Source organism: Lonchura striata, chromosome 26 (assembly GCF_046129695.1).
Source record: "Lonchura striata isolate bLonStr1 chromosome 26, bLonStr1.mat, whole genome shotgun sequence".
In the NCBI taxonomy this organism is placed as follows: domain Eukaryota; kingdom Metazoa; phylum Chordata; class Aves; order Passeriformes; family Estrildidae; genus Lonchura; species Lonchura striata.
This window is the reverse complement of record NC_134628.1, coordinates 43,033-180,171: the sequence shown is the minus strand read 5'-3', so window position 1 is coordinate 180,171 and position 137,139 is coordinate 43,033. Positions and strand designations below refer to the sequence as shown.

Genomic DNA, 137,139 nt, shown 5'->3' with positions numbered 1-137,139 from the left:
GCAGCAAGTTCTCTCTGCCTTAGGGTACAGGTTGGGGACTGGAAGCTCAGAGGTAAAAACATCCTAGAGAGAAGCAGAATTTTGGGTTGAGACCATACTTTCCCCACTCTACCGCAGCTCCCAGCTTTAAAGCTCAGTGTTGACCTAGCCTGAAGGCTTTAAAAAAAAAAAGTCAGGCTTTGGGTGACCCTGATGATTTATTTTTATTTATATGATAACAGCCAGACTTGAAGTAATCTTTTAGGTGAAGATTTGTTGTCTTATTACTGTTCAATTTTTATACAGCAGTTTCAGGTATGTGGCTGGGAGTGTGCTGCCCACTTAGCACCAGGAGATAAAAGTCAGCTTTAGGAATGGAACAGAAGGCAGGGAAAAAATCAGGTGGGCTCCCTAGGCCTTGTGGCTGCAGCTTGTTGTATCTTATGATCTGGCATATTCCTGTAGCACAGGACTGCACGTGCCTGCCTGGGGCACCGGGTGTCTGTAGGGAGGTTTGTGATTTACCAGTGCAGCAGTGACTCATGCACATGTAACTGCTGATGGTTGCTTAGAGTACCTGGTGGTGTACAGGTGATGTGCTCTGCTATTTCTCTGTTTTCCTGGAGAGTTTTTCCTACTCTGGAATAATGCAGCTTCTCCCTAAATTGCTTTATCGTGGCAGAGTCATATTACAAGGTCCAGTACGTTTTTTTACCCCTTTTCCTTGCTCAGGACAATTTAGCTGTTTACTTTTGCTCTGTTTGTTGAACTTGGAGGTTATTTGTTTCTCTTTCATGTCCCCTCCTTGCCAGAATGTTTGTTTTCATTCAGTGGGAAGTTTTGCAGTGCATCCAAGGACTACTTTTGAGCAAAGAGATTTCCAAAGGGATGCATAAAGTTTAATTATCTCTCTAGATTGCTGTCTTCAACTTTCTGGTTTGAAAAAGGATCGTGAATGATCATGAAATGATTCCCATTCTCCCTTGAGTGCATCTGTGGGAGGTTCCCTGCCTCAGTGAAGAGGAGGGTTTTGTTGAGGGCCTCTCCCTGTTCTTTGCTGCAGTTTTTCTCCAGACCTCGCCCTGGACTCCCCTGGCACCGACCACTTTGTCATCATTGCCCAGCTGAAAGAGGAAGTGGCTACTTTAAAAAAGATGCTTCACCAGAAGGATCAGATGATTTTGGAGAAGGAGAAGAAGGTACAGTCCTTGGCTTGCTTCCCCCCAGCAGGCTGACATGTTCTCAGAGATCACACTCTGACACAGCCTGGCTTTTATCTTGGAGTTAACATGTCTGGCTGTTTCCAGGCTGCCTCCTTTCCAAAGCCAAAGAGGCTCTCTGGACCCACCCAGGGGATCTCATTCCATAAAGGGTCATTTCCTGACTACTTTCTTGGAGACCTCTGTGTGTGGGCAAGACTGGGAACAAACATGCTGCTGCTTGGAGAAATGCAGTGCTGGCCCTTGCTGTTGCTCTGTGCTCTCCGTGACACAGTTCTGGTCTCACTGCAGTCCCTCAGCACCACCAGCACATCTGTGACCTCAGCCAGTCTCACACACCTTCTGTAGAGACACTTTCCGTGGCAGGGCGGTCTGTGGTGAGGGCACTGTGACACAGAGGGCAGTCTGTGGTGTTGCCTCTTCCAGCTCACTTGCTCCTTCCTGGTTTCTGCACAGATCACGGAGCTGAAAGCCGACCTGCAGTACCAGGAATCACAGATGAGGGCAAAGATGAACCAAATGGAGAAGACACACAAGGAGGTCATGGAGCAGTTACAGGTGAGAGCATTGTCAGTTTAATTTGCTGAGCTGTGTTGTATCCAGGAGTGACTGAGGACGCTCCTGATCAGAATACCCTGTGAGCTCCTGCACACAGAGCTCTGCTAATGTTTCTAAGCCCTGTCCTACAGCCTCTATGCTGCCAGGCAAGCCCCTCCTGAGCTCTGCATTGCATCCCAACCACCATTTACACCTACCTTGCTGCTCTCTACTCAGGCTCACACTTACTGTGCTGTCAAGTGCTATGTTGTGTCCCTTATGGACTAGACAGGAGCCATCAAACTCATTTTACTTATTGCCAAAATCAAGTTTAAACCTGTTTCTCCTCTCTGCAGAACTTTTGTCAGCTCCCTGAACCTCTAAATCACCTCCCTGTGATTTGTGTGAGCAGTAACCAGAGAGAACAAAGGAACAATTGGCAGTTCTTTTTGCCCTTTATCTCTAGTCCAGATAAAAAAGTATCTGAGCTGATGGGTGCAGAGAGAGCAGGATTCTTGTCATGGCTGTGGAAACACAGCAGACTATCAGCATGAATAGCTTGAGCCACTGAAGGATCAGGTCAAAGGGGAAAGAAATGAAACACAGAAATGAACTTTGCACCATTTAATTACTTTGGGTATATAAATATCTAAAGCCCCAGCAATGAGAAGTGGGACAGGATAAAACAAAAGGCCTCTTTTGCCCCCGAGGAAACAACCCCTCCTCCATCCACACCCCCTCTGGGGAAGTATCCCAGGGAGAGCCCTCTCTAGGTTAGAGGTGAGCTCAATCTCTGCCCCCCTTTCCACCTGTGTGCAGGATGTCAGCAGCTTCTGCACAGGGATCCCAAGAGCTAATGGTGATCCATGCCACTAAATACCCATTTTGCCCCTTTCCAGGCCAAGAACAGAGAACTCCTGAAGCAAGCAGCTGCCCTGTCAAAAGGCAAAAAGCCTGAGAAGTCAGGAGCAATAACCTCCCCTTAAAGCCAAGCCCCCAGCCTGGGAGCTTTCCCCAGCATTAGCCGAGGAGTGTGGGAGACCTGCTGGATGGCTGGAAGCCCAAACCTCTGTGTTGTGGACTCCATGGGAATTCCTGGTGCGTGTTACCTTCTGACAGCATGCTTGTGTGGCCGGTTTCAATCCATGGGGAGAGGTCCCAGCCTTCCTAAATCCCCCCAGAAGTACTGTTTTCTGGAAGAAATCTTTTCCTAACCAGTTGCTACCACTGCCAGCCCTTTCCATGAGCAAACAGGAACCTGCTGCATTAGTGGTTCCCAGCCTGCTGCTGTGAGGGAATTGCCATGGCCAGTTGTTCTGCAGATAAAATGGGAGCTGCGTGTGGTGGGAGCCAGATTTTTTTTTTTTTTCCCTTGAACTGTTCCCTCTTCAAAAGAGAGCTGAGAACTCACTAGCCCAACAGGTGTTCTGGAAGGTTGTGCCACTGCTGACAACAGTTGATCCAGCTTTTTGAAGATGCTTCCAAAATGGGGGCCATGTATTTATCTTGGAAGATTTTTGTGTTTTGTTTTGGTTTTTTTTCTTATTTTCTCTGTCAGCTTGGCAAACCAAACTGCCTGGTTTTGTGTTTCCTTGTTTTTCTGATCAGAGCTTTTGGGTTGGGAGCCAAAGTGGAATGATACAGCCCCCAACCCACCCAGAATTCCCCCCACCCAGTGCCCTGGTTATGTGGTGACCTCTGGGATTTTGATGATTTCTGCAGTTTGGTGCGATCAAGTATCTCTTACTCCATTTCTTTACACAGAGAGTAAGGATATTCCCTCTCTTCCCCCTTTCCCTGCCCCTTCAGATGCCGGGGCCAGGTTGGCTCCAGGAAAGCACTTACTCAGGCAGCGACCTGAGCCAGGGAGTGTTTTTTGGGGCACTCCAGGGATTTTATTCACTGCTGATTCCAAACCAGCAGGATCAAAGGGCTATGAGAGTTCCCTGTACCAGGGATGTGCTGCCCCAAAATAGCACAGCTGCCACTGACCCTTACAGCCAGACCAGCTGGGGTAGATCCCCCCAAGCACCTGTTTTGGGGTGATGGTGGTGGATAAAAAGCACTTGGAGGGGGAGCACCACACAACTCCGGGCTGGCAGGAGCTCCTCGGCATCCCGAACGCCAGTCAGGGAGCGGAGAAACATCTCAGGGCTTGGAGACCCCCGAGCAGGGGCTGAAGGTAGGTAAGAGAACTCGTGCTTTTGCTGCAGGGCGGCTGCTCTGTCAGGGCTTTGATGAAGCTTTTAACTAGAGCTTGTGATTACTTTTTTCATCCTCTTTTTTCCTGTTTGTTATTAAGTTGGTTTTACTCAAAGGCACTTTTTCGGGATGATGTTGGCTTCTGGCACGGAAGGAGCGCATTTCATCAGACACTGCCATGTGTTTGTTTTTGGTTTTTCTAAGAGATTTTTGATGTGAAAACAAGCAAAACCAGAAATCGTTACACTTTGCCTGAGTGTGGCAAAAACTCACCCAGTTTTATACTTTAAGAAAATGAAGTGCATTGGTGGGAGTTTTTTTAACTGTGGGCTTTGCTTTTATTCCTTCCCTCAACATACAGAAATAAAAAGAGGGAGAAAGGCCCTGTAAATACTGTTCAGTAGGGTTTTTAATCGTGATAAATTGCTCCTGCCGTTGCATAGCTGATTTGTAGCACCAACATCGTTTCTTTGTATGTTTGTAATGATGAGATTTTCAAGGGACGCTTTGATTTGTACAAATGACACCTGTAAAAGTGGTTTTAAAAAATCCTCATCTGTGACTGCTACTTTGTTTGCTTTGAAAAGGGTAAAAAACAAAACAACCAAAGTATCTCTCCCTGCCTGGAGCTGATTTATCTCCTGCTTTAGGGTTGGGAGTTCGGGGAATGAGAAAATATTTTCCCGTTGTTTGCTTTGCTCCTACTTTTTTTTCTATCTTTAAATCCTCCCATCTAGCCTGTTGCTAGGATCCTGGTTACTTGGTTACATCCAGCTTCCCAGGACCCATCCGGCTGTATCTGAGGAGATGTATTCCTGATCGAGGCAAGGGATACTGACACAGACAGAAAGACCTGCTTCCTTGGCATGGAGGTTTTCCCTTTTCCCATGAGATTTCCATGAAGAAAATTCAGCTGCCCCTCATCTTTTTCTAAGGAAATCTCTGGAGGTCTGGGAGTTTAAAAGGGTTTTAGCTTTGGCCATTTTCCTTGTTCATATCCAGTCTCCCGGAGCACATGGGGTTAGCAGCTCCCCCCTGCTGCTACTCCCAGAGCAATGAGGATCACTGACCTGTACAAACCACAGTTTCTACTGGCTTTTTTTTTATTTTGCTGAAGCCACATCCATCTGCCTGCAGTGCAGAAATCCTGATGGAGCACTGGCAGCTGCTGTGGGCCAGGATCACCTTGGGAGTCACCTTCCCTCCACGCCTGTGAACAGTGCACCTGCAGAGGAAATGAGAGGAAACAGCCTCAAGGTGTGCCAGGGAAGGTTTAGATTGGATATTAGGGAAAATTCTTCCATGGAAAGAGCTGTCCAGGCCTGGCACAGACTGCCCAGTGAAGTTGGGGAGTCCCTATCCCTGGAGGAACTTGAAAGCCGGGTGGATGTAACATATGGAGACAAGAGTTAGATGGTGGCCCCCAGTGCTAGGGGAACAGTTGGACTGGATGCTCTTAAAGATCTTTTCCAACCTGAATATTCCATGATTATAATTCCCTTCTCCGTCCCACAAATGCTCTGGGCTTCCTTGCAGCCCACCAAGCCCTAATGCCACAGGTTTTCCCACTCTAGTCTGTAGTGGGGTGACCAGCCACAGTGACAATCCAGCTCCTGATCTTTGAGCAGAGCATGTAAGGACAGGAGACACTGAAACAATATTCCATGTGTTACCTGCCCCAGGTGTTCCTTCAGAGTGTCCCTGTATGGTCTCTGCTGTTTCCCTCCTGAGAATCTGGGCTGCCCAAAACCACCAGCTGGTGAAAAAGGCAGGAGCTGTCCCCAGCCAACCTCCCTCTAAGGTAGCACATGTTGAGCAATTGGCCTTCCCTTGCTGTTGAGCTTTCCTGGAACGGCAGACTTGTCCACTCAGCAGGATGGTAACCGGGGCACCGTCAGTCCCGAAATAACGCGCGCTGCCGCCGGTGCGCAGGCGCGCCCGCCGCCCGCCTGGCCACGCCCCCGCCTTCTCATTGGCCTGCTTGTTGCCGGGCGGTCACGCCCGCAACCTCCCATTGGTCGAGGCGGGCCGGGGGCGTGTCCCCGCCCCGGGCTATGTAAGGTGGCGGGCGCGGGTCCCGCGGCCGCTGCGGAGCGCGGGGGCCGGGGGCGGCCGGGGGTGACCGTGGGTGGCTGGGCTGTCCCCACCTTCGGGGCTGTCCCCACCTTCGGGGCTGTCCCCACCGCCGGGGCTGTCCCCACCGCCCGGCCCCGTCCCCACCGCCCGGCCCCGGCCCCAACGCCATGCTGGTCGCCGGCTCGCCGAGCAGCCCCGCGGGGCCGGAGGAGCGCCGGGGCTGCGGGGCCCGGCGGGGCGGCCAGGTAAGGCTCCCTGGCTGTATCGCCCCGTCCCTCGGAGAGGCGCCGGGGGTGTGCCCTGGCCCGTGGCCGCTGCCCGGCCGCAGGGAGGGGAGCCGCCGGGACACGTGCAGAACGCGGCCGGGACGGGAGCGGCCCTGCGGCGCGTCCTCCCTGCAGCCGGGCTGAAACCGGCGGTGCCGAGGAGCGGGCTGGGCTCCCGCAGGTTCCCGGGCATGCGGCGGCCCGGTCCAGGCAGGGGGAACTTGGGGCGCCTGGAAGGCGAGACCCTTGGGTCTCCCAGCCTTGCGGGAGCTGGCATGTGTGGGAACCCGGCAGAGCTTACGGGCACGGCTTGGCACGAAGGGGTGGGATGTGCCTGCGGGGTAGGTGAGGGGCTGACAGGACGCTGGGGGGCTTCAAGGGCTCTGTCCTCCAGTTTGGCTCATGCTGCTGTTCCCAGCATGAAGCTCACCTTAACAGGGATGGTTTCCCAAAACCTGCCTAAGCCCTGGCACCAGTGGGATTATTCCTCAGCACACCCATCTTCCTGCTCACAGGGCATTATCTCCTTCCCCTGGTCCCACTGTCAAGATTCAGCCTGCCTTGTGCCCGCTGGAACTGGAGGCAGACTGTGTGTCAGTCACAGTGTCTCAGTGCCTCGGTTTCCCCTCAGTTTGATACGACAACAGGAAGCAGCCTCACGTTCCGCCAGGGAAGGTTGAGGTTGGATATTAGGGGAAATTTTTTCACTGAAAGGGTGGTCCAGGCCTGGCACAGGCTGCCCAGGGAGTGGAGTCCACATCCCTAGAGGGATTTAAAAGACGTGTGGATGTGGCACTTGGGGGCATGGGTTAGTCGTGGCTTTGGCAGTCCTGGGGTAACAGCTGGACTCTGGTCTCAGAGGCCTTTTCCAACCTGAACTATTCCGTGATTCTGATTCCCTATCACTGGAAGCAGGGGGAGATACTTTATCCGCTGGTGGCACAGCAAGGGTTAAACACAGCACCCCAAGGATTCCTCAATGCAGCAAAACACGAGGAGCCTCTTGCAGGAATGATTAAATTCACCTTCCAAGGTCACCCTGAGATATACTATAAAGCAGGGGCTGGGCTGGGACCCTGGTTCCTGCTGTGGGTTGGGATTCCAGCTGTCTGGAAGTCCTTCTGTCTGTCCTGTGGATTCACTTTGCCAGGGCCCATTGCTGTCCCCTCCCAGGGAGTCTCTCGGACGTGCAGACAGTTCTTTCTCCTCATACCCTGCGTCAGCACACAACCAAGGAGCCAACTCAGCAGCAGGAGCCTGAGCCCGCTGTCACCCCAGAGCTTCCATGGTGACTCGAGGCAGGAGCATCCCACGGGAGCCACTGGCTGAGGGCATTCCTGGTGTGCCCTGGCTCTGTCGCGGTGCCATCCGCCGCATGGGCAGCGCGTGGCTGCACTGGCAGCTGCTCCGGTCACTTCGTGCCATCCCACACCCCTTTCCTGCTCAGGAGAGGGTGCCAGGCTGCCTTCTGCCTCCACAGGGATTTGATGTCCTCCTCTGTGGGTCTGTGGAAGCAGCTCGTCCAGTTCACCCAGTAACTCACTGGGTGCTGTGGGCGTGCAGCTGCCCACTTCCAGCCCTGAGGATGTGGGGCAGAAAGGCTCTGAGCCCCTGCGAGTGAGGGCTGCTTCTGGATTAACTCTGTTAACGAGTTTGGAGGAGCGTGGGGGAAACCGTCATGTTTAGTGGCATTTGACGCCCAGGGAGGGCTTAGTGGGAGCCCCGGAGGAGGCCGTAGGCACAGTGCCGTGGCTGTGCTGCTGCTGATCCCCGCATCCCGTTATCCCGGTGCTCCCCGCTTTCCTGGCGGCGGCGAGCGCGGCTCGGGAGCGGCGTCCCGCTGTGTCACCGCGTCCGGGAGCGGAGCAACTTCCCAGCCCGGTTTCATCAGGCGCTGCCTGACGCAGAGGGTGTGCGGGATGGCCCCGTGGCCCGTGTCCGCCTGAGTCACCCCTTCCGGTGACGCCGACGGGGATGTTCCCGGCTCCGTGACTCCCGGCTGTGCCTTCCTTCCTAGGAAAGAGGAATCGAGGCTGCCCGGGAGCTGGCGAGGGGCCCCAGCGCCTTCATTCCCCTGGGAGAGGTAAAGCGATGAGGACTGGCTGGGGTGGGGGGTCTCCTTCACCCTTCCCTGCTGCGGGTGGGGTGACGGGCAGGATTCCCAATCCCCCGGTTCCTACTCCTGGCGGGGGTGGGATGCTGAGGAATGGGGGGTCACCCACCCCAAGCGGATCCTTGTGGCATTGTTGGGGGGGTCGTTCTGGAGGTTAGGGGAACAGCTGCATTTCACCCTGGTGTTTGCTTGCCCTGCCTGTGCCTCAGTTTCCCCACTCGGGCACACACATCTGTGTTTCCCCTGCGATGCAAAGACCCACACCCTTGCCCTGCCCGCCCCCCAGCATTCTGCCCTGAAATCCCCAGGGCACCTGCGCCCTATCTCAGCACCCACATTCACTCTTCCAGATGTTCCTCCTCGGGCAGAGATAGCGCCGTGGTTTCGTCACTGCGCTGGGGGCTGAGCCCCGTCTCCTCCCCTGCACTCCAGAGCCCAAACAAACAACCCAGCCCGAGGCTGAGCGGGACGGGCTGGTGGGCTCTGCCATGGAGACCCCCAAGCAGCCTCTGCCCCCCGGGGCCGGGCGCGGGGACACGGGCGGCGGGGGTCAGCGCCGGTGTCCGTTCCGCAGGCAGGGCACTGCCCGTGGGGTGAGGATCTGGCCTTGGTGCTCTGGGGTTCCCGGGTCCTGCTTCTTGGGGGGGGTCTCCGTTGAGGTTAGGGGATGTTGGGAGGAGTGGGGACCTGCAGCTCGCAGCCCTTCACTTCCCTCCCCTCATTCTGCAGGTCCCGCAGGAAGGAGGGGAGAGCAGCCTGCGCCAGCTCCTCGAGGCCTTCGTCTCAGCAGGTAGGGTGGACCACGTCGCCCTGGTCATGGGGCTGCACCCCCAGTACCTCAGCAGCTTCTGGAAGACCCAGTACCTCCTGCTGCGCATGGACGGGCCCCTGCCCTACCACAAGCGCCACTACATCGCCATCATGGTGAGCAGCGGGCCCTGGGGGTGTGGGGACACAGGGGTCTGTGAGGGGTCCCAGCACTGCTGCTCAGGAGGCATTTGGGAGCCCACAGATGGGCCCCTCTCTGATCTGACGCCCCAAAAGCTTAGAAACCCCTTTGGGGTTGGTGCCCACCCAGGGTACCCCAACACCCTCCCTCCAGGACCCCTGGGGACTGGCCCTGGTAGTGAGGGGGAAATCTGGAACTCGTATCCCCAGGGAAACTCCTCCAGGAGTGACATGGGCTGTGTGGGCTCCCTGCCTTGGCTTGTTGCAGGTGGGGCCAGCAGCCAGGGCTGGGGCTGACCGCTGGCTCTCCCCGCAGGCAGCAGCCCGGCACCGCTGCTCCTACCTGGTGGGGTTGCACATGGGGGAGTTCCTGCAGGTGGGGGGCAACCCTGCATGGCTGCAGGGGCTGCACTGTGCCCCCCAAAAACTCCGGAACCTCAATGAGGTCAACAAGCTGCTGGCGCACCGGCCCTGGCTCATCACCAAGGAGCACATCGAGGTGAGAGCTGATGCTGCCATCACGGATGCCCCCCAGAACACAGTGACCCCAGGGGCCACCTCCTGCGGGCACAGCCCCCAGGGTTTAACACTTTCGGGGCTGAGGGAGTCAGTGGGATGGGAAGGGGTGCCTGGCCCCGACGGGTCTATGGGCGAGGCACTTCCCAAGCACTCCTGTGTCCTGCCCTTGGCCTGCCCTAGCACTGGGCTGTGGTGGGCTACAGCTGAGGCCTGGGAGATCTCTACAAGCCCTGCTGTGTGTCGCAGGCTCTGCTGAAGCCGGGGCAGGACAGCTGGTCGCTGGCAGAGCTGGTGCAGGCGCTGGTGCTCCTCACCCACTACCACTCGCTCGCATCCTTTGTCTTCGGCTGCGGCATCAAGCCCGAGGAGGAGCAGGACGTGGGGAGCAGCTGCTGGGCCCCCTCACCCCACAGCAACAGCAGCCCTGCCTCTGGTGACACCATGGGGGGCTCTGGGGTAAGAGGGGCTGTGCCTTGCAGGGGTGTGAATGTGCCCTGGGATGCTCTATGGGGCTGCCCCTGGGAATCACAAATTGGCTTGGATTGGAAGGGACCTTAAAGCCTGTCTTGCTCCATCCCCTGCCATGGGCAGGGACACCTTCCACCAGACCAGGCTGCTCCAAACCCTGTCCAGTCTGGCCCTTTACACTTTTAGGGATGGCCAGCCTCAGTTTCTCTGGGTAAACTCTGCCAGGACCTGCCCACCGTCACAGGGAAGGATTCCTTCCCAATATCCCATCTGTCCCTGCCTTCTGGCAGTGGGAAACCATTCCCCCTTGTCCTGTCCCTCCAGGCTCTTGTTCTAAGTCCCTCTTCATCTCTCCTGGAGCCCCTTTAGGCACAGGAAGGGGCTCCAAGGTCTTCCTGAAGCCTCCCCAGCTCTCCCAGTCTTGTTTCCAGAGTAGAGGGGCCCATCTTTCAGAGGATCTGTGGCCTTTATTGGGAACAGCTGATGCTTTAGAGCCATGCAGTAGTTTCCACATCCTCCACAGGACTTCCTCCTCCTCCCTTAGGGGGCCTGGGGATGGGTCATGGGAGCTGCTGGAATCTGGGCACGACCAGAGGGAGATGCCCAGGGGTTCCCCCAGCTGCCAGCAGCGCTGGGGTTGGGGGCCCCTCTGGTCGACCAGGGGCAGGGTTGACCCTGGCCTGTGCTTCCCCAGGGCACAGATGCCATGCAGGAGGTGCAGGTGCTGATGGAAAGGATGAAGCTGCTGCAGGAAAACCAGCTGGAGGAGGAAGGAGTCACACAGGAGGAGATGGCGACACGCTTCGAGCTGGAGAAGACAGAGAGTTTGCTGGTCCCCTCCTCAGGTGAGGAGGCGCAGGGGCAGCTGTCTGGGGCAGGAGGTCCCCGTGGGCCAGGGGAGCCCGAGGAGGGGGACAGGAACTGGAATCTGCCTGAGGGAGAGCAGGGTCAGCTCCCCAGTGCAGCACTGACTCCTTCTGGGCTCATGGCCACTGCCTTGGTGCCTTGTAGATATTTTGGATCCCTCCCTGCAGTCCAACATCCGCTGCTTCCTGGAGGACCCTGAATTCGGATACAAGGACTTCACCCGGAGGGGGGAGCAGGCGCCTCCCACCTTCCGTGCACAGGTGGGTGTCAGCAGTGGCTCAGGCCTGTTGTTCCCAGCACTGTGGACAGTGGGTGAAGGGCTGGAGCTGAGCAACCAGGTGCTGAGAACTGGGGGGAGGTGTCAGCTTAGGGGGGACCCCACCTTGTCCCTGGCTTTGGGGGTGTTGTGGTTTAAGGCCACAAGCTGGAGATGAAACATTACTCACTCAGCCCACACTTTCTTGCCCGCAACTCAGGGAGGAAAACCAAAATAAAACTTGTATGTCGAGATACAAGTTTAATAATTAAAAGTAAAGTAAAATACAATGATAATGGTAAATAATGACAATGAAAAGGGAAAAAACAGGTGGTGCACAATGCAATTGCTCAGCGCCTGCTGACTGATGCCAGATCCCCCTTCCCAAACTCAGATTGGCCCCTTCTGGATAACTGCCTCCAGTTTATAAACTGGGCATGACGTTCTCTGGTGTGGAATATCCCTGTGGTCAGTTCAGGTCACCTGTCCTGGCTAAGCTCCCTCCCATTGGCAGAGCCTGAAACAAGAGGAATAAAATCATTGACTCAGGATAAACACAAGTTAGCAAAAAAAACCAGACCATCAGTGTGTTACCAACACCCTTGTTATTCTAAATCCAAAACACAGCACTGGAACAGCTACTGAGAAGAAATTAACTGTACCCTTCCTGAAATTAGGACAGAGGGGCCCCACCTTTCCCCTCCAAACCCCTGCCCTAGCATCCTTTCTCCATCAGGATTACACCTGGGAGGACCACGGCTTCTCGCTGATCAACCGCCTGTACCCAGAGGTGGGGCAGCTCCTGGACGAGAAGTTCCAGGTGGTTTACAACCTGACCTACAACACCATGGCCATGCACTGTGGCGTGGACACGTCCGTGCTGCGCCGAGCCATCTGGAACTACGTCCACTGCGTCTTCGGCATCCGGTACTGCCCCGGGGCGGGCCGGGCTCCCCGCTCTGCCTCGGGAGAGCGCGGCCCAGGTCCAGCCGCGCGCTCCTGCTCGGGCTGTTGCTGCTGCTGCTTCCCCAAAGCACAGTGATGCTTGTGTGTGGGCTTGGCTGAGGTTCAGAATAACCCTGGGAAAGGAGAATTTAGTAAAAAGTTACAGTGAGGGTGGCGAGGCTCTGGCAGACTTTGCCCAAAGAGATGCTGGAATCCCGATCCCTTGGAAGTGCCCGAGGCCAGGCTGGAAGGGGCTTGGAGCTACCTGGGATGGTGGAAGGTGTCGCTGCCCATGGCAGGGGTGGGACTGGGTGGGCTTTAAGGTCCTTCCCGCCCAAACCGTTGTGGGGTTGTATGAATGCACAAGGCTTGTGTCTGGAATAACACGCCCTCCTCCCTCCAGCTACGATGACTACGACTACGGGGAGGTGAACCAGCTCCTGGAGCGCAACTTAAAGGTCTACATCAAGACAGTGGCTTGCTACCCAGAGAGGACGACCAAGCAGATCTACGCACAGTTCTGGAGGCACTTCAAGCACTCCGAGAAGGTGCTGCCCCGTCCCTCCCCCCGGCAGGGTGCCTGGGGCGCTGGCCCCGCGCCCTGACCCCGCTCTCGCACAGGTTCACATCAACCTGCTCCTGCTGGAGGCGCGCATGCAGGCGGCTCTGCTCTACGCCCTCAGGGCCGTCACCCGCTACATGACCTGAGCCGGGCTCCCTCCTGCTCCTCCTGCCCCAGCTGTGCAGGAAGGGCACAGCTGGTACCCTGGAAACCCACCTGGAGTGTTGTGTCCCTGCTTCACGGGCTCAGAGCTGTGGAAGTGAAGTGGGAGCTTCCCTGCGCTGTCTCCCAGGAAAGAGGAGCCCCGCGAGGCTCTCGGTGCTGGGAAGAGCCCGAAGTGCTGCCCTGGGAGCTGCGAGGGCTCTACTGCTCTGTGCCTTTTTGGGGTCGAAGTGAAGCCAAACTGGGACATCTGTGGGTGCAGTGCTGGTGTCACACCCCTGTGACGCGTGCTGGCACCAAGACTGCCACCGAAGAGATGGCCAGAGGATATCATGGGCTTCATCCCTGCTTCTTGGGTCCTGCTGCACTGGGAGACGTAGCTGCTGGAGGGGGTGCTGCCCAGGCACCCCCTCCCCACCTTTCTGCCTCATCCCCAGCAGTTTGGGATGTGAAGTGCCTTTAACCTAAGTGCCAGGGCAGGAGCAGGGACAGGGTAGGAATACGAGTGTGTTTTACACCTTTTTGCATTGTTTTCGAAGCACTGGCACATCGCCACTGCCTCAGCTTCAGGGGCTGAGGGGGGAGCTGTGCTGGGGCATGAGGCTCCCTCAGCCCCTCTCCTGCTGTGAGGGTGGGATGGGGTGGCCATGGCTTTATCTGGATATGCCAGAGCATTCCCAGCAGCACTTGGAGGTGCCTGTTGGGGAGCAGGATCCAGGGCCAGCAGCATCGCCACCCTTGGTTTGGCTGTTGAATGATAGCTCCAGTTAAGTTATTTCTATTTTTTTATGATATATTAACTCCTGACTAGGCATGGAAATGCCTCTGTAACTAATCCTGTTTGAAAAAATAAAATTATTTTTAAATTCTTTTTCCTTTTTCACTTTTCCCTTGGTCAGCCCAGGGGCTGTTCCTGTGTGGCAGATAGAGAATGCAGGGTCTTGCTGCCCTGGGAGTACCCGGGAGCATCCCTGAGGTGTCCGAGGGAGGATGTGGGAGGTCTGAGCACTCCCCATTTGCCTGAGGGCGATGGGTTTGACTTCAGTAAACTCCTTGTGCTGACTGTTTCCAGTCTCTCCCGGCTGTAGCACCTTCCTGGAAAGGCAGGAGTGAGACCTGGCGCTGACCCCACTGTGTGTGTGCCGCGGGCTGCTCTGACTCAGTGCTGGCAGTGGTGCTGGGGGGCAGAGCAGGACACCCCAACCCGTGCGTGGAGCCCAGCACTTATCAGGGTGTGGGCAGGAGCCCCTGGAAGCTGCTGATAAGATCCCTGGGGAGCAGCCAGCTCTGCCTGGAAGGTGCTTCCTGAGGAGCCAGATCCAGGCTCCGGGGCTGCTCGGGACCCTCCGGGGCTGCTCGGGACCCCCTGGCCCCGCAGCCACTGAGGAGCTGCCGTGCTGCCCCTCTGAGCAGGCACACGGGGGGCTGGAGGGGGTCTGCTGGGGACTCGTAGGGCAGTCTCTGTTTTAGGGGAAGGAGGTTTGAGGGCAGCTTTTCTTGGGAAACTGAGGCAGGAGGACAGGGCTCCCCGGGCTTTGCTGATTGTGCCGAAGTTCCTGGTGCAGATAACAGCAGAGCCCCCACAGAGTGCTGCATTTCAGGGTGTCACTCTGCAGCACCAGAGAACACTGTGGGGAGCTGAGCCAGCCCTTGGGTCTCCTTTAGCTCATCAACTGGCTCATTACATCACTTTAACCCCCCTTGTTTTTTCAGTTGGTCATAATTATAAACCAATAAATTCCTCATCCAGTGCATAACTAAAGCCCGCAGTTTGTGTACGTGCCTATAATTTATCCGCAGCTTTCACCGTTGCCTTGCAGGGCAGGTGTGTCAATAATCTCCCTACATGTAGCCCATAGTTATGATACCAATAGATGCTATTTTTTTTTTTTTCACTACAATTGCCCTCAATTTAGAAATGTAATGTGTTAGTGGTACTTAACTCACATCAAAGCAACAGGAAATAATAGTAGTGGTAGTAATATTATTATTATTGTTATTATAATTATTATTATTAATAATAATAAATTATAATCTGTGCTAATTTTAAGACTAGTGGAGCCCAAAGAGCTTTGCAAAGTCGGCGTTCCTGGGGCTGAGCTGCCCTTGCTGTGCCGGGGTTCATGCGGGGCTGGGGATGGGAAATGCCCGAGTGCGGACAGCTCGTCCCGGCAGCTGCAGGCAGGCGTGGATCCGCTGCACGGCTGGAAATGGATGGTCACAGAGCCCGGGGGACCCGGGCTGGGCTTCGCGGCCCGGGCTCTCCGTGCGTCCCCTCCGCCGCCCCCGCCCCAAATCCCCCTGACCCAAACGCCCCCACCCCAAATCCCCGCTGATTCCAAATGCCCCCACCCCAAATCCCCCTGACCCAAACGCCCCCACCCCAAATCCCCGCTGATCCCAAACGCCCCCACCCCAAATCCCCCTGACCCCAAACGCCCCCACCCCAAACCCGCCCTGACCCAAACGCCCCCACCCCAAATCCCCCTGACCCCAAATCCCCCCGACCACAAACGCCCCCACCCCAAATCCCCCCTGACCCCAAATCCCCCTGACCCACACGCCCCCACCCCAAACCCGCCCTTCCGGGGCCGTGTCCTCCGCTCGGGGCGTGTCCGCCGGCCGCACTACAACTCCCGGCATGCCCCGCGCGCGGCTTCCGGCGGCGCGGCGCGGCGGCGGCCGGGGCAGGTGAGGGCGGGCGGGGGCCCGGGAGCGCCGCGCGGCGGGGACGGACGGCCCGGGGAGGGACGGCCCGGAGAGCCCGGCCCGGGCGGCCCGGGGAGCCCCTGGCCCTGGCGGGCCCCGGGCCGGGGCAGCGCTTCGGGGCGGGAGCGAGAGGCGCGGTCACGGAGGGGACGCGGGGCACCGGGGATGCCGCGGAGGGCCGGGGCCGTTCCGGCGGAGCGGCTCCGCGGGGCTCGGCCGGCGGGTCGGCGCCCCGCACGCTGGCTCCGAGCGCCAGCACGGAGCTCCCGTCCCGTTCGCCGCTGTCCTCCGAAGGGCGGTTCGGAAAGCCTGGCCGGCTCGGGCTGGGACCCCGATAAAACCCGGGTTTTAGTCCTGCTGCCCTCCCGTGCCTTGCCGTGAGTGTTTCCAGCTTCCCCAAAGTTCCCTCTGAGGCAGCCCCGTTGGTATTTCTTTGTTTGATCTCTCCTGCCTTAATGTTGACTGAAATCTGAAACGTCCCCGTTGTGCTTTCTGGCTTAATTGTTCTTTCCCTCTGTTTGCACGCAGATGAATTATTTACCTCTGTGCTTTGCATTGGGTTGTGTTTGTCCAGGTGGAGGTAGGCGAGGGCTTGGTGCCCTTCTCTGGCACTGAAATACTGCAGAAAAAGTAAATTATGTGAGAAGGTGCTCAGGTGAGGCTGAAATAAACGATAAAGCTCTTTAGGCTTTAGGATGTTTAAATGCTGCTTCTGCAATCCTAGAAAGAGGTGGGAGCCAAGGAATCCCAGAATGACTTGAGTTGGAAGCAACCTTAAAGCTGCTTTTGTACCACCCCGTGCCAAGGCAGGGACACCTTCCTCTGTCCCAGGCTGCTCCAAGCCCTCCCCAGCCTGGCCTTGGGCACTGCCCGGGATTCAGGGGCAGCCACAGCAGCTCTGGGCACCCTGTGCCAGGGCCTCCCTGCCTCACAGGGAAGAATTCCTTCCCGATATGCATCTAAGTCTCCTTGTTGAGTTTAAAACTGTTCCACTTGTCCTGCCACTTTCTGCCTGTATAAAAAGTCACTCTTCTTCTTTTTATAATCTTCCTTCAAGTATTGGAAGGGTGTAGTGAGATTTCCCAGTAGCCTTCTCCTTGTAACGGCTTAAAGAAAGCTGGAATTGTACAGGAGTGAGTGCTAAAGTTGGAGTTTCGTGATGTTCCTGTTTTTCAGAAGCAAGTCTGGTGCAGAATCAGGGAAGGGGACTGATGAAGTTTCCACAGTTCACTCTTGGTGGGTAAAGGATGTTCAGCTGAGTTCGCTTGATATGCTACAGAAGATGCAAGGGAGTGTAATTGGATCCTCTCCCTGCTGCGATTTCCTCAGGAGTGCCTGATGCTCTTCAAACAGACCCTTAAATGTATCCAAACTGCTTTTAAGAGTAGGCAACACCTAAAATCATCAACTTACATGGTTTTAATTCCTTTTTGTGAAGACTGCAGAAAGGGGCGAAATAGAGCTAAAATGAGGCCAGTTGTGAGGGATGGGGTTGTCACAGTTACACCAACTGAAGCTGAATACCTGGACACTGATGGCAGCAAAACCCCTTTCTCGTTCAGAGCAGGTTTAAACCTGTTCTTGCCAAGTGTGCTGGGAATGCCTGCGCTGTTCTGTCCCAAGTCAAGGTGGTTTCAAAGGTGTCAGTGTGTCCTTTCACAGTGATACTCTGTTATCTGGTAATGGATCAGTGTTTTCGCAAGGAGCATTTGCTTTCTGGATTACCAAGGAATGAGCCATATCTGAGGCACAGAGCATACTCAGGCCCTGGGAGATGGAGAAGGAGTTCTGTTGGGAGCATGGGGCAGTGCCACAAACAAGGGGAATGTGATTGCATCCTTCCTTTCAAGCTGCTGGATCAGTGGTTATACAGCCTTCTGTATACTTCATTCAGGCACTGGTTAATTTGATTTCCAGTTCAATTTGATAACAGTTTTGAGAGCCAAATAATTTGTATTTAAACAAATGGCTTCTATTTTAATCAAATTTCATTGTGTTTGGCATGTGTTGGAGCATTCTATGTATTAAAAATTGCTGAGACTCTGGTTCCTGGTGATGAATACTTAGTTACAAGCTGTACAAAATGCATGTGTGAGTGTGGGGATGGGGGCTTAGAAATGGGTTTTTCTGGCTGGTCTCAGTGATACCATGAGTGAAGAAAGCTGCAAATATCCTTGGGATCATTTGGATTACGTCAAAACCTGTAATTTTTTTTAGGCAAAACTGGAACTCTGGGCTGCAGGGAAGCTGGTAGGGCTGTTGGGGGCAAAGACATCATCTTGTTCCTGCATCCATTAAGGTGGGAGTGGAGATGCTCCAGGTCATTCATAAGTTCCCTAATTCTCCTTAGCAGTGATTTTCTGCATACAAGTGCCATGTGCGTTTATTTTTTCCTGAGTGTGAGAATGCTTTAATTTTTTGCTGGCAAGTTTGGAGCCTGTGGAAAACTAATGGATGTGGAGCTGTGGCAGCATTGGGCCTCAGCTTTGTGTCGAGGGGAGAAAAAAGCCCTTTCAGAAATCTATTTTTATCAGTTAATTAGTTGCTGTTGCTGACGTGTCAGCGCTGTGGTGATAACTACTCCCAGTTCTTCCCTGCACAGTGGGGTCATGGTTAGGCAAGGAATGCAGCAGCCAGCTTGGCTGCTCATCCCCATGGCTGGAGTTAACTCCTTCCAAACTGTGCCCCTGGATCCAAGGGCAGATTCCATGGGAGGAGTTGGCACACAGACACTCAGAAGTTTGTCAATCTTCAGCAGAGGTGCTTTTCTATCGGTGACTGCCCTTAATTTTTCCTCTGCCGAGAGGATTTACTGTATCTCAGTAGGAGATACGGCGTGGAGGTTGTTGTGATTTGCCAGTGGCTGGGTGACAGGCCTGAAACCAGAGGTAAAAGGCTGCAGCTTTCCCAATTCTTGCTCTTATCTGCTGATTTTGAATGACTCAGGACGGTCTGTCCAGGCTGGAAGGTGACCAGGCAGAGCATCCAGCGATTACACATTGGTGTTTAGCTTCTTGTAGATGAGGAATTGCTGTTTTCCTGATTTCAAAATGATGAAACCCTTAATCTGAAAATTCTTGTGTTGTTTGTTCTATTGCATGGGGTGTCACTTGTTTTTGATTCTCAGCTGTGCTGAGATAGGGAGGTGAGAGGCAGCTTTGGTCTCAGCTGTACCCTGGTTGTCACTGCCTGAATTTCTTTGTTTATTGGTGACTCTCTGCTCTTTCTGCTGAGGATGGGATGGGGGAGGGAGGGCTAATTATCTCCAGAGAGAGGCTTTAAATGCTATTAGCCAAAAGAACAGGCTTCATCTCCTAACTTGAATGAGTTGAGAGAAATAACACAAAGCACTGGTGGCAAAGATATGAAAATTGAGAGCAGTCCAAATGGTTTCTCTCTGCTGAACCCTGGAAATAGATTATTTCTTTTCCCTGAGCCTTTGGCTGGTAGCAGCTTTGGAGGGGTGAGGGAAGGGGTAAACAGATTGTTAACTTTATTCTTTAGTGTTTGTGCTTTTTGCATACTGATTCCAAAGCGCAGTTAGGAATCGCTCACCTACCAGCTTCGTGCAGTCGTGATGGGCAATTCATTATCAAGGACTAATTAACCACAGCTGCTGAGTGTCATGGGGCAAAACAAGGTGCATACTGATGAGGTCGATTTGTGCAAGCCTGGCACTTCTGTGCAGTCGGTGCCTTTTGAAACACATTTAGGAAAGATCATTGGACTTGGGTAAAGTTTTCTGCTGGTAGAGGTTTGAACATTTTGTCAGCTCCAGAAGGCTGCTGCTAAAAACAGGAATCTCTTGGCTGCCAGTACCTAAAGGTTTTCCTTTAGTTAACCAAGCCCCAAAAGTTAACCCCTTAATTACAGCTGTGTTGTCACAGACTCGTTTGTTTAAAATACATCAAGATTAATCCCCACCATTGATTTATACTGTAGGCTGCCCCATGTGGGCTTCCTTCATCAGCTCACATTTGTCTATGGGAAGGGTGAACCTCTCTTAATGTACTTTTCTCTCCCTTAGCTTTTAAGGGTGCAGTCAAGAAAAAATTGACCCTAATCATACATAAAAGCCTTGATTTGTAAACTTGGATCAAAGTTTGGGAGGCACTGACTTGTTTGGTGTCTGTAGTGTTTGTGGTGGGCCATGCTCAGACCTCTTGCTGTGTAAACACTGTTGCAGAGGGTGACTTAGCAAAAAAAGAGATTATTGCTGGATGTGGCCTTGAGGTTGGGATCACAAGCAGTGTTTCAGGCTGTGCTCATGGAGGTGAAGCTTCCAGAGGTGTTTATGGATGGGGGATAAATCCAAAGGTTGTTGTCTTCGGAGTATTTGAGCTTTGAACAAAGCATGTCACTGTGCCAGTTTTCAGGGGACTTTGGCTCCAGTCACATGCCTTTGAAGGTTGTGTTCTCTTGACTAATCCTTCTGTCCTACTCAAAACCAAATCTGGGATGTCTGTCACCAGCTGAACTCGCTGCTGTAGGTCAGGGGAATGGGCCATTCTCACTGTGCAGGAGGAAAGGAAGGGAGGAATTTCCAGGTTGAATTTATTAAGCTGGCTGTGTGAGGTGTCCGGAATGTGCCGCAGTCTGGTCACCTGCAAAAACCTCCATGAGGGTGCAGGCTGGGAAAGTGGGATGAAGGATTGCTGGGAGGCTGCTGGAGCCCCAAAATCAATGTGACACTAGTGATTACACTAACCAGTATTATTCCACATCTGCTTCTAGCCTCCAAATGAAGCCTTCAATCTGTATTTTAATGATTGTGTTCTCTGTACTTACCAAGTGTGAGTCCAGGGAAAATAAGGATGCTCAGGTGAACAGGAGGCCTGACTTAGCTCCCAGCTATGTTGCTGTTGTGGAGTTTGATGTCAGGCAAGTCACTTTTTCCTTGTTTCATCCTTCTGTCTATCTTCTCCAAAATGACCTGTGGTTAGTGTGGATGTCATCCTCCTGTTTATAGCTAGAGGGACAAAATTAATTCATCTCAGCCTTAAGGGCCATAATTAGCAGCCAGGTTCTACTGGTCTAGTCCCATCCTGCTCTGTGTCATACGGTGTGTAGGTGGGCCCTTTAGTAAATATAGTATGAATAACAGGAGGAAGTGTTTGGGTATGTTGGGTAAGTCCAGCGTCAGCTGTGTTCAAAGAATTGTTTCTTGATTTTCACCTTGTCCTGTATTTTGTGAATGTGTAATTTGAAGTTTTAACTCTGCGATGTTTTTATTTAAATGCTTATTCAAGTTTCACACTGGGCTTTCCTGTCTGTGGACCTTGCTTTTTGTATTAAGTTCTTTTGCAAGGGGGAATTTTTGAGAGTTTTTTCAGTGAACTAAACTTAAAAAAAAGTTTGCCTTGTTTCTGCAGTAAATTCCTGCTGCTCTTGGGAAGTGGGATTTATAAAGCTGCTGTGCTACATTTCAGCATGTAAAGGGACATGGGGGAGAAACGATCAGAAATCCGTTTCTCCTTTAATATGGAATTGTATAGGTGATACCCTTGCATGGAGAGCAACAGTCCTTGCATAAGCACTGGATACATTAACATTTCTAACTAGTAAATTTATGGATAATCTCTTCTTTTGAAGGATTTATTTAGATTTGAGAGCATTAGCTTCTGGGAAAATTAAACCTCTTTTAAATCCACTTTGTTCAGAGACTAGACTGAGGAACTGCTGGTAAGCCCTGCCATCTTCCTCCTGCTTTTCTGTGGGCTTGATTGGAATTGCAGGGCAGGGACACAGCTGGTCCAGAGGCATCAGGGCTTTGCTTTTAGGTGCTTTATCCAGTTGTGGAAAAATGGGTTTGGAGCCTGTTTGCTGTTACAGTAAAGGGCATGTGCAGCTTTAAGCACTGCCAAAACCAAGAGAGCCCCTAAAACAACCAGCCCGAAAGGTAAGAAAGATGAAATGTTTGTGGGAGCTGAAATGTCTGGATAAAGCTGTATTTCTGCATAATGTCACAGTTCTGGGGGGCTGGTGGTGATTGAAATGTCAGTGTGCTGGGTGCTGCTGTGCCTGCCAAGGCGTGCCTTCGTTTCAGGTGGCTGATTCATGGCTCTGTGTATTTAATCATAGTTTCTATAGCAGTGAAATTTTTAACAAGTAGGTGGAGTTTGCTCTTAGTCCATCGCGGGTTCGCATTAATGTCGTGGCCAATTCATTCCTGTGTTCTTGCTGAGCAGAGTAATTTCTTAGGGGATAAAACTGAAGGCTATTCTGTGTTTCTGGTGCATGTAATGTGTACTGAAACAGCTTTTTCATTGTAATGGTATTACTATTTTTAATATTATGTTGTGAGCATTGCTTTGTCCTGTCGTGTGTGGCTGCACTGCTAAGTAAATGCAGAGTAGGATTCCTTATGCTGATGTGAATGTTTATCTTACTACCTTTTGATTATCATTTAGGATAATTGAACCTGTGATTGTAGACTTCAGTCTTCGTACGTTCTCTGCAAACACATCCCTCAGGGTTTGATATTACCTGTTGGCTCACAATAGGACTGGTTTGGTCCTGTTGTACTGAAAGCTCAAATTCTTTAATTCTTCAGTATTTCCAAGGTGACTTTGGTGCAGCAAGCAGTTTTCATTCTTAATGCCAGCGTCAAGGGGTTTGATTTGCATCCTCAAGATGATGTAGTGGGTAGTGGTTTTGTGTGGATTTAAAGCCACATGTCGCCTTGCTCTGGTGTCCTATAAAATATGTTGTGTTCTTGTACTTGGAGCAGAATGTTGATCCTGGAGAAGGGCACTAGCTGTTGGGCCCCTCAGTAGGATGAGAGTTCTTTAGGATGGCTGACAGTGCTGCTGATAAGTTTGGCTTCAACAAAACCTCATTTGGAGCTGGTGCTAAGGTTGCTTTTGGGGAAGTGTGACAACTTAATGTTTGCCTGCTTTGATCATACCCTCTTCATCCTTACCTTCTTTTGAGCGTGAGCACTTTAAAAGCAAATAAAGGTTCCTTGTCAAAAATTACGGTTCTGGTGTGGCATGTCGCTTGTGACAGCTAATTCAGTTGAAATAGGAATCTCTTGGGAATGTATCTCCATTAAACAGGAGGAGAATCTGTCCTTTGCCAAGAGGCTGTCGGAGATGTTGCCTGAAAATTGCTGTGTTTAACTTCCTGTGCATGGGGATCAGCAGCAGGCTGACTTTTACCCTTGTGAATGTATGGGGTTAACCTTCTGTTCCAAATGCAGCACTAAGGCATTTGGGAGTGCAATGCACAGGGAACTGGGGTGGTGGATGCAGCACTGCTCAGCTCTGGGGGTGCTATTCCTGTCTCTTCCTTCATAGTGAATAGCTCCTGCTTTATTGTGGGTGTCCCTTGGAGCTGGAAATCAGAGAGGCTTTGCCTATTAGGCTGACTGTGTGCAGGTGAAGTGGAGGTCCTGTTTATTTGCCATTTCTGCTAGTGTTGAAGGCAGGAACACTTTGTACTCTGCTTTTGATTGTAGCTGTTTGGAGTGTGAGATCTTCCAAGCTTGATTTTGTGAAGCTTTCTCACGGTTGCAGGCTTGATCCTGGAATTGAGTGTCCCTAAAAGTTCAGTCTTCAAAAGGAATTCTTTCTTGGGAGGCTGTGTTTGTGCTGGCTGATAGGAACCTAGCTCAGCTACTTGTAAACACTGTCTAGGTTTGAATTAGCCATTGTGGGGTGAAATGTTTGCTGCCTTTCAGCGGAGTGCTTGTTAAATAGTCTCATTTAGTGCACCCAGATTTTTAACAGATGGGACAGATTTCTGTGAGCCTGGGCAGCCACTACAATTGCTTTGCAAGGTGAGACATTTCTGTTTTGATGGGTGGGAGAATTAATAACACTGTGTGATTCATTCCAGTGATGTGTCTGGTTTTGGATTAGATTTGGATTTTATTTGTCTTCGAATAAAGCTAAGTTGAAAGGCAAAAGATGACAGAAGCAGTTCCTGAGCTGTTCTGATAGGATAAATTAACCTTGTGGATAGGGATCCTTGTACACTTGAGGGGACTGGGAGAATTGGTCTTGGGCAACATGATCACTGTGCTCAGAAACTCTTCCCCTTGTGCCTGGGGTGCCAAGAGGGGGAGAGTGGCACCAGGACAGTGCAGTGTGGACAGAAGGGCTGTGCCAGCCCACAGCTCCTGCAGGGACAAGACCAGCTCTGCCTTAGGTCTGCAGGGACAGTGATTAACCACAGCAGGAGTCTGTCCTGTGGGTAGCCAGTGTCCAAGGGAAGCGTTCTGCAGATGGCCAGACTTGCTGCACAGCACAGGAGCCACAAGCACAGGAGCAGGGAAGGAGATGTCGGTGTCTGGTGCTTTTGGAGCTCGGGATGCACTGCAGGAACAGCCTCTTATGCTGATTTTGTCTTGGCAAAGGCAGCAGTATCTGAGTGAGTGTTCAGCAGTCTCTGGTGGCCAGCCCTCCATTTGCCTAGAGCAGCCAATCCCAGGCTACCCTAAATGCCACCACACTTAAAGGATTGCAGGCAGGTCCAGCAGGAGTGAGCAAGGCAGAATTCAGGCTCCATTTTAGTGTTTTATTGCCTGCTCTTGGGGCTATCACTTCCTTTGGAAAGGGGTTATTTACTTCCTGCAGAATCACCCTGGACAGAAGTAGGGTGTGCAAGAAAGTGAAAATCTCTGGTGATGACTGAGCTGTTACATGTTAAATTTAATTATCTGGGGACATGTGGGGCAGGTGATGCATTAGTCAGATCTCGGGATGTGATCTGCCAGTGGAGGGATGTGTTCTCCAAAAGCCAGTGTGTTTTAGCAGATTGCAATTTAAGTGTGCTAGGAGTGAGTCTAAACTGTTTTTGTGGCTGGAGGATTGCTGGTTTATGTCGTGATCCCTTAACAAAACAGCTCTGATGGAGGCAGCCTCTGCCATTGGGCTTTGTGTCTCAGCAGGACAAAGGCTGTGCTGGAAGCAAAGTGGGTGTCTGTGTGCCTGGTGTGTCCATCTGTGCTGGCTGACAGAGAGCTGGAATTTGGAAATGCTTTTAACTGTGTGGGGGAAGCAGGTGGCTTTTCATCGCAATGAATTGTTTATTCCAGTATAGATTGGGGCAGGGTTTTGTTGCGCCCGTTGTTCCAAGAAAGTGGGAGGAATGAAGGGTAGAAAGCGTGGAACTGGTTAAACTGGAATTCCTGGGTAGTGCCTGCCCTTGAGTTATGATCAGCGAGGTCCTGCTTATTTCAAAACCTAGGGCTGACAAATCCTGGTGCTCTGGAATCAGTTGGTACTTTAGGTTTTTGCTTCTAGGTGCACTGGAGGAGTTTAAGAATAGTTTTGTAGCAGAGAACTCAAATAATCTTGTAGATATGCGTGAACAATCTTGGTTTGTCACAGATGCTCTGAGATTATGCAGGATAGGTACTCTTGGCCTGGTGATCAACCTGGCTCAAACAGCACGGGGAGAGAAGGGTGGCACCTTCCCTGTGGTGTTTGCAGTGGGAAAAGGGATAGAGGAGTGGGCAGGATCTGTGATTCACTGCAGATTTTTCAAGCCTGTTTGGTGCTGGGAAGCCGGAGTTGATGTGTCCCAAGCCCAGTTCTAGCCTTTGGCTGTGAGGACCAACAGAGCAGCCCTGTGTGCTGCTGCAGCTGTGTAAACTTCCAAAAGTGCTGTCGCTGAGCAGGTCCTGTGTATTCACTCCTTCCCTTATTCTCCAACAACTGGTTGTGGCCCATGTGACAAACAAATTGAGGAACTGGACTGCATTCAAGCCAGCTGCTTCTGCACCAGGCTGGTTTTGGCTGGGGTCAGCTGCTCCATGAGATCTCTGGCTCCTGTACAAGGAAGGGCTGGGAGCTACTGGATGTACCTGGAGTGCTCCTAAGGCAAGTCTTGTGGAGGATCTTCTGCTTGTGAACCAGGGGCTCCTTGTGCCAGCTATGCAGATCCACATCCAGCAGCCTTTCTGTTAATACAGCCCATCCCACGGCGTTTCCTCAGCTCCTGTGCCTCCAGAATGTTTGAGACGTTGATGTTTTCTCTAATTTTAAAGTCCTCTCTGCTCCTTGGTGTTATAATGATTCCCTTCATTTAATTTGCACAGTTGGAGAAGAGCATTTTTTCCTGGTTGCCCTCCTGGCCCAGGAGGGCCTGGTTGCCCTCCATACCTGCAGGGCATGAGGAGAGATTTGTCTTTGTCCTTCAGTTGGGTGTTTTTTCAACCTTTGTTACTGTGGAAGGTAATTTTGTTGAGCTCTTAATGCAGCTAAATGTGTTGGCTGGAAAATGTCATTTCTAATGGAAAGTTAGAGTGGTGATGAGAGAACTGAAACATTCCTGTTCTTGGGAGAGTTCCAGGAGATTACTGTCTTTAATATTATCCCATTTAAGATTAATTAAGGATTATTTGGAGGAGTATATCAGCCCAAAATCTAAAAGATGAGTGACCATGCGCTGAGCAGCATAGTCTAGTGGAAGATGTCTCTGCCTATGGCAGGAAGGTTGGAATTAGATGATCTTTAAAGGCCCTTCCAACCCAAACCATTCCACTATTTTGTCCCTGACTGAAGGCAGTTGTAAGAGCACTAGGAAAGGCACAACTTCCACCTGAGATTAAAATCAGCCTGTGGCCCAGTAGGTGAGATGGCTGCACTAAGCACCATCCCCAGGCAATCAGTGCTGCTGTTTCATCAACTTTGTGCACAACCATGAGAACTACAAAAGAGTTTTTTCTTTTTAAGAAAATGTTCTCATTCAGAAGCTTTATGAGCTTATTTTCACAATTGGAGGCCTCGCTGCCTACACTTACTTTATAGAGACTTTGTGAGATCAGTAGTGGGAATTAATTTCTCTGCTGTCCTAGTTAAAGCCTGGGCACCTTTTTATTAAAGCTGGAGCTTTGCAAGAAAATAATTGCCTGAGGAGGGCTTCTTCAAGGAAATTTGATATCTTAATTAGAAATAATTAGAAATTATGCTAGTGAGTCTGTGAAAGAAAAAAATAAGGCTACAACTGAATTTCAAACTACCTGAACTGCTTGGCAAAATCTGCTTCAAAAGGTGAAATGTAATGCTCCTATAGATTCAGTGATGTAATTCCAGTGTCAATTCAGAAAGAGCTTTAATTTCAAATAGGTGAGCTGTTCCCAGTTAAAAAGCGTTGACTCTCTAAGTTGACAATGACACCTACACAGCATAGGTTTCCTGTATTTCATATTTTTTCAAGTGGGGACGTTACATTGCCTTTGTGGAATTTGATTAGAGATGCCTGGTTTATGTGCTGGAACGTGCAGCAGGGAAGGCATGGTGTTTAAATCTGACTGCACAAACCCCGTGGGCTGTTTATCCCAGGAAGCAGTTGGGCATTCAGGGTGCTTTGGGAAAGACCCTTATGGCAGGATTGCAAATTCAGCTCTGCTGCTCCAGGATTTTGGGGAGTTCATATGAGCTTTATAACAAATTCATTTTAGTGCTTTGATGGTGGTAAAGCTCATTGCTCTCACTTTTTAAATGGAGGTGAAAAGAAACACTTTTCAAACAGGCCCTGCAGTGGCTGAGACTAAAAGTGTCCTCCTTCTGGGGAGGAAATGGTGGTTACAAATGAAATTGTCTATCGAGTCATAATTACAGGGGCATGACCACAGCACTGAACGAGTACTCAGCTGCTAAGTTTTTATTCAAAGTTTGATGAAAATGGAAACCACAAAATGAAGGCAGAGGTGGTTTGATTTTTACCCCAGAAGCCAGAGTAAATAAGTAACCCTGTTATTTTGTGCCTTTTGGGGGTGTGTTACAGAACTAACACCGATTATTATAGCTCAGCTAATACGTGCAACCCACAGTCCTCAGCTGCTCCCTCCCCGTGGGTCCAGGAGGAGAGGTTTGCTTGGATATATCCAAACAAGCTCATTTGGATCCTTTGTGGCAGACAGGCACAAGCAGAGGACTGACCTCATGTTTGCTTAGCATTCATCAGGTATAAACTATAGAATCCTAGGATAGTTTGGATTGGAAGGGACCTTAAAACTCATCAAGTTCCACCCCCTGCCATGGGCAGGCACACCTTTCACTACCCCAGGTTGCTCCAAGCCCTATCCAACCTGGCTGTGGACACTTCCAGGGATAGGGCAGCCACATGATTTTACATTCCCTGTGAGGTGTGGTACAAGAATGAGCTGTTGCATGAGCGGGCATTTGCAGACCACAAAGGAATTTCAATTTCTGACAAGCCCTATTGTTCTGAAATCAGTTGTGCAGCAAGACACGAGGGAAATGTGCCAGTTCCAGTGGCTTTAGCAACTTCAAGGACAGTGAAGAGGGGAACTGGTTTGCTCTATTCATACTGCAGTTTTTTCTCTGCATGTATTTGCACCTCCTGAGTGGTGGATCAGCTGTAAGCAGGTCTGGAGGCGAATTAGAAGTGTCTCCCATACTGAGAGCTAAATAGAAATAGCATTTGTAACTATGGGCTGGTGCAGAAGCTATGCTGTGTTCATATATGCTATATTTTCCTATAGGCTGCTGGCTTTCTGTTCTGGGTTTGGTGAATATCAGGATTTTGTCCCAGGTTTGGCTCCTTCAGCGAACTGAAACACCTGGGAGAGACTAGAGTGGCTTTTTCAGACTTTTTATGGTCTGTTTCAAATAGAAGTATGGAAGAACTTGCTGTGTTTGGTTTGTGAGATGAATAAAGTGTCCATGTACTACTGTGGAGGCATGTATAATCAAAGGGCCTTGTCCAGTGTCCAGCGCTCACTATCCCTGGAGGTGCTCAAGGAGCAATGGATGTGGCACTCTGCTCTGGTTGACAAGGTGGTGATTGGTCACAGGTTGGACTCAATGATCCTGGGGATCTTTTCCAGCCTCAGAGATTCTTTGCTAGAGCAGTATTGATGCGGGGTTTGGAGTCCCACTCCAGTGTTCTGCACAGCGTGTCCGTGAGTACTTTTAAGGTTTACTTTTGCCCAGGTGTTGGAGAAAGCCACTCGCCTTCCCCATGGCGCAGCCCCGGAGGATGCAGCTCCCTTCCTGTTCCAGTTCCTGTCTGGTAACCTTATATTACTATGCCACCCACAGGCAGCTACTGAGCTGCTGGAAAACATTTGCAGTTTGCATAGGGAGCCACTTATCAAATGTTATATCTGTGACAAAAAGCCACTGGTTTCTTTGACTGTAATATGAACTGTATTGAGGTTTTCAATCCTGGTTATTCCAATTTTCTATTTAAACTGCACATGGAGTTCTTATGCTAATGTCTGATTTTTCCACTTCTTCCACAAAACTCATTCCTTGTGTTAACCAGCTGCTGTGCTCCTGCTCAAAGCCATTACTTCCCAACAAGTGCAAAAATGTTTGTAGTGTTGGGATCCTTGGAAAGAGAGGGAAACTGCTGGGCTGTTAATTAGTGGTGCACCCCTTTTTGGCATGTTGCCACATTAGGCTGCAGAACAACTGGGTTTAATCTGTGCGGTTTTACTGAGGAGGAATATTCTGATTTCCCTCCAACTGACCTCTCCACTGCTCAGTGTGTGATGAGTGCAGAACAAACTGGGTCAGCCGAGACTGCTCAGAGGATTTTAAAACCAGCATTTGTAGTTCCAGCAATTTGCAGAAACCAGCAAATGATGTTCAAACCATATAAGCAAAGGACATGAGCAAACCAAGACTTCTGGGTGGATCTGGTTTGTTTTTAGATGGAGTCATAAAAATATATGAGCTTTTTGGCATCCACTGACTGGAAAAGGGGCTTGTGCATCTCTTCCCCTTTGTACCACTCTATTCAGCTAGAGGTTAATTATACCTGTACACCTTGTCTTGTAATCTTACTAGGGCATTTGGCATGGTTGATCTATTCAGGTTTTTTAAGAATTTCCTTTGTAATACTTAAACTCCAGTTGTGCACCTGTGCTGTAATCTGTCCTTTGGGAGAATACTTTGGTGCTGTTGAGGTATTCTGCGTTGTAGAACAGAATTTTAATATTGTTTACCACGCTCTTAATCTCACTGCTGGCAGATAAAATGAGTTTCTTTAGCCCTCCCCCTGAGGACCTGATGGAGCTTCATGACCAACAGACCCATGGCATTAGGTGGAGTTATCTCAGCTTTGCAAAAATCCGCTCATCTGTCTTCCTGGAAGGAGTAATTATTGGTGAGAGAATAAAATATTGATTTATTTTTGAAATTGCATTTATAAAAAGGAACAGGCAGCCAGATCCACGGGCTAGGTGGGGAGGGGTCGTAAGTCTGGCCCTTGAGAAACATTTGCAGCAGGGGAAAGTCCTGATGGCTTGGATCAACCATGTGAGTGGAGTTTGGCAAATCAGGGAGGAAGACTCGGGATGTTCTCTGAGTGAGAACTCGGGCTGCTCTGTGCCTGGCTTCCATCTCCATGCTGGCCTTATTCCTGGTGTTGACTTTTTCTTGTTATGATGGTGAGCGGCTGTGGGCAGCATCAGCCCTTTGCTGGGCTCTCATCACCTGCCCCAGTGGGAGCCTCTGGGTGCTGCTGCAGAAATGTAGATTTTAAAGTAGTGTAAAGCAGAGGGCTAAAGTGGCAGAATGAACAATAATCTAATATTTGTTTATTGGCTGTTACTACCACCATATTAGGTCAAAATTAATAATCACCTGGGAGTTGTCAGGTGAGCTTGTTTAATTTCATGGGTCATGGTCTGTATTAATGCAGGACCATGTTCCTCAAGCTATGGGTGTGTGTTAACCCTTCCCTTTCCCTCCAACTGGTGGATATAGTTCCAAACAGTTATAAGAGCATCCTTTCTCTCCCCAACATGCATTTTTTTCCAGGACAACCTTGGGTTTTGTGTCTCATTACAGTAAAAGCCCTGTAGTAGCTGCCCAGCTGCTGTCGTGTCCCTCTCTGGAATGGTGATTTAGAGCTGAGCCAGCATGGAAACTGCGTTTCCATGCCTCAGGCAAGCCTGTTGGCAGCCACTGTGGAGAAGTAATGTGCCACTTCTGCTTGGAAGAGTTGTCAGTTTTCTAGTTTAGTTGGGAAAAACGACCAACATTGGCTTAGGTTTTAGCTGGACTTTTGGAAGCAAGTTGTAGTCTTTTGAAGGAAGCTGTTCATGTTACTGGAGATGAGCAATGAGGACAGAAGGGTCCAGCTAATGAGCTTCATTCTGAAGGAATGGTTAATATTCTAGAGGTCTGGGTAAGGATTACTGAAAATGAGACTGTGAGGAAAGGGGGAAGCTGTAAAGGGGTATTCAATGAAGCTCATGGATGCGGACTGCCCGAGGCTGGAACAAACAGCAGCACCTTGGTGTGCAGCCTCGTGGTGGTTTGAGCTGGGGCTGCCAAGGTCCTGTCATTCCCAGACCACTCCTCTGGACATGCTTGGTGTGCATCAGGGTCAGCTTTGACTGTTCCCAGAGCCGCTGGATCGGGGCTGGTGCATGGAAGGGGTAGGAGGGCATGGGAGGAGGGCCAAAGTCTGGAATTGGGCTGGTTTGTGTTGCTGGGGGACAATGTGAGCACATGGGCAGAGCTGGGAAAGACAAAATTCCCTGTGCAGCAGGGAGTGCGTTATGACTGAAGAAATAGGGTACAAAACACTCCAGCATTGCTGTGAAACAGTCCTTTTCTATTTTGTGTGAATTAGCTGCCTAGCTGGAAAGAAGCCATCGCTTTACTGCAGGAGTTCAGAGCCAGGTCAATGGAACAGAAATATATTCCTAGAGTGATACAAAGAGCTGGGGAAAAAGCTGTAAAGTGTTTGAAGTCTGGAGGCAGACAAAGGCCGTGGTTCTGCTGCTGGGGTGGCTAAGAGTACCAGAGGGGCGAGTCCTGAGCGCTGAAAGTTGCTAAGCTGTGCCAGCAACAGGGCTCTTGGAAACAGGAATTTCATACAGCTGTCAGGCCCAGGGCATGTAGGGCACTCAGAGGACTTGACTATTCAGAGGAGCTGTGGCATGTCATGCTAGAGGAAATGAAAAAGCCATGTTTTCTCAGAAGTAGGTATCTGGGGAACCTGTGACAGTAGGGGATAAAAGCAAATTTCTGTTCTGTGGAGTGGGTTATCTCAAATATTATACCAGAATACAGCTTTCCAATTAGCCACTTGTAGTTAACGCTGGCAGCAGGATCTCTACTGCTTAATCCATTTCTTTGGTGAGAAGTACCTGTTCCTTAGTGCAGGCGGAGCTGTGTGCTCCTGCTTTGGCAGCCTGTGGCAGTACTGCAGGAGCGTGGACTTTGCTCCTTCTGCTACCCTGGCATCAATTTTTTTCCCCCAATGTGCTTTTTATGCTTGTACTGTTAATAACCAGATATTGTGGATTTAGTGTTCTGCTCAGAAAGATCCTCCCAGCACAGACTGAGGTGCTTCCAGCTGTGCCATCAGGCAGTGACAGATGTCTCCGGTGTGCAGTGAGTGTCCAGCAGTGACGGCTGCCAGGATTAGTATTCCAGGCACAAATGTGCCCCTTGTAGTGCAGAGCTCAGAAAAGCCTGTGCAGCAATGCCCTTGAAAGGCAAATTAAACCCAGCTCCCTGGGAGCAGTGGGAACGCTGCTGTCATTTGTGCTGAGGTTCAAGTAGGCCTTGAGGTGGCAGTTTCAGTTTCCCTTCTGCTTTTCTTCCCAGAAGGGTGTGCTTGAAGGGGCAGGCAGGCATGGTGGTGGATCTTCCGTCTTCAGTGGGGGAGCATTCCCTGGCAGGAGATTGGACCAGATGATGGTCAGGCTCTGCACCTAGGGAGTAAGGGACAGGATAAGAGAAAACAGCCTGAAGTTGTGTCAGGGAGTTTTAGGTTGGATATTGGAAAATTTCTTCACCAAACTTTGTCAAGCTGTGGCACAGGCTGCTCAGAGCAGTGTTGGAGTCACCATTCCTGGAAGCGATCAAAAACATGTGGGTGTGGCACTGGAAGACGAGGGTTAGTGGTTGTCTTGGCAGTGCTGGGTTAATGGTTGGACTCAATCTTTATCTTAGAGGGCTTTTCCAGCCTAAATGATTCTGTAGTTCATTCATTCCAGTTCTTGCAAAATGTGTCCTACATGCAGCATGTGAATGCACCAAACCATGCATCCAAATGTGTGTGAAAGCTGTATTTTAACAGTGCTAATGGATTATACTGTAGGGATTAAAGGTGTTTCCTGAGCACTTGTGGCTGTCTGCCTCTGAAATCAAAACCTTCTGATGTTCTTGATCCACTCATTTGCTGCCCAGAAACTTGTACAGATATTTGGTCTTTCTTCTAAGCTGTTTAAAGCTGTGATCCCCAATTATGTTTTGAGGGTTTAATTGCTCTGTTGAGGTGTTTCCCCCTTCCATTCCAAGAACATCACTGCGCTGGAATTTGAGCTGCATCAGAGGGAAGTAGCCTGGAGCATAGTTGTCTGATCCAAGGAAGCATTTTCCCACACACAGCTGAGCAAAGCAAAGCTGGAAAGCCCCACTGGCAGAGCTTCCATGGATGGTGTGGTGTGGTTGCCTCCGCTGACACTGCAGCCCTGGGATGCTCCAGTGCTCTTGAACAAGCTGAGCACGTGCTGCGCAGTCAGCACGTTGTCACATGAAGATGACAAGCTCATATGATGTTAAACTAAAGCCACCAAACTATGCTTTGCTGCTGGGACCAAAGGTGATGAGTTGGCTTGGGCTTCATGAGGAAGAGGTTGGGCTGAAGTGGGCTGTGGATAAAGGCTGGCTTTGACTCCTTGGTGCTGGAACAACCTTATTTTGTAGTTCTTCCCCAGTCACCCCATGCTGTTCCCGCTGACATGTCCAGTTGTGGTTGTCTAAGTTTGGACTGCAAGATTTTGAAGACAGAACCTCCCTTTTTCTAAAATGTTGAGCCTGTTTTTACTGTGCTACAGAATCTGTCAAAATCAAGACACATCATGATTTCCCCAAACTTATTTCCCCAGGCATCTCATTTCAGAACTTTCTCCAGAAAAAAAACCCTGTCTTTTCTACTAAAATCTTGGTTCCTTTTTTTTTTAATCTCCCCTGCCTCCTCAGTATGTGCATTGATGCTGTGTGACATCTGAAATACTTCCTGTGCATGTGCTGTGCTGCCTTTGCTAGATAAGCAGTAGGCTGTTCCCTTTTACAGCAGGCACATCCCTTCCTGAAGAGGCAGATGTTTTCCCTGGGAACAAATATTGCAGCTTTGTAATTATGTCACCTAATTTTGTTTCTCTTTTCTTTCCATCATAGCATGTGTGTGATTAGAAGCTTCTGATGCCTTCAAAGAGGGATGACAATGTCACTCTTCCACGCTGGGGCAGGATTTCTGCTCTAGGTTCCCTCCACGCTGGTTTTGTGTAGGCTGAGTAGGTTTTGTGTAGACCTGCTAGAGAAATAAAACTAAATCTGAGCTTTGTTCACACTTGGAATTTTAATTTGTGTGTTGACTTTGTTTCCTGTTTTTGTAGGAATTTCTTTGGACACTAGAGTACAAGAGGAATGGAAGAGAACGCCGGTGAGTACAGACTCGGATATCTTACCACAGATTATGGACCTGACCTGGCCTTCCTGGTTAAGCATCATAAAGAACCTGATTACTTTAAGTTTGGTGTCTTCATTTGCAGTGTAGAAGGTGATTAGAAAATAATATAGTTTGGCAGATGCATCAGCTGCATTTGTACTGTGGTGTGGACCAGATCTGACTGAAGCTCTGTAAATATGGAAGATCTTCTTTGGAATCTCCCATCTGTGAAACCTGGAATACTGGTTTCTTGGCTATCCCAAGTTCTTGAAAACAGGTAACATCCCCTTTCTTAATAAGGAAGAGGCTAGAAGGAATGAGCTGATTTGAACAAGGCACATGGTGAGGCATAAAGAAAGATCAGCTTCTGGTTGTTCCTGTTTTGTATTTATTCCTTTAGGCTGCTCTGTGTTGCATAAGATAGAGGATTTAAAAATTTTTTTTAAATAAAATTTAAATCTCTTGCCTTAGGCAGTGTGTAATGCTTGCCCTGAAGCAATCAAATTCATTGCTGGTAGGTTTAACTGATGCAAGGATATGGTTGTAACTGAAACTCACAGATTTTTTTGCATAGAGATTGCCTTGAAGAGCTCTTCCATCTGTTTGCCTAAAATGGCTACAAGAAAGAAGTTAAATGCCAATTTTTTCCCTGCCATTGCTCTGAGATTTGCATGAAAACTCTTGCTTGCACCATGAGAAACCAGTATCCACATAGTGTATTGGCCTCAAGTCTTCTGGACTGTGATACTGCAGTTGATGATTCTAACTCGTAAATAATATTTCTGGGTTATTCTATGCAGCCAGGTGATGCCATCCTGAAAACTTTGGGAATTATTGTACTTGTCAGCAGGGCAGTATGCTTGGTGAGGCAGATGAAAGACAGTTTTTGGCTTCATACAGAGCTGGTGTGTTGGAGCCCAGTGGCCTGGTTAGATCATCTGCAAGTCCTGGTGGCAAGAGCTGCTGTGCCCTTTCTTTGTTAAGCTGTAAGGTGCACATTTAATCTGTGGTGATTGCTTTCCCTTATGATTTGCTCGTGGCAAACTCATTCCAAAAGATGACTTGTGGAGGAGGTGGAGGGTGAAGTGAGTGTGGCACAGGCAGCGAGGCTGGAGCAGTGCCTGTGGAGGTGGCAGCTCCTTGTCAGCCCTGGGGCAGAGCATGGCAGAGCAGGGCCGTTTTCAGTCTCTGTAACTTCAGTTACTGGGATGGTGTTGAGCAACATCAAGGCCAGGTTGGATGAGGCTCTGAGCAGCCTGGTCTAGTGCCACAGCAGGGGGTGAAACAAGATATTCAAGGTCCCTCTCATCCCCAGCCATTCTGTGGTCAGTGAGCTCTCCTCATTCATCAGGACTCAGCCTGTGCTGGGACTGCCACCAGCCACTTCTGTTCACATCACAAAGCTTTTGTGTCCCTTTTCACGTGCAGTTGAACCCCATTCTTTGGCTAGATCAGCGAGACACAGAGCTGGAGCCTTTTGAAGTTTTGGGAGTGCTGAGTTTTGATGAGTGCTGGTGGCCTGGGATGTGAAAAGCATTTTGTTTGCGTTTTGCCAACTTTACTTAAGTTACTTCACCTTTTCCTCTGGACAACTTGAGCGGTGCCAGTTTAAGATGGAGGATCCGTGCTGGATCTTTGCATGCACAGACACTCCTGATGGCTGGTCACAAAGATTTACCTCCTTAGTGCTGGAAGCCAAGAGCCCTCTATTAAAGACAGAATAAATAGATGGATCTTTTATTTTAATTTCCTTGAAATTCCTTTGATTTATGGATATTCATTCTCCGAGTGCTAAGCTCAGAACTACTGGGTTGATCCCAGAGGTGAGGCAAGATGGAGCTGAGCTGAAGTCCAAGTCAGTGCCCTTTGTTCCCTGCAAGCCTGGTGCTTTGTATGCATTGCTGTCCTTCCCTGGTTGGATATTAACTGCACTCACAATGCTGCATGGCTGGTGCTTGTTTGAACTGGTGCGCTTGGAATGGCCATTGGGAATGCACAGGGAAGCGTAAATCCTTTTGAGCTGCCAGCCTTCACCAGCCATGGGTGGGTGGGGGAGCCTTCCTTGGCTGACTGCCCTGGCTAATTAGAAATGAAATTTGCTGTTGTCTTCAGATTTTAATTCATGCTCATCCCTGAGGACGAGTGGAAGCCAGGTCTCCAGGCAGCTGCAGTGAAGTTTCAGAGCTGTCCATACATGGTATTCTAGAACAGGTATGCAGCTTAAAATTTGCTCACAGTCTTGCCTTGAATTAAGTATAGAGAAGAATACACAGAAACTTCTGGCAAACTTTGGGACATGGCCGTGAGTGACGGTAGGTTAAGCTGCCACATGTGGCCTTAAACTGAAGGAGGATGGGTTTGGATTGGATATTAGGAAGAAATGCTTCCCTGTGAGGGTGGTGAGGGACTGAAATGGATTTCTCAGAAAAGCTGTGGCTGCCCCATCACTGGAAGTACTTCGGGCAAGTTTGGATGGGGCTTGGAGCAATCTGGTGTAGTGGAAGGTGTCCCTGCCCATGGCATAGGGTGGAATTGGATGAACTTTGAGGTCCCTTCCAACCCAAACCATTCTGGGATTCTATGATTTTACATCAGTTCTCTGCAGCAAATTTGGAGGGGTGTGTTGTAGCCAGGGCAGCCTCACATGCCTTTGTTTGTCACTAATGCTGGACTTAAAACTGAATTCCTTCCCTGTAGGCTTTTCCTGTGCCACTGGCATTTGATTCAGGAATGTACAGACTGCCGAGGTTACAGTGACACGGATTTGGCAGAGGTTCTGAAGTGGGGAGCCTGCAGAGTTCTGTGAGGAGATGAGAGGTGGTGCAGGTGCTGCAGCAGCGCCAGCTCTGCTGGTCCTGCTGGAGGGACAGTGCTGCCCTGGAGAGGCCAGTGCTGCCGGTGGGAGGATGGAGATTAAGGGGGGGAACAAATGAAATCTAAATATACACATGCTGCCAGTCCAAGCTTCCTCAAGGTTCCACCTACACAAGTGATCTGTTGAAGGGAAATGTCTCTGGAATACCTTTCCCTTCTTCAGATCCTTCCTGTGCTGCAGGTCAAGAATCACACTCTATTTTTGGAGCCTGTTTTTACTGTTCATCTACTGCCTGTCACTACCCAGGCTCCCTCCCAAAGACCACTCACTCACCTTACCATGATCTGAGATAGGTTTGGAACTTTTTCTTTGTCAAAAGATTGTGTTCTGTCTAGTATTTCATCTGTCTGTATGTCTCAGAGATCTAAAAAGCAGCATACTGAAGTAGAAGCTTTGTGCTTGGCAGGGGAAGTTTCCCCTTATTGCGCATGGTTCCTTGAAAGCTCTGCTGCCATGTTGGATCAACCTAAGGTGGAAGCAGACCTGCAGTTCACTTGCCCAGTAATGAGCAATCATTAATGAACAGGTTCAGAGGGAGCATGGAATGCCTTTTTGTGGAAGGTTTTTGCTGTTGGATACTTTGAGCTCCTGTACTGCACACTCTGTTGACAGCTTCTGCCTATGCTTACACACTTCTTCTGCAGGTATTCAGATAGGAACTTTTAAGTCCCTAAAAGGTCTAAATCTCTGTGGGACACCTGTGAAACATTTGAGGAAATTAATGAAGTAGCCTTTGCACATACGGGTTGTTAGCCAAAGCTGATTTTTAAGAAAGCTCCTCAAATACTAAGTTTATGGATGCTTTAAGAATCTTCTGCAGCTACTGCTTTATTCCATGCTGACTTTCATCCTCTTTGACTTTCATCCTCTTTATCTCCTGCTGTGCTACTTTTTTCCCCATTTTTTTCCTCCTAAAAATAGGAAATACTCTTCAAGTCCTTCACCTTTGTGCAAACAAAGAAGTGATTTGTTTTAGCATCTAAGCTGATGCCTGAGTTACATGCCTCAGACAGAAACCAGTGTGATATGAATCTGCTGTTTCTGGAGACTTGGACTCCAGATATAGTCTGAGTAGAGGAAAGAGCTGATAACATGAATACTTGGTTCTTATCCCACCAGCTCTGCTGCTTTTTCCCATCAGGATGCATGGCTGGCTGCCTGATTCCCATCTTTATCCCCAAAAATCAGAGCTATAGCTTCAGATGCTCAGAGACTCTAAACCATTATGGGAAGGCCATTATGGAATCACTGAATAGTTTGGGTTGGGAGGGCCATGGGCACACACCTTCCACTAGACCAGGTTTCTTCATGGCCTGTCCAGCCTGGCCTTGGACACTTGCAGGGATGAGGCAGCCACAGCTTCTCTGAACAACCTGTGCCAGGGCTCTCCACCCCTCTCAGTGAAGAGTTGCTTCCAAATATCCCATCTGTCCCTGCCTTCTGGCAGTGGGAAGCCATTCCCCTTGTCCTGCCACTCCAGACTCTTGTCCCCAGTGCCTGTCCAGCTCTCCTGGAGTCCCTTTAGGCTCTGGAAGGGGCTCTAAGGTCTCGGTTTAAGCCGGACTGGTGGAGCTGGCAGTCAGTGCCAGCAGCGTGTGCTGGGTTTGATGTGCAGTCAGGGCATTGCAGGCTTGGGAGCTTTGCTGTCACCAAGTCAGGCCTGCTGGAGAAGAACAGTCGCTGCTAAGCAGCCAATGGAAATATCTCCATAATGTCTGTTCCAGAACAGAAGAATGGGGTTTTCTTCCAGGAAGACACAGAAGCTGTGATTCCACTGGGATGCGGCATGCTGTGCGTGCAGCAGTAACAGTTCTGTGTGATACAGCAGAAGAACCAGTGGCCAAATGCCTGAGATCAAATCTGTTACAGTTGATGTGCACTAACTTGCAAGCAGGTAGAAAGGCAAATTCTTACTGTCCCTTAGGCAGGTTACCAGAGGCCAGAACTGATCTCAATGGAAAGCATTTGTCTTTTAAACAAGGTGCAACACAGAGCATTTCCATACCTGTCTGAAAGCATTACTGGAAATAAGTCGAGTGCACTTGACAGCTTAGCAAAATACTTTGAGACATTATCCTGGCAGCCTTTTGTTCTTAAATTTGTTCTAGTTCTTAGTGTAATTAATGTACTGAGTGCTGTCAGGGTGCTTGGGGCACTCGATGGCATGTTGGTGCTGTTTTTCTGCCTGCTGTATTTGCAAGCGGTTCAGCTCAGCCATCCATCTAGTTAGCGTGGCATTTCTGAAAATTAATACCCAATAATTCCTCCTTGAACAACTTGAGGAGGTGTCTGAACTCTTGCTGCCTTTCCCTCCTGAGCTATGAGCCAAATGTGTAACAGAGATTATTTGCTGACCTGCCAGAGACCTCGTAATTCCATGACATCCCATTTTGAGTGACTTTTGAAGGTGGTGTGCTAAGTGATCTTGTAGTTTGTACCCATATCTCTGGCTGGGGGAAAGCAGAAGTGAATTCTGCTGGTTTTGTGGTTTCCTGGCTCAGCTGTAGATGTGCTGGGAATGGAGATGCTTCAGCCTCCAGGCTGGTTGGAGCAAGGCAGTGGCAAAGGTTGATGTTGAGTGAGAAATGTCTTTGCTGAAGTGCTTCATGACAATCTTACTCCTTGTGTGAAGAGATAAGACCTTGTAAGACATGCAATCTATCCTCTGGGCAATTCAGGATGATTTGCTGTGAAACAATGAGTGTGGAGTTCCTATGGCTCAGTAAGTAGGGCATGGAGAAGGGCAGTAGGTTTCCAGAGTTTCTAGTTTTCTTTTTTAACTTGTTGGAACTTAAATTCATCTTGCTCCTGGAACATTGCCTGTAAATTCTGTCCAGGGATTTTAGTAGCTGATTTTATTGGGTTTGGGAGTAGAAGAGGAGCCTGCCTGTAACCAGGGACAAGCAGGTTTAGTATAAATGTGATTTTTGTTATTACTGTTTCTTCACACAGGAGCAATGTGTCCAGGTTGAGTGGCAAACCTGGCCTTTTAAAACATTATCTTGCTGCCTTTGTGAGCTGTTGCTGCCAGTGTTAGCTGAGCTGTTGGCTGGACGAAGCTACTCCCAGGCCCTCAGGCTGGTCCTGAGGTGCAGTCCCAGTGTGAACATTTGGATGTTGTCACTGCTGACATCACCACTTTGTCTGCTTGGCTCTCCTTTGTCTTGGAAGGAGTCCTGGCTCTGACTGCTGAAGGTGTCTTTTGTATCCTGAAACAAGAAACCAGAGATAAGAGGTGGCTTTTTTACAGGTTGGACCCATCCAGCTGTGTGGAATGAGTGGATAACCATGACTTGCTTAGGGAGAACATGGCTCTTCAACCCAGCCTGAGTTTGTCTCGTTTTGTGAAGCAGAGATTTTAAGATTTCAAAAGTATTTACTGTCTGGGTTATGATAAATTTGTATTCCCTGGCACATGAAGAATAATATTTATAGGAATCGCTAAATTCCTTGTACAGATCTGTGCTCAGGCTGTGCAGGTTCTGAGCTGAGCTTTGCAGATGCAGGCTCTGCCATGGATTCTGGTGCATATTAGAGCTAGTCTTAAGGCTGTGTAAGGTAGAGCTTTGTACATTGGTGTAACTCAGCTGTGCCGAGTTCTGAGTTCTGTTACCACAGAATCACAGAAGCCTTCAGGTTGGAAAAGCCCGGGGGGCGGGGCCGGGGCCGCAGAGCTGCGCTGTGTCCGCCAGAGGGCGCGCGGGACCGGCCCCAGGCGGGCCGGGGTGAGAACGAGGGGACACGGGATGGGACTGGGGACACGGGATGGGACTGGGGACACAGGGGACACGGGATGGGACTGGGGATGCAGGATGGGACTGGGGACACAGGGGACACGGGATGGGACTGGGGATGCAGGATGGGACTGGGGACACGGGATGGGACTGGGGATGCAGGATGGGACTGGGGATGCAGGATGGGACTGGGGATGCAGGATGGGACTGGGGACACGGGATGGGACTGGGGATGCAGGATGGGACTGGGGACACGGGATGGGACTGGGGATGCAGGATGGGACTGGGGACACAGGGGACACGGGATGGGACTGGGGATGCAGGATGGGACTGGGGACACAGGGGACACGGGATGGGACTGGGGATGCAGGATGGGACTGGGGACACAGGGGGCACGGGATGGGACTGGGGACACGGGATGGGACTGGGGATGCAGGATGGGACTGGGGACACAGGGGACACGGGATGGGACTGGGGATGCAGGATGCGACTGGGGACACAGGGGACACGGCACGGGACAGGGGACACAGGGGGACATGGGACGGGACTGGGGGGACAGGGGACACTGGGAGACACGGGATGGGACTGGGGACACAGGATGGGACTGGGGATGCAGGATGGGACTGGGGACACGGGATGGGACTGGGGATGCAGGATGGGACTGGGGACACAGGGGACACAGGACAGGAGACACAGGGGACACGGGACTGGGCACACTGGGGACACTGGGGAGAGGTGATGCTGGAGAAAAGGGAGCGGCTTCCTGGTGCCAGGGGCAGCGTTAGGTGCGATGCTGGGAAGGAATCCTCCCTGCGAGGGAGGCCAGGCCCTGGCACAGATTGTCCAGAGGAGCTGTGGCTGCCCCATCCCTGCAAGTGTTCAAGGCCAGGTTAACAGGGCTTGGAGCACCCTGGTCTAGTGGACTGTGACGGGGAGTGGAACGAGATGAGTTTGAAGGTCCCTTTCAACTCAAGCCACTCTAGAATTTTGTGAATTGCATTTCTGGAGGAAATTTTTCTCCTTCCCTCCCCTCCCTCCCATTTTTTGGGGGGGGTGGAAGAGACAAGCCATGGCGATGCAGCCAACTAGTGGCTGTGGACAGTGGCTTTCATAGGCAGTGCAGTGGGGTCTGATTTGGCACCACGTTAGGCTCAGTGCCAGCGTAACAACACTGACCTAACTGGTACCTCCCAGTGCACTTGAAAGGTAGCATTTAATAGTTTTCTGCACTCCATGAAAAAATCCCCTATAAAAACACATCCCAGCTCCTGTGCTCTGTTCCCCTGTAGGGTTGGAAGCAGCTCTGTGTACTGTTTGCTTTGTGTGCTTTCCCTTTGCTTCCCCAGCCCCACTGCACTAAGGGACTCATTTCCAAGGCAAGGTGAGCAACAAGTCATGCCTTGGCAAGGAAAATCGCTCCTGGAGGCTCTATGGTGATCCCAGCTGGCTGTAGCTCTGCTCTTAGAGGGCTGATCAACCCCCTCTCCCCAGGAAGGCAGAGTTAGGCAGGGATCTGGGGCTGAACCTTGATCTTTGAGAGGACTGTAACCAGCCTTCATCATGTTTTTTGATTAAAATCAACCCAAATGATGAAAAAACTTGCCCTTCTCCCCTCCAGGTCTTTGGTCTCAGCATTAACTCTTGGAAACTGAAGTGGTGATTAGGGAAGTAAACGGGGTCCCTTCCTGCAGAGAAGGCAGGAGTTTGTTCTGCCCAAGCATTGTAGGTTGCAGGGGTTAAGTTGCATTTTGCTTTGGGAGAGGAAAGGAAAGTCTCTCCAAGTAATTAACTTAAGATGCTAATGAAGGGGCTTTCAAGGCTGGGACTTGTGGGGGGGGTGGTGGGAATCCCCTGCTGAATCAATGACATTACAGCTGTAGGAGTGATTCTGAAATTATTGGGCTGAAATTATGTTGAACATGAAGTTAATCCTGTTATCTCTCAGATACTGAGCAAACCGAGTGCACTGGGCGACTCTAATGAGATTATGTGCGTCAGTCTGGCACCCTTGCCCTGTTCAGGGCTTTTTCTTATGTTCCTTTTCAGGATAAAGTATTGATCAGGCTTCCTAGAGCTAAGAGGAGGGAGGTGGTGTCTGGGGCAGTGTGCTGCAGCAGTGCCGGGTTATTTTTTTAACACCCTTTTGCTGCCTGAAGCCATTCACTCCTCCACAGCAAGGATCCCTTAAGCCCATCCCTAAAGAGATGTTTAGGAAAAGAACTGAAGAACAAGGACGAGTTTAAAAGTAGACTTCCCTGTGTCACACCTTCCTGGCATCAAGGATCTGCCGTTGAGTGAGATGATGTCATTCTATGATGGAGACTACTCTGGGCCATCATATTTGCAGAGAATAATTAGTTCTGGCTCGAAAATCACATTTTGCATCCATGATAGCCTGTGGTGGTTGTTCTAAACGCCAGTGGGGTGGTGTGCTTAAAGGGGGTTATCTTTAGCTTGGTTTTAAGCAGTGGGATAAATTGCACAGGTAACCATTGTCCAGAAAACCCAGGAACCAAAATGATCCTGTAAGGAGGGCAGAAGAGCATGTTCAGTCACTGGCCATTGCAGCCAGGTTGTTTTCATGTTGGGCACAGACCTCCAGGCTGTACTGGCCTGACTTCCCTGCAGGGTTTGAATGAGCTGGAACAGTGTTGGTGTTGTCACTGCCAGGTCAAGCTCCAACAGTGGTTGCAGCAGCACAAAACAGAGTGACTGGAGATGACCACATACAGTGGAGAGGTGAAGCCCTACACCCAGCGAGAACTAGAATTTGGGTTTCAAAGTAATGGAAAATGTTTTTCTCTGCTTATTTGCCACTAAACCAGGCCTCTTGGTCTCAGCATCACTGGAGTATAGAAGTGATACCTATAACACCCACTAAATGAGCAGATGTTTTTGTGCCAAACCAGAAACCTCCATAAATACAGAAATGTTATTAAAGGATAAGTTAGCTTTTTGTTTCCAAGCTTTGATTCTATTTTTTTTTTTTTTTAAGGCCTGATCTTGTTAAGAACTGCAGACTTTTTGGTGGGGTTTTATTTTTATTATTTTCTGTTCCCTTGAGGAAGGTGAGAATTGCTTTGGAAGATCCAAGGAGTTCATTTACTGCAGAAACAGGCTTCAGGGTTGCTAATGACAAAGTGTCTGGGCTGTCTCCAAGAAGGCACCCAGAGGATGTGGGGGCTGGTATAGCCAAGGGGCCACCTGGGATTTTGGACCAGTTTAAGTGCCCAGAGGCCAGCCAGCCCTGCTGTTGATAAGGTGACAGATTTGATGGCATTGCACTAGCCTGTAATTCCAGGGACCTCAGGGGATAATTCTCACAGCAAAGGAGTCAGCACCTTCCACAAGCTTTTTGAGATGGGAATTCAGCACAAGAAAAAAAATCCCTGATTTGAAATCCACAGTGCACAGAGAAGCACTTTAATATTTGTGGTTATATACCATAACGTTTGTGTACCACACTGCTGCTGGTGCTCTGCAGATACAGGATGAAGGGAATGAGGTGAAATGAAGAATCTGGGATTGTGTGAAGGGTTGTTCCTGCAAGAGAGAGGAGCAACTCAGGGAGAAATAGCTTCCTACAAGGTTAGGATTAGCTGTACCTTCAGAACTGTTGGTGTTATCTCATCTCTTGACTTCCTTTAATTATATGAAACAACCTTGACACTGTAAACAATTCCCATGGCATTGTCCCTGCACTCATGTGAGTCAATGTGATGCATAAACAGTGTTTGGTTTGGGGGACCCAAAGTTTTTATGGCTTGGAACACAATCCCCCTGTCTGATTTTTGTGCCTTTTTCCTGGATGGCTCTTGGTGCCTGTGGCTGCCACCACCTTGTTTTCCCAAGTTCTCTTGGTACTGGCAGAAAATAGGAGCATCTGGGATTGGGATTTCAGGCTAAGGGGGCAGGTGGAGTGCTCTCATTTTGTTTTCAGCTCCTTTGGGCCTCCGTGGTTATCTCCCCAGTTCCAAAGGAGAAGAAGGGGATGTTAACAGCACAACCCCAGCACTGCTTTATTCACAGTAGCAGCAGTGTTTTACTCATGTTTCCATCCTCAGCCTGGCTGCTGCTCAGAGATGCCTTGGTGGTTGAGCAAGGGTCAATATTTGGAATTGAAGGTCACTCCCTGTCTTGCTGATGGCTCTTGTCTGGGTGTGACCTGAGGTCTGGCTGTGCCACTGTTTAGGGTGGCCCATGGTAGATATGTGAAACGTAATTTGGGCAGATGCACTTCCTAAGCGTTATCTTGTTCCTTAAATAGAGAATAAAGCTTGTATCAACATGAATCACAGAGTTGATAAACTGGAATGGTTCCTCTTGGAGTTGTCTTCTTGTATTGGGCAAATATTTCTCCACATTGTTTCCAAAGGCATATTTGTGCAATAGAAGGAGGTCAGACCTGTAATTACCTGTTAGGTTTACTCTGGCAGAAATGGCTTGTAAAAACATAGTACAATTGAAAGGAAGCTTTTAAACCTTCTCTCTGTGTGTGAACATAAAGCTGTGGTTTAAAATTCCAAATTTTGTGAGAGTTTTCAGTTGCAAGGGTACAAAAAGTATTTTCCTTGCTGAATTTAAGTGCCCCAAGTGAAACTGATCCACCCTTTCTTTTAATTCCTGAATTGTGCAGGGAATTTGGGTTTCTCTTCCAGCTGTATCTGCGGGCAATGATCAGAAGCTGAGGCTGTGTGCCAGACTTGCCTTGCATTTTAATCAGGAACTCCTAGCCTAGTCAATAATTAAAGCAGAGCAGGTGCAGAAAATTGGGTGTTCCCCAAAAACTAGACCAAGGCGCTTTTGTAAGCTTCCCCAAGCAGAGCCAGGAGAGTGAGGGGTGGGTAGGATGCCCTGGCACTGCCTGGCTTGTGCAGTAATTTGGAAAAAATGTAACTTCAGACTGGAGAGCTGGAGGTGTTGAAGGATAATTTCGATTATTGGTGCGGTGCGGCTGCTGCAAGCCCGTTGGGTTGGCAGAGTAAAGGTGTTTGCTGCAGTTTCAGCTCTGGGTATGAAGAGCAAATCCATTTACTGAGATTTTTGTGAAACGTTTAAAAGAGGAAACAACTTTTACAGAGTAATCTTGCTGCCTTTCTTTTCAGTTACTGTGTGGACAGAGAGGCTTGCAGCTGAAGTGTGACATCTTGAAGGATTAGAGGTAGGAAGAGAAATTTGGGATCATAAGCCTGTGGACCTTGACCTATACACTGAAGAGTAACTTAGAGTTAAATATAGTCCTACCTCTTAGGGTTAATTGCAATTCAATCTGAATTTAGAGGTTTAATATTTACTGATATTTTTGCTGTTAGCTTTTGTAGTTAGCTTGCAATGTTGTGCAAAAGAGAGTTTCTCCCATTGGTTTTGTAAGTGGCATAGATGTACTTACTCTGCTGGAGGACTTGTTTACGTTGGATAATGCTCTGCATGAGCTGTAAAGCCTTGAGTTAGCTTTGTCCTGTAAGGCTGTTTGTGATGGATGTGACTGTGCAGCAGCCACTCTCTTCAGAAGAGCACTGTGTGCTGTGCTGGGCCAACTCTAAAAACTCCTGCTGGGCAGTGCTTTGGAAGGAGGGAATATATTTTGATTTTTTTCATCCCCATGTTTTGAAGTGGGGGCCCTCAGGTGATGTCAGTTTATACATTTTTCTCTGAGTATCTTGAGTTTTTGCTGCAGAAGAGGGTTAACCAAGAGTTAAGCTAAATGCCATTCCTGTTTCTTCTCTATACAATGCAATAATTAATGTTATTTTCTTCATGTTTTTGCTTAATATGTTCCTAATAATGTAGCTGGAAGTGGCAGATGGGTATCCTGCCTCTTAATGCTCCCCTGTTGGGAATACACTGATGCTTTGCTAATGCCTGATGCTTTGCTGGAATGTATCCTATATATGTGCTTCCTTTGGCTTCTGACCAGACTTTCTTTTAATGCTGCTTCAAGGTGCTCCAAAAAGTTGTTCATCAGCTTTGGAGTTTCCCTTGCCTCAATATGGCAAAGCCATGAATCACCATAGTGATCAAATTAGGGTTAGTCAAATTAGCCAAGATGTGACTGAATCTTTAATTTTGTCAAGATGGCATTCCTCAGCATTCCCTCACTAGTAAACAAGAAAATACTTGGCCTGTGTTGTAATTACAGGGAGTGGTGAGGAGACATTGATGGTGAGGCTTTTCCAGTACTGGCTAAAATTTACTTCCAATGGAAGTTGTATTTTCCCCGGAAAACAAGGCTGGGGGGTATTTTTGCCTTAAGCTCCTCTGGGCTCAAAGCCTGGTTTAGTTTATAATTTTTTGAGCCCATTCCCTGTGACAGTGAAGCGATTCCTTGTGTTCCAGCCACCTGCTGTGACCACAGGGCTTTCCAGGGACATGGCCTCACCTTCCCAGAGGTGGGGCTGGAAATGCTGTCAGTCAGCTCCTTGGCACACCGATCTCTTCCTCCAGCTGTGCTTCATTGTGGTCAACATCTGGACTTCTGTGGGACGTGGCATGCTCACCTTCCCTGGTCCCAGCACATGGGTGGTGGCACCAAGTTCCTGACAGGCTGGACCTGCTGCTCTTTGCTGTCTGAGGTGGAGCACCATGCTGACTAACTGGTGGGGACACAGGGCCTGGAATGCTCTGGGAAATAGGAGTTTCCCTCTAGGAAATGTCACAGGAAGCATGAAGGAAGTCATGTGGTGCAGGAGCACTTTGCTCCCATTTGAACCATCAAAGTCTGCAGGACACAAACAATGTGATGCCAGCTGCCTTATAAATAACCCCTGTTCCACTTCCACAGCAGCTTTTCAGCCCGAGTGAGGGGAAAGGAAGAGCGTCACGTTGTGCTCGTTTGTTCGGGGCCGCTCCCCGGCGTCGGCCGCCCCTCGGTAGCGGCGGCATGCGCTCCGTGTCGAGCACGGCCCAAAGGACTCGCCGCTCTAGGCAGCCACGGCTCTTACGTGGACATGTCAGGTTTTTTCCTTTTCTGTTCTTCCACAGCTGAAAACAAAAGCTGTGGTGAAAGCAAGCTGATGAGAGGGCTGAAGCACCTCTCCTGAGAGGAAAGGCTGAGGGAGCTGGGGTTGATCAGTCTGGAAGGGACAAGCTCTGGGGTGACCTAATTGTGGCCGTTCAGTACCTGAAAGGAGCCTGCAGGAAAGGTGGGAGAGACCTTTACAAGGGCCTGGAGTGACAGGACAAGGGGGGGTGGCTTCAAACTGACAGAGGGGAGGCTTAGATGGGATATCGGGGAGAAATTCTTCCCTGTGAGAGTGGTGAGGGAGTGGAATGGGTTTCCCAGAGAAGCTGTGGCTGCCTCTCCCTGGAAGTGTTCCAGGCCAGGTCGGACAGGGCTTGGAGTAACCTGGGATAGTGGAAGGTGTCCCTGCTCATGGCATGGGGTGAAATGAGATAGACTTTAAGGTCCCTTCCAACCCAAACCATTCCATGATTCAACAAAACACATCCGGAGTCGTGGTGCTGCCACTTTTTCTCCTCCCTGCCAACCCTCCTGCATGAGGGTTTTAGAGGGTGCATCTCCTGCAGTAGCTCTGCTGACTCTCGGGTGACGAGTTCTGAAGGAAAATGCCCAGTATCACTGGTTTTAAATAGCTCCATCAGCAGGGATGGGATAAGGCTGGAGTCCTTTTTAATGTTCCTGTGGCTGAATCATGGAACACAAATGTCTGAGTCACCGTGGGTGAATGTAGCATTTCATGTTGGTGTGAACCGAAATCTGAACAACACTGGCTTTATTAGAGGAGCTAATATTGTGCTCATGGCTCTCATTAGATTTTAAAATGAAACAATCCAGAAGAGTTCCTTTTACAATGTATATAAACAGATTATTAACATAGAAATGCCAGGGGTTTAATGGGATTTTGAGCTGGATGGAGAGGAAATGAAACTTCAGAAGAAGGCCATGTACCCCATGTTTGAGTGTTTACTGCCTGTTTTTTTATTTCAGCCATCTGCCTCTCCTTAAATCACATAAAATTTTCATGTAACTGGCATTTCTTCGTTACTGTATTTTAAAATGAAATGCTGAAGGGACAATCAGGTGTTTCCCATTTTGCTCTCCTTTAGAAAGCTCTTTGCTATTCCACCTTTTTCATCTTAAAAAAAGTTATCACCTATTGCTGAGGAATAAAACAATTGCTCTGGTTTCTTCTGGTTGCTGTGCAGCAAAGTTAGATGGTCTTTCTCATTATTACGGGAATTTTTACTCTTCCGTGCTTGAAGTGTGGGTTTTCCTTTATCCCAGATGTCCAGTGGGATGAGGGCAAGTCACTTTGTCCTGTATTTTTCCCCAGTGGTGAAACAAAGCCCTCTAAAAGCAGAGGGTTTCTTAGGAGCTGCTCTCATGCTCTGAACTCAAGCTGCAGTTGAGGCAGTAACATTTTTTGGCATTCTGTTTTCTGGGACAGAATTTGCACCTTTCCTTTCAGATGTGGAGCTGAAGGATGGACTGGTTTTTCTGGCCATGAGTTCCCTTGAAAATAATGATGCTGGTGTTACTTTTGGGTTTGTGGTGTTTTGTGCACGTTGTCAGCTGTTTTCTGGTGTGGTTTTGCTTTCTCCCCCAAAAGAGGAGAGAGTGGCTGGTACTCCTGAATGATACTTAAGTCCAGAGCCAGCTGTGATTTGAAACACAGATTTGTCTCTCTTTGCTCCTTCAGCACCACAGCACTGCTTTTCAGGAGGAAATACTAATGCTTCTGGTACAACCATTGCCAAGACTTGTTATTCTCTCTGTGATGGTCTTTGAGGCCTGATGAAGGATACAGAAATGTAAAGGACTTTATTTCACAGCCTGGTGGGTTCCTGTGTAGTACCAGAGCCTGAGTAATTGTTGTGCATGTCTCGGGCTGCAGCCGCTGTGAATTTAAATCTGTTTATTTAAATACCTTTTATTGAAATTTAAGGTCATGTTTCATGTTTTACAAATGTAGAAATAAAGGGTCAGAGATATGATTGTACTACAGTGCTTTAACAATTTACCACGTGTCATCTGTCCTGCAGCAGAGCTTTGTGCACTTTGAATTCACAGCAAATGCCTTATAAAAGGCAGTGACTTTAATACTGTAGAAGCCAGGCAGGTCTAGAGGCAGTGTTCTGTAGCATTCCCAACTGTAGGAATATTTTTTCCAGACCTCCTTCCAAGCTGGGCAGCTGATTTACAGACTAGGGGAAATCTTCCTGCCTTTCTCTCTGACCTTTATGAGTCTCTGCCAGATGGCAGTTAATAAAAATGGGTTCAAAAAATGGCTTTTTCTTTGCTTCAAAGCAAAAAGTCTTCAATGAGGTGGAGCATTACTGGGATGAACTGGGATGTTCATTGCCCACAGTGAGAGCCCAAGCATGCACATGTCCATGGTGGGCGTGGAGAAGAGCAGCACTTCCAGGAATGTCCATGTGCCCTGCACAAGGGAGGACAGTGGTATTTGCTGTCCCCCTCCAGGGCTCTGCTCACCCCATCTGTGGGATGAGGGTCACCTGCCTGGCACCAGCCTTGACGACAAGCACAACACATGTGGAGAAGATGCACAAGTGTTCTTCTTCCTCCTACATTTCCACGGCTCTGCTTTGGATGAGGAGTGGATTTGCAAGTTGCCCAATGGCACATTTAGTGTGTTAGTGGGGAAACCAAGAGCACCATGGTTTTTGTGGTGTGTTTGTGGCTCAGCTGAGGTGATACAGAATTTCAGAGCTACCCCTTGGTGTATTTTGGGGTATGTTTTTGTAGCACTGCATCCCCCCACCCTTGAGGCTGGGAACAGCAATCCCATGGCATTTGCTCTGGGCACTGTACAGCATTCATTGTTCCCAGCTGCACCAGCCCAAATTGACAATCTTGGGCCTGGTTGTTTTGCAGAATCGAAGATTTTCTGATTGGGATTGCTGCCTGGGTAGTATTCAATCATACTGAAGTCCTCTTCTTGCTGGCCCAACAAGGACAGGGACACAGAGCACTGCAGCAAATTCTGTTGCTGAGAACTTCTCCTACATTGGGGAAAAACCAACCTAGATGTGTCACATGGGGTCAGGTTCCTGATTTTAATCCCTTTTATGCTGCAGCATATTCCTGTATATTTTTGAAAATTGCTTTTCCTTTTTTCCTGATTAAGCTTCTGGATGCTTAAAAATTTTCCTGCTTCTCTGCTGTAGGGTGTATAGAGAAAACGAGCTGTAGGTTCGCAGAAGTCCTAACCCAAATTATAATGATAAGGAATCCAAATGGACATATTTAAACTTTGGAAATCTTTTATTGTGAGGCAGATGGCTGAGTGGGATGTTTGTTACCTTAACCATCAAGCTGTGACACATGAATAGAAAGGAAACTTTTACTTTCCTTGTTAAATTTAAATTTTCCATTGTTAAATTTAAATTGCACGAGAGGACATGCTTCCTGGTAACTTTAGTGGAGAGGGGAATTGCATGAAATTGTATTTTTATATTTGTCTAGATGCATATCAGCTCAGGCTGTCTTTGAAATTCCCTTTGCTCGGGGGTAATGCAGCTCCCACAGCACTTGGAGAACAGTTGTCTCATCCCTGACTGCATTAGTTTGTGTTTGGCTGGCACAGGTAGGCTGTAAATTCCTTCATTTCATTTTGGGAGGTGAAACCCCTTGTTGTATTGCTGTGCACGGATTCTCCAAGCCCATCCCTGAGAGGAATACTCTGCTCTCCTTCTCCTTGCTCCCAGCTTTTCTCTCTTCTTGCTAAGCTGGGTGCGAGGAAGGAGCGAGGGGTGTTGATAATTTGGATTGTGCAGCTCAGTGGCTGGGTCGTGGCTGGCTGTCTCCTCCCCTTCCTGAGCTTCGCCCTAGCCAGCTCGGCTCTGGAATGACAGGCATTCCTGCGTGAAGGGAGCTGGCACGGACACTTATTTATGAGACTCGAGTGCCCGGCCATGGGGGCCAGGGAGAGCAGGACCTGTGCTGGACCATCGCACACGGCAGCGCTGGCCTGAGAGCTGGGATCGCCTCCCTCATCCCAAGTGTGGATTTACCGTTTCAAAGGCTGGACGGGTTCTCAGCGTAGACTTTTCCTCTCTCTCCTCCCACCTCTTCCCGGAGAGCTGCTCTGAACAGACTCTGATGGGGCAGCCGCACTTCTCGAGACCGGTAAATCCAGGTGCTTTTGGTGAGTAATGCAGGGCAGGGGAGACCAGGAGCTGTGGGGCTGAGCGGGGCAGCAGTGCAGGTGAAACGGAGGGGTTGGGAGCAGTGGAATGTGGAACTTGTGTAACCTGTGCCAGCTGGGGAGAGAAACCAGAGAAATAACTCCATTTCCTTCCTTTCTCTTACCGATTTCACATGCATTCCCTGTGCAGCATGTTCTCTGGTCTTCAGACAGGCTCCGAGCCGCTGTCCTAAGGGACAGCCGGTGGCTGCCATGGATTCAGGAATACCACCTTTGCAAAGCACTTGGACAGTGGGAATGGTCACCTGCATGGGGCAGGAATCAGCCCTGAGAGTGAGCTGGGTCCAAAGCCACCAAGAATTGCCTCCTTGTGATTGATGTCACCCATCTTTTGGGGCAGCTGTAGCAGTTTCGGGGGGAGAAGGGCTTGGCAATACTCAGTCCCTGCTTGTTTTCCCTCTCCATTGTGAAGTATCTCAGTAACAGACTGGAGAAAACACAACTGTGTGGAGCTCCAGGAGCAGCCCCACTTCCCGAGCACTGTGTGGGGTCAGTGTTACTCCAGGTCTGTTGTGGGTGCTGTTCCCAGCACTGCCTATGTGGAGACTTTCCACATCCCACTGTTGCCTTTCTCCACTTGCTGGTAACTGCCTGGGCTCAGTTGTTCACCTTCATCTGTAAAGTGGAATTTTCTCTTTTCAGAGAAGAAATGGACATTGTCAGACAAGGATCACCCTCAAGATACAGACTGTTATTTTCATTATTTTTCAGTTCTATAACTTTGACCCTATCAGGCATTTCTAAGGCTCAGGTGAAACCAGTGATTGTCTTCCCCACCACCAGTTTACTCTAGCTAGTCTGGTTCAAGAGTTGCTAAAAATAAAGTGTTAGAGAGAGTGGAAGGGAAGTAAAACTTCAGTTGTCTTTGTACTGTAGAGATTACCAGCATCTTCTGCTTGGATTTATTCACTGTTAGAACCTGACCTGGTCAGTCTTGGGCTCTTTCTCTCATCAGATGCCAAGAACAGTGGTAATTTCCAGGGAAGTGGGCTTGGTGTAGTGATACTGTGCTTTCTGGAGACTGGGGCCTGCAGACCTGGTATTTCCTCAACTGCTCATTTGCTCCCTGAGGTCTTTTTTTCATGGCACAGCTCTCACAGTTCCTACTGATTAAATCTGGAACTTGAAGAGATGGTTCGTGCAATAACTGTGTCAGGATGCTGTTAAGGAGAGTCCTCTGAAGATTATGGTGATTAGAAACACAAAACACGGGGAAGCTGAGGGCTGGGACTGTTTGAGGCTGTTTTGTGACCACAACCTTTCATTCCTTTAAGGTCAGGGTTCATGTCTTCCCTGGATGATTCAGGAAAACACATACCCAAGTTTTTAAAGCTGTTTTAGGGCAGCTTAGAAACATTTATCCAAAGTGCTTTTTGGATTCTTTTAACAGCATTTCACTCAAAGAGTGCTTTTTGAGTTGTTGCTGTTTGTGTGGAAGCTTCTCGGATTCTTGACTGCTCTGCTGGACACAGCATGAGGGGAAAGGAGGCGGATGGGGTCTTATATCTCAGCAAAGGACTGGGGCAAAGAGCCCATGGTAGTGCGGGGAGGGTGATACCTGGCTTCTCTTAGACTGCTTCACCAGCCTTTGGATGTCTGTGGAAATGTTTGGGGGAGAAAAGCAGCTTGTTCTCAACCTTTTCCTAGCAGCTCCATTCTGCAGGTCTGGCCTGGGGCTCGCTGACCCTACATCGTTAAAGGATTGTGCCATTTTCCTCATGAACACTAAAAATCAGTAATTTTTCTCACAGGTATATTCAAGGTAATAAGAACTGTCATCATCTGAGATGCAATCCTTTGATTTCTTCACAGCCTTCAGCCTTGCTTTGTTGTGATCTTGGACTTGGATCTGAAGTGATTTTTAGCTTAAAGCAAAATTTCTCCATAGCCAGGGTGACTTCTGAAGGATGTGTGGCCTAAGATAAAATAGTTTAAAAACTCACCAGGATTAATTCTGAAATAACCTGCACTAGATCCAGGCTGGGTTTAATTCTTTATTACTGTGTATCAGAGGTGCCTCTATTCCATGTAACTGCTGCAGGTGTCTTCCACGTTAGAAATGATCCTTAATGGAAGGAATGCTTTTTAGTTATTCCTGTTGGTCCCTGAAGTTCCTGCTGTACCTGTTTCCAGGCTGGCAGTGCTTGGCTCTACAAAACAGTATTTTGGGGCTTGACCCCTGAAGATGGGGATTAACTGTCCTTGCTTGCGTGGTGACTTTTGGTCCCTGGCCCATTAAACCATGGCACTTATAGGTGGGGTTCCTAAGGGCCAGCTGGGATTTGCCTGCTGGGGTGTCCTCTGTGTGTGGCCAGGGTGTGACTATGTGTGGGGTTTTTAATTGACCCCATGGATCCTGGCTGTGCCAGTTTGACCCACTGAGAGCAGTGGTGGAAGTGAAAGCTTCACCCTGTTTAATGCGAATGGCACGGCCAAGCCTGACAGGACGTTTTGGAGCAGGTGACATATCACCACAGCCACTTGCTGAGGGTGGGAGAGACCAAGTGTGGGTCTCTAGCTCCTTCCACTGAAATGGTTTCTCTGTTTTGGAAAAAAAAAAATGACTGGGGTCACTCAACATGACAAGATGCAGTGGAAGAAGAGCTTTTTTCTGCATGAAATTTAACTGCAAGTCTTGAGCAAAAACATGTCTGCAGGGGAGGGTTGGAAGGACCAGGTGGCCAGGCAAACCAATAGGGAATTGCATCCCAAGTTGCTTGGCATTGCTGGAGCTTCCTGCCACCTTGTGTGCTCAGGCTGTGCCAGTTTTGTGACGTTTCCCTAGATTTTAGTCTAAACATTTTGGGTTAACATAAATCTGCTCCTTTAAACAGCTCAAATTCACCTGCTTGTTTGGATAGAATGGGATCAGAACAGCTTAAGTGTTTGGGAGAGCATATCTGAAAAGGCAAGAGGCTCTGGCTGGGAAGCAACTGGGGCATCACGCTGTCCCTGGACCAGCTGGATTCTGAGCTCCAAGTGTTCCAGGCCATCTCCTCTGGGAGTGTCAGGCAACATGCTGAAGTTGCAGCAGATATTTTATTCCTGATTTTTCCTCAACCAGGAGCATTAAGCGCAGTATCCAGCTGTCAGGGTGGGCTCTGTGGGGCTCTCCCAGCTCCAGGGTCACTTTTCCAAAATGTGGACTGCTCCCCTTCCAGAAAGGTTGAACAAGGTCCTGCTTTGATGTGGTGTCACTTTAGGGACCTGCCAGCTGAGAATCCTTTGACCTTCTCATGAGGACTCTGCTGGCTTCGCCCTGGGCTGTGTGACCTCATTTAAGCTTTTTCCGGTATTTAAAATGGGTTTTCCAGCCTGGCACCATGGTGAGGATGAGGCTGGTCTCTTGGACGTAGCCTTGCTGCTGGGCCAAGGTCAGGTGAAGGTGTCAGACTCCTGATGCTTCCCACCCTTCCCTCCAAGTCCGGGTGCTCTTTTTTTTGCCCTGTTTCATTCCCCTGGCACGGTGCTGAGGTTCCTTCCTGGTTTTCCAGTGCATGACTCGGATAAGGAAGGGTTTCCCCCTTGCATTGCAAAGCAGCTTAAGGACCCTCCTGTACCTTGTAGAGCAGAGCAGGAGGAGGCACAGCCTCAGCAAGGTGGATTCTCTGCCTTCACAGGGAAGAGATGTCCTCTCTGCACCATTTCATGGAGATTGGAGCTGGAAGTGGGCTGTGAATGGAAGGGAAGGTCCATTTTGGTGGGAGTGTGAGCACTATCTGATGTGAACAATCACTGAACAATAAGGTTATTTGAATGCAGATCTGTAAATCTCACCTCCAGCTGCTGATCCACCTCTCATTAGTCCTCAGTGTCACAGTTACTTCACAACAGACTGCTTTAAATGTCTATGTCCCTGTGGTAATTAGAGAAGAGAAAAGGAAGAGTGCTGTGGAAGGATTGGACAGGCTCTCCTGTCTTCTGCACAACAGGACAGAATGAATCCCAGTGAGGATCAGGGAAGGAATTGCCTCCCTGGCCTCAGTGTGAGCAGTGGGCTGGAATGGTCTCAGAGTGTTTAGTAACATGTCAAGTTTTATTCTACACAGGGCAAAAGGGTGGTGGAAATTATTTGGACAGTTTTGTGTTCTAGTGTGCATGTCTCCCCCTCTTGCCTGGCTGATTTTGGGCATGGAACTGATGATAAGCTAACGAAACCAAGTGTTTCCATGTTGGACAACACCTGCCTCTCATCAGGAGCCTGAGCATTGGAACATGGCTGAGTAGTGAGGCAGAGAAGCAGGATTTGCTCTTGATGTGAAAATCTTGTGAAACCTCCTGTGTTCACCTGCGTGGTTGCAGCTCTGGCAGTGAAACTCCACCCTGGGAAGGTATTTGCTTTGACAGCTGGGCCTGGGCTACAGGAGCTGCTGGAAGAAGTTCTAGCAGGCGTATTCACATGTGGGTTCTCCCCACCCTCTCTGCTCTTAGCTGCTCCTCCTTTGGAGGTACCATGGGTCTCCTTTTGGCCAGTCCTTTAATGTCCTGTACTCCTCCCTGGTTGTTCAGAGGGGACTGTGGCAGGGGAATGCTTGTCATTCTCCTTCTAACTGGAAATGGAGACATTCCAGGGTGCTGAGAGCTCTTCATTAATCCCTGGAGCTGATGGTTGAGTTTTCTTTTAATAACTTACTTTGCTTAGTGCAGCACTCTGACATCTTGGGTGGTAGGCAGCACATAAGTGACATTCCTCAGAGCAACTCAGGGAAGGGGTAGACATAAGGCAAGCTTGGTACTGCTGCCTTCAGCACTGTTCTCCTTGCAAAGGTGAGGGAAGTGCCTTTGGTGACACTTGGGCTTCGAATTCCATCCGCAGCCTGTGCTTGGCAAGTGCTCGTGCCTGCCTGGTGAAGTTTGGGAATGCTCTGATGAGCATAGTGAATACTGCTTGTTAAAATTGCATGTACAACTCCAGGGCTAATGCTCTGCTCTCTGAAGAAAGTGCCTCTAAACATGCAGACAATTCCTCTTGGGCTTCTGGGAGCTGGAAATGCTTTTCTGTCCTCCCACTTCCATCCACCCTCCATCCCTGCAGAAAATCACACATCAGTGTTGCCACAGTGTATGTTATTTTCCACCCAGTTTCTCTCCTGTTATGAAGTCAGGGTTGTTGGGGTTTTTTCCTTTTAAAAGCATCTCAGATGCTGAATTGATCTTTCTTTCTCAAACAAATATTGGCTGACATCAGCTTTTGACTGGTTCAGAGTGAAGGACTTTCTGTTATGGGGCTGATTTTAAAGAAAAGTACAGCCAACAGGTAAGCAGTGGCTCAAACACTCTCCAGTTTCCCTCTCTTGTTCTTCTCTTCCCTGTGTTTGTGATGTTCCATTCCGTTTGTGCTCAGACTGGAAAAGTGGGGTCTGTCCTGCAGTGACACAGTGATAGCCTGTCCCCAGCCCTGTGGCCTGAGGCTACTCAGGAGCCCACGGCTGTGGCTCCCTTTCACACTTCCTGGGATCTGAGCTCTCCTGCTGGGAAGCACTACAGGGTTGTAGGTAGAGCTGCATCAAATAATGAATTCTTTTTTTGTGTTTTCCCCCCCCCCCCGCCCCGCTCTCTGTCCTAAACATGTTCTTCCCTATGCTGATAGGAATCTGCTTTTTCACATCAGGATGTGTATCCTCAGTGGGGGTTTCTTGGATACAGAAGATACATTATTAGCTCTTTGTCCTATGTGTGAAGCTGCTTTCTCCTAGAATTTTTTTTCCCAATCTCTTAGTCTCAGGAGATAGGATTCTTGGCTGAACTTTCCTGTTACTTGTGGGGCATTGCCTGTTCTGCAGGCACGTTACATAGGCTTGTCTGAAGTCGACTGAAAGGACTGTTGTGCTCCCAAGCTCCACAATATCTGACTTGGAGGCTCCAAAAAAAGACACCTGAGTTCAGTTTGTATCAGGACACTCCAGCCTGCTGGGCATGTCTCTCTTCTCCATAGGAGCTCTGCAATGCTCCTGTCTCTAGTGCTGAAGCTGAGGGATTCTGGCTCTGGAAATCCTGCCATGGAGTGGGCACCAGCTGGCTTCACTTAGCTTGTACACACTGACTTGTTTTTCCGCGGGCAGTGCTAGATTCTGCTCATTGTAAGTGCTTCTCTGTGTTCCATCAAATACCCCAAAACAGCAACATCATGCAAGGCAGGATCAACAGTCCCCAGTTTAGTGTTTTGTGCTCTGGTTCTGCTTCAAAAGTGGGGTTTTTTTTTTGAGTTGGGGGTGGTTTTTTTTGTTTGGTTTTTTCACATGTCCCTCCTCACCTCCGTGTCCTTCTTGTGCTGTTCTCCAGGGACTCCTGTGCAGTAGGTGGAGCACAGGCCTGTATTGTGTCGCTTTCCTGTGGAGTTGTTGCTCTTGGCCAGCTTTGCTGCCCTTATTTATAGAAGGAAAATCAGAGAGGAAAAAATCTAGCATATCCAGCTGCTGGAATGGGTCTGGTGATTTCGGGGTGCAGACAGTTATGAATGTCAGCTCAGTGGGCTGGAAGGTGTTTGTGGTCATGAACTTGTGTCCAGCACCAGTTGCTTCCAAATGAAGATGAGAAAATGTAGGCAAGTGGTTTGTGTTCATGGGAAAAGCTGTGACACTGCAAATTAAATATCTGGCTGAGGGAACTGGGGGGACTCAGCCTGGAGAAAAGAAGGCTCGGCGGGGACCTTCTCACTCTCTCCAATTCCCTGACAGGCAGGTGCAGACAGGGAGTCAGGCTCTGCCCCTGGAAAACAAGGAACAGAACAGGAGGAAACAGCATCAAGTTGTGCCAGGGAAGGTTCAGGCTCGACATCAGGAGGAATTATTAATTTAATGAGTTGTCAGTCCCTGGCACAGTCTCCACAGGACAGTGGTGGAGTCCCCATCCCTGAAGGTGTCCAAGGAACAAATGGACATGGCACTCAGTGCTCTGGGCTGGTGACAAGGTGGGGGTTGTTCACAGATTGGATTCAACAATCTTGGAGGTCTCTTCCAACCTTAATGATTCTGGGGTTCTGTAATCTTTGTCTCATCAGAAAGGCCCTTAGCAGTTTCCCTTTGTCCTGTTTATGTTGAGATGTCCACTTGTGTCCCCGTGAGCTGATGTGAAGGCTCAGTGGAGCCACAGACAGAGTCTTGTTTCCTTTACTGCAGGAACGTGTGTCACCATTCCCAGTGTGGGGTGGGTTGGTGGGAGGTGGGAGCAGTTACCTGCAGCACAGAAGTAATTCTTTATTCTTTTCCTTCTTTTCTGTGCAGCTGAAGAGGTGGATCACGCCCCAGGTGATGCCAGCATGGGGGTAGATGTTTTGGAATCAGGTGACACCACACCTCCTACAAAGAGGAAAAGCAAGTTCTCAAGCTTTGGCAAGATTTTCAAACCCTGGAAGTGGAGGAAAAAGAAAAGCAGTGACAAATTCAAGGAGACTTCAGAAGGTAAAGTAACAGGGGCTGGGTGGGGGTCCCTTCCTCCATCCATTAGAGAAGGGGTTGCTGTCACAAGCCTGAGTGCTGACATGTGCAAGAACCAAAATGGGACTTCGGTGATGGGCTGACACCTGCAATCTCTCCAGAAACACCTTGCCACTGAGCTGTAGTTTCAGACAGATTAATTCCTTTCTTTCAAAGAAGCTCCCCAGGTAGCTGTGGGGAGGGAGCGTTTCCACAATCAGCAGTGCAGTGTGAAATGCAGGTCTTAACATGCAGTTCCTTCTCTCTCCTCTTAATTCATGCAAAACCAGTGAAATTTGAAGCCCTTTTATTTCCTCTAGAGAACATCTTTAAAAGAAAAAAAAAAATCTTCTTGAACTTCAACATTGCCCTGTTTTCTGAGTGCTTTTTTTCAATTTAATATCAGTTTTAGAACGAAAGATTTCTATGCGAAAGCCAAGAGAGGAGCTGGTAAAAAGAGGGGTTCTGTTGGAAGAGCCTGAGCAGGGTGAGTCTGCAAATGAACTTCTGTCTGTGTCTGTGTGGCTGATCTTCTCTGGCCAAACCTCAGCCTTGGGAGACAAATTTAAGGGCTTCCTGCTGAAGTGATTCCTGTCTGCCTTACCCTTTTCAGTGCTCTCTCTTGTCTGTTTTCCCACCTGGGAGGAAGGCAGCCTGCTCAGGGAGGAAGATGGTGCTGAGGAAGTGCAATGCCTGTCTGGAACACCTCCCTGCAGGGAGGGAGGGCTGTGCTGTGGTCACTTCCCATCCCGTCCTTCTCTGTGTTCTGCTCCAGATACCTTGTGCTGTCCTGCCAGCCTCTGCTGCCACACTGTCACTCACCATCTCCTGCTGTTCCAAATAGGAGAGGTACTGCCCTGGGGCTCAGGCAGGGAGAAGAATCAGGAATGGGTGAATTCTGAGCTGCTTGGGTAGGGGCATATCTTCCAAGAGATGCTTCATGGTATGGTGTCATAGTCACCACTAGGCTTATTAAAGTTTGTGCTGCTGTCTAGGAAGTCTTAGTCCCTTTTCTTTCATCTTTAATGTCTCCAAGTTGGGATCATGCTGCCAAAATAAGTTGTCAGATCACCATCCACTCACCTGGCTGGGATTTGTATGATATGGAAAAGTGGTGAGGAAATCTGATCATACTGTTCCTGTCTCCCTTGCTAAAAACTTTGGATAACCAGAGGCAGTTGCTGCCATAAAAATCTGTCTCATCCCTTGAGTTTCAGCCCTGGCTAGGGAGGAAACTGCCTCTTGTTGCTCTTTATGCCTGCTGCATTTCAGGGAAGGGCAGTGAGTGAGCAAGGCAGTACCATCTACCAGCTCCTCACAGGAACCGAGGCTGTTTCTTGTGGAAAAGAAATCTTGGGAAGCTTCTGAATAGCACCAGGTTAGGGAAGGGGAGGTAGTACTTTGGAGGGAGAGGAAAGGTGAGGAGGACAGTGGAATAAATGATCAAAAAATAGAACAGCATATTTTGCTGGGGTCTAGCACCTGGAGAGGATGGATGCCACACACTCCAATTCCTTCAGAGATGGCAGACTGAATTGAAAAATATTTTTAATCAAATGGGTGATGTATTTATTTAAGTTTTCTTGAGTTGAAAATCAGTCCAAATGGGCAATTTCCCCTTGGAGATGGATGCCGAGTTTTTTTTTTGAGAGTAATACTGTCAAAAACTTGTCCTGTCAGGGCATTACCAAGAATGGTGGAGTATTTCCTCATGGGGATTAGGAGTTTCAGGACCCCTCAATAGCATGGGTTGGATTGGATGGGGACCTCCAAAAAGAGGTCTTGCTTTTAACACTGGGAACCTCCATGTTAGAATTTGTAAAAGCAGAAATAGTCAAAGTGAGCTACATAAAATTGTAGAGCTGTGTCATTACATCTGATTAAAACAAAGGTAAATCCGGAAATCTGCCTTGCTGATGTTTTGGGTTGAGCAGCGATTTTTGTGCCAAATTCAGGGTAGAAGCAAGGAAAACAGGTGCTTCCACTAATCTGAAGACTTTATGAAAGTCTGTTACTGCACGTGCAGTAGATGACTCGGCTCACGTTGGAATCTGCATTGCAGCAGGGAATTGGTGTCTGCTCCGTGATAGAGGGTGGGTCCAAAAGCTGCTGGAGATTTCTGACTTCACGTACAACTTCCTTGTGCTGCAGCACAGCACTGGGCACACTAACTGTAACACAAGAGCAAGGGAAGGACAGGAAGAAGAAAAACCCTTGCTAGCATACAGTGCTGTGTGATTTATTCATTGATAATGAAATCAGGGGCTCTCAGCTCCAGCTGGTTGGGTTGCTGTGCTGTCCTGGGCAGAAGGTGGCTGAAGACCAGCTGTTTCAGAAGCCAGAAAGAATTTGATGTGGCTCCATGGTGGTTGAGTCAGCTCAGCCACCTCTCCTCTCCCCTGCCTTCTGAGTGTTTTCTCTTTGCTTCCCTGTCCACGTGTCCCCTTGCAGATGGTGAGGAGCCAGAGAAGCTGAACCCACCTGCACTGAAGAATGGCCACACTGTCCCCATTGGAGGCCCTGGGGTATGTAACCTGCCCAGCCAGGAGGAAGAGGCCACAAAGCCATCCAGCCTTAGAAAGCCTGTTCCAGTGGAGGAACCAAAGAAGAGGCAGGGTAAGAAACCCGATGTGTGCAAAATCAGGGCTTCACATTCTACTGTAATGAGTTTTGAATTCTCATCTGATCCTTCCTACCCTCAGTAGATCCTCCGGTGCCTTAAACTGAGCTGCCTCCCTTTGCAGGTTCCTCCAGCAGCCAACCTGGGCCTGAACTGGAACCACCTCAGGAGCCACATATTCCCAGACAACCTCTGCTTCCTCCAAAAAGACCTCCCTCCACTTCCCAGGAGACAAACGAAGTACAGGCAAAGGATCCCATGCCTGCCAGCAACACTGCAAGAACTGCCCCCTTCAGCACAGCCCCCACGGCAGCAAAGACAATCAATTCCACAGCTGCCCCTTCCCCAGCCCCCAGGACTCTGCTCCCTGCTCCTGCCAGTGCCAACACTACTGCTCCCACCAGCACGACCAGCACAGCTCCTGCCAAACAGCCTCCTGTCCCTCCTCCCAAACCCATCAACAGAAACAGCAACTCACTAATAGGTAAGTGACCCCACAAACTGGTTTTTGTACCTTGAGATATTCTGGAGCCACTGCTCCAAGAGTCTCTTCCCTTTGTAAGGGAAGATTATTAGTTGCATCAGAATGTCAGACCGTCTTTCCTAAAAACAGTCCAGTTTGGACTCAAATCTCCCAGTGTTTAGCCAGGACACACGTGCTCTGGGAACAGTGTAATTACTGGAGTCTTCTGCCATGAGCTATCCAGTGTGTTCCCAGCAGCTGCCTGCAGGAAGGACTCCCTGCCTGCCTGTTCTCTGTCAGCTCTGAGACAGTGTCTCAATGTTGATGCTTCACTGGGGTCAGGGATTCAGCTGGGATTGGGGAATGGTGGATGAGGTTTTGTGGTTAATAACAATTCCTTCTTTCATCCGCTTTTAGAGAAAAAAAAACAAAAAAAAAACCAAACCAAGAAACAAGCCCAAAGAATCCACACACCAAACAATGTCTAGTGTGGCTGTCACTGCCAGACTATGTGGTTTCCACTTAGGGCAGAGACCAGGAGCTGGTAGGGATAATTCAGACTTCCCTGGTTATACTCAGGCTCTTCCTCTAAGGTCTGTGGCTGGGCTATTGACATATGAGTCTTGTCTCTATATCTTGTCACATGGATAAATCATCTCAACTGTAATTTGAACTGAATCTTCCCATTTAGAAAATTAAATATTCTTATCTTTGTAATTTTTCTAAGCAGAAGATTTGTCAAGAGTTTCTTAAAGCTCATCTAATCTCTGTTCTCTGTGGGAGTTCTGGGGATCTTAAAGATGCAATTTTAGAGTTGGTATGACTTCCATGCAGCAATGGCCTGCTGGCATTTCAGGCAGTTCTTTCACAGACACCTCCTAATCTTTGGACAGGGTTAGCAGAGGTTAGCCCAGATCAGGAGGGAGGCTCCTGGGAAGATCAATCTGACAGGTTTGCACTGTTACCACAGAAACTGGAGGCATTACCCGGGTGTGGTTTGAGAGGCAGTGCTGGATGTGCAAGTTGCCATCTGAAATAGCCGCCGCCACTGCTTTCAGTGTGGACAGATTGCTGTGCTCTGCTTGGGGCTCACCTCCCTCTGGCAGGTTTTGCAAGTGACCTTGGTATGGTATTAACAACCCTCATGTGCCAGACCAGCTTGATTAGCCTGACCATGCTTGGGCACTCCATGAAATACCTTCTTGTTTTCTTTAAGCTGCTTGTACACACTGCAGGTGGCATTTGAATTATGCCCCAGCTCTAATTGGAGGAGGTACTTGTGGAAGAAAAAATGTGGCTGAAAACAGCAGTGTATCCCATGTGTTTAGAGCCATCCTGCCTCTTCCCAACAGCGTGGGCTGGGCTGGGAGCAGCTGAGGGATGTGCAGGGGAGGAGAAAAACCAGCAGTTCTCTTTTGTCCCCTGGGTATGAACGAAGATGTAGAGGAGGCTCCACAGCCCTCTAGTCTGGCGCAATGGAGCTGGAGCTGTGGTGTTGCTGTGTGAGCCTTGTGTTGTCACTGTTGTTGAACAGCCTGAGTGGAATTGGCTTTGTGAGCTCTCCACGGGTCTTTGGTGCCTGCTCTGACTGCAGGGGTGTCCTTCTGTGCCACTGTTACAGTGTGAGGCTTGGGAGGGAGTTACTGTGCAGGTCACCCCTTTGTCTGTCCCCAGGATGCTCATTCCCTGAGCAGTTCTGTTGTCTCAAGCAGCAACTTCCTTCTTCCACCTCCTCGCTCCCTGTCAAATTTTGCTCTTACCCAGAGGTGTCTCAAGCCTGGTCCTGTCAGGCTTGGAGCACTGCTCAGGAGACACTGGAGTCCCTTGGGCAGGAGCTGAGGACACTCTGTGTTTTATACAATCTGGTCCTTAATCTACAAAGGGAAAGTCTAAAAATGCTAAACATCTCACAAATGTGCCCACCTCTCTCCAGTGTCTCCTGAGCAGTGCCGCTAACACAACTGGAGACTGGGGTGTCCTGGATGTCTTGGATTCCTTTTATGCTGTAAATACAGCCATAAAGTGCCCACATAACTGCATTCCTGGGCAGGCTCCTGTGCTGTCTTTCAAGGGCTGCTGCCATTTCTCTCTCTCTGAAGCAGCAGGATGCACAAACCTGTCTCAGCCTGCTTGGTTTTGGCTGCTCTCCCAAGTCTTGCTGCTGGAAGGACAAACTAAAGCCTTGAAACCTGGCTATTTCTAGTATGATACTCCAGTAAAAAGTAGCAGAGAATGCTTAGACCAAGGCTCTGAGTGCATTGCTGTGCTTTTTCCACACAGGTGAAGGTTTTATCTGGAAAATACCCTGTTAAACATTGTGGCTTTTGTGGGTTTTATTTTCAGCGGAACTTTCCCAAGTAATGACCAGTGGTACAGCCTTGTCCAAGCTTTCCCCTCCTCTCCCTCCAAAGAGAGGCCTCCTGCCTAACAACACGTCAGAGGCTGTCACCTCTAAGCCCCAGAATGACAGGACAGTGACAACGAGTCGCCCTGCACCGATTCCACTGCACGTGACCTCAGCTTATCCACCACCTTCACCCTCGCCGCCGCTGCCCACCCACGTACCCCCTGAACCTCCACGCGTGGCCCTGCCCACCTCCACCCCTGTCCTAGACCCACCGTGCTCCCTGGACCTGCCCAAGGAGGCTCCTCCTCCTCTCCCTCTTCCTGAAGACTTCAGGCCCATAGAAGTGTCAAAGAGGACGGCAGAACAAGGGTTTGGTGAACCCCACGTGCTGCCTCGCCTGCCCCAAATCCCACTGCACATTCGTATCCAGCAGGCTCTGGCCAGCCCTCTGCCTGTCACCCCACCTCCCGAAGGGTCCCACAGGGCCCACTCGTTGCTCTTTGAGAACGATAGTTTTGGAGAAGACAACAGCACCCTGGGCAGGACAAGATCCCTGCCTGTCACCATTGAGATGCTCAAAGTGTGAGTACCTTCTTGTATGTGTGTGGCCTCTCCCAGCTCCTGCAGCACTGTGATGGTGGGGATGGCTCTGGGCAGGGCTTAGGTCTCTGCTGAACCCATTTTCCCTGTTGGCCAAATCTGTGTTTCAGGCTCTTAAGAGCCAGAGTGTCTTCCCCATGAAATTACCCCTGGCTTTGGGATTTTTATTGCTCACAAAGGGAAGTGGGTTCCAGACTACAAACACAGGCTGATGCCAGGAATCCAGGCCTGGACTGCCTGTAACTGCACCAAGACCAAACAGGTCCTGGATTCCATCCATCTGTGGCCTTCATTAGCCTTTCATTTTGCTAAAATAAGTGGGAAAAGAACTGTCTTTTGTTATAGCAGAGCTGAATCTCCAAGTCACAAAGTAGTGGGGTCAGAGGGCGGTTTGGTTCTGCAGAACCTGCCTCTGTCACTTCCTTGGCCAGGACTCCCTGTGCTTTGAAGAGAGGTGACAGCGCAGGATCCTGCGGTGGCTCTTGCACCTCTGGTTTCTGGGCTTCCCTGAGGAGAGTTAAGGACGTATTGATTCTAGGGATATTCTGCAGGCCCCGTGCCAAGTGTTCAGAGTGTAATAGCCTGCTTCTCGTTAGTCCAGACGATGAGGAAGAGGAAGATGATGACCAGGAAGAGGAACAGAATTCAGGTCATCATGTGTATATTGGAGATGTGCCATCTGTCACAGTCATCCCCAAACTGGTACCCCAGGTCCTCCCGGAGGAGCAGGAAGGAGACGAAGGGATGAGCGACTCTGACTCGGAGGGCCCCATCCTGTATAAAGATGATGAGGATGAGGAAGAAGATGAAAGTCATAACAGTAAGGCTTTGACGTTGCAGGTGTCATTTTTATTGCTCTGCTGAACTCGTGCCTGGCTGCACTGAGATCTGGACCAAAGTATTGGTTCCCACAGCACCTTAAAGCAGCTGGTTCTTGGTTGCATGATGTAGCACATGTCCTCTGCCTTGCTTTTTCCAAGGCTCTGCAGCCAAACCTGTGCAGTCACCTGCTGAGTGCACCCCTTCAGTTGCAGATGGCTCCTGTGACAGCCTGTGCTGTCCCAGCCCCTCAGGTAGGACAGCATTAGGTGGGCATATGGTGTCACACAAAAAGTGCTGGGTGCTGCTGCTGTGCAGTGAGTGCAGTGCTTGGGAAGAGCAAGGAGAGAGGACAGCTCTCCCTCAGGAAGAGCACAGCTCCCAGGGGCACAGGGCTAGGATTGCTGTGGCAGGCTCGGTAGCCTTGAGTTGCATCCTGTTGCTCTCCCTCTCCACAGGCACACTGGCCAACAGAGTGAAGAGGAAAGACACGCTCGCTATAAAGCTGGGGAACACAACTGCACCACAGGAGGAGAAGATCATGTTCCCTCGGAAGAGCAAGGAGGAGTGGAACGAAATCCGTCACCAGATTGGGACAACGCTGATCAGGTACAGAGAGGATGAAGATCAGTGTGAGCTGCTGGCACAGTGTGTGCAGAGTGGCACACAAAGTTGGTGCCTTGTCCAAGCAGCTTGTGCTGGAATAGGATGGGTGGTTAGGCAGCTGGAGCAGGGCTGGGAGGTTGTGTTGCTCTTCTTCCTTTGTTAGAAAAGTTGTGAGTTCCTCCTGGAGTTGAAAAACACCCCCTGACAGACCCCTGTTTCCAGAGGTTAAATGGACTGAGAGGGAAAAATCTCAAGGATTACAGACATGTAAAACACAGGTGTGGATAAAAAGGTGTGGATGGATGCAGGGTGGGTGCTTGTGGTGGATGAAGCTGGGACTGGTGGCAGTCCAGGCTCTGCTGTCTGAGCTCCTTGCCAAGCTGCTTCTGAGCTGGAGAGCCCATAGCCCTTCCCAAAGCTGTGCCAGTGGCCAAGCAGCTGTTTGACAAGAGCATAGTGTAAAACAGAGCAGCAGTGATCCTCAGTGGTGAGTGAGGAGTGTGGAGGAGGCTGTCTAGTGCAGTTTTATCCTTCATCTGCTACTGATGAGTGACCAGATACAACAGTCTGTACTTGTCACACTTCTCTTCAGGCGACTGAGTCAGAGGCCAACTGCAGAAGAACTGGAACAGAGGAACATTCTTCAGCGTGAGTAGCACTTCTCTGCTGGTCCTAGAAATACCATAAGTTTGCCTTTAACATCTTAATGTATTAGGTGGGGATGGTTTTAAATTGAAAGATATTTAGATTAGATGTTAGGAACAAATTCTTCCCTGTGAGGGTGGTAAGGCCCTTGGCACAGGTTGCCCAGACAAGCTGTGGCTGCCTCATCCCTGGAAGTGTCCAAAGCCAGGCTGGACAGGGCTTGGAGCAACCTGGGACAGTAGAAGGTGTCCCTGCCCATGGCAGGTGGTGGAACTGGGCAATCACTGAGGTCCCTTTCAGCCAAACCCATTCTGGGATCATATGATTATGGACAGAATAGCTGTCCCATGCCTGCCACCTCAGAGGGAGAGTGTGTGGGCTGGTTCAGACTCTGCTGTTACACAGCAAGCACTGTGAAAGGTGTTTTTGTTTGGGTTGGACTTCTGTGTTCCAGACATTACAGCACTGGCCTTCATGATCTCTAAAGCAGCAGTGCATCACAAAGTCAGGACTGTTTCTCTTGGCCATATCTTGTTCTGCAAAAGTTTTAAATAAACATCTCGAGGAAATGGGAATGTCAGTTCAGGAAGCTTCCACTTAAAATATTTATCTGTGCTGTTATTTTATTTAAACTATAATGGCTTAATGAAGGAGCAAGCTGCACAGTGGCTTGGATGTATTTTGGCGATATGGACATTAATCGTTGAGGTGAATGACTCATTGGTGCTGGGTAAGGGGCACATTTGCCCCTGCCAGTTCAGGAGGTGACACAGGGTATTGAGTGGTACAGCACTCTCTGCCTGTCCTAAGCCTTCAGATCTGTAGATAATCTGGTCCAGCTCAACACTGTCCTTTGTTCAAGCCTAGAAAGCACTTTTCAAAGCCTGATGCTTACATGAAAAACGCTTTTTTTTCCCCCTTGGCAGCGAAAAATGAAGCTGACCGTCAAGCTGAGAAGCGCGAGATCAAGCGCCGGCTGACCAGAAAGGTACTGCTGGCTCCCACGGTGACAGCCACCTGGCAGGGCTGCTGGGCATGGTGGCAGCAAGCACGTTGTAGGTACCGTGCTGTGGGCGAAGTCACAGGGCTCTTGTGTAAGTGTCCCCAGTGCCCTCGGACTGCAGTGACTTTGGAATGTGGACTGTCACCCACCGTGAACCATTGGCACCGGGGCCGTGTTTTTGTCAGTGACGGATCTGACCTGGCAGCGAGTGTAACAAGCAAGATGAGAACTAAATTTGGTACCTGATACTTTTAAGGTTTGCTGGCCTGGCTGCTTTAACACGGTGTTTCAGCAGCCACCACTTGACACCAGGCTCCCTAAAATCCATTTCTAAAGGAACTGCAATGTGGGAGCTGAGCAGAGTAGCAGCTGCTTTTAGCTGTTACATCCAGGTTACTTGTGATTGTTGCTCATGGCTGGGAAAAGCTTCCCCAAGGCCTGTGGGTGTGAAGTGTGAGTGCTGCCATTGCTGAAGCTGTGTTTAGGGGCGTCATGCAGGGCTCACCTTTGTAGCAGCTGTTCCCACACTCCTCAGTGTCTTTCTTCATGACAGTGTGGCCCAGGTTCTGCCCTAGCCTGGTTTTGTGATCCTGGTGAAAGTATCCAGTCTGTAAGAGGTTTACCTATCCCCTTGCAGGCTGCACACAGGATCTGGTAGTGTCCGTGCTTAAGGCACAGTGAGGGAACCAGTTCTAGTTTTGCTTGGGGTGCTTAGTCCTGGACCTGCTTTGTGGACAAGGCTCAGACTAACCTCCTTTGTTTTTCCTGGTGTTCAGCTTAGCCAAAGGCCTACAGTGGCAGAGCTGCAGGCTAGGAAGATCCTGAGGTTTAATGAATATGTGGAAGTAACAGATGCCCAGGACTATGACCGGCGAGCAGATAAGCCATGGACAAAGCTGACACCAGCTGACAAGGTAACTGAGTGTCCTGTCCCCACATGGGAAAAGGAGCCAGACCAGGGTGACCCACACAAACGGGTGTGAGCCAAGGAGATTTGCTCTGTTCCTCTGGCTTCACCTCCTCATCTTTCCCTCTGCCACCCCATGTGTGTGCTTTCACTTGCATGTGCTGTCCCAGGTCTGCTTCCTGCTGCCTCATGGCAAGGTGGGAGCCCTGGTGGGCACAGTCTGAAAGGCTTCTGCCTCAGCTTCTGAGTGATGTAAGAATCATAATATCATGGAATCGTTAAGGTTGGAAAAGCCTTTGAAGATGATGGAGTCCAGCTGTTTACCCAGCACCATCATGTTCAGCAGTAAATCATGTTCCCAGGTGCCCCATCTGCACATTTTTGAACAGTTCCTGGGATGGTGATTCTACTACAGCCCTTTCTATGAAGACATTTTTCCTTGTATCTCATCTAAACTTCCTCTGGCTCAACCTGAGACAGTTTCCCTTTGTTCTGTCACTTGTTACCTGGGAGAAGTGACCAACCTCAGCTGTCTTGACCCTCCTGTTAGGGAGTTGTAGAGAGTGAGAAGATCCTCCCTGCACCTTCTTTTCTGCGGGCTCAGGCCCCCACCTCACCCAGCTGCTCTTGGTGCTTCGGACCCTTCCCCAGTCCCATTCTCTTTTCTCAACACAGCAGGGGTACTGAGTATTGGTCATAGCAGTGCAGCTCCCTGCAGGCTCAAACTGGCGGGGAACATCTGTCCTTGTTCTCCCAGGCCACCTTTGGGGACTGCCCAGACTCGTCGGGGAGGGGCAGATTAAATTCAGCTTGGTCTTAATGGACTGTGAAAGCTGGGGTGGCTGCTGGAATCTGAGCCCTTTCCTTTCCAAAAAAATCTCCCTCTCTGTGCAGGCAGCCATCAGGAAGGAGCTGAATGAGTTTAAGAGCTGTGAAATGGAAGTGCATGAGGAGAGCAAGCAGTTCACGAGGTGAGAATGTATTAATATAAAAAGTTTTGGTCTTGTTAGACCTGTCAGAGCTGTGCTGCAAGGACAGTGCTCAGTGGCAAAACACTACAACCTTAGAAAAATTATTTGTGCAGCAGTTGGAGATTGAATGTCCCTTTCTGTCCCTGTCCTGGGGGGTGACTGGAGTAGCAGCAGACACAAAGTGGGTTGTTTTTACTTAAACTGGGGCTTCCATCCTGATGGCTCAGTGACCAGTGTCTAGATTGAGGTGTATCTGAAACTAGTGTGAAGCTGCAGATGGAGTGAGCTTTTCTGGGGCTAGAGATGTGCAGCCACAGCCACAAAACAACTTGCTAATGAGTTACCTTGGGTGTAATCTGTGTAGTCAGGTCTGGATCATAGCCTAAATGATTCCTTTCCTTCCAGCTCTGTGTGGCAAAGTTGAGTGCAGAGCACAGGAGGTGAAATTATTTGATGTTCACAGCTTTCCTGAGGGCTGAGAGTTCTGAGATAATTCAATACACTCTCTTTGGCCATCTACAGTGCCCAAGTAACCATTTAACCTGAGTTCCAAAGATAACACTCAGATTTTTTCCTTGCTTTCAGGTACCATCGACCATAATATTCCAAGGAGGGAGCAAGAAACCTGGGAGGGCTGGAAGAGTTCTCTGCATCCCCCTCTGAGGCAATACAGTGAGGGTGGAACCTCAGCTCTTCCAAGATTTGCCTTCCAAACATATCCAGAAAAGGGCTTCTGGCCAGGGAAGGGGAATCCTGTCTGAATGTAGCATTTCACTGGAGCAAACACATCTCTCATGCCATCAGGCTGGAACTGACACTATACCTCACGTGGCTCAGCAATATGACTCTGCCAGGAGACCGTGTCCAGGGGAAGGACCCCTTCCTTCCCAAGCTGTACAGACTTGTCTTGGGGAGAGCAATTCCTCATTTCCTCCTCCTTTCTGTGAGGAAGGGAGATTAAAAACAAAGGCAGCTCTAAGGTTGGGAAGCTGAGGAGAGCATGTGCTCAGAAGCATGTATGTGTATATTAGCTGTGTACAGAGAACCCTGGCAGACGGCTGACATGGCACTCGGTGGTTTTTGTGAGGTTTTCTTTTCTGTCAAGTCGTTAATGCCCTGAATCACTACTGACCAACGGTTTGTTGTCCTGGAAGGGAATTGTATAGATATTAACATATGCTGCATCTTTTTGTTAAAAAAAAAGAAAAAAACCCAACATATGTGTAAATGCTCTGCACTCTCACACTTGCTCTGATCTTAATAACAGATCCAGAGATATTTAGGCTTGTTTAACAAATTACAGAACCAGGAACAATGACTGTTGCCTTTTTAAAACTTTTTAATTAGGAGAAACTGTGAGAGTAGTCAGTCCTTTTTATTGTGGCTTTCTCTCAAATGTTTTTTACTCTCCCAAATCAGGGTTGAAGGTTGCCTTTTTCTCATTTTTACAGCTAAACCTACTGGAAATTTGATCGTTTCACTGTGTGGATCAAAAGGAGGGGAAGAATAGGTTTAAAAAGTGACCTTAAAAAGATGGTATTTCTCTTCTGAGAGAAAAATTCTTCCTCAATGCGGGTTGAAAAAAAAAAAAATCCGGTAGGGCCACTGCTGTATTATGCACAAAACTAAACTATCGGTGAGATGTCACTTGTGCGGGAGGGCGGGAGGGAGAGAAGAACTCTGTCTTGCTCACAGACCAGCGTGGCAACACGCCGGCTATGGCCCAGCAGCCGCTGGGGGCTCTTCCCTCACAGCATCCCCTGTACAGCCGCCATTACATTGTATATCAGTCTCCGCAACAACAGATTTTAATTATTAAATAAAAGTATTTTAGAATTCTTTTTCTTAAACCCTGCTTGTGCAGCCGTGTCTTTTCAGCTGATCTCAGCAGGAGCCTGACCGGGGCTCCTGAGGGGGAGGGGGGCAGGTCCGCCATGGCGGCGCCTCCCCTCAGGCTTTTCGCGCCCTTCCGACTGCGCGTGCGCCAACCGCCCTGCCGGCCGCTGCGCAGGCGCGGCTGGCCCGGCCCTCCGCGGCGCGGCGGCCCCGGCGCCTCTGCCCATACACGGTGTGTCCCCGCCGCTCGCGCCTGACGCGCCTGCGCGGGTTTCGGCCCCGCCCCCGCGCGCTATAAAAAACGCCGCGCGGCGAGGCTCGGCCTTTTTCACCGTGGGGAGCGGCGGAGCTGACAGGTGAGGTGCCATTTAGTTTTACCCTTTTTGCCGTTTTTACCCTTTAAATCCCTTTTCTTGCTGTGGTGTGAGGTCCTGCGCTGTCAGCGGATGCCCGCTCCATCCTGGTTTTAACGCTAAACTACGCCGTGAGTTACACGTGGCTGCGGGTGCTGCGGCGCTACCTCAGCCGCCCCTCACAGCCATTTTCTTTTCCCACAGGTTCCAAAGTCTCTTCAAGCTTGGTTTGTGCGGCCCGCTGCAGCGTGAGTATCCATGCTTGCCGTGGCCTGGGACGCGCGGGGGCCTGGGGGGATCAGGATGGTTATAAAAGTTAAAAGTAAAGGTCCAACGTGGATATCCGGAGAAGTCGCTCTCTCTCGGCTCTGTCCGTGTGGCGCACGGGAGCGCAGGCCCTCGGGCCCGTGACGTACAGTCCCTTTCCACGACGTTGGAGAGCAAGCCGGGCCCCGAGCCTGCAGCCTGCATATTCCTACTTCTTCTCTGAGCCCTTGGGCCGTTACAGAGGAGACAAACCATGCAGGAAACACTTCTTAAAAATCGGTTAGAAACTGTTGATAATACACTGACACGCGGGGTGGGACGGTGAACACATGCGGAGCTGGGAGGGAGAAACAGAAAAACACAAGCACCTGAGAAATTCTTAAAGTACCTTTTTTTTCATTATTTCCAGTGCCAATATCGGAAAAGTTGGAGTAAAACACGATTTTTGAAGGTAATTGCGTTTAAAATGTAATATTGTGTGTAGTTGCAAAGATGTTTCTAAAAAAATGGGACAGTAATAAAATCCCAATCCGGTAGTAATGTCAGTTCAGATCGCAGGCTTCTAGCTTCGATGATGGTGTTCGATTTTGGATGGATGGGGAAAAGAAACTCCTGAGTCTCGAAGGGGGAAAAAAAAAAAAAGCCATCATGAATCTTGGCAAACAGGAAAAAAAATGGCTAGAGATAAACTTGTGTACTAAACTTAAAACACAATTGCTGTATTGTGGGACACGAGGAACAGGCAGGAAAAAAACGCTCTATTTTTCCTAGAATATTGCAGAAACTGCTGGGGTGAAGTAACAAGGAAAAATCCGTGGAAGAGGGGTGAGTATATTAAAGAGTGCCCAAATTAGGTAGTTGCCCGAGTACTGTTAGTGCACTACGTGTGACTAAAACGTAGCCACAGAAATCAAAACGTGGTGGAACCAAGGATGTATAAATCCAGTGGTTTTATAAAACACGTCCTTGGAGCGCAGTTCCTGGATTTTGTGGATCAGGGCCTGGAGGTGCACGCGGTATGGGTAAGCTGCACGGGAAGGAGGGACAATTCCCGGCGTGAGGGGTTGGCTGGTCCAGCAAAGAGCTGCTTTTGGGATGCTTAAAACTGGGGAAGGGGAGTGGGGGGGATCGTAAGGGTTAAGGAGATACCGCGTGTGCTCTCCTGCGGCTGCACTTGCCAACCTTGCTGATTCCGACGTATATAGGATGTGAGTGGAAGCAGTTTGTGTGTTCAGGCCCTGAAATACAGCTCTCTCTCTATTTGTAAATCTGTACCTGTATACAGTAGACAAAACAATAAACTGAATTTAGCTTTGGCTTGCTGTGTGTTTTTGGTGAATGATCTGAATATTAATGAAAACTTAATGCTCGGCGTGGTGCCTCTTGCGTGGAAATACAATTCTTGTTTGGTGCTGACCAATCTCAAAGTAAATGATGCAGAAATGCTCTGTGGCACTCTTGGGGCTGGACTGGGAAGCAGATTCGTAATTTAAATCCGGATTTGGATTATCTCAGGGAAGAAAACGCTTCATATTAAGGGCTGAGTCAAGAAGGGGTTGATGGCGTCTGTTACCCCGGGGTGTAGCTTGTGGGGGGAAGCCGGGCAGGGCATTACAGGGTTTCCCCTTCCCTTGGAAAGGGGAGTGGGGTGGGTTTGGGGGAAGTGCTGGTGTGGGGTGGGTGGAATGGGCATCAGCAGTTGGCCAGACGTCCTGTCCTTGGCTGCGCAGTCCCCCGGGAAAGGATCAGGGGGTGGCTGTGTATCTGTTCATCAAAGCTCCACATGGGCCTGGAATAAATAAATCGATGGTGATGCCTCGAAGCTTTTCCGGTCATGGGTTGTGGGTGACCCCTGGAATCACTGTCGATAAGCAGATGAGGCTGCTGTACCAGCCAAGATGTTAATTAGAAACATCATTTTATTAGTAAAAGCTGTTACGGCCAAATGCAGGCCTCTGGACTGGAACAGCAGAATTAGTGGAATAAGGGTAATCACATTGGATGAAGGGAAAATTTGAAAGTTCCCTGTCTTCCTGTTAGCCTGAGAAGTTTGGTCTAGTTCCTGTTCCAAGAGTAAAAGTGTATTTTCCACTTAATGCAGCAGTAGGTTGCTGGAAAATATGGTAGCTCGGACTTGCTGGATTTCAGTACTCTCTTACCGTTGTTCTGCGCGTGTAATTACTGAGTTTTTTTGCAGCAGCTCTGTTCCATCACAGCTGGCTGCAGCCTCGGAGGCTGGCAGCATCTCTGTAGGTTAGGAGCAGGATGAGTTACAGATTTATTGTCTGGGGGCTAACGTATTGCCGACCGCGAGCCTTGCCTTGTGCTGCCTGTCCCTCTGTCTTTCTGTCCCCTCGTCCTGTACTGCCTGTCCTCATCCCATCCCCCTGTCTCGTCCGTATTTCTGTCCTCCCATTCCATCCTGTCCTATCCAGCTGTCCTCTTGTCCTCATCCCACGCTCCTGTCCCTCTGTCCTGTCCCCCTGTCCCGATCCCACGCTCCTGTCCCTCTGTCCTGTCCCCCTGTCCCCGTCCCGTCCGTCCCGTCCCGCCGCCTGCGGGCGGCGCGGGGGCCGCCGGCCGCCAGGGGGCGCGGCGCGGCGCGGGCGCGGCGCGCAGGCGCAGAGCGGAGCGCGGCGGCCCGGCGGACGGTGAGGGAGCGCGGCGGGGCCGGGCCGGGGGCGCGGCGGGCGGGACCGGCGGGACGGGCATGGGGCCGACCCCGCGGCCGCGGAGGCGCCGGCGGGCCCCCGGCCGGCCTCGGCGCAGCGGAGCGGCCGGCAGGAAGGGCCGCAGGCGGCGGGAGACGCGGCCGGCGCTGGCCGTGGCCTGCGCGGCCCCACGTGAGGCGGCGCCGCGGGGAATTCGAACGGCGGGAAGGGGCTGGGGCCACGCGGGACGGGGCTGAGCACGCAGACACGGCTCCGATCCTTCCCTTTCCTCCCTTTCTCCTTTTTTTTACCTTCCCTCTCTCCTCGCCTGCCTGGACCTGAAATCTGGTCCACGTCTGCATGAAGTAGGGAGTATGGATAGAATACACAAGGGAAAACTCTGTTTTCCCAGAGCAGGAGGAGGGATCAGTGTTCAAATCTCAACCCACTTACCAGTCCCTCAGGTAGTTCTTTAGGGTGTGAGGGGACACCCCAAAGAGTGAACAGCCTGGTTCACCAGATGGGTGGCTCCTTACAGGCTCTTTTTGGCATTTAGATTCCAGGATGCCAGGAAGACGCAGTGTGAAGATCCTGGTGTCAGAAGAAGAGTCTACTGAGAGGAAAAAGGTTAAAGGTAAGTAAAATCCCTTGGAATTTTCCTTCTACTTTGCCAGGGGTAACTTTTACCAGGAAACTTTTACATATTCTTTCTCCTCCTTGCACCCCGCAGTCAGCCACCCATCACATTTGCTCACAACTGTGTCTGGTGCTGACACTGGGCCAGGGTAACGTTAGCTCTTTTTGGCATTTAGATTCCAAGATGCCAGCAAAACACAGAATGAAGATCCTGGTGCCAGAAGAAGAGTCTACTGAGAGGAAAAAGGTTAAAGGTAGGAAAAATCCCTTGGAATTTTCCTTCTACTTTGCCAGGGATGATTTTTACCAGGAAACTTGAACTCACATGTATTCTTTCTCCTTGCACCCTGCAGTCAGCCACCCATCACATTGCTCACAGCCTGGGCTGGTGCTGACACTGGGCCAGGGTAATGTCGGCCAGCTGGGTCTGGGTGAGGACATCATGGAGAGGAAGAAGCCAGCTCTGGTCACACTGCCGGAGATGGTGGTGCAGGTGGAAGCTGGAGGGATGCACACCGTGTGCCTCAGCCAGACTGGAAAGGTAAGTGCAGTGACTTCTGGGATGCGTTTGGGAGCAGGGGGTAGGAATCAGCCACTGCTCTGCCCACATCTTGTTCCAGCTCTAGGGGTGAGAATGGTCTCACATGGACCATAATGGACCTGAAAGGAGCCTGAGAATTGAGAGGGACTTAGCACAAGAGCATGGAGTGATAGGTGAATGGGGAATGGCTTCACACTGACAGGGAGTAGATATGTGACACTGTCATTTTAGATGTGATATTGGGAAGCTTTTCCCTGCAAAGGTGGTGGGGCTCAGGTACAGAGAAGCTGTGGCTGCCTCATCCCTGGAAGTGTTCCAGGCCAGGTTGGACAGGGTTTAAAGCAACCTAATCTAGTGAAAGATGTTCCTGCCCATGGTAGGGGTTGGACTGAAATTAGCTTTAAGGTCCCTTCCAGCCCAAGCAATTCCATGATTCTGTAATAATTCAGCCTCGTGAGTCTCTGTCCACTGAGTTTATACTCAGTCTGTTGCCCCTCTGGGCTCCATCCTGAGCACTTGCACCCAATCTGCAGATCTACACCTTTGGCTGCAACGATGAAGGTGCCCTGGGACGTGACACCTCGGCTGAAGGGTCTGAGACCTCTCCAGGGCTGGTGGAGCTGCAGGAGAAGGTGGTGCAGGTGTCGGCGGGGGACAGCCACACTGCCGCGCTGACCGAGGACGGCAGGGTCTTTGTCTGGGGCTCCTTCCGGGTACGCTAATTCCTCAGGTGCTGGAAGCTCCACTGGTGGCTGCTGCTCCTGTGGCTCATCCCTGTGTCTCACCCTTCCCTCAGGATAACAATGGAGTGATTGGCTTGCTGGAGCCCATGAAGACGAGCTCTGTTCCTTTGCTGCTTGAGCTCGATGCGCCTGTCGTTAAAGTAGTTTCAGGTGAGCAGGAGTCGTTGTTGTGATGGTCCTAACAAACAGAAGAACACCATTTATTTAAGAAGGCTTCTCTATTTTAGAAGCATGTTGTCTTTTTATACTCTCTCACAGAGTTAATACCTATTGTTTGGCCACAATAAATTAATATAATGTTGGTTAGTGCCAGGTGGTCAACACCACTGTTTTCTGTCAAGATCTAACTGCAGGCCCCCTTGTTTGTCTTTTCTTCTCCTCCATTTCCATGCTTATGGCTTTGGTAGAACTCCTTTAAGGGGCAAAGGCAATTCTTACCAGCTTCTCTTCTTCAGCTAACTCTTTCTGACTCACAGATCACCTGTGAACCTCTTCCACAAGCAGGGCCCTGGGGTGTGCAGGATCAGGCAGGTACATGAGGTTGTCACAACCCTTGAGGAATGTTTATGACCTTTTCCTCTCTCTTGGCTTGTTCCGAGCCTGATTCAAGGCTGTACTTGCTGATCTCTGACTCTCCAGAGAACGGACCTTTTAGCCCAGACAGATATTTTAGGCCAAACAGATTCACATATTGAGTTAATATTTGACGAGTCTGATGTAGAATGCCTTCCAAGAGTGGCCTGAACTGTGACCCTGTGGGGCCAGAGCACTTGGTCTTTAATGAGGCCTGGGGAAGCTGAGCACAGCAGCCAGGGAACTTGTCCAGGGCCCAGGGGAAGTTGGGGCACACCTGTATCCTTACCACCTTCCCATAAAAACTGCTTTGAATTCCTGGGATCAGGAAGAGGGACATCCTGGAGTTTTAGGTGGTGGCCCAATTGGTGTTGAGGTGTCAAGTGCAAGAAACTCCATAAGCTGGGACAACTGGGGTTTACCCATGGGATCTCAGCCCACAGGACTTGCTGAAGACTTCTCCATAACTTCTCTTTCCTTCCTGTCCCAGGAAATGACCACTTGGTGATGCTGACAGTGGATGGTGACCTGTTCACGTGTGGCTGTGGTGAACAGGGCCAGCTGGGCAGAGTGCCAGCACTCTTTGCCAGCCGAGGAGGACGGAGAGGACTGCGTGAGTGCATTTAGTTCTCAGAGGTTCATCCTTTGGGTTCTGCTCTGCCCTTTGCAAAGGAGCAAAGGGACCAGGCCCTGATGCTCAAGGGCTTATGTGTAATGAGTGGCATGAATGCAGTGAGCCAGATCCTTAGATGCAGGGAGGGTGTAAATCCTCAGTCCTTGTATGACACCTTGTCTCCTGCCCCAGAGCGGATGCTGGTCCCCCAGCTTGTTCCTGTCAGAGGCAAAGGGAGAAGAAGCAAAATGCGCTTCCAGGACGCTTTCTGCGGGGCGTATTTCACCTTCGCCGTCACCCATGAGGGGCACATCTATGGATTTGGCCTCTCCAACTACCACCAGCTGGGTGAGCTTCACCTGTGTCCCTCCAGATCTCCTTCCAGTCTACTGCTGCCCTGGCCTGGTGGGGGAAGCTGCTAGGTGCCCCAAAATCTAAGCACTGGATGCACCAGAGCTGGAAATGGGGGTGAGGATCACCCTGCATAGCTCTGGATTTAGGTCCCAGCCCGTGTGCCCACTGGGTTTGAGCAAAAATTAGATGTTGGGGCTGGGCAGCTGTATTGGTGTCCGGCAGGATGATCCCCAGCGTGGATGGCTCAGTGCTGGAGCCGTCCATGTCCATGGACCTGATCCGCCTGGGTTTGTGCATCCCACCCTGCAGGAACCCAGGACACCGAGCCCTGCTTCTCGCCGCGGAACCTCACGTGCTTCAAGAACTCCACCAAGTCTTGGGTTGGGTTCTCTGGTGGGCAGCACCACACGGTCTGCGTCGACTCTGAGGGTGAGTGACACTGTGTCAGGTGGTCTGGGAGTCATACAGCAGGGTGGGGGGATCCCATGGCCCTCCACCTGGCCAAGGGGCTGTTGGGGTGATGGTGATGTGCTGGAGCCCTCCAGGCTCTCAGTGGTCAAGGAGGCAAGGTTGGTGTGAGATTGCAGCAAAGGGAAGCTAACAACAGGAGCCTGGACTCAATTGTGAACTCTGCTCTTGCACCTATCTACCTTACTGATTTTGGAGAGCTGAAGGGTCTCTATTCCACCCTGCCCCTTCTGGATGGGTCTCAGGGTGTAGTATGGAGGAGTGATGTTCCTTCAGGAGTCAGACCTGGGGAAAAGTCCTGGTCTGCTTTGGCCCTGCTGCAGCTTCTGCCCCCCTCATGTCTCCTCTCTTGTGTATCTGCTGTGCTCCAGGTAAAGCCTACAGCCTGGGCAGGGCAGAGTATGGCCGGCTGGGCCTTGGGACAGGAGCAGAGGAGAAGAGTACACCTACAGTTATCCCGGAGCTCCCCAGGATCATCTCGGTGGCCTGCGGAGCATCCGTGGGTTATGCTGTCAGCAGTGATGGTGAGTAGCAGGGTTTGGGAGCTCTGCCTTCTGTACTTTCTTCATCCCTCCATCAGCACACACTGCCAGCTGCATTGGGACTGGAGCCAGGTCCTGGTGCCCATCACTTGGGGGCAGCTGGGCACTGCCTGCTGTGTTTGTGGCAGCAGCGTTGGTCGTGCGCTGTTGACCGGGTGGGAGTTGTTGGCCTGGCAATCTCTTCTCTGACTCTGCTGATGCCAGATCTCTGTGCTCTGGTGCTGCAGCTGCCTGTGTGCAGTGTCTGCAGGAAGGAAGGTTTGGAGTGGGCTGTGGGTTTAGTTTGCTCCCCCAAAAGGAATAAAAGTTCCTTGGCTCTGTGTGATGTTTGAGTTGCATGTGCTCCTCCTCTTCCTCCTGCTTGTGTTTTGAACTCCTAGAAACACACTGTCTGGGTGTGAGGTCCCCTTCCTATTGTGCCACCCCTTGGAGCTCAAAGCTTGCTTCACCTCTGTTGCAGGACGAGCGTTTGCCTGGGGAATGGGCACTAACTACCAGCTGGGCACCGGGGAAGAGGATGATGTCTGGAGCCCCGTGGAGATGACGGGGAAGCAGCTGGAGAACCGGCGGGTGCTGGCCGTGTCCAGTGGTGGGCAGCACACTGTGCTGCTGGTCAGTGACAAGGAGCAGAGCTGATGAAGTGATGCCACAGCCGGGCCCAGTGGGATCACAGCACCCCCAGACCCCCCACGTCTGCCTGGGTTGGGGAACCGACTACTTGGGGAGGACAGGAGGCTTATGGAGCTTGGCCCAGCAGCACCTGCATGGCTGGAACAGGGTGCCCATGGGTTCTCCCTGCAAGTGTTTGTCTGTTCTTCTGTGGTGTCCAGTGCACTTGTCAGCTCCCTGGGTCAGCTTGGTCCTAAACAGATCCCAGTTCTGTGCCTGGATGGATTTCCACTTCTCATCTGTTTTTTTAACATTTCCAGGCCCAGCAAAGCTGAGGGTCTTCACTCTGCAATCAGGTTTGGGTATCAGTTTCCCTGAGGTCCCCATCTTCCCCACATCTGGATGCTCCTCCACCCCCTTCACCTAAATATACCTCCTTGGCCTGGTTTTGTCTGCTGTGACCCCTCCAAACCCATCTGAGCCCATTCCAGGTGGATGTGAGTCCAGCAGGAATGTGCCCAGGAAGCTCTATCCTCTAATCCAGAGCTTGTGGCTACTGTGGGGTATTCTGCCCCGTGAGGGGGAGTGCTGCTGGATGATACCTAGCACACTAACTGCTGGAGGCTCCTGTCTCCCATCCCTCAAGCTGAAACCCCCACCCCGGCAGTGAGGCCAGCAGGTTCCCCACTCCCCGTGGCCTAGAGCAGCCACCTCACCACTGCTTTTTGCAGTCCTGGGCACTCCCTCTTTGCCTTTGCCTTTGGAAACCCAACCAAATCCATCCCACGGGTGGGCACGCTGATACTTTAATTTTTTCCTCTTTCACTTGCTGAGGAAGGAGCTTCATTTGCTGTTAGGGCCTTGCTGAGCAGACACCCAGACCCCAGCTATGCGTGGAGTCACTGGAAACAACAGGACTCCTCCTCCTTTTCTCCCTGATCCAACTGGTCTTGCTTCCTGTGCCCAGCCTGCTCCATGCTCTCCTTATAGGTACCTTGAGTGAGGAGGGGTCTGCAAAGAGCTAAATTATAGCAATAGGAGGGGGGGGGGGCGGTCTGGGATTATACAATGGTTCCGAAGGGGTTAGATTTTTTTTAAAAAAGAAAATGTATTTTGGTTGATTAATCAAGGCAGAAAGGACAAAAAAAGTCTTTTAGCATTTGGAATAAACTGAGTTTTGATAAGCCCCAGACTTTGCATGTGCTTTGGAGGGGGTGGGCTGCTCTCTCATGGGGACAGTCGGGACGGGTGGCTCTTGTCAGAGGTGGTCCCGGTCCCGGTCCCGGTCCCGGTCCTGGTCCCGGTCCCGGTCCCGGTCCTGGTCCTGGTCCCGGTCCCGGTCCCGGTCCTGGTCCCGGTCCCGGTCCCTGCCGCGCCCGAGGGTTCCTGGCCGGCAGATGGCAGCCGGAGAACGCGCTGCTGGCCGCGGGACTGGAGAACTGGGGCGGTGAGAGGGCTTGGTCCCTGTCGCCTCTGCCACCCCCTCCTCAGTTCCTGCCTGTCTGACGGGTCACCCCTGGTGGTTTTGGGTCTCCAGGAACACAACCAAGCCCGTGGCACAGCTGAAAGGATCCTGGCTGTGCTGGGTGCTCCCAGCTGTGTGTGGAGGCTGGAAGCCCTGGGGCAAATTCCCACATCATGGTGTCACTGGAGCCCCAGGTTGCTGTTTACACTTGATTCTTTTGGGCAGCAGCAGATTTCTTGAGGAGCCTGGGCACTGAGAGCAGCTCAGGCTGTTGGCAGCTCTGCTTCTCCCATGTGGGATGAGCTTGGATTTATAATCAGGGGTGGCCTCGATGGGTGCAGCTCTGTCTGGGGGGCTAGGAGCACCCACCTCCCATCAGGTGGGTTTGTTCTGGTGGTTGCAGTCCTGGGCTTGCAAAGGACTTTATTTTCCCCTCTAAGCATAAGAGTGGTATGTGGGCCCACAGGAAATGTATTGTGCAGGATCAAGCCTGTATTTTGCCATCACTGCAGGCTGAGCCATGGCCAGGTGCTCTAATCCCATGGCTAATTCTGCTCCCTGGGAACCATCACCATTTGATACTCTTCAGTGAAATGTGACCTGCTGGATACCTGATGGAGAAACTGCTCTTCGACTTGGGCAACAACATTTATCCAAAAACAGCCTCAGCTACTGGGGAGATCCCACATCCCAGTGCTCCCAGTTCCTCCCTATCCCCAACACTGGCAGGTTTTTGCATCTATCTCCCACGTTTGGGGAATTCCTTGAAGCAGGAACAGGATCAGTGGTGGCACCACTGTGGTCACCCACAGGGCTGGGCTGGATCCTGTCAGGAGCCAATGCAATTCCCTACTCCAGCTCCTGCAGGTGCAGAGAAAACCTAGCTCATTCACAAATAAGATGGGATTGTACCCATCCCTGAGGGGCTGCTCCTGTTTCTGGAAAGGGGAAAACATGTCTTTGTCAATGGGAAGAAAGAATGTTGGTATATTCAAGAACAGAAGAAAAGGTCTGGGGGAGAACAATAAGATTTAAAATATTCAGAAATGATGAATGAGCAATTGTCTTGGGAACAGTGACACTTCACTGGGAAGCTGCTGGAAGCTGGGGGAAGGATGAGCCCCCACACAGTGGGGAGAGGGTGGGCGAAGGAAAACAGCTTAATTGAGGAAAGGGAAATGTCTCATTAACAAGGTTTTGTGCTCACAGAGTGAACTGGGGGCATTTTGAGGATTAGGAGGAGGAATTTGGGTCCGGTGGAGTGGACCCCTGGCTGTGTCAAGATCCAGCCTTAGTCAACGGGGGAGGTTTTCCAGCGCTGACACCTCCAGACTCTCCCTCATCACCAGTTGACAGCTCCAATTCCACACTCTGGTCTCCATCTGTTGCTACTGGAAGTGCATAAAAGGCTTTTGATTTACAGACAAAAGCTGGGAAAGTGGAGTTTGAGGGCTTTAGCATCCATGTAGGATGAGGCCTGGTGGTGTGAAGATCTTTTGGGCCCAGAATAAAAGCACTTTGAGTGTTGTTTGCAGGGTTTGTGAGTGATCTTTTTCATGTTTTTTAACACGTTGCTGTTCTAGATAGAAAATTTCTGCCTATGCAGTGGTGCTGCACGATCTGCAGGGAGAGATTGCATCTTCAGGAGCGTTTGTAGAATACTGCAATTGTTTTCTTGTTATTCCTTTCCTGCCTGGAAGAGGAAAGGAGCTTTAATTATGGCCAAGTTGCCTGGGGGTTTAATGATGGGTCTGCAAGGGACAGTTTGGTGATTGTACTGGGCTGTCTACCTGAATCCAATCTATTAAGGCTGTTGCCTGACCAGTATATCCCAGTTATCCCAGGATAACTGGCACATGCAATGCTCTGGTGCAGCTCCTGGTAGAGTGTCTCGCGTCTCTTTATGATGAGAATTGGGCTGAAATAGTGATGTGGGGGTATCTCCATCCCCTCCCCAAACTGCTGATGTCCTGGTTCCTTTCCCACTACAGCAGGCAAAAATAAGGAAAGTCTCGTGTGGCTCACACAACTCTTGGGAGCTGGGGATCCTGGCTCTATCCCTGCCTGGAGGAGCTCCAGTGCTCACACAGTATCCCAAACATCCCCCATCCCCTCCCTGCATGTTCTTCCTGGTCCCATTTGCTCAGGGAATAAAACAGTACAAATTAAACCAAATTTGTAACTCTGAAAGGAGGAAAAAATTCTCTGGGCATTATTAATAGTGATTTTCTTTTCCTATTAAATGATGAATTGCAAGACAAGCATTGCTGTCGAGCTGAGAGCCTGGGTCCACCCCAGGCTGCTCTGGGGTCAGGAAGGTAGGAGCTTTTGCTCCTGCTCTCCCCGAGAAAGCCACGTCCATTAATTTCCATCTGCATATTAATGCAATTCCAAAGTCAGACTAAACCTGCAGACAAAGAAACCAGTGTCATTATAATTAATCACAAGCTCAATACATCAGTGTTCATTACTTGGTGAATCAATTAAAGAAAAAAAATAGGGGAAATTATGTCTCCTGCAATAACGCATGTTTTTGGGCTGCAAATGTCCCTGGAAATAGCAGGTTGGCATGTGCCAGCACAGGTTGCTGCATAATTAATCTGGGCTGGCTGCTAGTTCAACAGGGCTGTGAAATCTCCGGAATTGGTGCCTGGCTCAGCTTTCCCAGGCTGTTGGGTAATGGATGGGGTCCTCAAGTGGTTTTCACATCCACTGTGCACTCTTTATGGTTTCCCCTTCTTTGGAAACTAAGAAACCTACACAGCAGAAGTGATCAGTACCTTAAAATCCAGTCTCATTAAGCCAGAGCAAAGTTGCAGGCTCCAACACCCATTTCTGTTGCTTTTCCATTAAATCCTCATTTGTATTTAAATTACAAATGTAATTTGGGCCAGAATTTGGGCTGTTAGTCTTTTAACATAAAATTACATCTTTATGACTTTTGGCAGAAGAGGTTTTTGGTGACTAGGGCTTGCAAACAAGCTCAGCTAAAGGGCTTTGGGGGTTCACAAAGATGAGTTTTTCCAAGTCCAGGTGAGTCTTTAGAACTTGAATTCAAAATCATGGAATGGCCCGAGTTAGAAGGGACCTTAAAGCCCATCCAGTTTCATGCCCTGACATGCGCAGGGACACCTGCTGTCCCAGGGTACCCCAAACCCCATCCAGCCTGGCCTTGGGCACTGCCAGGGGTCCAGGGGCAGCCACAGCTGCTCTGGGCACCTGTGCCAGGTTATCCCCACCCTCACAGAAAAGAGTAAGTTTAGAGGTAGTTTAATTACTCCCCAGACCACTCCCCTGAGCCAGACCTTGCTCATTTTTGATGCTTGGGAGTCACAAAAGAGCTGGAAACTGCTTCCTATCTCTGATTTTATTTTACTTTAATTTTTAGAAAGCAGGATTGCTGGACAGAAATGCCACTGTAAGGCAAATATCCCAAGGGTTGGAGCTGGAGATAGTGTCTGAAGTACGTTGTGAGATGCTGTGGATCCGGCATATTCGGCTCCTTCACACATGGAGTAGCTGCTGTAGTGGGAGGTGTGATGGGAGGCCTTGGGGTCATTTTAATTTCATACAGCTATAGACAGACGTATATATATATATATATATTTATAGAAGTACACAAAGAGTTCCTTCCGAGCATCAGCATGGCCCAGTCTGGGCAGGATCTCTCAGTGCTGCTTGCCTGCACTAGGATTTGTCCCCAGTTTTCCAGCCCAGATGAAGGACTGGAGGAGCTGGTTTTTAGGTGGGAAGAAGCTGGTTCAGCCCCCAAATCCCTGCTGGGATGCTGCCGGAATGGGGGTCATCCTTGCTCCATCCCCTGGCCATACCCATATTCCTAGCATCACATCCATGTGTAGGGCAGCCTTAGCTGCAGTCAGAGGTCTCTAAATAACGCTAACATAACAATGACATTAACCGTAGAAAGCTTTCTCTGGGAGTAATCCCAGTTTGAGGAACTCCAGGAGAATTTTTACAATGGATCTGGAGCTCTTTGCAAACAGTGTCTCTGAAGTGACATAAGCTTTTCTTCCCATGTCCAATTGTCTTTTGGACACAGCCCAGAAGAGGATGGAATGAGGTCCCATGACATGGCAGAGAAAATGGCCTCAAGTCATTCCAGGGGAGGATTAGGCTGGACATTAGGGAATGCTTCTTCCTTGAAAGGGTTGTCCAGGCCTTTCAAGGGGCAGCTGCCCAAGGCAGTGGTGGGGCAATGATCACTGAAGAGATTTAAACATCACTGTGTGGGTGTGGCACTTGGGGACGTGGGCTATTGGTGGTTTTTGTAGTGGTAGAAGAAAGGTTGAAGTTGATGATCTTGGAGGGCTTTTCCAACCTGAATCATTCTGTGATGCTATGATCACTTCCTGGCACAGTTCCTTTCTGCCATGTGAGTGTTTCCCCTCTTGCCACGGGCTGTGGTGTCATCCTGGCCCATGCAGGAGGATAAGCACGTGGACATAGCAGTTCTGGTACCCTGGGCTCTGCCAAGAACCATGTGTTGGAGGGTAACAGCCCCTGCTGGGTGTTGTTGGTTGAGGTGGTGGCATCAGAGGAGCATATCTGCCCAACCTGCCTTTTGTTCTTGTCCTCTCCCTACATCATTTGGTGAGTCCCAATTCTCCCTTTTTCTTTCTCAGGATGTAGAAAGTTCTGCAGTCAGTCTGTATGCAAACCCAGCAGTGTTACCAGGCAGTGCCCAGCCTGCCATTCTGCTACAACTCTGTGGTGGTGACCTGGGTGACTTCTGAGCGCAGCTCATCTCCTCCGTGTCCCCGGCAGCCCCGCTGGGGGCTGCCCACGTCTAGTCATGCCGGTTTGTTGCCAACTTCAGAAGGGGTGCAGGTGGAGACGTGCTCCCGCGTGGTGTTCCTGGCACGGGAGAAGCTGTTCTGGTCCACACGGGCTCGGAAAGGCAGGCAGAACTCTCGGAAGCACCTCTTGAAGTTTTCATCCAGGAAAGCATAAAGGACAGGGTTGAGGCTGCTGTTGGTGTAGCCCAGAGCGATGCAGAAGTGCAGGCTGGCCACCACGTAGGGGTTCTTCTTGTCTATGTCCACCAGCGTCCAAACCATGACAAAGATGTGGATGGGTGTCCAGCAGATGATGAAGGCTGCCACCACCACCAGCACCATGCGTGTGATGCGCCGCAAGTTGCGATCCTTCTCCTTAGAGCCTGAGAGGAGCCGGACGCTCTTCAGGCGAAGGATCATCAGCCCGTAGCAGATGGTGATGACCAAAATGGGGACCAGGAAGGCAAAGATGAAGACACAGATCTTGGTCACAGTGTCCCAGTAGATGGGAGGGTCAGGAAACTGGAGAGTGCACAGAACCTTACCATCTGTAGGACAGAGGAGGGTCAAAGAGGAAGCTCAGTGTCTGCTGAGAATATTCTGCCTTCTGCTCAGTCATGGCTTGTTAAAACCCCAGAGAGATGCATTCCTACCTGCCTTGGCAGAGGTTCCCTAGGAGCTCTGTGCCATCAGACCCCTGTCCACAAGACACTGAGGGGAGGCAGTAGATGCAGTGACCCTGGAACCTTTTCCTCCTTAGCCATTCAAGGCCAATCCTGCCTTCTCCCAACCTCCATGGTGGACATCCCCATGATACATCTCTATATCACCCTCCACTGAAATCTGTCCACTTCCTTAAGATGCCCAGAGCTTTCCTAGCAGCCAAGGACCAGTGTCCCCACATAGGAGCTGCAGATCTTAGTGTGGACCACTTGTAGACTGCAGCATCACTGGAGGGTTTTTTAGGCCCCATCCCAGGAGGTGGGGAGAGGCACTGGTTGGGCTGGAGATGGGGAAAGGTGTGGGATCCCTACCATTAAAGGCAGGGAGGACAATTTCTGGGACAGTTTCTAAGCTGGGAAATAACACCCATGATGCTTTTTCCAAGACAGGGCTCATTTATGGTGTCACAGACAGGTGCCCACCACTGACCACAAACCTGCTACAGGACCGGAGGTCAGGTTTGCCAGGTAGGCCCCGGGATGGACCGATGGGACGGGAGGGGATGTGTCCTGCGAGACACTTGCCTTTTGACTTGGTGACCGCCATGATCATGATGGGCACCCCGATGAGGGAGGAGAGCACCCAGATGCAGACATTGATGATCTTGGCTTTGGCCGGCGTGCGGAAGTCCAGGGCCTTGACCGGGTGGCACACGGCGATGTAGCGGTCCACGCTCATCATGGTGAGGGTGAAGATACTGGTGAACATGTTGTAGTAGTCAATAGAGAGCACAACCTTGCAGAGCAACTCCCCAAAGGGCCAGGTCTCCATGAGGTACTTGGTGCTCTGGAAGGGCAGTGTGCTGGTGGCCACTGCATCAGCCAGAGCCAGGTTGAAGATGTAGATGTTGGTGGCTGTCTTCATCTTGGTGTACCTGGGGGTGGCAGAGAAAGAACATGTTACAGGTGGTCAGGGCACTTGATGTGATGGGGGGGGGGCACAAACTGTCTGCTCATGAGGTGACAGCTGACTTGGTGGGCAAAAGTGTTGTGATATGCCTTTGTGCAGCACCAATGTGCGCAGAAACTTTCTAGGTGCACCAGGGAGTCCATTGAGGAAGGACATGGAGCTGTTGGAGCGAGTCCAAGGGAGGCCACCAAGATGACTAGAGGGATGAAACACCTCTGCTATGAGGAAAGCCTGAGAGAATTGGATTGCTCAGCTTGGGGAAGAGAAGCTTTGGGGTGATTAATTGTGGCCTTCCAGTCCCTGAAGGAGCCCACAAGAAACATGGGGAGATATTCTTCATGAAGGCCTAGAGTGACAGGATATTAGATGGGATACTGGGAAGAAATCCTTCCCTGGGATGGTGGCGAGACCCTGGCACAAGTTGCCCAGAGCATCTGTGGCTGCCCCATCCCTGGAAGTGTCCAAGGCCAGGCTGGACAGGGCTTGGAGCAATCTGGTTTAGTGGAAGGTGTCCCTGCATGCATGGCAGAGAGTGGAACTGGAGGAGTTTTAAGGTCCCTTTTAACCCAAGTCATTCTATAGTTCTATACTTGTGTTCTTGTGTGTTGAAGTCATAAAATCACAGAATCCCAAAATGGTTTGGGCTGGGAGGGACCTTAAAGCTCATCTCACTCCACTCCTCAGCCATGGGTAGGGAGCCACACACCACGTCCTGGTACCTGAGCAGGGGATGACATTCACATGTCATCTCTGCACAAGCTGGGACCTGCAGAGCATGGCTTGGCCCCTGCCATGGTGGTTTTCCTGCAGCTGACCAGGGAGGTGACACTCATTCCATGCCTGCTTTTATTCGAAGGAATAAAGAACTTTCCAGAGAACTCAATTCTCCAATGAGATTTATTTGCTCTATTTCCCTGAACCAGTTGTACAATGTCCTTTATCCCCTCAGCCCTATTTCATCTGATTTTCCACCTAGTAAATTGTGATTATTTAGCCTGCTTCCCTGTCAAGGTTGCTTGCAGAAATTGGATCGATTACCCCCGGAAACAGGCCATCTGGAAGCAGCCCAATTAGCCAATCTGGAGCTTTGGGGAAGCCTGGCTGTATCCCCCAGGGCATTTGGAAAGGGCTGGCTCTGCTTCTGGTTCTTGTCACACCCTGGCAAGAGGAAATGCACAGTCCCTCATGTCCAAACCTTTCCTGAAGGGTTGAGGCAAAGTTATGGCAAATGCCAGAGGAGCAGGGATGGTGAGCGTGTCCCAGGAGAATCCAGTCCTGCAGTGTTGGTCAAAGGGATGCTTTGAACGGTGTGGTGGCTTGGAAATAGATACTCAGGGATCTGCACATGTGTGGTGGAAGTGGCTGTGTGGAAGACCCTGTTCTTTGCAAGGCTACACCAGCAGCTCCAACTCCTCCTGTGCTCCCTTCCAGCAAATCCCCATTGTTCAGAGAGCATCCTCCCCAGCCTCAAGCTTTTTTAGATGTACCCTAATTAATTAACATCAGGGTCAGTTTTCCCAAAACCATCTCTGTGCATGGCTAAACCTGCCTGTAGCAGCAGTGGGGTAAGGCACAGAGGGGGGAAATTAACCCTTTGTTACTGAGATGGAAAGATTGTTTGCCTTGGTGTACTTATAAAAATAGATAGAAAGTGACTTTTCACATGTGTGATGGAGTAAAACACTTTTAAACTGACAGAGGGCAGGTTTGAATCAGATATGAGGGTGGTAATAACCTGGCACAGGTTGCCCAGAGAAGCTGTGGCTGCCCCTGTATCCCTGGAAGTGTTCCAGGCCGGACTGGACAGGGCTGGAGCAGCCTGGGATAAAGGAAGGTGTCCCTGCCCATGGCAGGGGGTGGAACGAGATGGGCTTTAAGGTTACTTCCAATCTAAAGCATTCTAGGATTTTGTGATAATTGGTACAGCTCATCACATGTTGGGGCTACATGAAATAAATTGGTGGGGGGATTGAGTGGCTCCCATCTCAGGTGGTCCTGCCCTGGCTGGAGCCCAGGACAGCAGGCTGGTGTGGGAAAGAGGCTCCTGGGACTGATGGGAGCACCCAATCCCTTCCCCTTATTCTTTCCCCATCTCAGCAGGGTCAGGAGAGTGTATTTGTGGGGACAGAGACCCAGCAGGTTCCTTTGTCAATAAAACTGGGAACTGGAGCTGAAAAACTAATTTCTCTCTGGGAGAAAACAGAAAACAGCAGCTTAACCCAGCTCCAAGAGCATTCCTGTCTCCTTCACTGTGGCTGCAAATGGCAGCCCGTTGCCCAAGGGTGGAAGTATTCAAGCTGAGCTTTTTGGTTTTTATTTAAATATGGCATTAAAAATGTCTTGTCCTTGAAAAGTCCTTTTCCATTCTCTTTAGTGTTATTTTCCAAGCACGTTTGCAGAAGAGTTTCCTCCCAGGTTAAACAAAAAGCTGAGAATTTGTGGTATTGTCAGGTTTTGCCTCTTCTATGTGAACAGTCAGTTCAGGTAGATTCACACATCTTTCGTCTCTGTTTTTTGAGTGAAATGGTAAAACAAATCTGTTATTAATTCCATGGTCTGCCAGATGTGCTTAGCTGTGCTGGGCAAGCACTTCCCAACCCCCTGCCAGATGTGCCAGGGGTGGGGGACTGGAGGGCCAGAGTTGTCACCCATCTCCAGGCGGGATGGGGCTGGTGAGGGCAAAGCAGTGACAGGCATGATTGGGATAATGGAGATGATTGGGATGATGATGGAGATGACAGGGCTGATAATGGGAATGTCTGGGATGAAGGGTTGACTCTGCTGATGCATTTGACTGGAATGACGGGGTTAACTAGGATGATGGGGTTGATGGGAATAACTTGGGATGCTGATAGGGATGACTGGGATAATAAGGATGGCAGTTTAGCCTCCAGCACTCGGGTTTTGGGGCAAGATTCAGCCCCCTCCAGGTCTGGGCTGAAGTTTCAACCCCCTGCACAGGGCGAGGCGTCCATCCTGGTGACCCTCCTGAGCTGCAGATGAAACTGCTGCTCTAGGAGAGAGGTTTATTGCCCACATTAGAGCAAATCATCCACTGCTGCTGATGGACCACCCTAGGCTGCCAAACCCATTGCAATTAAGTGAGTGCCTTGATTGGGAAGTTATGCACTTGAATGGAACAATCTGAGAAGTGCTGATGGAGAGAAGAGATGGGAGGGGATGGGGAAAGCACAGGGCAGCTCCACATTCCAGTCTCAATTCCCAAGTAGGGATGCCCTCTCCAAACCTCTTGGAAAATAAATAAGTGAAAGAAAAGTGAATAATAAGTGAAAGAAAAACTCCTGGAGCTGCTAAAAGCCGCTGCCTGAAAGATCCTTGCTTGACAAAGCCTGCACCCAGCTGTCCCTGCAGCCTGTGTGGGAGCTGGTGGGGGGCTGATGGGCTTAGTGGGGATGAGGGCACTTGCAGCCCTAAGCTCAAAGCTACAAATTGCTTCCAGGAATATTTTTTAAAGCATCTGACAATACAGTGGGCATGGCAGTGCTGGTCAGAGGTGTGGTGGGGAGGGTGCTGGGTGTGCTGGGCTCCCTCCAGGCATGCAGATGGGTTTGGTTGCCCTGGAGAGGGATTGATTTGGAGTTTGGCTGTGCTTGGCTCACGGTGTGTCTATTCACAGAGCTATATACCAGGGTCCTGTGTCTGCATCTGCCAGCTCTTGGCACTCATGGACTCTGTGGTAAACTCAGTGTGGTCCCAGAGGTCCCTGACGCCCAGGATGTGCTCCAGCCATGCTTCCAGACTGCCTGGACAACCTGCCTGGACCCCAAGGACACTGAGAGGTGGCACTAGGAGAAGAGCACAAGGCAAACACCCAGAATCGCCCTAGCAGTGAGGTCCAAATCCGAGCTGATCCCACCTCATAGCCCTTTCTTCCATGGACACAGATCTCCCCTAGTCCTGGCCTAAATCCTGTCAACATGGAGCAACTCTGACAAGGACCCTGGGAAACTCCAGCTGGCTTTGGCCATGAAAGGGGTGAAGGCACATGTCCCTGCAGCCCCTCCTGTCTCAGGGGCTTGGAGGATGATATTTTCTCCTTTCATGGGAGATATTCCCCATCCCTGGAAGTGTTCAAGGCCAGCTTGGACAGGGCTTGGAGCCATGTGGTCTAGTGGAAGGCAACAAGATGATCTATAAAGTCATTTCCAACCCAAACCACTCTGTGATTCTGTGTTTAATTCCACCAGCAGCTGGAAAATGTGGGGGCTAGAAGGTGTGGTGATGGGATCTGTGGCTGTCAGGCTTGCTAAAGCCTGGGTAACATGGAGTTACTCAGTGAGTAAAACAGGAAGGATGTTTTTGCACATGAAATCACTCTTTAAAATGCCTTCCCTCTCCTCTCCGAGCAGAACCAACTGGAGTGGGTCTAATAGCACTCATCCCTCACCCCGACATCGTTCGTGGCATCTGTCCCTGCCGCAATTACCTCAATTTGCTTTTTCAGACCAGGGCTCATTTTTGATGCCACTTTGAGTGGATGAAAAATCCCACTGGGGTCAGGTCGGGTCAGCAAGTTGCACTCCCCATTTCCACCTCTTGGATGGTTAAAAACACAGAGCAGAGCCCCACGGAGAGCGGGGAGCAGGGGCAGCAGAGCCTGATACCAGGGCAATGGGCACTCCAGGGTGGCTCACGGACCTCATGGACACGTTTCAAGATGTTTTCCTTCCCTCTGGTGAGTCACCACATTTATTTGTGCGCATGCAGTGCCAGGCTGTGCTGACCTCCTGTAACGATAGCTATGGACTGAAAGGGGTGGGGAAATGAGGGTGGAAATGGTTAAGAAATGTGAATTTGGAGAGTTTGTTTAAATCCAGCCACCAGCTCTGGTTTGGCTCTAGGGTTTTGGCCAAGCTGGGGTTATAGCATAACCTGAGGTTATGGAAATTGGAATTACCCCACAGATTCTGGACCTACAGGACCAAACGCCGTCCAGTGCAGAGGGGGTGGCTGTGGGACTGCCCAGGCACCCAGTGAGACCCTTCTGCTCCCTCCTGCCAGGCCGGAGGTGTTGGGGTCTGCGCCCTCACCGAGTGTAACTGCGAGCACAACCCCATGCCTTGCTGCTGGCAGAGCTGTGGAGGAGCTCCGTCAGCTCTTGCTGTTGGCACTGGTCCTGTGGTCTGTAAGACTTGGCTTTATGGTCCCATTTTCCATGTCAACCCATCTTAACCAGGCAGGACCACCCAGTGTCTCAAACAAAGAGACATGACATTTTGTACCTTAGCACAAGTGCCTGGCTGGATACAGCAGCATTTTGCCATGTCCCATCTTTAAAATGGGGGGCATTAGGGTCATGTTGCTTATCCTGGGGTGCAGAGACCCCACAGACCCTGTCTCTGCCCAGGGAAAGCCTCACCACAGGCGCTGAGGTCTTGAGTGCAGCCGAAGTAGCTCTCTCGGCTACTGGCGATGGAGGGGAGCAGCTGCTGTGGGAGATGGGGCTGGGCCATGCAGTTTCTGCTCTTTGTTAGAGAAAAACAGAAGTCGGGCAGCTGCAGGAGGTGCTGGCACAAGAAGGAAGTGGGAGTGGGTTGGGTGATTCCCACTGATGGATGAGGTGGAGCAGCGGGAGCCCGGCAGTCCCTGGCTGGGGCGGGGGTGCGCTGGACCCACCCTGCAGACAGAGCAGCTCCCAGCCCGCAGCGGCACCAGCCCTGCGGCTTCTCTTCCTCACAAAGGACAAGAGGCACCCACTGGGGCCGGGCCCATGCCCCCATCCCCAAACACAGCTCCCCTGCACTCCCCGAGCTGCTCCAGGCACGCATGGCCTCTGCCTTCACCCTTCGCACAGCACCAGCACCCCCCGCGCTCCACACGCACATCGCACACGCTTGCACGCGCACTGCTCACACGCACATCGCACACGCTTGCACACGCACTGCTGACAAGCACTGCTCACACTCACTGCTCACACGCACTGCTCACACGCTCTGCTCACACGCTCTGCTCACACTCACTGCTCACACGCTCTGCTCACACTCACTGCTCACACGCACTGCTCACACGCTCTGCTCACACGCTCTGCTCACACGCACTGCTCACACTCACTGCTCACACGCACATCGCACCGCAGCCGCCAGAGCCCGGCTCGCTGCTGCCAGCGCACGAGCAGCCGGTTCACAGCCAGCCCTGCTGCTGCTGCTGCAAACTCACACCGGGTGTAGACTTGTACCTGGTGCACCCAGTGCACACTCACAGCCGCGGCGCACTCACTCGTGGTTCACGCTCACTTCTGCTGCTGTTTGACACACAGCACGCTCAGCCCTGTGCACTCTTAGTGCAAACTCCCTCCTGGTCCTGTCTCACACGCACTCCTGGTGCACGCTCGCTCAGTGCCAGCAGTCACACCCTCCATGTGCCGCACGCTGACCCCTGGCCCAGCCTGGCTCCCCCGGTGCTCTCAGCCCTGGTGTGCCCGGATCGCCGCTCGCTCCCCGCGCATCGCGGGTCCCCGGCTCTCACCTGACGATGCCGTACATGACCAGGATGTTGCCCAGCAGCCCCACCACGCACACCACAGAGTAGAGCGCAGTGATGACGATGGCGATGAGGATGGATGTGGCGTTCTTGGCCCGCTGCGGGCCCGTGTCGTTGACCCCGTGCCCGGGCAGGGGCGCCCAGGCGGTGCCGTTGCCCCAGGGGGTGGCGGTGGCGGCGGGCAGCAGCGAGGGCAGCTCCACGGGCACATCCACGGTCACGTCCATGGGCACATCCATGGGCAGCTCCATGGCCCGCGGGCGGCCGTGACCCCGCTGGAGCCGCCGGGAGCATCCGAGCTCCGCGGGTTCGAGCCCCGCTCCCGGCCGGTGCCGCCGCCTCCGCCCGCACCCGCGCGGGCCCGGACTGCTTTATAAACCCGCGTGTCCCCCAGGCCACGTGGGGCCGGGGGCGGCCCTGCTCGCCCGCCCGCCCCTCGCCTGTCTGTACCCCTCCCGCTCCCTGCCTGCTCCCCAAATCCCTGCCTGCTATTCTCCCCCTTCCTTCCTACCTGTCCGCCCGCGTCCCCGCCTTCCTCCACCTCGGTCGATGGCTGCCTTTCTTCACTCGGCAGGTCCTTGTCTTCCCTCCACGGTCCCGTTTTCCCCTCATCCCTGTCTGCCTCTCCCCATCGCTGCCTGCCTCTCCCCATGCTTCCATTCCTGCCTACCTTTCCCCCCGACAGATCCCTCCTTGCGTCCCCCCTCCATGCCCCCCGCCCCCAAGCCTGTCGCTTTCTCTCTCCATCCCTGCCAGCCTCCCCTCACAGTTCTTGTCTTCTCAGCCCCTGCCTGACCCCCGTTCTCCCCAATCCCTGCCTTTTTTCCCACCATCCGGTTCCTTCCCTGCACCCCCTCTCCCTCATTCCTGCCTCTACCTCCCCTCCCTGCTTGCCTTCCCTAATCCCTGCCTGTCCCCCAGCTTCTCTCGGTCCTGCCTCCCCCCGCCAATCCCTGCCCGTGGCCCATCCCCGGAGCCCCCGACTGGAGGGGGAGCGCGATGGATGCAGGCGCTGTGACACTTTTGGGTTTTCTTTGTCTGTAAGAAGGCAGGGGGACAAAAAACCCTCTAGTCCACAAAGCAAAGACGGGCGGTCTCCAGTTCCCCCTTGGCCTCTGCTTTTCTTCCTCTCCTTCACTCTCCACATCACGTCTTGTGGGCCAGGGGGTGCTGGGTGAGTTTGGGGGTGCTGAGAAGGTCTGGGAGGATGCTGCAGGGGGATTCAAGAGGGATATTGTGGGGTGAGGCAAAGAACTGGAGGGGTGCTGGGGGTAGAAGGATACAGGAATGCTGAAGAGGGATTTAGGCGGCAATGTTTGGGGGATTTAGAAGGAACGCTTGGAGGGCAATAAGGAATACTGGGGGTGCTAAAAAAGGTTTCTAGGGGGCTTAGGAGGGATGCTGCTGCAGGATAAGGGATTTAGGGAGATGCTGCAGAGTGAAGGTGCAAATACAGACCCAGTAGCAGCACCTGCTTAGCAGAGCTGGGCTTTGTGGGATGTTGAGGGTCACCCTCCCCTTTCCAAGGATCCTTTCCAGCCTTGGGGCAGGACAACTTTCCTCTGGCAGGGCTCCCCCCTTTCAGGGTCTGCAAAGCTGAGAGGCAGGAGCCTTAATTTGCTGGAGCACAAGTGGAGGTGGAGGCTGTGGGTACACACACTTGGGAGGTATCCATCTCCTATTTGCTTTGGGGATAGATTAATTTGCTGCCCTGTGCCCTGGGACAGCACTGGCTCAGAAGAGAGGATGAACTGCTGTAATTTTGGGTACATTTGGCTCCAGAGAGACCGAGCAGGAGACACAGGACACGGAGAGGCCAGCAGCTTGTCCAGCCCTGGAGACAGGGTTTTCAGTCTGTGCAGAGCTCTGCCAGTATCAAGCTCCTGCAGTGCTGAAGCATGCAGACATTTCACCAAGAGCCTCATAAAAATGCCTGGGAGGGAATTAATGGCTTTTCAATCATCCCATGGTTCAGATGGTAACCATGGGATGAGAGCTCCAGAGCCTCTGAGCAGGGAGGCAGGAACAACGTGCTGTGTGTTTCTGTCCTCACGGTGTGAGGTGGCTGTGGTCCTGGCTGTGTCCCACAGGGCTGGTGGGATGGGTAAAGGCAGGACTTGGGAACAGAGGCACGGATTGAACATGTATATCTTTGTTCTTGTACTCTGGATGCATCAGCCTCCTTACTTGTAGGGTGTTCCCATTCCTGCAGTGCTTTTACAAGCCCAGGAAAGACTTGTAAAGGAAGGACAGGGGGATGTTCTGCACCTGTGTGTGGTCCAGAATATGGGATTTAAATTCCTTCCTGGGTGAAAAGAGCCTCTGGGACCCAGAGTGAGGTGTTGAGTATCTGCTGTGCTCAGCTCTGATGGAGGCCGGTTGCTGATCTCTCCCAGTGGGAAGGAAACATCAGGTTGGGGAGTGTAAAATAGCTTTTAGCATGGCTGAGCAGCTCTCTGGAAAAGAACTCATCCCTTCACTTGGCTCCCGGCATGGCCAGAGCCCCCGCACTGACCCCTTCCAATGGTTATCTGCAAAGGACTAATCATCCTGGCAGGTTCCAGCAAACACGTCCTCTTGGCTCAGCTCCAGCATTTCTTTAGACATTGTTTTCAGCTGGAATGTTAAAAATAAACCCAGTGGACACATAAAACAAATGGAAAATCTTTAAAGGGCTTTGGTGCTCATCTGCCTGCTCTCAGCTGTTGCTGCTCCTGCTGCCAAGCCTGGCTGCCACCGTGAATGGAGTTCCAAAACTGGGAAAACTGAGGTATGTCAGAGGTGAGAGCACCACCTAATGCAGTGCGTGCAGCCTGGTGGGTCTGGCAGGTCCTGACCCCAGCACTGGCCCTAGGACTTCTCTCTGCATCCTGAGTTTGTCCAATGCCACTTTGGCCACCCTGGCAGGGTGCTGAGGCCCTGGGACAGGGTGCCCAGAGAAGCTGTGGCTGCCCCATCCCTAGAATTGTCCAGGGCTAGGTTGGAAAAGGCTTGGAGCAGTGAAAGGTGAAAGGTGTCCCTGCCATGACAGGGGTGACACTGGAGGGGCTTTAAGGTCCCTTCCAGCCTGAACCATTCTGTAATTTTGTGATCTTGGATCAAGTCCTGCTCTCCTGCAGGTATTGCTTCTCTTAGAAAGTTCTGTGTGACAATGCCTATTTTCTCTATTTTCTCACCCACACCCTGAAAAATAATATATCAAATTGAGATGGTGAGAGCAATGCTGAGGCTGTTGAGGGGCACAATTCGTGTTGCTCATTTGCCTGGTGAGCTAAGGTCCACCCAAGGGGATTTACAGCTGGAGCCACTAATGGCAGTGTTTTGATTTACTCAGAGACTGTAAACTGGACAAAGTGTATTTCATGGTGGGAAGACCCTCTCCCCTGGATTTTATTGCTTTTAATCAAAATGGACATTAAAATGACATGCAGAAGCCATGAATCTGCTCTGGCTGGACTCCAGTCTAAGTCCATGGTAACCTCTGGAAGTTAATGAAGGAGGAAACTGGGGACATGAATTTTCCATGAGGATTTTTGGGAATTCAGAAGGACACTGAGACTCCCTAACAGTACCATGGCTTGATAACAGTACCTTGCCATGATAATTTTAGGGAGAACCTTGCACTGAATCTCTGGTGACACTGGGACAGCTGTGTCCTCTGCTGAGGTGGGGCCCAGGGCATTTCTGCCAGGTATAGGACTGTGATAGAAATACTAAAATATTTAAAATATAAATATATAAAAATATCTAGATATTTTTATATAACTTCCATTTTGGCAGCCAGCTTGAGTCCTGTCTGTACATTTCAGAGCTGTGATGCAGAGAGGGGAAATTCCATTTTTATTCCCCCTTCATAGAATCATGGAATGATTTGGGTAGGAAGGGACCTTAAAGCCGATCTAATTTCACTCCCTGCCACTGGCAGGGACACCTTTCACTAGACCAGGTTCCTTCCTTCCTTCCCTCCCCCCCTTATAGAAGTGATGCACCAACCCTTGCAGAGGGATTTACCAGCCTCCTCTCTTCCTCCTGAGTTCCTGTCACCATTCTCCAGTGTCTGATCCCACCCATCCCAACTCAGAAAACCAAGTGGTCAGCATAATGGGGCCACCAGGATGGAGCTCAGCTTGTGGTGAACCACTCTGCAGGGGCTCCTTCGGCATCTAGTTTCTCTCATTTATAAGGATGAGCCAAGACATGCACAGAAGCACACTTTGGGGAATTGCAGCAGAAAATGTCACTTTGTTTTCTGTAGATCTGAGGTGTTTGGGGGCTTGGGAGAGAATGGACCAGATGCTCAATGAGTATCAGCCCAACTGCACTGGTAACCACCGAGCTGCGAGTCCAGGCTGCTCCTCCATCTCCCCAGGGCTCATCATTTCCCCTCCCTTCACTGACAGCTCCAGATAAATCAGCCTTGAAGAGGAAAATGGGCTGATTTGTGTGTTTTGTTTCCCCATGTCAACATATCTGAGTGTTTTCATACCTTGCGGGGCAGCTGCTGCAAAGAACAAAGCCCATCCATCAGGGGAGTTAAAATTAGATGAGATTCTTCTCTGCCTCACTATTCTGCATGGCTGCCTGTGAGGTGGGGGGTTTGCAGCACTGTTTCCTTGGCACTGTGTGTGGAGAGGCTGTCTCTCAGGGAAGGTGTCTGCACACTTAGATGGCCAGAGTCAGAGTTGAGTCCAGAGGCTGGATGGAAAACCTCTGCTCACCACCTTGCAGGCAGCAATCCCTCTCCCAGAGGTTGGTGATATCTCAAGGGTGGTGCCACCAGTATCCCTGAGATGTTCTTGGGACATGAGAGGAGCTGTCCTCCTGCTGGGCTCAAGATGGTGACTCTGCCAGCCTGCCCCAAGCCTGCTGCTCCCACCCAAGGCTGGGGGCAGCAGGGCTCCTTACAAACACAGGGTGAGTGCATCTGCTAGTTCATCCTTTGAAAAATGCCTCCAAAGTGATGATTATTTCATCAGAGAGGTTAATGAGCCCTTTTCCTTCATCCAGGCTCACGCCTGGCCTCGTGGCAGTGACAGGGACAGTGATAGTGAATGGCTCATGGGCACCAAGATGGCAGTGAAGGAAGGAGAGTCATCACACCCCATCCCTGGGGAACTCAATCCCCACAGGAGCCTCTTTCCGTGACTGTTGCTTATTTAGGTATTTTCACCACGCCACTGCCCCCTCTGTGCTGCCTTTGTCTGACAATGGAGCATTGCCTGGGAGCTGGCAGTGTCTCCCTGGATTTTGGGGAGCTGGGAGCCGGAGCTGTGCCCCCACAGCTCACAGCTAGTGCTCAGAGGTGGTAGTGCTGCTTCCATCCAGTGTGCATCGGGAGCATTAACAAACTGTGAGTCATCTCAGAAATAACCATCACGGGGAGGGGGGAGACACGGCAGCATACTGCTCCCAGACAGAGCCAGGCTGGAAAAGAAAAGCTTTTTGCTGCTGGTGGAAGGAATTTGTGTCACTGTGACCCCTGGGCTCCCTGAGGGGCTTTCAGGGTTTTCCTGGACAGGGACAGGTCCTATGAGACTGAGGCAAGGGGACTCTGTGTCCTATTGCTTGGGGCTGTTTGTAAAAGGGAACAAGGTGTCCTGGTGCCTGGGGCTGGTGTGGCGTGATGGAGGGCCAAGGACCCTGTGCAGTGGGCAGACACACATGTGGCACTGCCAAGGGACAGGGAGGAGTGTGAGGTCTGGGTTTACCCAGGGATAAGATCTGTTTATCCGTCTCCTGTGAGTCTGACAGGAGATTTGCCAGTGTCTGTTACTGTACCAAGAGGATGGGGGTTAGACCTCTGCCAAATGTGGCTTAAACCCTCTGGACCACCTTTGACCACCCTGATCCTGGAGGAGGCAGGCTTCTTTCTCAGCATATAAATGTTACATTTTTGTGCAGCTTTTTAGCTCTGAGCCACAGTGCAGAGGAGATGGTCCTGCCATCACCCGCAGCCCTGAATGCCAGTGCTGGATGAGATGGATACGTGGCTGTTCAGCTCATTGATTCAGCTCCTTGGAGGGCTCTGGAGATGCTGGGGAAGAAGTGGAGTTGACTTTGATGTTGGGAATCCAGGTCAGCTGCAATCCTGCTGCTCTCTAACTGTGCCAAATCACAGAGCATAATTTCAGAGCTTCTTGCTCTGGACTCAGACCCTGGGTCTTCCCTCTCCTTTTTTATGCTCCTGCAGAAGTCCATGAGATGATTTGGTTTGGGGTCAGAAAACCTCCTTTCAATGGAAACCTGGTGGAAAAGCCCAGGAAGGTTTGGATCTGGTTTGGTTTGGGACTAAAGGATTGAGATTTAGGTGATTTGGACCTGGAGGCATCAGGAGCTGCAGAAAGAGCATCAGCTCCCACCAGCTCTTAGTTTTTGTGCCAGTCATTCCATGCCAGGAGCCAAGATGTAGAGGTCAGGGGAGCAATGGCATGGGAGCAGTTGTGGTTACAGGTGACCTTGGGAGAGCACCCAGAGAGGGCAGCACACCCTCCATCCACAGGGTGGATGCCCTGTGCTGTATTTTTCCAAGACAGCCACCTGCTTCCCTCCCTGCTGCCAGGGGCAATGCCAAGCCATGGGGCAGAACCTCTGCCAACATTCCCAGTCCATCAGCCATCACTGGGAGCCTCTGGAGAGCAGGTGGGATGACATGGCTCTTCCATGGCCGTGGTATTACCCAGGGAAAAGCAAGAGACACCAGGGAAAGGAGTTGGGTGCTGGGTCTCAGAGGAAATCTCTGGTTCTGTTTGTACCCTGCCGTGAGACCGCCACTGACATGCCAGTGTTGGGCATTTTGGCCATCCTGAGGGCGGGCTCCCAATCCAGGATGAGGACAGGAACAGGAAAGAGCCAGAGAAAGCAGAGCAGTGACAGCAAAGGCTGCTGTGCTCAGCCTCTCCCATCTTCAAAGGCAGCTCCCCCTACTCCAGCCTCTCCAGCCTGCAGAACCTCAGACAGCTGATCAGAGAAGGTGATTTCTCCCCCTCTTTTCTTTCTTCTTCTGAAAGGCACTAAACACACCCTTTCACTGCCTGCATTTTGCAAATGTGCTGGGATCTTTCTCCCACCTGCTCTCCCACTCTTCCTTTCTGAAGATATCCCAGCCTAGCAGGAAGCCAGTATCACACTCCAGCTACATCATTGTCCCCTTCCTGAATGCCTCTGCCTTGGGAAGACATTTTCAGGGAAGATATCCTCTCTGATTATCAGACTGGGGTAATTTTTTTTTCTTAATACCCCTTTTAGAGCTGCAAACCTGCTGGGCTCAGCTGGGCTGTCCCCGGGGAGCACTTGGCCAGCCTGGCCTGTGGTTAAACAAAGAGTAGTAACAAGGAAAAATTGAAAGTGGTGATTTAATGATTGCAACAGCTCTTCTTCCACAGCTATCTGTCTGCCTATCTAAATACAGATATATATTTTCTAAACGCAAAGTGCCAACATCCCTGCTTTGAGATGGGTGAAGCAGCTGAGAGTCAAACACAAGGATTTAAAAGAGCACTATTAAATAACTGGTGTCCAATGAAAGCCTTAGGCGGAAGGAAACACTCTGCCAATAGATACTTATTTACATGGAGAAGAAAACAGCTGGAAACAGAATTTTCCTCTCTCCCAAGGTTTCAGCTTCAGCAGGTTGAAAGAGAGGATATTTGATATGTAAATCCTTTCCCACTGCGGGGTTTGGTGGAGGCAGAGCCACAACGGGAGCAGCCCTGGCTCAGAGGGGTGTGGGCTTAGATAAAATGTTGTTGATTTAAAAGATCTTTTTAAATTTGGGGTTTAAACTTGCCCTTCCTGGCTTGCCCTCCTATGGCGCAGTAGGGAGCAAAACTTGGTCAGGGATGGCCACAGGTCCCAGGACCTGCCCCCCAGACCCCATCAAAGAGCAACACACACATCCAGATGGGTGTGGCAGAGTGACTGGGAGCATCAGAGCAGAATGAGGGGAGGCAGTGTTTGCCCATAACCACCTTCAAGGCGATGCTCCAACCTAATTCCCAATCCCAGAATGGATTTTTCCCATCAGCTTGATGGAAAGACCCATCCTCCTCTCTTTCACTAATAATTGCACTCCATTAACTACTTGAATGTTCTAGGCTAAGTGTTCCCATTTCTCCACAAATGCTGCCCTTCTTGCCCACTCAACAGCTCAACAACCCCTCCTCCCCATGGCTGTGGGACCAGAGCTGAGGGTGGGTGCCAAGGGGACAGTTTTAGTCTTTGCTGTAACCAAGATATCTTCTGAGCAAAGCAATTTTTCATTTTGCCTTGTGCTTCTACCTTCCCGGTATCCAAGCACAGCTGGAATCCTCTGAGGGCCTGCATGACTCACCACAGCAGAGATGTAAGGGCATTAGCACGATTCCTCCCTGGGCTCTGCATCTCCCACCATCAGGAGTTTTATATTCCAAGCATCTTTCCTGCCCCGAGGAAATGTCACGTTTACCTGCAAAAGGGCTGGGGCAGAGGGAGCGCGTGGAGGAGCCAGCAGGGATGGGGCTGCAGCAGGAGGGGTGGTGTGGAGATCAGAGGGATGGCAGCACGCACACGGAGTTTCACCGCCTCGCTGATGGCACACGTGTCTCCAGAGCAATCGGTGCCCTCATCCTGAGTCCTACCAGAAGCTGCAGTGGGTCCCTCCCCGGCGGCTGCTCCGTCGCCTCTTGCCCCACAGCCCCAGCACTGTGGCGGGTGCAGTTGGCTCACTAATTATATGCCATGCCCAGACCAGCTGCTTTGCACGGTGCTATTAATTAGCATTTGTTTCCCTGGTGGTTGCTGACCCTGCCGGAGCTGGGGATAAATTGGCTGCTGTGGGTAAGGGGTTTGCTGTGGCGCAGCTCCTGGGTAATGGCGTCCTTGCAGGACGCACTATTTATATCCTCACTTTGGAAAGACAAGGCGGATTGTTGGAAGAACGTGGCCCTCGCTGCCAGCTGCTCTCGACTTTCGGGTTCCCAGAGACCTTGGGGAAAAGGCAAAGAGCTGAGACAGTTGGGGTTGGTCAGCCTGGAAAAGAGACTTTGAGGTCACCTAAGGGTGGCCTTCCAGAACCTGAAGGAGCTGTCAAGAAAGACAGAGACTATTTACAAAGGTCTGGAGTGGCAGGACAAGGGGGAATGGCTTTCCACTTCCAGATGGCAGCGTTAGATGGGATATTGGGAAGGAATTCTTCACTGTGAGGGTGGAGAGGCTCTGGCACAGGGTGCCCAGAGCAGCTGTGGGTGCCCCATCTCTGGAAGTGTCCAAGGCTAGGCTGGACAGGGCTTGGATTAACCTGGGATAGTGGCAGGGGGCTTTAAACCCCCTCACACTCCAAGAACTTTGTGGTTCTACGACACAGATATAGCCTTCCTGGGGTATTTTTCCTCAATAAATAATTGACATGGGGCTGGGAGATGCTGGGATGGTGTAAAGCAGGTGGAAAGTTACTTTGGGGACATTACGAGCAAATCAGGGTTAGAAAACATGCAAAGATCATTTTTCCTCTGCAACACAAGCCCTGCCCAGTCCACACATTTTGATGCAGAGGGTCAAGGAGTAGGGATAAGCCTGAATATTGAGCATTGCATTGAGCATATTGCATTGAGCCCCCCAGGCTCTGCCTCCTCTTTCCCATCACCTTGGGTGCTCTGTCTGCACTAAACCTGTCCTAAACCACGGTAATCTGTAGAGCAACTTCCCCCTTCCCAAGCCCCCCTTGTTCACCAGCTCTGTCCTCCAGCCACCTGGCACTTCATTATATCACTCAAGTTTAATCCACAGCTCCTAATTGCCGAGCGCCCAAGAGCTCCTGGCAGGGAGGGAAAAAAGTGTCAGACAAAAAATCCAATGTCTTTTTTTTTCTCTGCAATATTTAGGTCGACCTGCTGATGTGCGGTTTGAGGGAACTGGGGAGTTTTATAGCATTTTTTGGGGCTTTTTCAGTGTCATCTCCTCCATCCTGGCTGTAAGAGGAAAATGTGTGCATGATTCCAGCTGAAAGTGAAAATGTATTTTGTGGAGGGATTTTTGCTTTTAACGAGGGACCTTTGCTCAGTTCTCTGCAAATTCAGCTGAGGGGGAGGGGGAAAAAAGGTCTGTGCCAAGCACTGTGATTTTAGGAAGGCTTAGATCAAAGTGCTCTGCAGACTCAGCAAACCTCTCTGGCCAGGAAAAAAAAGATCATGGGGTTTTTCTTTAGGAAAGGTATATTCTGTAATTTTCCATGCAACACATTTCACTTTAGAAATAAACAACTGGGTCCAGTTTGTGCTTTTTGGATGCTTTTAATCATCACACAGCCTGGTGTGCAGAATTGCAGCCATACACCTTGGCGAATCATTTCCTTCCAATGGACTGCAAACACTGAAGATAAAAACTGATTTTATTCCTCCTTTTTTTTTCTTTTTTTTTTTTCTTTTTTTTTTTTATTTTTCTTTTTTTTTTTTCTTTTTTCTCCACGAAAAACACCCCAAAGCAAATGCCCAGTCAGCTCAAATCCATGGCTTTGCTCCAAGTATTTTGGCTTGGCTGAAGATCCAGGCTGGATCATGTGGCTGTCCTGGGCAATCACTAATTTTTTCAGAGCTGCTCCAAAGCAATTGAATCACCCACATCAAGACAAAACAAGGAAAGAGAAAGGAAATTCCATTTGTATCCCAACCTGGGGCTGGAACCAGAAGGAGGCTCAGCAATTTTTTCCTCCTATTTCAGTGCTATTTGTGTGTCATTCAATGCTGGGAATGTCCTGCCAGATAGCTCTGCCTGGTTCCTCCAGGTGTTTAGGGACTACCATAACCCTGCATCCTTCCACAACGACCCCTATGGAATCCAGACCCTGCATTCCCCATCTTCTCCTGCCCTTGTAGCAGAGGCAGCACCTTGTGTTTAGGAAAACCAGTTCATAGGGTTTTATGAAAACAAAAACTGAATAAAAAGCCCAGCATTTAAGGCTTTGGCTGAGCCATAGCTCAAAGTAAGTGCAGCAGCTGAGGTTTCCCTAAAAACTTTAGGATCTCTACAGCTCTAGCTTTCATTTCCATCAAGTACCAGGCTGGTGCTGGGTCTGCTCAGCTTTTGAGGTACTGATCCATCTTCTGGGATTTGGGGAAGAGCTGTTGGAGTTCAAGTATTGAGGGCACATTGGGCATATTTCCCAGGTCACCAAGGCACAGGGAGTTTTCCGGACTCCCCCCAACCCACACAGCACCCTCTGCATCATTCCTGCCCTCCCTAAACCACCCCAGGGCTGTATTTTCCTGCTTTTTAAAGGAAGTCAGCCCAATTCTTGTCCCCTTGCCCTGTGCCCACCATGCTGAGCATGACCCTGGTGTCATCACCTGTGGGAGAGGCTGCAGTGCAAGGCGGGAGTGATGGGCGGTTTTCCCAGGAGATCTGAACCTTGTCTACTGATGACAGCAAAGTGAATCATGCCAAGAGCCTGTAGCTGTCACCAGATAAATATTGCATGTGGGTTTGAGGTCTGGGGAGTCAGTGAGCACCTGTGCCTAAGGGATCACTACCTACTGATTGGAAGTAAGCACAGGAATGGGCAGGGGAATCTGCTCAGTTTGTCGCAGCAGCTGCCAGTCATGGAATCATGGAATGGTTTGGGTTGGAAGGGCCCTTAAATCTCATCTCATTCCACCCCCTGCCATGGGCAGGGACACCTTCCACTAGGCTGGGTTGCTCCAAGCACTGTCCAGCCTGGCCTTGGACACTTCCAGGGATGGGGCAGGCACAGCTTCTCCAGGTACCCTGTGCACAGCAGGAGCACTAGGACCCACACAGAGAGGTAAAGACTGGCTCCAAACCTGCTTTAATTCAGAGACATGAACCACCAGCAGCTACTCCATTCCTTCCAGCAGCTACTCCATTCCTTCCCAAGCCAGGTGCTTGGGAAGCCCTGGCAGAGGGTCCCTCCAGGATCAGCTGTCCTGGTTGTGGATACGAGACATCATCTCCTGCTCCATCCCTGTGCACAGGGACCTGCCACTGTGCTTTGGGGGTCGCTGACCAGGGCCAGGGGAGTTACAGATGCATAAAGTGAGAGGATGGGGAAATGGGGTTGCCAAGGAAACCACAGAACAGCAAAGTTCTGATTGTTTTCTCAAGGCTGGAAAAATGCGGGGGAGAAGGGCAGCAGCAGAGCCTCGTGCTGCAGGAGAGCTGGAAGGGCTGGAGTATGGGGGGTGGTGACCCCTGGGCAAGTCAGGATTGCAAAGTAAAACTGGTCATGTGCCAGATTCTATGGAACAGGGTGTCCCTGAGGTGGCTGAGGGCAGTCCTTGGGGAAGGGATGTGGTCTGGCAGCACCAGTAGTGGCTGTCCCCTCAGGGGGAAGCCTGGCTGGAGTTGGACACCCTGTAGGATTGTGTAAAGTGTTGCAGGTTGGAGGTTCAATATAAAAACTCCATCAGATAGAAGATTCAGCATCTCCTTGGAGTCACCTGGAGGGATTTAAAAAATGTGTTGATGTGGCACTGGGGACATGTAGTTAGTGGTGGGCTTGGCAGTGCTGGGAGAGCAGTTGCGCTCAATTATCTTGGAGGTGTTTTCCAACTGAAATGATTCTGATTCATGCAGAGATGGGCAGGGAGAGGCAGGAAGAGACACCCACCTCTGTTGGTGCAGAGGATGCTTTGGAGCATACAAACTTGGAGCCTCGGTGTGGGTAAATCAACCCCTGGCAGGGACCACAAGGGCCTCTCCATCATTGCATGGTCACGACCAGCCCCACGTGGAGCTGGAGCTGAGGAGAGGTCCTGAGTGCTCTTGCCTGGACCTCCTGCCCACAGAAGGCAGGGGGGACCAACATCAGCATTTGCTGGTGCAGCTACAGTTCCACCCCTCTAGCTGATGAGAATGAAACTAAGTGCTTCCTGCTGTTGGTGGAAGTTCTGCCCTGCCATGGGGACAGCCTGCAGCATCCAGACCAAACCAGGGAGCTGCTCCAGCCTTAATTAAAGGTCTTTAATCACCAGTCAGGTGATGGATGAGCAGCAAGCCATTGCTGTATCCCAAGCTGGGGCTGGTGGATTTGAGATACATGTTGGATCTTGGATGACCTTGAGGCTCAAGCTGGGGAGCTATAAAATCAAGACAGAGGTTCCAAACACATCTTAGGAAACAGTCTGTGCTGCAGAGATAGTTCACACCTTTATTACTCTGGCTGGAAGGGTTATTCCTCACTCCTCTCCCTGCCATCCTTCCTTCTTTCCTGGGACACGCTGCCTTCAAGCCAGGATGGATGGTCCATTTGTCACAGAGCGGAGGGGCACAGGGGCATCCCAACAGCATCTGGATATCCTGCACCCACCCTGTCCCTGCCATGTCTCTCCCCTCCTTCTGTGTGCACTTAGGTGAGGAAGAAGGTGTTTGGGTTAAAACCTGGCCCTCTGCCACCCTCAGCTCCCAGGCACAGCCCCATGTCCATGGAGCAATGCTTCTCCTGCCCCCAAATCATCAAAATCCTAATTTTTTTAAAGGAAGGTCATACCGCCTAGGTTGTACCAGTCTCCCTTTCCAGGAATGTGTCTGTTCCCAGTTGGATCCCAGCACACCCCAATCAAAGGGCAGATATTTGCAGGGAAGAACCATTGAATTCACAGGGACCTTCTTGAGTCAACTTGATTGCTGGAGGCCAGGTCCCCAGGATGTTTGAGGGAGCCCAGTGCAAGGAAATAAGGAGCTGGGGTTTAGGGACTGGTGCCACCCTGACCCCTCCTTCCCAACCCAGCTGCCCAGTGTGGTGTCACAGCATCTTGTCTTGCACCATGCTCCCTCCAGCCCAATCGCCAGCAGCATCAGCAGAACTGCAGGAGAAGCAGAGCCCAGGGCATGTGATAAGCCCTCACCCAGCACCCAAAGGCACCACTTCAGGGGGCTCTGCCACCCCTGAAGGCTAGGAAAGGGGTGGGCTGCCCAGAGCCTCTCCCCAGATGGTTACAGACCTTCCAGCGGTTCCCACACTCGTTGCACAGCACGAATGTTGTCATGGGCTCGTCAGCGCTGCGCGTCTGCACCTGGGGTGGAGCAGCACGGGGTCAGTGCAGACCCTTACAGCATCCCCCAAGCCAAGGTCCCCTGCAGACCAGGCCTGACCTGGTTGTACGTGCAGTTCTTCTTCTTGCATTTGCCACACTGGAAGAGGTCGGTGACGGTGCCACCTGTCTTGGCCATCTGGTGCTCCCGGATGGCCTCCTGGGTCATGGCATTCCGCAGCTTCTTCAGCTCATCACTGGCCATCTCCTGCCACCAGCATTGGCCCGCACGGGTCAGTGTGGCCATGGCTCTGCTCACATCCAAGTACCACAGTCCAACACCTTCCCCATCCTCTCCCAAAACAGGATTAATCCTGCTGTCTGTGCTTGCTGGAGGGCTCAGACCCATCCAGATGGAAAAACTCACCCCATCTTCAAACTAAAAATGCTACCTGCAGGGATCTGTCTTCTCACAGGGGAAACTGGGCTTCTGAGGAGCCTGATTTGTGAACCCTGGTTGAGGAGGACAAATGGGGACACTCCCGCCTGATTCCTGCCAGTGTGACATCCCACAGCCAGATCTGTGATGGGCTGGGGGTCTGCAGGGCTTTAAGGGGACCTAGCAGTACTGCCAGCTTTCCCCTAGTGCTCCCCGTGTCTCATTCAGCACTGGGGTGGCACAGAGAGGTGCTGGGACACCCTCACTGTGAACAAGCCAAGACCCAGAACTTGGGCACCACAGAGGCAGCATGGAAGAGATCCAGGGCAGAGCCCCACACACCCCACTGCCCACCTCAGCAGTCATGCGGGCGATGAGGCTGGGCTCAATGGCCCCACACAGAACATTCCTCCGCAGACCAGGGTTCTTGGGGTCCTTCAGGTTGCTGATCCTGCTCCGCACCCGGTTGCGATACTTCATGTCTGTGCTCTTCAGCTCCTGGAAGATATGTGGGGTCTGTCAAGGAATCAAGACAGGGGGATGCCAGCGTGGGTGCTGCTGTCACCAGGGCCAATGGTCATGTGGAGGTGGCTGATCTCAGTGGGGCTTTCCTCCCCGTAGGAAGTATCCCCATCCTTGGCTTTAAGAGGATGAAGCACAGCTTGAGATGTGGGGAGGAAAATGACTTTGCATTGCCTTGGAATGTCAAACATCCAGGCAAGGATATGGGGGTCAGGGACTGTCACCAAGCCCTGTGCTGGGACAAAAGTTCATGGTGCAGAGGACTCTGTCTATTCCCTCCTCCCAAAGAACATGGGTATGGACAGGTTGATGTAGCAGCTTTGGGCACAGAGTTTGGGAGGCACCAAAAAGAGCACCCAGGAGGTGAACCCCCCTGGGCTTGGTCCTGGTCTCAGGGGGCTGCCAGGAGAACCCCAGGCCTTGAGTTGGGGGTGGGCAGAGGTGGCTCCATCCCTTCCAGCATAGTGCAGCCTGGACATTGTTACAGACTGGTTCTGGCAGGAGACACAGGCACCTACCGCAGGCTCATGGAAAAAGCTTTGGGTGGGTTTGGATTTATTTCCCCAGGGATGAAGGCAGGTCCCTGACCAGAGGGGACTGGGGGGGACACACAGACCCCTGCACGAAGGCAGGTGCTCAGGAGATGCTTTGCTTATAATCAGCTTCAGCCTCAGCATCCTCTGACTGAGGTCTGGGCTCCCTCTGCAGGCAACGAGCACAGCAGAGTCTGTCACCCTCTGTCCTCTCCCCAGCAGCCCTCTTGAGCCCGGTATACTCCCCCAGCAGATGAAGCCTAGGGACCCCAAGCCCCACAAAGGATATGGTCTTCAATCTCCGATGCCATCTTCTCGCAGTTGACACCGAACTCCTTGTAGTCATCTAAAGGGTAGAGAGGTTAAGGGGTGACCTTCAGGTGTGAAACCAGCCACAGGTCTCACTGTACCTCCCCTAGAAAATCTCACCTCTCCCCCTGTACTTGACCCAGACACTCTATCTCTAAAATACCTAGTTTTACCCATCCTGAACCTTACAAAGATGCATCCTCACATCCAACCCCCTTATCAGAGACCCTCCCAACCTCCTTTTCTTTTCTTTTGGGGCTGAATGTTTCTACCGGGAATGTCCCATAGGAGAAACAGCCCAAAATGGGGTCCAGCACCCTCAGAACTGCTCACCATCCATGCGCAGTGCAGCTGTCAGCATCTCGATGCACTTGTCCCGCACCGAGTCCCCTGTGAGATAGCAGGGGGCCAGGAAGCAGGGGCTGGGAGAGAAGGAGGGGCTGGTGGGGCTTCGTGGCACCTCGGCTTTGACCTTGCTGCTGTTGGCTCTGCAGAGGCACATGGAGGGCCACGGGCAGGTGGTGGGGTCCTGGCACAGCCACAGGGACCTGCTGGGGTCCCTTGGAAGGGCAGTGGGTCTCTGTTACCTTTCCTCCTCTCTCCTACCTTTCCTCCTTGCTGTCACTGGAGTTCCTCTGGGAGCTGCTGGGAGCTGGAGAGAGGCTGGTGCCCACAGAGGCTCTCCTGGGAGTGGTAGGGAACAGGATGGCACCAGAGACAGGGCAGGCAGGACAGGGGGCAGGGACTGGTGACAGGACCTCAAGCATCAGCACAAGGATGAGAGCGCTGCTCCGAAGCCAACAGGAATCTCCCCAGGAGAGGATTTGCTCCTCCCAGGGAATATCCCAGTGCTGTGGCAGGATCAGGGCTCCCAGCCACTTGTCACCCCCTCCATGGTTGGGGTATCCCCAGGGGGGACCCTAAAAACATCCCCATGTTGCCCGGGGACACACTGTCCTTACCTCTCCCCTGACAGTCTCTTCTGTGAGGAGGAAGAGGAAGAGACAGTTGAGGACCTGGAGTCAGCAGAGGCTCTCCTGGCAGGACAAGGGCCGCGACTAGGACAACTGCTGGGTCTACACCCCCAACCACAACCCAGTGAGGGGCTAGGGTCTCTCCTCTCCCATCTTCATCCAGCCCAGCACCCACCTCTCTTTCTTGCCATCCAGGGGTGATTTCTTGGAGGATGCAGTGGGGCTCTGGCCATCACTGGACTCTCTTCACCACAGAGGCCCAAAGGAAGGGAGAGAAGCTCTCAGCAAACCCAGCATACTCTGGCAACCTGTGAGCTGGATCTTGTCCATCTGCATCCCCCATCCCTCAGCCCCACCCCAGGCTGCCAGCAAAGCCTCCCCTGGGCTGGCAGTGCCTGGCAGAGCCTGGCATGAGGGTCAGGGCATCCTTCAGCAGGTACCTCTCTGGGCTGCAATCGGCAGAGTGGCCCTGGGTGGTGGTGGCATGAGAGTTGCACTTGCTGGGCTTCCTAGGGATAGAGAAAGCAGGGGTCAGATGAGCAATGTCCAAAATGACATCATGCAAGGAATAATTAGTTTTAGGGAAAATAAAAAATGGCCACTTCTCCCTCCTTCAAAAACTGGCCTGGTGCTGTCCCAGAGGTAGCTTGGTCTCCAGAGGTGCTGCCAATATCCATGGGTAGGCAGAAATGGATAAACTCTTAAAGACCAAGCAGAGGGTGGTCTCATATTTGCCCTAATGTCCCCCAACAGCAGGCAGGAGCCCTCACCTCTCCTTGTGCTTCTCCCTGTGCTTCTCAGCTGTATTCTTGCTGTGCTTCACCCCTTCACTGGGGCAGCTGGAAACATCCAGCCCCTTCTTCTCCTTGTCTCCATCTGCGTCCTTCTCCTTCTTCCTATCTGCATCCTTCTCTTTTTTTGTGGTGGTGGATTCTGGAGGAAGGATTTGGGTGTCACAGTCACAACCCAAATCCGCACAAGGCACCTGCGGAGGTGCATCCTGGGGTGGGGAATGACTGTGGAAATACTCAGCCCTTGGTGGGGCACACATTGATTTATACCACTCTATACAAGCCCTTGGAAAATCTGGGTTATGGGTTATAGGAGGCTGTACCTCCTAGCTCTGGACTGTTTTCACTCTATCCCCCCAGAAAGCATTGGGGCTTGAGGTGCAAGGATGGCCCAGGGAGGATTGAATCTTTGGGGGGGGGTTCTCGTCTCCCTCCAGCATCACTCACCCAGAAGCCGCTTCCAGTTTTTGATGAGAAGTTTGGCTGAGGCCACCACCTCTTCATCTGAGCAATGTTTCCTCACTGAGTTCACAGCTACTCCAATCCGTGTGGTCTGGGGACACACACCAGGGACACATCCTTAGGGATGTGCTGGCTGGCACAGGGCACAGGACAAGCTACCCCTTGGGGTGTCCCCCCACCCAAAATCCCTCACCTGGAGCAGCTGGATGGTCATGGTGTAGCCGGTAAGGGATTTGAGCAGATCCAGTACCCCCTCCTACAGCAGGGAGAAGCCACAGGAGCCCTTGAGGAGGCACCAGGCAGCACCAGGAAGGGCATGACCGGAGAACGCAAAGCAGCCCTGGGCTGCTCCCTGGGATTACCTGACCCTCTCATGCCAATAGAAAAGTCCCACACCCAAATCCTGCTGGACCATCCCAGCAACGCGGTCACATCTCCAGCTGGATAGCACGAGCTTTTCTTAAAACTTGGGAAAAGCCCCATCTGCAAGAAAAATCTGGGCTGGTGGGAGCTAGGGACAGCTGGGAGATTTCCCAGGGGTGTGAAGGTCCATGGGACACAAGCCCCAGGATTTCCTTCTCATACCCTGCAGTGGCAGCTAAGATAAAGACAGCACAGAGCCTTCCTCCTCTTCCCTCTCTTTCTCCTCCTCCTCATCCTTGGTATTTTTAGAGCCCCAGCAGCAGACACCAGCTCCCAGGTATCCTGCCCCAGGACACTGTTCCATGGACTCCCACCATGAAGGGCTGGATCAGACCCCCCCACGATTTGATGGGTGCAGGGACATTTCTGTACTGTAGGTGCTGACCCTGGCTCTGTCCCATCCCAAAGTGCAGCACAAGAGGTGTGGAAAATCCCTGTCCCTTGACCCCTGGGTATTTCCTGGCAGCAAGCCATGGGATCTGGTTTGATACCAAGCATTGGCATCCCAAAAAGCCACCAGATCCACGGAGACGGCAATGCTGTCCCCCAGCCAGGAGCCTGCACCTCCTCAGGGCAAAGGCCAGTGGAAACAGTCAAATATTAACTCTGAGAGCTGGGCTTGGCACGTGTAACTGGCTCACCAGGATCCCCAGATCCTCAGCTGGCACAAGGGTGGCAGGGCTGGATCCCGGCTTCCCCAGAACACAGCCACAAAACCACGCAGGAAACAGTGACTGACCCCTTCCCCTCCCTTCGCGCACTTGTGCAACAGGCAGGGCTGTGCCTGAGGGTGCGCTGAGGGTGCTGCATCCCCCAGCCCAGAGCTTTTCCTTGCCTGCACACGAGCCTCTGGCCCTGGCACTGATCGGGTGTTGGTGCACAGGCTGGGGGCCAAACACCTGTCGCCCACAATCCGGCACCGCCAAGCAGTGTCAGGAGCTGCCACCCATGGGACGAATGCCCCCTTGCCCCCAAATCCCAGTGGCTGGGAGCAGTGGGGTACAGGAGAGCCCCAAATTACAGGCAGAATTAAATCCCTTGGGCGCTGTGATGTCTTGCGCCTGGGCTTGGGTGAGACAGGCAGCACCCCTTAAAACCACTCAGCGCCTCCAGGGACAACATGAGGGGTGTGGAAAGCAACCCCCCCCTTTCCCAAGCCACGCAACATTCAAACATGCATGCAGGCGAGCACGTGTGTAAATAAGCATGCGTGTCAATATGCACACGTGCAAATATGTTTAAAAATGCGCGCACGCCCCGAGAGCTGGGCCGCCTTACCGTGCTCTTCCTGGCCACCATCTTATCCAGTTTCTTGGCGATCCGGAGCAGCTCCTCAGCGGGCCCCATGGCTCCAGCGGAGCAGGGCGCGGGCTGCGGGCACCGCGGGGCGCTGCTGACATGGGCCTGGCAGCCGGGCGGAGGGAGCCGAGACGAGGGGCAAGGGGAAAGGGGAAAGGGTCGGGGAGGGAAGGGACAGAAGCAGAAAGGAGGTGGGGCTGTCCCGGCCAGCTAGCAACTCCTGCCAGGAAAGCGAAATACCACGGGGGAGGGTTAAATATAGCCGAGAAGCTGGGCGGCGAGGGCGGGGGAGGTGCGCGGAGCCCGGCGTGGGGCTTTGCCCGCGGGACGCCTTCGGCAGGGCATCCCCGGCGCGGCCCCGAGGGTACACTGCAGGGTGCCGCAAGCTCTGCTTTTCCCGAAGTTGATCCAGCAGCAAGATCCCCGGGGGAATAATCTTGATACTCCGCACATTGGAGTATGTACAGGAATTCCAGTATACAATTACAATATTCCAAATACGCGTTCTAATATTCCAAATTCCAGTATACAAGAATACTTCTTGTACTGGAGCACTCCACATATTGGAATATTTTGGTACAGAGAATACCCCATCCCTGGAAAGGGGCCAAGGTCAGGATGGACAGGCTTGGAGCAACCTGGTCCAGTGGAAGGTGTTCCCCCTGCATCAGGCAATGCACAGAACGATCTTTAAGGCCCCTTTCAACATTCTGGGACTGTGCGATGACAAATGACACGCTGCAGCCTTTGAAGCACAGCACGGATGTGTGCCAGTCTGGGGTGGGAGCAGGAGCCCCTCAGGCCTGGCTGGACAGGCAGCAATACGGGGCACAGGCCATTCAGATCTGCAGGTGACAACAACCCTGCCACCCTGCTTGTCCCTGCTCCAGCACTCACATGGGGTGGCTGTAGGATGAGCATCCTGCTCTGGATCCATGTCCCAGCCCAGCCCTACACGGCTGCCCCCAGTGACTGGGAGCCTTGGGGACACAGCAGCAGCATCACCATGGGGATGGCCAGGGCAGGGGTTGTACCCCTCAACACACTCCCAGGCACTTTAAAAATGATGGTTTATTAGAAATCAGACAGAAAACATTTTAAAAAAGACTTTTTTGAGATTAAGCATTTGACACAAAAATTAGAAGGGTAAAGCAAGGGGGTATGGAGGCAGGTGGCTCCATACACATGTACCAGTGTCCCACACCAAGGGACACTGGTACAGGGGTATCCTGGTCCTAGAAAAAGCTGCAAAACTCCGTCTGAGAGCCCCCCCCAGGGAAGGGGCAGTGATCCAGCACCCACCCCACATGAGGGACATGGGGCAGGGGCTCTGTGGTACCACCTGAAACATTCCTCGCCCTCCAAATCAAGGAATGGCATTTCACTACCAGTTTTGGAAAGGCTTTGGAGCATCCCTGAAGTCCACCAGGCAGTTCCCAGAACCTGGGGGATGGACACAAAAAAAACCCCTCTCCTACTTTTTGCCCATCCCAAAGGCTTCACAGTTGGGGTACAGGAGGCTGGTGGTCCATGGCTGCCCCCAAGATGAGAAGGAGGCTTCATGACTATCTGACAGAGGGTGGGGGATACCAAATACAGCTCCCCCATCCCCAACTCCTTGCAGAGAAGGAAGAAGAAACCCCAAGGGATGGGCAGGGCCCACGGGAAGGACAGAAGAGCAGTGGAAGCAGGGGTTGGCACAGAAATCTCAGCCCACCAGTGCAGTGAGCATGTCCCTTCTCTGCTCCTCAGCTCCCCACTGCTGCCATCCATGGACGGTTTTCCCAATGCAGAGGATCTCTGGGTCCCCTTGGAGGGCAGTGGTCTCATGCCAGGATCCTGGGCACATGTCCCCTGAGGCCTGGCTCTACCAAGGCCCCAGCAGGGAGCTGGCTCTACTCCCAGTCAATAGGACAGTGACAAATGGGCCACCCCCACACCGTCAGTCTTGCAAGAGGTGGACGAAGCTGGCAGGGAAGACTCCAGTGCGGGAGCCATCGCCCTCGATGAAGCCAACCTGGGGGTGCAGAAAGAGGGTTCAGGGGAGTGCAAGTCTTAGCTTGAGATATCAGCCCCAGAACTTCTTCCCTGCTCAAATCCAACAGGGATTGAGAAAGGCAAAGCTGTGTGGCACATCAGTGGAGCCCTCCCAGCCCTCCTCCATGCATACATGGGGTAGAAGTCCCCCATCCATGCTCCCCAGAAAAATCCAGTTCTCAGAAGAGAACTGGAGGGGGAAAAGGACCAAGATTTGGATCCCAGCACCCGTCTGTGCCATGGTGACTCACCCAGATCTGCTCATCTTCCTCCCGTGTCACCACGATGACCTCCCCCTTGGAGAAGGTCAGCTCTCGTGCCTTGTCTCCCTTGCAGTCAGCCACTGCCTTTACCCGCTTCTGCCTCCCCTTGGCCTGAAATGGGATGAAAAGGGGGTGGCTGACCCCCCCCGAAGCCATCCAAAAGGTGGCAACAGGGATATGACCCCCTGATCACTCCATCTGCCACCCCAGGATAAGAGGAGCTGGGATGCTTGGGATGCAGAGAGGAGGACTTGCACCTACCGGAGCAAATCTTCTGGGCATGGGCATGGGGGGCACCTTGCTGAGAGCAGGGTCCTCGGGGCCACCAGGGCTCTGGGGGGACCCAGCTGACCCCATTTTGCCCACCACGCCACCAATGCGCCGGTACGAGCGGGTGCTCTCTGAGCTGTGGGTGACAGTAGGAACAGTGTCAACCCCCCTCTGCCCTCCCCCAGCCTGTTCTCCACCCTGCGAGGTCTCAGGGAGGTCAGGGCCTCCCCCATGGGACCTGGATCTCACCCACAGCCCCCTGGATGCTGATGAAAAGGGTCACCAGCACCCAAACTCCCTCAAATGAGCCCATCCCACCACATTTTCTCAAAGGAGAGAAAAAATACATATGGTAGCTTGCAGAGGATCTTGGTGTCCTCCAGATAATCTGCATCATTCTCTCCAAGGACAACCCAGCATCCCCACAGCTGCCCTTGTCTCTTCCTGCATCCCAGGGTCACCATCAGGTTCTTGGAGATCCAAGAGGGTGGGGACCCCTTTGCTTCACAGCGATTCTCCATGCCCGTGGGGGTGGCAGAGGTTGAAGCTCACCCACCAGCACCGTGCAATGACCCCTCAACACCAAGTGCGACCCCAGTCTGGAGCAGGGTCCCTACCCAAACTTGACAGGGGGGATGTCAGCGACCACGCTGCCTGGCAGGGGCTGCGCAGGTGGGGGACTCAGCTCTGGCCCCCGCCGGCTGCTGCTTGTGTCCGTCTCGGAGCAGGTTTCCCAGTATGCTGCCCGCTGGCTCTCAGTGGGGCTGCGGGTGCCGGGGGTGCCATCCAGGGCGCCCGTGCTGCTGGCACAAGGCAAGCTGCGTGGTGCCAGTGCCTCCGCTGGCCCTGAGAAGTGGGGCTCTGATGCCTGCCGGGGCAGTTCAGGGCGCTCTGGGGGGACAAGTGCAATGGGGACAATAAACTTGGTCTCTGGGGGAAGGCACAGACCCACCATGATGACCTCCCCACTCCAGCTCACCGGTGGGGCTGTGGCTGAGTTTGGGGCGAGAGCTGCCCCGCGTAGGGTTTTTGAGGGGCAGCGGCGGGGGGATCTCCTCACTGTGAGCCCGGCGGGGTAAAGTGCGTGAGGGCACCAGGATGCTCTCGTAGGTCTTGTTGGTGATGTCCATCCCCATGCAGCTCCAGCGGGTCTGGGGGCAGGCAGGCAGCGGGCTGGCAGCCAGTGGTGATGTGCCCTTGAAGGAGCGCTGGAGAGGACTTACCTGGGGGTACACACACAGCTCCAGGGATGTCCCACTGCCAACAGCCCCCCAAAAGGGCCTGCGCTCCCCCAGTTCCCTCACTGGGGATGTGGAGGCCCCAGCATCCCAGAGTACCCACCACCATCCCACAGTACCTTCTCCTCCAGCTCATCATCACTGTCATAGGAGAACTCTGATGAGGGTTCCCAGTCATAGTCCACATGGATTTGTAGGGAGAGCTTTCCTGCCTGCGCCTGCTCCAGCTGCCAGAGAGATGGGGCAGGTCAGGCGGATCTCAGGATGGGGCAGCCCACAAGGGTCTCGGCACTGGAGGGACATGTCCAGAAGTCCCCCATCTTCATGCCAGCCCTCCTCAGGCACTTGGTCCTCTCTCCCCACTCTGAGCTTCTGTCCCATTCCTCCATCCCACCTACCAGCTCCTCACACTCGCTGTACTTCAGCCTCCTCGCCACATCCAGAGCTGTCTCACCTGCCGCATTCACTGCCCAAGGGACAAAAGGGGGACAAATCCAAGTTGCAGCCTTACCACTCCCACCAAAGAACCGCAAGACTGACATCCCAAGCTCATACCTGTGGTGAAGGTGGCTTTCCCTTTCAGGAGCAGCTTGAGGCAGTTGGGCTGGTTATAGAGCGCACCATAGTGCAAGGCCGTGTTCCCATTCTGTGTCACCCGGTCCAGTGTTCCCCTGTGCAGGGCCAGCAGCAGCAAAGTCAAGGCTTTGACACAAGCATCCTGTACATTCCTCCCATGAGGGAGAGAGGCAGGGAACACTGGGAGCCCTTGGGGACGCACCCATTCTGGATTATGAAGTCCACCAAGGGAAGAGATGACCTGTCAGCGTGGCGCACAGCCATGTGCAGCGGCAGCTCGCCTGCATCCTGACAAGGGATGAGAGGGAGAGGACACTGAGAATGCTCATCTTTCCTCAGGATAAAGGGAAAAGAAGGACTGGATCCAAGAATGCTTATCTTCCCCCCTGAGTGAAGGGAAAAGGAGTGCCGGACACATGTATGCTCATCTCCCAGGATATGGAAGGGAGAGGAGAGCTGGCCTCAACAATGCTTCATCTCCTGTGTGTAGGAGAGAAGAAAGCTGGACCTGAGGATGCTCATCTTCCAACCGGCACATCCCTTCCCAAAGCCCAAGACAACCCAGAGCATAGACACTAGAGAGGGAAAATCCATTCCCTGTCAGGTGCAGGCCTCACCTGACCCTCAGGGCTGGCAAGGGGCTTGGTCAGGTCATGACCATCGGCAAAGGCCTTGAGCAGGGCCAGGAGGTCACGGGCTTGAATGGCTTCCCAGAGGCTGTGGGGGTTGTCCTGACTGCTCTTCTGCACGTAGCGTCGCTCCATGTACTTGGCCGTGATGTATTCCTTGCGCGCAGCCCTGCGGAAGGGGGGCTTGGATGGGCATGGAGATGAGGTGTGGAGCCCTGTGCTCCTGCCTCCTCCTGAAGCCTCAGGATCAAGGGTAAGCCTCCAAAGAGGAGCAGATCCCCACCACAATCCAGCAATGACACCAGGATGCCTCATCCCAGGGCTGTCTTAGATGGGCAGCGACAGCATGGGACAAGAAAAGGCACACAACATGCACTCCTTTTCCTTCTCCTCCTCTTCTTCCCAGCACACCCAAGTCCCTGACTCACATATCACTGCTGGCTGCAGGCTTGGGACAGTCCTGTGTGGGTAGTGCAGCCTCCATGATCTCATTGAAACGCGTGTTCCCAATGCTAACAGCCAGCTAGGGAGAGAGGAGAATAGGGGACATTAGCCCTCCTGGAATGAACTCTGTTCCAGACAGATCCCATCCCAGAAGGAAGGAATCCACCAGATCCACCCAGGGCTTTCCCAGAGCAGGCAGAATGATGCCCTCTTATGGCAATGGAAAACTGCTTTACGAGGGAGAAGATCCCAGGGAGCTGCCAGCAGCCCCCTGCTTAGCAAATGGCTTTGCAGAGCCTCCCTTGCCCACACCGCTGCACTGGGGAAACTGAGGCAAGTTTGCAAGCCCGGGAGCAAACTGGAGACAGATGGGATGGAGGAGAAGGAATGAACCCTGCATCACAGGAGGTTTGGGAGGTACAGAGGGTGGTTCCCAGGGGCCAGGAGATCTCTGGGCTCAGAGAGCAGCTTACCAGTAGCTCAGAGGTGCTGAGAACGTCCAGAGTGAGGGACTGGATGCGGGAATAATGCACACCCAGCTCCCGATGGATACCAGAGCACTCGATGCATGTCAGGATGCCAAGGTTGGTAGAGAGCCATGTGGGATCTGCAGCAGGAGCAGCGCGGGGCTCAGCACCGTGCCCAGCCCCAGAGACGCTGTGACCCCCATGACAGCTGAGTCACACCCAGGGCGGGGGGACGCCCCAGGCCCTGACGTACCTGGGGCACCGCAGTCACAACACTGCTTGTTTCCTGGCATGTTCTTCACCTCGCTGATAACCAGCCTGGTGAGCTCCTGCATGCTGCTGTCCACCCCGGTGCCTGCCACCACCTCACCACTGCGCCCATCCCCCTTGAAGGCATTGCTCAGGGCTTCATCCTTGCTGTTCTGCAGCACTGAGACCCACCTGGGCAGGAGGGAGGAGGAAGAGGAGGATGGGGAAGGCAGAGCAGGATCTGGGCTGTCAAGGAAGAGGGATGGGCTGTGGCACTTACACAACACAATCTTGCTCGTCCTCTGCTTGGAAGTGATATGTCCTGTTGTCTGCAGGGATGGGGAGAGAGAAGAGAAGGTGAAAGGAGAGAAGCTGTGTCTGCCACATCCCTTGAATTGTTTAAGCTTGGACAGGACTTGGAGCAATCTGGTCTAGTGGAAGATGTCCCTGTCCATGGTGTAGGGCTGGAACAAGACAGTCTTTAAGGTTGTTTCCATCCTAAACCATTCTAGGATTCTATGGCCTAGGGGTGCCCAGAACAGCAGGAATCAGCTGAAATCTTTTCAAAGAAGCTGAATTTAATTACAAATTTAAATCGCTGCACATCATTCTCCCATCACCTGAGCCCTGTCACAACCTCTTTTTTTCTCAGCTTCCTAGCAATCATTGGAGAGATTGGTCCTTCATCTGGAGCCAGGAAGACACCCAGAGCTAGATTAAATGTATTTAAAGAGGGTGCCACTGTGTTTCAGAGGGAAAACCTACTCCAAAAAGGGACAAGTCCCACCACAGCCTCCGCCTCCAGGTGAAACATGTCACACCCCAGCCACAGCACCTCATCACAGGTACTCACGTGTCACCAGGTCAAAGCATTTTTTCTCCTCGGCATGGGGCCGCACCTGGCAGGTGAGGAGGTTCAGCTTCACAGGGGGACGGTTTATCTGCAGGGTGAGAGGACCGAGGTGGGTTAAAGGACCAGGAAGAAATGGGATGGGCATCACCATCTCCAGTGGAAACTGTGGTGGTACAACCAGCACCACAGATGGTTTCTCTTGGGATAACCATGCAAATCACACCCTGCCTGACTACTTTTAGAAGAACAGGAACCCTTTGCAGGAGAGCACGGCTCCAAGATGTCCCTCTGTCCCTCCTGCAGCTTCCAGGCCGCCAACGCCAGGTGGCAGCCCTTCCCTCCCAACCAGCCCCATCCCCTCGGCCTCGTCCGGACCCTCATCATCCTCCTCGCTGCCCAACCCAGTCCACCCTCCTCCCCCATGGACCCCTGCCAGACATGGGGCACCACCTCTGGAACCCTGTCAGACACGGGGGACCACCTTTAGAACCTTGTCAGACACGGGGGACCACCTCTGGAATCCTGTCAGACACAGAGGACTTTCTTTAAATCATCCAGCCTCATCCTTCATTGATTTTTAAGCCAGGCAGATTTGTGACCAGTTTGGGCAAAACTAAACCTGAAATCAAATGGACACCAAGCCCCAAAGGGTGCACAAAAAAGGATCAGGGTGCAGCCCCCACGCTCCCCACCGTGCTGTGGGAGATGGTCAGGCAGCCGTACTTCACACCGCACTTCCTCTTCTGCCACACTTTGCGGATCCTGAGAAGGAGGAAGAGAAGGAGTGAAGATTGCTGCAATCACCCACATCCACATCCCAAACCAACCATGGCAGAGGCCTAATGGGAGTTCTGGACATGGGGTTATGCTTTCTCTAACTCGTAGAGCACAAAGTGTCCTGTGAGCTGGATCCCAGCTCTGGGGCCTCCCATGAGCACTGACAATACCAGGATGAAGCCAAGAGCTCTCCGGGATAACACTCATCCTCACCCATCACTCTTCTTGTACAGGAATCCTGACTTCTCTGTCCCGTACTGCTTATTGCCTTGGTGCTGGTGGATACTGTAGCCACTGCCAGAGTTCTTCCTGTTCAAGTTTTCCTGAAAAAAAGACAATTAAAAAGCAAAGTGAGAGGCACAGAGGTGGCTTCTGCCTCAAGTGACCTTGTCCTTACCACGGTGCAGCGTGTCCAAAAGATGCCAGACGACCCTGTGCCCTCCCAGCATCCAAATGTCTCCTGGTCCCTGGAGAGGTTAATCCAGCCCTCCATTCCCCAGCTAACCCTAGGGCACCCAGCACCCTCCCCACGCTCCTTCTCAGCTCTCCCCTGCCCATCCTGGGGCTCTCACCTCCTTGCTCTCCAGCTGCAGGATGCTGCGGAGGGAATCGCGGGTCTGCGTGAGCTGCTTCACCTCCTCCTCCTGTGCCTGGCGGAGCTGGAAAGGGAGCAGCTGCCCTCACTGAGCACAGGGGCTCTCAGGGGGGCAGGGGATGGGGGGACATCCCGGGGGACGTGGCCAAGGGGCACTGCATGGCACTGTGAAGGCCTTACCGCGTGGAGGGACACAGCGAGCTTCTCTATGAAGGGGTAGAGATTCTGGGCAGCTTTCCAGCCGTCTTGGAAGAAACTGGGTATTTGTTAAGGGTGATTAGGATGCAGATGGGGAAGATGGAGGAAAAAAGAGGGGTTTTAGAGAAAATGTGGCAGGAGATCATGGCGATCCCCTCCCTGGAAAGCTGTACTTGCTTTGTGGCTCCCTGACTATGGGGATCTGGAGAGAGCCCAGCAAAGGTCAAGCTTAGCCCATGGGGTTTGGATACCCCAAATATTTGGGGTGTTTGGCATAGAGGATTGGCCTCTTGTTTAACTGGGGAGCAGTGCTGCCAAAAGCCACATTCTGGGGGGTTCCTGGGTCACAGTCCCAGTCAAAGACATGCTTTTAACCACAGTGACTGTCTCAACCTGCCTCAGTTTCCCCACTTGAGAGCTGGAGGAGATGATGACTCCCACACGCTGCTATTCTAGTCTCACAGAGCAAGGGGAAAGGCAAGGGGATGTTGACCCTCACTCCAAACACCCTTGTTACAAACCCAATGGCTAATGCCAGAGCCGAGCTCATCCCTGGAAATCTATCCAGAAACCAAATAATCAGATATATCTCAAGCCAATCCCCCTCCCACTGCCCCATGGACATGTTTACAGTTCCTCAAGACAACAAAGCACATTTCAACTCCCCAGAGAAAACTGAAAAGTGATGGGCTCTGCCCAGTATGTCTACCAACATCTGGGATGAGAGTAGAAGACCCCAGACCCTTGTGGGACCACCCAAGGGTGACAACCAGTCCCAGGGATGAACCATCTTGACCCGGGTGGCACCTACTTGTGCTGAGCGTGGAAAAACTTGATAAGGCTCTGCAGGAAATCTGGTCCCTGCTTCATCTGAGACTCTCTGGCTTTTAGCAGGTACTGGAGGGGGAGAAGACACCTGGTTAGGTGACAGAGACAAGGTCCAGCTGAAAATATCCCAGAGGAAATAGTAAGAGTCTGCCTAGCCCTTGATTTCCTTCCCAGCACAGGGAGGAAGGTTAAAACACTGGCTGGGCTTCAAGAAGTCAAGTCATGATGTTGGATTTGAAGGCAGTTCGCTGGGGACCACCCTCAAAAAACCTGGCTCTGGAAGTCCTCCAAGACATGGAAAGTTCAAGGACTGAAGCAGGCCTCCAGGCTTTCCAGCCAAGTAGGCTTCTCCCACTGCTCATTGCTTCTGGAGTTAATAAATAACCGAAACTCAAGGCAGCTTGTGAAGGAAAAAAAAAAACCACAACAAAAAAGGCCAAATGTTTTTTAAGATATGGCCCTTTTATTCCCAAAAAATCAGATTCCAAGAAGCAAGCACCTGCAGCACACCAGTGCTGGAGGTCTGCTGAGGTGCCCTGTAGGATGGGGAATTTCAGCTTTATGCATCAAACCCATCCATCAGCTGCAGGCAGGGAAGGAAAGACAGTCTCATTCACCCTAAGCAAAATAAGGAGGGGAAGACATTTTCCCCCTGCAAGCTCCTCTCCAGCTGCTGGAATGGTTTCGAGTGGGGAGTGAGGGGAGGGGGAGGCAGCCCTGAGCTCTGGGGGCTTTCCAGGGTGAGACAGAGCTCCTGGAATGCAGTCTCACCATGCCCCAGGCACTCTGAGGGGTCCCTGAACTGGGGACATTTGTTGAAGTGCTCTGTGACAGCTGGAGATGCCAAGTCAACGTCAGGAAGCACATCACACCTAGAAAAGGCCACGTGTGCCTTTTCACAGCTCCCATGGGGATGTCCCTGCCCTGGCACCCAGACCCCACAGTGGCAGTGGCAGCAGAGCATCCCAGGCGCTGGCTGGGACCCATGAACAAAGGGATGCTCCCAGCAGCCCATGTCCAACTGTTCCTACAGCCCTTAGGGTGTGAGATGGCTCATGACGGGGAGGCACAACCCACGTCTCCCCATCTCATGGGGTGAAACAGGACCCTGGGAGTAGCAAAACCCACTTTGCAATAAACCTATGTGCATCATATGGCACCCAGCCCCCCCAGAAGAACTGCCCTCCCATTTCCAGGGCCAGCAGCAGCTCTCATGCATGCAGAAACACGGGTGTACATGCCCTGCTCCAGCTCCCACCTCTCTGTCTGCTGTTATTTATCCCACAGTGGAGCTATTCAAGGGAGTGATTCATCTGGCTGGGTCCCAGCTCCGAGGCAGGCACAGCCTCCTACCCACAACCCCTCTTCTTTGCTGGACGGGCATGGGGCAGCACCAGGATCCGGCCCTCAGGAACATGGGAGACCTCTGGGACAACCCATTGCAGACTTGTTCCCTGCTCTGCCACCCTCGAAGTTTATGGGGATGCTGAGTGTCTGGAGCCAGGACACTTGGATTCCTCCTTGCTGCAGGGCTTTGAAATTGTGTCTCCTTCACTTATTCCCATCTGACCTCTCGAGCCTGGACTGCAAGCACCCAGAATTGCCAAGGATCTAGGGTGACTTGTGACCCCCTTCATCAAAGCTAGGAGCAGTTTTGAGGATAGGCAAAAACCACAAAGCCAACCTCACGACTGTTAGCCAAAAAGCTCTCTTCTTACCCAAATGCCACCCAAGGAAGGGTAGGAGTGGAGCGAGGGGGACATGGAAGGAACCCCCAGGCCCTTGTGGGGCACCATGGGTGCTATTTGGAGCTGGGATGATCAGCTGGGACCATTCAGGGGCACAGGGGGATGGGGAAGGACAAGGGTCCCTCTCAGCACACAGGTGGGGCTGCTTTCGTGTCGGATACCGGGACAGGCCCCGATGTCTCTGCACAGCCTCTAGCAGAGCGGTGCCCCCTGCCCCCCGTAACTCTGCTCCTGGGTGTCAAAGTCCCCAGTCCCCTCGGCACAGCCCCCACCTCACACATGTGGAGCTGCAGGAGCCGCCGCTCCTTCTGCATGTCCTCGGCCATCTCTGCTGCTGCTGGCTCGGCCTGGATGACCCCCGCCAAGCGGGCTCGTTCCTTCTCCTTCTCCATTTTTCCCCTGTGGAATGGGATGGAGGTGGGTTGGGGACATCCCTGCTGTGACGGGTGTCCCATGCGGGAGGAAACAGTGGGGATGGGATCAGGAGATACATCTCCAGGCCCTGTCCATCCCCTCTCCCTTTCCCCTTTGGGAAAAGCTGGACCAGAACCCTCCCCATGACAAACTGGCACCATTGGTGCCTGGCTCCAGCCCAAGGACAAAACACCTTTGTGCAGAGTGGGATTAGGCAGATTTTGCCAGAGGCAGCATGTTACTTACACTTTGGTCTCATAATCCTTCCAGGCCTTTTCAATCTGCTTCTTGGAATCCTGTGGCAAAGGAAAAAGAGGGTGGCAGTTGTCAGGGAAAGCAAAAGAGCCGGTGGCACTAAAGGGGCCAAGACCTTTGCTCCCTTGAGGATGACAGGTGTCCCTACCAGGTCTTCACCCCTCATATCTGTCACTCCCAACCCTCACTGCTTCCTTCCTGGCCCTGGTGTTAGCTCCTTCCTTCTCCTGGCCACAGGCATGAGCTGAATCCATACCAGAGGTCTCGCTGCAGAATCTTGCCAAATGAGTGACCCAGGGGACAGGACTTACCAGGCGGCCATCCTTCAGCTGCCCCTTTAACAGGCTGTCCAGGGGAAAGGACACGATGTTATTCAGGTTCTGTACCTGCAGAAGGTAGAGATAGGGTCCCCCCATGGTGAGGGAAGGCAGGGAGCTGGAGCCCCAGGTCCTTCTCTGTGCCAGGGACCTCCCCCCAACTCTGTCACTGCCCCAAAAAGGGTTAAAGAGGCCGGAAGGGAGGCTGAATCCAGGATCCTGGCAGAGGGCACGCTGGGGCTTGTTGGAACTGGCTGCAAGATGTCTGACAAACGTGGCCCTTCCCACAAACCACACCAGTGCCGCAGCTGCCAAAAACAAAGCTGTCTCCCCCACTGACACCTCATCCCTGTCCCCATTCCTATCCCCAGCAACACGACCAGCCCCTCCATGGTCCTGTGATACAAAGAGCTCACCCATGTCAAAGGGGCTTCCCAAAATATCTCCCCTATCTGGGGATAGCAATTCAGCCACCACTACCCCTACCAGCGCAGGGGTCTGTGGTGGGGACACAGGAGCCCACTGCTGTCCTGGCATCCCTCCATGCAGCCCACGGAGCAGCATCCCATTTTAGAGCTGTGAGAGCAGCTCCAGCACCCACATGGGACTTCCCCAGTGCACCCAGATTTCTTTTAAAGGGCTTTGGTCCTCTGCAGCACCTGGGGAGAAACCCAGCCACACGGCACAGAACCACCCCCAAACCAGGGGTAATGGGGAAGCTCCACAGAGACTCTAGGAGGGGAAACAGCTTTTTGGATCTGATTTTGGCACAGGACTCACTCAGCAGCATGTGGGACAGGAGGTGGGGGCCCTCAGAACTGGTCCAACTCCTCCATCAGGACAGTTCTGCAGAGCCCTACTGGAGCACGGGAGTCCAGCAGGCTATGACAGCCAGGATGGGGAAGGGGAGGAGCAGGGAGGCCCAGATTGGGGTAACTGGGAGAGAAAGACGCCAAAAATCTGAAATTCTTGCTGGGGGAAGGGCAGCAGAAATCAATTTCCTCCTTAAGCAGAGCCAGGGGCCAAAAACACCCTTTGGAGAGGGGGATTTGAAAGTGAACAAGGAGGGAGCCACATGGGACCCCCCAGGGATTTGCTGTTGGGCATGCAGGAACCCAGCTCCATTCAGGACCTGAGTTTTGCATTGGAGCCATTCCTGGCTCGGCTCACAGCTGCCTCTGCCTGCTCCCCATGGCCCCACTGTGCAGCCCAGCATGGCTTTGATTTACTCTTGGCAAGCAAGATCAGAGATGCAATTTATGTGAGAAAAAAACAGAAAGCAAGAAAAAAGGGAAAAATGAAAATAGCAGCCCCAGCTTCCCATCAGATCCCAGTGTCAATGGCCCCAGGGAGCTGGGACTGAGCTATAAATCCAGTAACGCGGTATCAGATGGTCTGAGAGCACTGGGAATGTGTCCCTGAGCCCAGGGTGGGACGTAGGGATTGCTGCATGTGGTGGAGGGCAGCTAAACTGGAAGGAAGGGAGCTGCACTGGTTGGTGGGGGATTCCAAATCCAAGTGGATTTGGGACAGCTTACCAGGTTCTTGAAGAGTGCAGTGACCTCACGGGTGAAGACGGCCAGGTTGAGGAAGCCGGTGGAGAGTTCATGGTTGTTCTGGGAGAGGTGGTTGTTGCCAAAGTTCTCCAGGGCCTCGCTGTACTGTTCCTCATTCTCCACATGGGCTGTATGGAGAGACACCAAAGAGGGGCACGGGGTGACCCTACAGTCCCCAGTACATCACAGTCACACCATCTCTGCATCCCTTTATAACAGAGCTGGGCTGATCCTGATGCAGGACAGCAGCAGTGCCCCAAAACAACCTCCCTGAGGTTCTCAATTTTCCTTTTTATATATATTTCAGACAGTTTTTGGCATCTGAGCACATTATCAGGTCACATTATGAGGTGCCACCAGCAGCTAGCATCTACCTTCCTATGTACTTTTTTTTGGGTTTGCCACCCACCTCTGTAGCAAACCTGGACCAATCCTGCTGCAGCACTGGAATAGCCAAAACAAGCTTCCTAAGGCTCTCCATTTCCCTCTGCATATCGTTTTAAGACAATTTCCGGCACCTTAGCATGTTTCCAGACTGGCTGGCCGGTAGCATGCAAACAGTAAATACCCCCAGGCTCACCAGCACCCACGGATGCTCAGTGTGACCATTATTGGTGGAGGATGGGACTATCACACACCCCCAGCCCCATGCTCTGGGAATGCCCATCATCTCCCAAAGCCCAACTCACTGAGCCCGGAGATATGAATGGCTTTCACATATTTCCTGATCCTCTGAAGCACAGCTTGGTCCCCATCCAGGCTCTGCAACAGCGAAGAGAGAAAACAAATGGAGTTCATTACCCAAGCATGGCTGCCACTCCCCCAGCCCAGCTGGCCCTTGGAAAGGCCGTAACTCCACTGTGCAGATGTGTGGGGTGGGATCCAAGCTCCCAGGGCTGGGAAAGGAGCTGGAGGCATCCTGGGGATGCTAGAACCACAGCGTCCAGCCGGTCCCCTGCCAGGGCTGTGGTCCCAAGAGCTTTGCTGCCAGGCAGGGCTTCGGCTGGCCCCAGAGAGAAGGGTTTGAGCAAGACAGTAGGAGGAGTTAAGAGGGTCTTTGGATCCCAGCAGCTTCTATTAAGCATGGAAAATGCCTTGCTGGCTCTTGCAGGGACTGTTTCAACCAAGGAGGAGATTGAAGCATCATGCAGCACATCAGCCCATCCCCACAGCTCAGAACCAGGTGAGATCTGTGAGGGTGCCCAGCTCCTCACAGAGTCAAAGACAGGACCCACGTCCTGCTGATGGGGACCTAAATCCCATTAACCCTTGTGCCAATTGTGTGCTAAACCACAATGAGCAATGTGGCTTTCCAAACCCCCCAACTCATGCATGATCTTCCCCTATGGTTCCCAGCACCATGAGTCTCCCTGTAGCCCCATTGCCCAGATCCTGCTCTGGTTTGGAGCTCTCCACATCCCCCCATCTCTTCCTACCTGTATAGCCCTGATGTGCCCCCTGAGCACCACAACAAATTCAACCCCATCCAAGCACTACGACAAACTCACCCCACTCAACCCAAGGGCAAGGGGCTGTGGTGCTGTCAGCACGAGCATCTGAGCACGCGCTGGTCCCAGCATCAGGAAAGGGTTAAGGGCGGCTTGGCTGCAGGTACCAGAGCCATGATAACAGGCTGGAAATATTTAGAGGGCGTGAACAGCAGAAAGGGCAGGGATGAAACCTCAGGAGGAATTACAGTAAAGAGGCTCCCTCTCCGCTTGAGCTCTGTTGAAGGTTTTTGGGCTGATGTCAAGGCTGATTTCCTGACAGCAGAGTCAGCCTTGCTTCAGCACTGTTCTCTTCATCAGACGGGATGCTGCCAGGATGAACTGGCTTGGAGCAGACTGGGGCTGGGGTGGGGGCCAAACCCCCTGCTCAGGGAAGTCTTGCAATGCATCTACAGCGGGGAGAATGTTGGGGTGCACCAAAGCCCCTCATGGCCCTTCTCTGTGTCACATCTAGGTGCACCAAACTCTCCAGAGCAGAGATATTCCCTGCCTCTGGGGGAACCCAGGGCTGGATGCCCAGATGCTCCAGACTTGCAAATCTGGCAAAGTCTTAGGAAGGGGAAACTGAAGTAGCATGAGATGCTTTGGAAGCATCACTGGGCAAGTGTGGGAAGATGCTCCTTCGTGTCCAGGATGGAGCAGCTCATGCCGGTGCCAGCTCACAGCTGTAGGATGCAGAATGCATGGCTGGTGCAGAGCAGGGATTATCCAGGGAAGGACACAAGGGCTTTCAGGAAGGGGTCTGTGAGTCTACCAGTGGGCACAGGGCAAGCAGAGACAAGTATCTGGGTGGTAAACACAGAGGGAATCACTGTATACAGTGCTGCTGGCACCTGTGAGCAGCACTGGCATTCCTGATGCACCAGGCTGGCTGCCAGGAACAGGGTCCTTGGCCGCTTAGGAGTGAAGGGGCAGAGATGTCTGGAGCCCTTGATGGCACTCATCAACCCCCAGGCCTAGCTCAAGAGCTTCTGGTCAGGGGGCAGCCGAGGACATTGGCACAACAGGGACGTCAGCAGGAGGAATTCTCCATGGGATGGAGGAAGGGATGAATGCACACCTGCAGCACAGCTAGCTGGGCTCACAGCCTGGGGACCTCAGGCAGGATGCTCAATGGAGGCCATTCTTCTACCTCCCCCGCTGCTGCCGGCTTGTGCTACCCAGCGAAGAAGCTGCCATGGGTGCCAGAGTCAGGGTGCCAAGCTGGCAGGCCAGGAGCAGTATGTGGAACTGTCCTGGGGGACAGGGTGAGCTGGGAGCTCATCTGCCAGCAGCCTCTGCCATGTCACCCTGCCCTAGCCCAGAGGTGCCCAGTCCCCTCTGACATGCACACTGCACCAACCACCAAGGGCTGGATTCAACCTTCCAAGCCCACACCAGAGACCTCAGATTCTGTCTCCACAGCAGCCCCAAAAATCCTGAAGTCCCACAAACTCCCAGGAGGGGAGAGCCCTCTTTAATATCAGGAGGTATACTGAGGCACAAAGTAGCTCCAGACAACATCAGGATGTCTCCTTAATGTTGAGCAGCAATCTCCAGTCCTCTCCTTGCTCACTCCTGCCCCTGATTTGAGACTGCTCCTATCTTGGTGCACGTCACCATGCTCTGTCCCAGGGTCCTGGTGGGATATAGCTATCCCTTCCCACCCAGCAGCCACTGGAGTTAGACCAGCATCCTTCACTCCCTCCTGCTCACCAAGCAGTATTTGGGGTGGTGACAGGAAAGACTATGGCTTGGTTTGGTCACAGAGTGTCTCTCCCCCAGTGATCCCCAAATCCGCCACTGATTATCCCCTTGCCTCATGCTATCCCCATGTTGGGGCTCCAAAGATAGCCTGGAGCTGGTTTGCTCAGATTTCCCTCCTCCCCTCGTGCTGGGACCAGGGGATGCCAAAGGTCCAGCAGCAGTTTGTCCTCCTCCCCACAGCCTCCAGTGGCATGGAGGGTTCAGCCCTGTGCCCTGCACGGCACATTCCTGAGGGATGCATCTCTCCCCATCCCTGCATCCCTTAACTACAGCCTATCCAAGCAGCCAAACAAAATTCCTGCTGCTCCCTCCTGGCTAGAGCTGCCTCCCCCATCCCCACGGGAAGAGGATCCATGACAGTGACCAGCATGTGCTGATGGGGACAAGGATACTACATGGTGTGTTCCCAGGCTGCCAGGCCTGGGACACCCATCCCACTGCCCCCATGTATCCCAGCAGCCCTGGCACTGGGGGCCCCCCACTCCCTGCCAGCCCTGGCTCTCCTTCAAAGTCATTCCTTAGCAAAGAGGAGTTGGCAAAAGCCACAGGACCAGCTGGAAACTGCCTTTATTCCAGGCGAGAGAAGGAGGATGGAGGTGCCCCACCACCTCTGCCGTTCCCCAAAAAGCTGCCGATGATTTTGGGGGGAGGTTGAAAATACTCCCCTGGATTTGATCACGGAGGAGACCCCCCCAGCGACACCACATCCCATCGGGGCTGGCTCCAGCACAGGAGCTCGATAGTGGATAGAAATGTGGGATTGATTCTCTGGGGCCATGTCCAGGTCCCCGGGAAAGGGGTGGTGTGCTGGTCCCGGTGGGAAAGAAGGATGCCCTGGCCCCGGGGAAGTATGCCTTGATTCCCAGGAGGGGCAGGTGGGGATGCCCTGGCCCTAGAAATAAGGAAATAGGCCTCCCTGGCTTCGGGGTGGTGGGCGGTATGTCCTGGCCCCGGGGGGCACTTGGAGCTTTAAAGAAGCCTTTGCTCCTTTCTACAGGCGTAGCCCTCCATAAAGTACGCTAGGGAGATGCAAACGGCCCCCTCATCCGAGGGTCCCAAACTACCCGTTTAGGATGACCAGCGTAGTCTCGGGGTGAAAGGGGGGGGCGCCCTAAAAAACAGAAGCCCAAGGGAGGCGCAAGCATCAAGGGACTAGCACCTATTGGTGCGGAGGTGTTCCCGGGCGGGATGCGGGGAATGTTCCCGGGCGGGATGCACAGTCCGACCCCCCGTCCACACCCCTCGGCCTCGCTCACCTCCTCCAGAGCCCCCACGGCCCCCCGGCACTTCTGCATCTTGGAGGCAAAGGCGGCGGCCGAGGAACTGAGGTCCTCGCTGGCAACGGCCAAGAAGTCGGCCACACTGAGCTGCTCGGGCATGGTGCGGGGGGCACCGGGAGCACCGGGCGGCGGCAGGGGGAGCGGGGAGCGCCTCCCCTGCGGAGCCCCAGGGTGCCGGCTCAGCGCCCGCGCCCGCACCGGGGGCGCCGCACCGGGAGCGCCGCTCCGCACCGGGAGCTCCGCACCGGGAGCGCCGCTCCGCACCGGGAGCCCCGCACGCACCGGGAGCCCCGCACCGGGAGCCCCGCACGCACCGGGGGCGCTCCGAGCCTCCCGGCCCCGCTCCCGCCCCTCCGCCGTCACGCGGCGGCCCCGCCCGTCCGCACGTTAAAGGCGAAGAGCCGCAGTGTTCCCCAAGAGCTACTGCCGTGACCCCCATCCCGGGAGGTAGTGGGTGCCGGGTTCCCCCGTGCTGTGCTGGGACGAAGAGAAAACCCTGCGGTGCGGGTGGATCCGCACCCCCAGCCTTGCCTTGGCAGCCACCTTTCCCAGGCACCCAGCAGCTCCCTAACCCCAATACCCACCTTTCCCAGGCACCCAGCAGCTCCCTAACCCCAATACCCACCTTTCCCAGGCACCCAGCAGCTCCCTAACCCCAATACCCACCTTTCCCAGGCACCCAGCAGCTCCCTAACCCCAATATCCACCTTTCCCAGGCACCCAGCAGCTCCCTAACCCCAATACCCACCTTTCCCAGGCACCAGCACCCCCTTAACGCCAATACCCCGCATTCCGAGGCACCCAGCAGCCACCTAACCTAAACACCCAGGGATTCCAGCAGCCATCTCTGCCCGGAACCCACCTCACCTCAGCGCTCCAGTACTCACCTCTCCCAGGAACCCCGGCAACCACCTCTCCCCATCTTGATAGGAGATGGAGACACACACAGTGGCAGTTTAGGATTATGCCCAGTCCACTCCAAACACCGTTTAACTGGTGGTCACCCCCACCTTGCCCTCCTTAGGACCCTGGGGGGACAGTCCTTGGACAGGGGATAACTACTGGAGCCTTTGTCTTTTTGTCCTGCTGGAGGAGACCTCTTTGTTCCCTCTCCTGTCCCCTCATTCGGTCCACCTCTCAATGGAATTTGGTGTCCCGTTCCTGTTTATTTGCTCTTCACTGAGGACGAGGAAGCCAGGACACCTCAGGAGCAGGCAATTAGGTTGAACAGACACAGAGCAAATCCAACTGCAGGGCTGGGGTTGGTGACAAACTGAAACAGAAAGGGGCAAAAAGCCTCACTGGGGCTGGTTTGCCATTCAAGAGGCCAACATGGGTGCAATGGGGCTTTGCAGACCCCTCCCCATGCCCCTTGCACCGCTCATCCACGGTGGATCAGACTCTCGACCCTTTTACTGAGCCAGGAGTGGGGCTCAGTAAAACTCAGGTCTGTGCCTAACCAGGGCCAGCCCAAGCCCTCCTCTAACACGCTGTTACTGAGGTGCTGAGAGGGACTGGGGTACAGGAAGAGCCATCACAAGCCTTGGGTGAACGGCTACGCTTGAAGGATTCCATCCCTCTGGCAGCGGCAAGTAGGCAAGCCCACGGTTTGGGCTGTCCTCCCCCCGTTTGGGGGGACCCGACATCTGCCGAGCTCCCAGGACATCTCCCTCGGCAGGGCTCTGGCAGACAGAGGGTTAAAAGGCTGCAGCCAGGCAGGAGTGGAGCAGGAGGATTCGGGATAGGAGCCCCTCGGCAGACGGGCAGCCCCCGGTGCCCCGTCCCCTGCCCGGTGCCTCCGGTCCCTTGGCTGGTGTGGCCCTGCCACCTCCTGGCTGGCCTGGGCGCTGCGGGGCGGGGCACCAAGGGCACAGGGAAATCCCGCTACGCGCTGTAGGACACTCATCCTCGTGGGGATGCGGACTCTGTGCCCCTCGCCGCGCTCACCTGGCCCGGGCCTCTCCTCCTCCTCCACATCACCAGATTATGCAATGCCAATATGTGCCATGATCCCAGGTTCGAGACATCACCAGGTACCACCAGGCATCACTGAGTACCACCGGGTATCATTTGGTACCAGTGAACATCAGGTACCACCAGCCATCACTGGATACCACCAGATATCACTCGGGTACCACTGCCCACCACCACATGCCACAGGACATCCCCTTGTACCACTGACCATCACTTTGCCACCAGCACTGCTGGCATCCCCAGGTCATGTGTGACACATGGGGAAGGACCTTACATGGACACAGCTCCCCCAGGAACTTGCTCTGCAGACCCCAAATTGGGGTGCACAAGCCCAAGCCCATCCAGCCCCAAGATCCATAGGGAGCTGGCCCCCAGCCCTGGCTTTTCCCACACTCCTGGTTGGAGAGGCTCTAGCTCAGGCAAAAGCTCATCCCAGGCAGATTTAGGCTGGAAATCACCAATCTGAGCAGGTCAGACCCATTCTTCTCACTCCAGTCAAAACTTCATCTCAAACACCTTCTCCACAAGTGCCTGCAGAGCAGGCTGGCGAGTTTAAAAGCCCCTAAACAGGCCATGGAAACAACAGCAAAACCAGCTCAGCTCCTGTCTCCACCCAAACCATTCCAACATTTTGCTGCTTAGAGGAATATAGCCCTTTAAAACTCCAACATTTTATTTTATTTCAACCCCACATGAGCAAAAAATATCAACTTTTTCCAGGCCAAAATATATTATCACCCACACCATCTCCTGAGCCAACCTACAGGAGCACCAACAACCCAAGGAAGGACAACTTAAACACACCCACTGACAAATCCAACCCCTCCCAGCCCTGACAGCCCCACAGCAAAGGGGAAACCCGGATAAATACACTGCAAAAATTACAGATATTTAGTAAAGAATGGCACAATTAAAAGCCCTATCCTACCCCATGTACCAGGGCTTGTCCCAAGCTGTTTCCCAAGCCCCTCTCTGCAGGTCATTGCCTCCCCCAGAAATACCTCTTCCCAGTACATTCCAGTTTTGATACTGCCAGCACCAGTAACTCCAAGAGGCTGAAGGGAGCTGGTGTGGACTGGGGCAGAGGGGCTGCAGCCCCTCAGGGAATATGGCTCCATGTCCTGGCCAGAGATTTGCCAGAGCCACATGAGCTTCCCTCACCCAAAGGTAACTTCAGCTTTGCTGCCTCAATGGTATTTTAAGGATATTCCAGCCGTGGCGGGGAAAATGCCACTGGAAATGACCTGTTGTGACCATGAAGAACCGGTTTAACTGAGGAGCAACTGGACTGACCCCAAACCATGACACAGCACATTCTGGGCAGAAGTTTCTCTGCCACCCAAGGACACCCCTAACTCATGTGGGGCACCCAAAGGCACTCCCAGTACACCAGCATCCCCAGAGTGGTGGGGGGTTATGGTGGGAAGTGTCGGTGCCCCATGGATTTATTGGGGGATGCTGGAACAGGCCTGGATGGATCACAGGGCACTCTCAGAGCCCAGTGAGGTGACAACCAACCCAGGACAGTGCAGAGAAGCCACACAGAGTGAGCAACACAAGGCCTCCTCTCTCCCCCATCCTCAGAAAACCCTGCTCCCCAACATACCCAATCTCTCTAGTCACCCCACAGAGATCCCACATGCTCAGGACACAAGTGGCCAGAGGGAACAAAGGCAATGGGGACTGGGGGGACACTCAGTGCTTCAGCAGGTCTCCCAGGTCATATGTCTCAAAGAGATCTGTGACACCCTCACCCTCAAGTGCCCAGAGATAGTCATCCTGTTCCAAGGGGGGCGAGAAGGTAATGAAGGGTCCCAAGTCCAGGTGGGAAGGGGTGCAGGGCAGCTGGTCCTCTGTCTGCTGCAGAAGATGGGCAGGGGAGCCTAGGAGCCCAGGCTCCATCTCCAGCAGTGAGCTGGGTCCCCCCTGAATGGGGAGGGGCAGAGATAGGGGTGAGAGAGGAGTTCCTGTGCCCCCCCAGCTCTGGGAGAGGGGGTGGGCTGGCTGTGTGGCTGATGGAGTGCTGTTCGTCAGGCGAAGAGGTATGGAGTGGTCCTGTGGGGAGGTGGCAGCAGAGGGAACAGGGTGGTCCTTGGTGGGGCTTTCCTCCGTGATCTCCTCTGGGCAGAGGTATACCTCGATAGGGCCATTGGTGCTCTTCAGGTAAAGCTGGAAGTTCTCCTGGGAGGGCAGAGTAAGGCTCAG

The 137,139-nt window shown here is 51.8% G+C and overlaps 7 protein-coding genes, 1 long non-coding RNA gene and 1 other non-coding gene across 25 annotated transcripts in view; 4 read left to right on the top strand and 5 right to left on the bottom strand.

Moving 5' to 3' along the window:
- The window catches only part of SESN2 (sestrin 2), a 19,070-nt gene extending 5,080 nt beyond the window's left edge, over positions 1-13,990 (top strand). Inside the window, 13 exon segments of the mRNA XM_077788521.1 lie at positions 1,043-1,178; positions 1,656-1,757; positions 8,298-8,362; positions 8,757-8,846; positions 8,848-8,986; positions 9,123-9,317; positions 9,658-9,840; positions 10,107-10,316; positions 11,023-11,173; positions 11,340-11,455; positions 12,188-12,378; positions 12,800-12,944; positions 13,018-13,990. Coding sequence (XP_077644647.1) covers positions 1,043-1,178; positions 1,656-1,757; positions 8,298-8,362; positions 8,757-8,846; positions 8,848-8,986; positions 9,123-9,317; positions 9,658-9,840; positions 10,107-10,316; positions 11,023-11,173; positions 11,340-11,455; positions 12,188-12,378; positions 12,800-12,944; positions 13,018-13,104 — 1,810 coding nt within the window. The 3' untranslated portion in view covers positions 13,105-13,990.
- Positions 5,024-5,847, bottom strand: LOC116184428 (uncharacterized). Its single transcript, XR_004149198.1, has 2 exons — positions 5,612-5,847; positions 5,024-5,163 (listed from the first exon to the last, which is right to left on the bottom strand). It is a non-coding gene; the product is annotated as an uncharacterized LOC116184428 (long non-coding RNA).
- Positions 13,991-15,764: 1,774 nt separating the features above from the next.
- Positions 15,765-72,255, top strand: PHACTR4 (phosphatase and actin regulator 4). 13 transcript variants are annotated; one of them, XM_021534915.3, is made up of 16 exons: positions 31,881-34,070; positions 34,173-34,219; positions 34,329-34,502; positions 36,338-36,436; positions 59,247-59,423; positions 59,845-59,925; positions 61,890-62,054; positions 62,183-62,542; positions 64,865-65,450; positions 66,065-66,288; positions 66,746-66,896; positions 67,486-67,541; positions 68,465-68,526; positions 69,318-69,455; positions 70,343-70,419; positions 71,005-72,255. In XM_021534915.3, exons 5-16 carry the CDS (start codon positions 59,282-59,284, stop codon positions 71,018-71,020), a joined length of 2,058 nt encoding a protein of 685 aa, XP_021390590.2. In that variant the 5' UTR covers positions 31,881-34,070; positions 34,173-34,219; positions 34,329-34,502; positions 36,338-36,436; positions 59,247-59,281; the 3' UTR covers positions 71,021-72,255. The 13 variants fall into 13 exon arrangements, with proteins under 13 accessions (XP_021390586.2, XP_021390588.2, XP_077644646.1 ...); XM_021534916.3 differs by lacking the exon at positions 31,881-34,070 and having other exon boundaries at positions 34,179-34,219; positions 34,357-34,502; XM_021534911.3 differs by lacking the exons at positions 31,881-34,070; positions 34,329-34,502; positions 36,338-36,436 and adding an exon at positions 15,765-15,811.
- Positions 72,256-72,522: 267 nt separating this feature from the next.
- RCC1 (regulator of chromosome condensation 1) lies at positions 72,523-81,795 on the top strand. Of its 4 annotated transcripts, XM_021534904.2 has the most exons (13): positions 72,523-72,611; positions 72,813-72,856; positions 73,285-73,326; positions 76,083-76,160; positions 76,339-76,416; positions 76,516-76,703; positions 77,237-77,416; positions 77,500-77,596; positions 78,510-78,632; positions 78,825-78,980; positions 79,296-79,415; positions 79,826-79,978; positions 80,457-81,795. In XM_021534904.2, the coding sequence occupies exons 4-13, from the start codon at positions 76,091-76,093 to the stop codon at positions 80,630-80,632; spliced, it is 1,341 nt and encodes a 446-aa protein (XP_021390579.2). In that variant the 5' UTR covers positions 72,523-72,611; positions 72,813-72,856; positions 73,285-73,326; positions 76,083-76,090; the 3' UTR covers positions 80,633-81,795. The 4 variants fall into 4 exon arrangements, with proteins under 4 accessions (XP_021390579.2, XP_021390580.2, XP_077644644.1 ...); XM_021534905.2 differs by lacking the exons at positions 72,523-72,611; positions 72,813-72,856; positions 73,285-73,326 and adding an exon at positions 75,506-75,526; XM_077788518.1 differs by lacking the exons at positions 72,523-72,611; positions 72,813-72,856; positions 73,285-73,326 and adding an exon at positions 75,636-75,718.
- On the top strand, positions 72,939-73,143 carry LOC116184437 (small nucleolar RNA SNORA73 family). Its single transcript, XR_004149206.1, has one exon. It is a non-coding gene; the product is annotated as a small nucleolar RNA SNORA73 family (small nucleolar RNA).
- Positions 81,796-85,422: 3,627 nt separating the features above from the next.
- On the bottom strand, positions 85,423-95,332 carry OPRD1 (opioid receptor delta 1). Its single transcript, XM_021534903.2, has 3 exons — positions 94,985-95,332; positions 88,114-88,463; positions 85,423-87,414 (listed from the first exon to the last, which is right to left on the bottom strand). Exons 1-3 carry the CDS (start codon positions 95,248-95,250, stop codon positions 86,882-86,884), a joined length of 1,149 nt encoding a protein of 382 aa, XP_021390578.1. The 5' UTR covers positions 95,251-95,332; the 3' UTR covers positions 85,423-86,881.
- A 12,782-nt stretch (positions 95,333-108,114) lies between these two features.
- On the bottom strand, positions 108,115-114,927 carry TCEA3 (transcription elongation factor A3). 2 transcript variants are annotated; one of them, XM_077788516.1, is made up of 14 exons: positions 114,692-114,927; positions 113,184-113,246; positions 112,976-113,081; positions 112,508-112,670; positions 112,178-112,246; positions 111,913-111,981; positions 111,726-111,800; positions 111,370-111,447; positions 111,097-111,251; positions 110,745-110,800; positions 109,754-109,909; positions 109,082-109,228; positions 108,931-109,002; positions 108,115-108,792 (listed from the first exon to the last, which is right to left on the bottom strand). In XM_077788516.1, the coding sequence occupies exons 1-14, from the start codon at positions 114,758-114,760 to the stop codon at positions 108,784-108,786; spliced, it is 1,287 nt and encodes a 428-aa protein (XP_077644642.1). In that variant the 5' UTR covers positions 114,761-114,927; the 3' UTR covers positions 108,115-108,783. The 2 variants fall into 2 exon arrangements, with proteins under 2 accessions (XP_077644642.1, XP_077644643.1); XM_077788517.1 differs by lacking the exon at positions 113,184-113,246.
- Positions 114,928-115,765: 838 nt separating this feature from the next.
- On the bottom strand, positions 115,766-133,143 carry ASAP3 (ArfGAP with SH3 domain, ankyrin repeat and PH domain 3). The gene is made up of 26 exons (XM_021535000.3): positions 132,937-133,143; positions 129,116-129,188; positions 128,409-128,554; positions 126,865-126,939; positions 126,545-126,594; positions 126,157-126,283; positions 124,120-124,205; positions 123,291-123,366; positions 123,088-123,174; positions 122,729-122,838; positions 122,431-122,500; positions 121,739-121,826; positions 121,166-121,214; positions 120,890-121,077; positions 120,643-120,776; positions 120,154-120,248; positions 119,714-119,894; positions 119,299-119,384; positions 119,076-119,191; positions 118,919-118,986; positions 118,640-118,747; positions 118,262-118,505; positions 117,900-118,173; positions 117,274-117,418; positions 117,001-117,123; positions 115,766-116,729 (listed from the first exon to the last, which is right to left on the bottom strand). The coding sequence occupies exons 1-26, from the start codon at positions 133,057-133,059 to the stop codon at positions 116,655-116,657; spliced, it is 2,997 nt and encodes a 998-aa protein (XP_021390675.1). The 5' UTR covers positions 133,060-133,143; the 3' UTR covers positions 115,766-116,654.
- Positions 133,144-136,629: 3,486 nt separating this feature from the next.
- E2F2 (E2F transcription factor 2) overlaps positions 136,630-137,139 on the bottom strand; it is a 7,174-nt gene continuing 6,664 nt past the window's right edge. The window contains exon 6 of the mRNA XM_031506770.2: positions 136,630-137,115. Coding sequence (XP_031362630.2) covers positions 136,630-137,115 — 486 coding nt within the window. The remainder of the gene's footprint in view (positions 137,116-137,139) is intronic.

Excerpts from the sequence above, each read along its gene's own strand:
- PHACTR4 (XM_021534908.3), top strand. The coding sequence starts at position 51,918 with ATGGGGCAGCCGCACTTCTCGAGACCGGTAAATCCAGGTGCTTTTG. Across the intron at positions 66,289-66,745 it reads AGAAGATGAAAGTCATAACA|GCACACTGGCCAACAGAGTG; the intron begins GTAAGGCTTTGA and ends CCCTCTCCACAG. Across the intron at positions 67,542-68,464 it reads ACAGAGGAACATTCTTCAGC|CGAAAAATGAAGCTGACCGT; the intron begins GTGAGTAGCACT and ends CCCCCTTGGCAG.
- RCC1 (XM_021534904.2), top strand. The coding sequence starts at position 76,091 with ATGCCAGGAAGACGCAGTGTGAAGATCCTGGTGTCAGAAGAAGAGTCT. Across the intron at positions 79,416-79,825 it reads GGTCTGCGTCGACTCTGAGG|GTAAAGCCTACAGCCTGGGC; the intron begins GTGAGTGACACT and ends GCTGTGCTCCAG. Across the intron at positions 79,979-80,456 it reads TTATGCTGTCAGCAGTGATG|GACGAGCGTTTGCCTGGGGA; the intron begins GTGAGTAGCAGG and ends CCTCTGTTGCAG.
- OPRD1 (XM_021534903.2), bottom strand. The coding sequence starts at position 95,250 with ATGGAGCTGCCCATGGATGTGCCCATGGACGTGACCGTGGATGTGCCC. Across the intron at positions 88,464-94,984 it reads GTCATGTACGGCATCGTCAG|GTACACCAAGATGAAGACAG; the intron begins GTGAGAGCCGGG and ends TGCCACCCCCAG. Across the intron at positions 87,415-88,113 it reads GGCGGTCACCAAGTCAAAAG|ATGGTAAGGTTCTGTGCACT; the intron begins GCAAGTGTCTCG and ends TCTGTCCTACAG.
- TCEA3 (XM_077788516.1), bottom strand. The coding sequence starts at position 114,760 with ATGGGGCCCGCTGAGGAGCTGCTCCGGATCGCCAAGAAACTGGATAAG. Across the intron at positions 111,448-111,725 it reads AAGAGACTGTCAGGGGAGAG|GAGAGCCTCTGTGGGCACCA; the intron begins GTAAGGACAGTG and ends TACCACTCCCAG. Across the intron at positions 109,910-110,744 it reads TGGCATCGGAGATTGAAGAC|CATATCTTCCAGGAGCTGAA; the intron begins CATATCCTTTGT and ends TGACAGACCCCA.
- ASAP3 (XM_021535000.3), bottom strand. The coding sequence starts at position 133,059 with ATGCCCGAGCAGCTCAGTGTGGCCGACTTCTTGGCCGTTGCCAGCGAG. Across the intron at positions 118,748-118,918 it reads ACAGCGAGTGTGAGGAGCTG|CTGGAGCAGGCGCAGGCAGG; the intron begins GTAGGTGGGATG and ends TCTCTCTGGCAG. Across the intron at positions 117,124-117,273 it reads TGCCCAGAAGATTTGCTCCG|GCCAAGGGGAGGCAGAAGCG; the intron begins GTAGGTGCAAGT and ends ATCCCATTTCAG.